General features: G+C 31.2%; 9 protein-coding genes across 11 annotated transcripts; 1 reads left to right on the forward strand and 8 right to left on the reverse strand.

Annotated features, from left to right (window-relative positions):
• Window positions 1-6,675: 6,675 nt before the first annotated feature.
• LOC124923659 (pollen-specific protein C13-like) lies at window positions 6,676-8,523 on the reverse strand. Its single transcript, XM_047463624.1, has 2 exons — window positions 8,364-8,523; window positions 6,676-7,047 (listed from the first exon to the last, which is right to left on the reverse strand). The coding sequence occupies exons 1-2, from the start codon at window positions 8,521-8,523 to the stop codon at window positions 6,725-6,727; spliced, it is 483 nt and encodes a 160-aa protein (XP_047319580.1). The 3' UTR covers window positions 6,676-6,724.
• Window positions 8,524-23,460: 14,937 nt separating this feature from the next.
• Window positions 23,461-25,593, reverse strand: LOC124924431 (cytochrome P450 CYP82D47-like). The gene is made up of 2 exons (XM_047464472.1): window positions 24,622-25,593; window positions 23,461-24,084 (listed from the first exon to the last, which is right to left on the reverse strand). The coding sequence occupies exons 1-2, from the start codon at window positions 25,591-25,593 to the stop codon at window positions 23,461-23,463; spliced, it is 1,596 nt and encodes a 531-aa protein (XP_047320428.1).
• A 15,158-nt stretch (window positions 25,594-40,751) lies between these two features.
• LOC124925939 lies at window positions 40,752-45,517 on the reverse strand. The gene is made up of 7 exons (XM_047466082.1): window positions 45,419-45,517; window positions 43,094-44,379; window positions 42,667-42,722; window positions 42,338-42,571; window positions 41,871-42,165; window positions 41,581-41,777; window positions 40,752-41,145 (listed from the first exon to the last, which is right to left on the reverse strand). Exons 2-7 carry the CDS (start codon window positions 44,327-44,329, stop codon window positions 40,992-40,994), a joined length of 2,172 nt encoding a protein of 723 aa, XP_047322038.1. The 5' UTR covers window positions 44,330-44,379; window positions 45,419-45,517; the 3' UTR covers window positions 40,752-40,991.
• Window positions 45,518-46,061: 544 nt separating this feature from the next.
• On the reverse strand, window positions 46,062-49,139 carry LOC124927646. Of its 2 annotated transcripts, none has more exons than XM_047468102.1 (5): window positions 48,901-49,139; window positions 47,365-47,441; window positions 47,163-47,264; window positions 46,811-46,951; window positions 46,062-46,724 (listed from the first exon to the last, which is right to left on the reverse strand). In XM_047468102.1, the coding sequence occupies exons 2-5, from the start codon at window positions 47,387-47,389 to the stop codon at window positions 46,291-46,293; spliced, it is 702 nt and encodes a 233-aa protein (XP_047324058.1). In that variant the 5' UTR covers window positions 47,390-47,441; window positions 48,901-49,139; the 3' UTR covers window positions 46,062-46,290. The 2 variants fall into 2 exon arrangements, with proteins under 2 accessions (XP_047324058.1, XP_047324057.1); XM_047468101.1 differs by having other exon boundaries at window positions 47,344-47,441.
• A 3,922-nt stretch (window positions 49,140-53,061) lies between these two features.
• LOC124925902 (uncharacterized protein At4g37920-like) lies at window positions 53,062-56,019 on the forward strand. 2 transcript variants are annotated; one of them, XM_047466030.1, is made up of 6 exons: window positions 53,062-53,309; window positions 53,407-53,696; window positions 53,877-54,045; window positions 54,156-54,400; window positions 55,260-55,441; window positions 55,635-56,019. In XM_047466030.1, the coding sequence occupies exons 1-6, from the start codon at window positions 53,162-53,164 to the stop codon at window positions 55,792-55,794; spliced, it is 1,194 nt and encodes a 397-aa protein (XP_047321986.1). In that variant the 5' UTR covers window positions 53,062-53,161; the 3' UTR covers window positions 55,795-56,019. The 2 variants fall into 2 exon arrangements, with proteins under 2 accessions (XP_047321986.1, XP_047321985.1); XM_047466029.1 differs by having other exon boundaries at window positions 53,063-53,309; window positions 53,386-53,696.
• A 2,542-nt stretch (window positions 56,020-58,561) lies between these two features.
• LOC124925639 (protoporphyrinogen oxidase, mitochondrial) lies at window positions 58,562-60,196 on the reverse strand. Its single transcript, XM_047465702.1, has one exon. The coding sequence runs from the start codon at window positions 60,102-60,104 to the stop codon at window positions 58,632-58,634; it is 1,473 nt and encodes a 490-aa protein (XP_047321658.1). The 5' UTR covers window positions 60,105-60,196; the 3' UTR covers window positions 58,562-58,631.
• Window positions 60,197-64,869: 4,673 nt separating this feature from the next.
• Window positions 64,870-65,568, reverse strand: LOC124924432. Its single transcript, XM_047464473.1, has one exon. The coding sequence runs from the start codon at window positions 65,566-65,568 to the stop codon at window positions 64,870-64,872; it is 699 nt and encodes a 232-aa protein (XP_047320429.1).
• Window positions 65,569-89,479: 23,911 nt separating this feature from the next.
• Window positions 89,480-90,484, reverse strand: LOC124924433 (F-box/kelch-repeat protein At2g44130-like). The gene has a single exon (XM_047464475.1). It carries the CDS (start codon window positions 90,482-90,484, stop codon window positions 89,480-89,482), a length of 1,005 nt encoding a protein of 334 aa, XP_047320431.1.
• Window positions 90,485-101,617: 11,133 nt separating this feature from the next.
• Window positions 101,618-108,551, reverse strand: LOC124924434 (probable polygalacturonase At3g15720). The gene is made up of 10 exons (XM_047464476.1): window positions 108,369-108,551; window positions 106,999-107,196; window positions 104,116-104,241; window positions 103,889-104,020; window positions 103,082-103,276; window positions 102,528-102,750; window positions 102,338-102,419; window positions 102,152-102,260; window positions 101,937-102,053; window positions 101,618-101,866 (listed from the first exon to the last, which is right to left on the reverse strand). Exons 1-10 carry the CDS (start codon window positions 108,549-108,551, stop codon window positions 101,618-101,620), a joined length of 1,614 nt encoding a protein of 537 aa, XP_047320432.1.
• Window positions 108,552-128,181: the final 19,630 nt, after the last annotated feature.

Here is a 128,181-nt window from a genome sequence, read left to right on the forward strand (position 1 = left end):
TTTACTATAACCCGAGACGATGTTAATCAAGTTTAGAAGAACATTATATTTGATTGCAACTCTTTAGGTATAGTGGAGGAAAATTCTCACAAAATAAGTAAATGTGGGTTATTTGTCAAAATTGGAGCATCTCTTACAAAGTCATTAAATTTAAAGTTTTCATTGTTAGTGTAATTGTTTATTTGTAATTGGTTGTGTTTGTTATTCTTGTTGTTTTATTTCGTTTTAATTAAGGTAAATGTTGATTTATCTTAATTCCAAACTTACGTATGTTGTATTTTTCCCTTTTGTAATTTTGTAATAAAACTATATAAGTCGTTTTTTTTATAAAAATGTTCATTTTTATAAAAATAGTATTTTGTCTCCTAATATGCAAATACTTCTTGAAATTCCTTGAATGGACTCCTTAGCCAAATAGCTTCCTTACAAATTCATGTAGTGATCATATATTTTGCTTTTATAATAGATCTCTGATTTTCTCATTGTACTCTTCATTCTTGGGGTATGATCACCTCATTAGGGATATAATCCATTTCTTCTTTGATGATCTTGACTTTCGTGTCATATTGACACTTGAACCATCAATTATAATGCCATTTAACATCAAGGTGACTGGTGAGCATGTCCACTCATTTATATTTGTAGCACTTTTGTTTGCAATTCTACCATTTTCAAATAGTTTGCATAATTGTGTTTTTTTCCCCTTATTAATCATATTTGATAATATAAATGTTAAATCTCAAAGTCTTAAACTCAAAAAAAGGTTAGTCTTTAAATATTAAAAAAATGCTGTCAAATCAAACATTAATTTTTCTTTAATTAAAAATTCATTCACACTCAAAAAAAAAAATTAATATTTTTTTTATACAAATTTTATAAATTTTTCAATATTATATATAAATTTATTAAATTTATAAATTCAATCCAATAATTTTGTTAATTTAATTAAAGAAAATTATTATAAAATTAATTATGAATCAATAATTTATACACATATTAAAAACAAACTAAGCATCATTAAATAAAATTGTTTTATTATTTATTATTTATTATTTTTGTTTTTATCAACTTTGTTCATTATTATAAATTTATAATATGTAAAAAATTATTAATAAAAAAAATTTAAGATAAAAATAAAAAATATATAAAATTCACCGACGTATTTGGTAGTCATAGAATTGGAATGGTACAAATTTCTATTTTGGTGGAGTATTTAAAATTAAAAATTAAAATTAAAATTTAAAAAAAATTAACTAATGTATTTTTATAACTTACCATTCCATTCTTTTTAGATATGAATTGTAATTTCAATTTTTTAAATATGTTTTATGAACAAAAATATGTTATTATTTTATCATTTATGTTAAATTAAAAAAATATGTTAAAACGATAATTTTTTTTTGAATTTAGAAATTTAAAATATCGAATCGATATTTTTTTTAAATTTAGTAAGTTAACATTTCAAACTAATATATATATTTTTTAATTTAGAAAGTTAAAATGTCGATATTTTGTTTTTTTTGAATTTAAAAAGTTAACATGTCGAACTGATATTTTTTTAATTTAATAAATTAAAATTTTGAACAGATATTTTTTTTCTTTATTAGAATCCACCTCTAAGCAAAACTCTTGATACTTGAGCTATTCTAATAGATTGTGTCAAACAAATTTCTTTAATAATATAGATAATATATATTCAAATGATTTATTTTTTCAAACATAGGAATTGAAATTGAATTACAACTCTAAAGTTTTTCTAAACATTGAATTGTAATTCAATACCAATTTTGGTGGAATTAGAATTGGAATTCCAAAGTCAATTCCATTTCTAATTTCACTCATCCAAATACACCATAACAGTTAAAGGATCAAATTATATTTAAAAAAAAAAAATTGAGTTTGTTAATAGTGTAAACGCATATATATACGTTTGTGTAGAAAAAGAGTTTGATGAAAAACTCATTTTGAGGATGAATTTGGGTGTGAGTTTGAGTAAAAAGCTCATTTTGGGAATGAGTTTGGGTGGGTTGGAGAAGATCTTAGTAACAGATTCCGATCTTGATACAAATAAGTATATGCAAATGCAATCATATTAAGGATAAGTCATTTCCAAAAATTTCATTTATGGAATCTTTAGACTTACATTTGCACGAGTAATGATATAAAAACCGAGAAAAAAAATTACGGTAAAAATGTGATAACATTTTTAATTTACTCTCACATAGTCACATATATATCCAAATTAACCACAACTCTAAACCCGCCAATCCGGATATTTTAAAAATTAAACATCATATTATATATATATATATATATATTAGTTAGTTAAAAAATAGAACTTATACTCGGATTACCGGACACTTTAAAAACTAAATATATATATATATATATATATTAGTTAAAAAGTTTAAATTATATTGTTAAAACGTCCCGCGTTCATCAAATTTGATGTTGAATTTAAAATATAAAGTCTTGTTAGCCTAGTTAGTTAAAGGGTTGTATTTGTTTTTGTTAGGTTGCGAGTTCGAAACATATATATGACATTTTAAATTTTATTTTTAATCGTTTTAAGTTTATGGGTGGGTCAACCCACAATCCGATCAAGTATCCATTTACTCTCACATATATATCCAAATTAACCACAACTCTCGACCCGACAATCCAGACACTTTGAATATTAAGCATAATTATATATATAGATATGTGAAGGAATTTATAACGATGTAATGATTAAGGAATGAGACTTGAATCCCATATTGAAATTATGAGGTTCCTATTTGTGATTTCTCCTACGATTGTCGGGACCTAACATGTGAACGTCAGGCGACTAAGCGTTGAGATCTCTAGGAGTTTGTCGGGGACCTTACTTGCATGGACGACGTGGATGATTGCATTGATCTAATGGTTAAGGAATGAGTCTTTCTCAACAAAACAAAGCTGGAACTAATCAAGATTAATAAGAAGAGGAGTTTGTTAGGAATCTATTGAATTCATGTCACAACGATCTATATGTAAGGGCTGTTTTGTTGATACATTCCTATTGATAAAGTGTTTTTATTTTATCCAACTTGCTGTCTAATTCGGACCAGAGGCACCTTTTTTTAATATTTTTTGTTGCGCCCTATCTCTGGAGTGGAGGGTAGCGACTTTTTATAGTAGGAGTGTTATGACCACCGACAAACAATAGGTACCCCCATCCCATCCAGGCAGAGTTAGTGAGCCGTGTAATAGGCGACCATTTCGTGCGGTTCAGGGGCACTTTAGTCCGCCGCTGGCGCCCCGTCTTGACCCTATCCATTTTTTGGGCCAATTCTCAAAAATAAGATCGAAGAGAATGAAAGGCACATAGTGGTCATTATAGTTGTTCCTTCTGAGCCTAGAAAACGTCCAAAAAAATCTGCTACTCCACTACCGAGCAAGGGCAAAAATAAGATAAGTAGATACATAATTTCGACTGTGATCAAACAACAAAAATCAACAAAATCCCACATTGGAATTATGAGGTTCAATCTTATGTGTCGCTTAATAGCTTTTGAGTTCTCCCACTTTATTAACTTGTTTTTACAAATTATGAGGTTATTATATGTGGCATAATTTCTCTTGAGGTCTCCCATTTAAGTTAGCCTTTGGGAGAATTTCTTAGGAGTTGTTATAAAATCTTGTACCTAATTTTTTTGGGAGAGAATTCATCATATTCCCTTCTTTCCTTCATTACAGTTTCAGTTGAATGTTGACTCACTAATTTGAGTAGTCGTTGAGATTATTTTTCCACAAGAACAGTCTTTGAGTTCGAGCTTTAGCCAAGGTCTTAGGCCTGAAGTCATTATTTATGATAAAAAAAATTATGTCATGAAGACAATGAATGAGCACAATCATCATTAACTTCATATTCATCTTTTAACATCTTCGCGTATTTGAGTTGATTCAATATATCATCATTCATACACCTATATAATTGATTTTTCATTAATGGAGTGCAACATCTCTCGTTTTTTACACCGAGCTTCATTGTCACATTGTTAACTTTTCTAGTTAACTTTTTCTATTCTATGAATTCAAATTTTTTTTAAAAAGAGATGAAAGACTACAAATTTGTTGAGCAAACCAATGTATATGATTCACCATGGATGAGCATAATCATTATTAACTTAAGATTAATTCTTAACATTTTTGCATATTTGAGTCATTTCGATATGTCATATTAATACTTATTTAATATGGAGTGCATCATCCCTCAATTTTACATTACATTAATATTTTCCGCATTCTTATTTATCCAGTGTGCATTACTTCATTGTTACATAGTTAACATTTTTATTCGAATGAATTCAAATACTTTTCAAAAGAGATCGTGATGAGACTATTTCAAACTTGTTGAGCAAACTAATGTATAGAAATCCAAATGAGTGTCTATATCATGAATTAGAATATCAACTTACATATATCCATCATAAAAAACATGGAGATCACAAAAATTCGATCATGATCATTAATTTGAATATTTCATAATTTTAAAAGTTAAACAAAACAACTTCAATCAATTCTAAAATCATCACATCATTATCATGAACGAATATTAGTATCTAACAATACAATATCAACAACCAATATCAATAACAAACATCAAAACTGAAAACTCCATTTTCAATTTTTATGTTTTTATTCTAGTTTGTATGGATTGATTCTATGAATACATAAATGATCTATAAAGTATGTAGAACTAAAATGAAACAACAATTGATCAACATTACAATCATAAGAACACTATTACATTTTAATTTTTTTACAAAATTGAAGTAGCTAACCTGTGAATGACTACTTCTAGCTTTATCCTAAAGATTCCTAAAACTTACCGAGGTAATTTAGAATAAACAAGAAGAGTTAGAATCTAAATCAGAAATGCCTCAAATGAAGGAAGCTTGAAGCTGAACTACGGTCAATTTCTGTAATTGTTCATATATGAGCCAAGATCATTTATATATCAAGCCAAAACTTGGAGCTCAATCCATTCCTGCAAAATTTAGTTTTTTTTTTCAATTTGAACCAAATAATTCAAGGGCAAATTCGTCATTTGAGTTTAATTAATAGTTATGAAATCTTTGGATAAATGATCTCCACTATCTAATTATCATGCCACTGCAAAAAAGAGAATTGAATTTGGTCCGCTAAATAATAAAATTTCAGGCAATAATTCAAAATCAAATTCTAGGTTTTTTTTTTTATGATATGTGGTTTTTATAATCAGAAAAAAAATAAAATAAACTGAGGTGATTTTGTTGATGAGTTTTATTCCAACATTATTATATAATACTTAGAAATCATCAATTCATTTCTAAATTAGGATGAAACAGTGTGATAACTCTTTTTGTCCACGTGGTCTCTGCTATGTTTTCCCTTATAATTATAATAATTATAATTATAATATTATATATATATATTTATAATTATATTAGACGATTTTTTATAATTAAAATAATAATAATTTTTTTTATAATTTATTTATTTAAAGAAATTATTTCAATTATTTAAATAATATCAAAAAATTATTTAAAATAAAATATAATTAATAAAATAAAATATAATAATAATTACAATAACCAATAATAATATAATCATTTTTATATAATTAATTTTAAATATTATATATTAATAATAAAATTATGATAAATTAATTAAAATATAAAAACTTAAAAATAATATAACATTTTTATATAAAAAATATTTAAAAATATTAAAAAAATAAATATAAAATAATTTAATAAAAAAAATTATTAAAAAAATTATACCATGTTATAATGTATGTTATTAAGTAAAACATTATATTTAATTTAATAAGTTATTAATATATCATATTTTAAAGACTTTATCTTATATTATTTACTTATATAGTTTTTATTTATAATTAAAAAAAATTTGAATCATTCAACTACTTTTTTTTATTAGTATTTAAAAAAAATATATAATTAATATAATATAATAAATAATGTATCAATATTTTATATATTTTAAATATAAAAATAATAATATTTTATATTTTAATTAAATAAAATAAAATAAAAAAGTAAAATAAAAATATTCAAATGTTATAGATGTGATTGAAAATATTCCAACTTTATTAATGAGACTGAAAATAATTAATAATTCTAACTAAACACTACACTTCTATCACTTCTATTGATCATTCCATCTATCATACTCATTTTCTTTCCACGTATCTATAAATCATATTCATATTCTCATTCTAATTTCCTTTCGACGTATCTATAAATCATATTCATATTCTCATTCCTTGGATATCTATAAATCTATTCATATTCTCATTCCTTGGATATCTATAAATCTATTCATATTCTCATTCCTTGGATTTGAACCAATCACCCTCTTCCACATATCTATAAATATCTATAAATCATATTCATACTCATCAATTCCTTGGATTCGAACCAATCACTTAAATTTATTGTACATAATAGTGTTTCATTATCCTTCTTTTAAATTGAATATCCTTGTTAAAGGCTGTCCTTGAAATTATTTGAATAATGTAAAAATATAATTTAAATAATGACTCAGAAAAACAATTTAATATTCAAACAAAAAATAAAACATATAAAAAATCAATTTAATTCATAACAAATTATTTTAGAGATTGTGATAAAATTATAAATGAGGTGCATGCATTTGACAGAAATTTATTAAACCGAAGATAAACCAATAATGAGCTGGATTAATCATCTTCATTGTATTGCTCAAGAAGTTTGTTGCAAATCTCCATTGCCTGGTCCTTGACAAAACCCATAGCATTCGCATATCGCTTATCTGAAGCAATACCGTTGGATTGACTAAGAACTACACGAGCATGATCACGCCCTTCACTAACTTTGGCACAGTCATTCTGAGGGCTACTTACCAACATAACATCGCAGATTTGGTCTTGGTGATCATCATTAACTGTCATTTTATAGGTTCCCGTTTGGTCTGTTGTTGCCTCCTTAGTGTACATAAGCTCATGTGTGTTCCTGTTCTTGCATTCCACTTTCACCTTCGCACCTACACCAAATCATCCCAAAAAGGACTTATAATACTACCTAAGGGTACTACCTAAAAATTTGAATTTTTTACTATCAATTGTATAAAGGGTGGATCTATGTAGATATTGTAATTATAGACTTGTATTTGTTGTCTTAGTGATTAATAATATAAACTGAAATTTTTTGTGACTAGGTCCTCATTTGTACAACCTTAAATTTCAGAGAAATCTTGTAATACTATATGTACTTATCTTAAATATTTATTATATAGAATAAATAATTCAAAAACATATATTATTATAAGAAATAAATCAAAATAAATCAAAATAAATATAAACATTTTCATTATGAAAGATATATGTTTTTTCATTAAATGTATAAAAAAAAATTTATAATTTTTTTATTAGTGATCAAAATAGATACATGTCGAGATCAACCTTATCATGTTATCAAGTTTATAGTTAAAGCATGCAAAACTAACATAGACAAGTTAATTTAAATGGGGATCATGTTAGTGCCCCAATCTAGTAATTGGGCAGATTAAACTTGTCATATCCTACCATTTATGGAATCAGATATCTCTCTATTTGTATGTAGTGAGTTCTCGAATATTGAGAAACATGCAAGTATATTTGAAAAAAAATATGAAATAGGTCAAGTCATTGGTCAATTATAGGTCAAATTGCACCAAACTTGATGCTCCAATCAAGTTAATTCAAATGATAAAAGAGGTAAGATTAAAATATCATATTTTCAAATTCACTAATTTGTTACTATATTACTGTACTATCATTACTAATTCAATGAATATGATAGAGATCAGAAATTTGGTATCATTATTTGGCATATAATTTGAAAAATAAAATTTCTCTTATATTAGATTTCAAGTCACTCACTTGTTTATTTCGAACACCAAATTCTTGCTTGTATCATATTTCAATTTGTATTGAGTGAGTTATTAAATATATGATAACATTCAAGGTTATTGAAGTAAAATATGGAAGATGTCCGGTCAAATCGGACAAAATTTGCTCTAAACAAGTCAATTTAAATCGCGATCATGCGAGTGCCCCAAAACAAGTCAATTCGATTCAGATTAAAATTGTCATCCGATCTCTCTCAAATTGATAAACACATAGTACATTAAAGTAAAATATGGAATATGTCTGCACAGTCCAATATTGGCATGCACCGATTTGTCACCAATTTAAACCAAAGAAAAGACATCTTGAATAGAAAATCACAATCCATTGATCATGCATGATTGATCTATCATTTATAGAGAAAATCAAACAAGAAAACAAAACTAGAGGGCATGGCTATAAATGTTGTTACCGGAAATATAGGTTGTAGCGGAGGTCTCAAAGCCTAAGCGACAAGTATCACAGTACACTCGTCCTTCCAGCGTTAGCGGATTCTCCATCGGCCGGCTGCCGGTAACAATGGCCGGAAGAAGATATACAGCCACCAACATCAACACCATTAATCTCGCCATTGGGTACGTAACTGCTTGTATAGAGAGAGAGAGAGAGAAGTAATCTTGCATAGATAAAGAGGAAAGACGTAGGAAGATAAAGGCAGGATCTTGGTCTTGACGGTGCCACGTAATCTGTGTTTTTGATCTTGTGAATGATGATGAGATTATACTAGGATTTATAGTGTGGTTGCATGTAGGAAATTAGAGAGGAGATCTTGGTCGGAATTCACTGCGTGATTATAGGAATGTTTTGACCCAAAAAATTAAAATTAAGATTACAAGGAAATTAAAACTTTAATTTTTGTTCACACATCAATTGCAATTAGTTTTCTTAAAAGGAAAATGAATGTCATATCAGCCATTGTACTAAACAAAGGGTGAAACACCCCAGCATACAAAGATATATGTGGTTATTTTTGCCAATACTAAGAGGATGCAATAAACTAGTGTGTTGATTAAATGAAAACCGAGATAAAGATCCAGATGAGTTTAGAAATATTAGAAAATAGGGATGAAATGAGTAATGATAGAGAAGAAGAATTTAGTGAATATAGAGAATGACAACATTTGAGTGAACTTATAATATGTGACATCATTTCCGCGACCATTCATGACAACATATTTTTGCTCTGATAGTCATTTTATCGTACAATAATAGATTCAATTCCTAGATCTAAATATTATATTCAAATTACTCGGATTAAATATCATATTCAAATTAATAGATTTAATTTCTAGATCTAATTGTCATTTTAGAGAATATTTGCATACAATAATTTTTATTTATTTGATTATTTTTCTCTAGTTGTTTTACTTTTTTTACATTAAGAATTAAAAAAGAAAGAAAGAAACAAGTAATATAGAAGTCATACTTTAAAAGGAAGATGTTCAAACTTGAATATATATTAATATTAATTAATAATCTAAATTATTAGAATTCACAATTATTAAATTATTTTATTGTAAATATCAAATTATTATTAATATAGACAACCCCACTATCACAAAGATTATATATATATCAACGATTCAGTTTTCAAGTTATTTGATTTTTTAGTTCGGATTTTTTTTTTATTTTATTTTTTTAATCAATATTTGAGTTCCTTGGTTTAGGTTATTTGAATTTGATTATTTTAAACAAATCAAAAATTTAACTGAATTCAAATAAAGTCGAACTAATTTGAATTTATTTTATCTAATTAATTAATTATATAATTAAAATAAATAATAAAAATAAATTTGATTTTCAGTTTATTTTCGAGTTAAAATCCAAAATGTTAGAACTTGTAAGTATATTTATCTGATCATTCTCGATAATTTAAAAGTGCCAAATTTGAATCGAACATTTTTCTTATTTTCCCAAGCCATAAAGGTCTTCAAGTGTTGACGAATCAGTGCCTCTACATCTTCTCACCAATTCTCTACTGTCCGACCATTTAATCAACACGAAGACGACGTCCATCTTCGATACTCATTCCCTTTCATCTAGAATGACCTTCAGAATCCAATTAAGCATGTTCAAGCTTGTAATTTCTTCCCCCTACTCGGCTTGCTCATGTATTTCTTCAACTGAGAGATGTGAAAAATATTATGTATCTTGTCCTCTTGACCAATTCTAATCGGTATGCCAATTCTACAATTCTCTTTATAACACGAAAAGGTTCAAAGTACTTAACAGAAAATTTGCGATATTTCTTTCTTACAATTAATTTACGGGAGGGTTGGGAGCTTAACAAGGATCCAATCATTCACTACAAATTCTACTTCTTTTCTATAATTATCTTGTACTTGTTTCATTCGATTCTGAGCTCTTACCAAATAAAACTTGAGAAGTTGAAGTGTTGCCTCCCTCGTCAGAAGATTTTAGTTAATATCTTCAACTCTCGAGTCACCCACTAAATACGGAATATGTAGTCGTGGTTTATAATCATATATTGCTTCAAAAGGAGAAGTTTGGATGACTGAGTGAAAGTTGAGTGGAGGTTGGTGTTGTACCACCATTCCACTAGAGAAAGTCATTTATCCCATTAGTATGTGTTAGAATAATAGAAAATTATTATATTGAATTGTTATTTCTGTTACATAGGTTATTATATATATTATATAGACATTATAATCAACATATAAGAAACTAATATAATATAATAGCATAATTTTGATAATTAGCATAATTTTGATATTATCACAATTTATAATATTGTGATAATATCTTACAAATATCTTATTTTATATTCTAACATCCCCTTTCAAACTCACAATGCAACAACAATAAACATTGATAGTCAGAAAACGAAAGCGCGAACAAAAACAAGTTACTCATCATTCTTAATATTCTTCTCTTCTCTCTTATGCCCAATCCATTGACCATTCATCCAAAAAGAAGCTCTTCTTCGATTTAGACCAACCAAAATTAACTACCAAACCAAACTCATTAAACCATCCTTCTCCTCCAAAAAACAAACAATTTCACAACGACCAAACTAAACTCATTAAACCATCCTTCACAAACACATGGAAAAACCAAACTAAATTCAACTCCCTATTCTCAACAACAACCAAACTTAAGACCAATCAAACCAAGTTTCACAAATATAGGGAAAACCTAAACTAAATTCAACTCCCTATTCTCAACAATAACCAAAACCAAGACCAAACAAACAAAATTTCACAAACATATAGAGAAAAATAAAACCAAATTCAACTCGCTATTCTCAACAAAACAATCAAAACTAAAACTAATCAAATCAAACTTCACAAACATAGGGAAAAACTAAACCAAATTCAACTCCTTATTCTCAACAAAACAACCAAAACTAAAACTAATCAAATCAAACTTCACAAACATAGGGAAAAACCAAACCAAATTCAACTCCTTATTCTCAACAACAACCAAAACCAAGACCAATCAAATCAAGATTCACAAATATAGGAAAAAATCAAACCAAATTCAACTCCATATTCTCAGCTACAACAACCAAAACTAAGACCAATCAAGCTACCAAATCCCAAATCCAACTAGTCGAAAACAAATCCACTAAAACGAATTCCAAAACCCTAGATAAGCTACTTAAGACCATCGCCAAAAAATATTAATAATAAATGATTAAAGCCCTCCATCAATGGCTAAAATAATTATTGATGGAGGCAGCGGAAAACTACGATTGTATGCTCAAAAGCAAAGACAAAACTCTGATACCATGTTAGAATAATAAAAAATTATTGTATTGAATTGTTATTTTTGTTACATAAGTTATTATGTATATTATATAGATATTATAATCAACATACAAGAAAGTTAATATAATATAATAATATAATATTGATATTATCATAATGATAATATCTTGTAAATATATTATTTTATATTCTAACAGTATGGACATTGACCTATCATACACCTCAAGTAAGTTCCCAAACAACAATTTACTACCTCTATTTATCTGTTGGTTAGCAAATGAGAAGTATAAGACAAAGCTTATTGTACACCCTATAATTTCAAAAATCCACGCCAAAAGGTACTTAGAAAGATTTTGTCCCAATCACTTACAGCAAATAGTGGCATACCATTGAGTTTGAAGATGTTCTCAATGTACATTTCACTATCTTCTTCGATGTGAAAGGAAGTTGAAGACCAACAAAGTGAGTCATTTTTTATAGACGATCAACCACAATTAGAATAACTATTTTCCTCCCGCTTTTGGTAAGTGTTCAACGAAATCGATCGATATTGATTCCCAAAATTTATTTGGGTTGAGAAGGGTTTACATAAGACCTTTCAAACGTGAATTGTGTGCATTGATCCGTTGACTGCTTCTAAACTTACATTTCTCATGATTGAAGAATATAGTATTGATTTTCAAGGTCTCCATTACTTGTGCTAAGTGATGTAGATGTTCCTCCCAGTTAGTGTTGTATACTAATATATCATCATAAAATACTAACACAAAAATTCTCTAGAAGGATTTTAGAACTGTGTTAATGTGACTTTAGAAAGTGGATAGTGCATTAGTAAATATAAATGACATATCTAAAAAATTGTACAACTCCTCATGAGTGCGTAAGGCGGTCATGTAATAGTCTATTTCTTTCATTCGAATTTGATGGTAGCTTGAGCAAAGATTGAGTATGGAAAAGACCTCTGAACTATAAAGTTTTTCAAGTAGTTCTTCAATGATCGGTATGGAGAATTTATCATTAATTGTATCTGCATTTAGTTTTCTGTAATCGATACATACCACAAGAGATCTTTTTTAAGTACTAAGACCACTGGTGCAAAGAATGCAATATGAATTTGTTGTATTATTACTTTGTCCAACATATCACCTAACATGATTTCATTTTCCCCTTTTGAATGGTAGGATACCTATAGGATCTCAAACATATTGGCTAAGTATCCTCTTTAGGATCGATTTGATGATCAGATCATGTAAAGGAGGTAGTCCCACTAGTTTTTAAATAAGTTTTCATATATTGTAAGTATGTGAGGTAATTCTTTATGTGATTCATGAGAATTCATAATTGAAATAGAAAAAAAACTAACCCATAATGTCTTGTGGATTTCTTCCTTGAACAAAATTAGCTTTGTTTCCCTTTTAAACATATTTGATAATCAATCTCCTTCAATGATATTGATATCCATTTGGTTAATACCATTTAGGAATTGGGTTTCACCTTCTCGATTAAAAGAGAGTATCAATTCCTCAAAATCCCACAAAGAAGGACCAATTGTGATAAGGCATTCGTTGCCCATGACTACATTATAACTTGACATATCCAGTACCCACATATGAGTCACATATTCTTCATCATTCATAGTCCACTTAAGATTTTTACAATACCCCCTCACTAATTAAGTTCAAACAATTGTCCACTTTTACAGATAGGACTGAGTGGGTAAAATAGATTGGTTAATATTATTAAAGATTCTAGAATTAATAAAGTTATGGGTACTATTGGTATCTATGAGGATGATAACCGATTGTAGTCCAATTTTACTAGAAATTCTCAATGTTTGATAGTTCTTGAATCCAGACATAGCATGGATATAAATAGAGGGTGCATCACTTGTTGGTTTAAAACTAATAGGGACTTTTTATTTATTCAGGTAACATGTTCTAACACCCTCTACAATCATAAACAACTTGACTTTAACTTTATAATTAACATCAGGTGTATAGTAAAGGCCTTTTTTTTCTTTAGTCATTAAGTATTTTTGGATCCATTTGCTGTATATATCTTTGTCTAGTATTTGTTGAATAAACTTTAATTAATAAGGTATTTAGTTTTTTGATGTTTAATAATCCTAGAGTAATAACTAGGGGTGAGTGGGATAACCAAGAGATTTGGGTGAGAGCTATTTAATATGCAGAATAATTTTGTTTTGTCATTTGAAGAGTCAAGCATATGAAGAGTCTATGCTTTCTTATAAAGAGTTGTAAAAAATCTATTTGAGATAATAAGAAAGATATATTTTGGCATCTTGTTATCAACAAATTGGTATCAGAGCTATTGTGTGTGAGGTGAGCGTGAGAAAACCTGTTAGTCTCAAAAGAGAACGCCGCGGTGTGCGCTGGCCGAGAGAGAAAAACAAGTGCGATCGAGAGCCTTGTGAGGTGTGTGTGTTGAGTGTAAACACTTGAGAGGAATGGCAGGTCTAACCAATGGCATCCCGCTACCCAAGTTGACAAAAGGCATCAACTACGACAACTGGAAGGTGCAGATGAAGACCCTTTTCGGTTCCCAAGATAACTGGGATGTGGTCGAGAGTGGGTATGAGGAACCAGAGAACACAGATGGGTATTCAAATGCCTAGTTGAACGCGTTGAAGGTCGTTCGAGCTAAAGATAGGACGGCTCTATATCTACTATACCAATCTGTCGACGAATCTGGTTTTGAGAAGATAGCTGACGCAAAATCTTCCAAAGTGGCACACTCGAAATAGCAAACAAAGGAGACGAACGGGTGAAGCAAGTCCGACTTCAAACCCTAAGGGGTGATCTGGAAAACATGAGGATGAAAGATTCTGAAAGCGTATCTGAGTTCATTACTCGAGTGGAGACTGTGGTGAACAAACTAAATCGGAATGGTGAGAGTCTTTCATCAAACCGAGTTAACAAACTAAATCGGAATGGTGAGAGTCTTTCATCAAAACGAGTTGTTGAAAAGATTCTGAGGTCATTGACAGATAATTTTGAAAATATTGTGTGCGCAATAGAGGAATCTAAGGATCTATCAACACTCACCATTGAAGAGCTTGTTGGGTCCTTGGAAGCGCATGAGCAAAGAAGGAAAAACAAGAAGGGGGAGTCTCTTGAACAGGCTCTCCAAGCGAAGGCGACAATAAAAGAGGAGAGAGTGCTTTATGCTCAGAGTACTAGAGGCAGAGGAAGAGGCAGAAGCCTAGGTGGTAGGGGAAGAGGAGGACGAGGAAGTGAGCAAGTCGGCCAACAGAACTGGCATGGCAGAGGTCAAGCTCGGGATGGCCGGACAAACACAAATAATAATATTGAGTGTTATAATTGTGGAAAGAATGGGCATGTTGCCAAGGATTGTTACTCGATAAAATGCTATAATTGCGGAAAGCTGGGTCATATTTCCAAAGATTGTAGATCCGAGAAGAAAAAGGAGGAACCAACAAACTTCTTTGCTGAGAAAGAAGATGAAGGGTTGTTGCTGGTGATTAAAATTCCAGAAACTGAGAACAAACCAAGCTGTTCTGATAACTCATTTTGGTACTTGAATACTGACGCAAGTAACCACATGTGCGGCGACGAAAGCTTATTCAAAATACTCTCAAAGGTGGAGTCCAGATCCATTTCTTTCGGCGATGCTTCAAAAGTACACGTTAAAGGTCGAGGAACGATCAGATATCAACAGAAAAATGGGGGAATCGAAGAAATCAGAGATGTTTACTACGTACCTGATCTCAAAAGTAACATACTGAGCATGGGACAGTTGATGGAGAAAGGGTACTCGGCTATAATGAAGGACCGAGAAATGCAACTGAAGGATAAACTTGGGAGACTCATTGCCCAAGTAGAAATGAAGAAAAATCGTATGTACAAACTTGAGCTTAAAATAGTTCAAGATAAATGTATGCAACTTGATCTAGAGGATGAGGCCATGAAGTGGCATTATCGGTTCGGTCATCTTCACTTCGGAGGGTTGAACGAGCTGGTGAAAAAGGAGATGGTGCTTGGACTGCCTAACATTATATTCGAAAAGAGGTTCTGTGAAGAATGTGTGATCGGGAAACAAGCGAGGACTTCTTTCCCAAGCAGTTCTGAATACAGAACAAAGGAGCAACTCGGACTGATTCACACAGATTTATGTGGGCCAATAACTCCAGAATCATTTAGTGGTAAAAGATACTTCCTTTCTTTAATTGATGATTTTTCGAGAAAGACGTGGGTTTATTTTCTGAAAGAGAAGTCAGAAGTGTTTGAAAACTTCAAGAAATTTAAAGTGATGGTGGAGAAAGAAACAAATAAAGTTATCAAAGCAGTCCGATCTGACAGAGGAGGTGAGTTCACTTCTAACGAGTTCAACAAATACTGCGAGGAACATGGAATCAAGCGTTTCTTGACTGCTCCATATTCTCCGCAGCAAAATGGTGTAGCAGAACGAAAGAATCGAACTATACTCGATATGGTTCGATCTATGTTGAAAGGAAAGAATATGCCGAAACAGTTTTGGGCAGAGGCAGTGCAGTGCGCAGTTTATGTGAAAAATAGATGTCCACATGCCAAGCTAGGAGAGAAGACACCTCAAGAGATTTGGAGTGGTATGAAGCCGAGTGTCTTTCATCTCGAGGTATTCAGTAGTGTGGCCTATGGGCAAGTACCAAGTCAGCACAGGACAAAGTTAGAAGATCGAAGCAAGAAGTACATATTTATCGGGTATGATGAAAAATCTAAGGCATATAAATTGTTTGATCCTATTAATAAGAAATTGGTGGTGAGTCGAGATGTTCACGTGGAGGAATCAATGACATGGAAATGGAGTAACCCGATTGAGGAAGAAACTAGTTCAGAGGCTGTTATGCCTCCGATATCAACAACCACCGAGCTTTCAGAAGATGAATCTGAGCCTCTACAGCCCAGAATGAGAAGTCTACATGAGATATATGACACTACAAATGAAGTCCACATTGTATGTCTTCTCGCCGACTCAGAAGATTTGAATTTTGAGAAAGCTGTACAAGACGAGAAATGGAGATCGGCTATGGATGAAGAAATTGGGGCAATTGAACGCAATAAAACCTGGGAGCTAACCGACCTTCCTGAAGGAACTCGACCCATTGGAGTAAAATGGGTGTACAAAAAAAAGATGAATGTCAAAGGAGAGGTTGAGCGTTATAAGGCTCGACTTATGGTGAAGGGCTATAGACAAAAGGAGGGAATCGATTATGATGAAGTTTTTGCTCCTGTCACGAGAATGGAGTCAATCCGACTTCTGATCTCGTTAGCTGCTCAAAACAAATGGCCAATTCTACAGATGGATGTGAAATCAGCATTTCTAAATGGAGTGTTGAAGGAGGAGGTGTACGTCGAGCAACCACTTGGGTATATGAAGAGAGGTGATGAGAAGAAGGTGCTGAGATTGAGAAAAGTCCTCTATGGGCTGAAGCAGGCTCCTCGTGCTTGGAATGAGAGAATTGACGAGTATTTCAAGAAAAATGGGTACCAGCACATTTGGGTTTGAAGTCGGACTTGCTTCACCCGTTCGTCTCCTTAGGGTTTAGGGTTATAGGCAAGATCTGTACCACATTTGAGTATCTCCACCTTCATCGCGTCTGCAGTTCTGTCCACACACAAAAATACTTTTCAAAAATTAGATTCCCTTGCACATTTGTGCATCAAACTTGGGAAAATCCACTTTTCGTCGTCAAACAGGTTGAAAGAACATAAGGCCTATTTGTTGGTAGCGTAATTTGGGATGAACTTGTTGATTCATCTGGGCTATTAACTCTATCTTTACTTGTCAATATGTGAAGATGTTCTTCATTATAACCTACTTTGTCATCAATCTATTTTCGCACTTCCTCCAATATTTCAGAAATCGAAGCTACCGATGTACGTAGGAAGTCGTTATCCAACTGATGTCTGGTTTTGACTATCGTGAGAATAGGCAGTTTTGATTCCAATTAATATGAATGAGAGTTCATATTAGAAGAGAATAGTGACTATTCACCTCAGAAGATGAAGGCGACCTGAGAGATTTAACAAGATAAGAGAGATAAACAAAAATGGAGCTAATGTTCATTCATTCCACCCCTCAAATTCCACCCCTCAAATGAGTACATATTACTCAACTAATAACCATCTCAAAAAAACTTGCCCTAAAATTGTTATTACGTACTAATGAGGTGGCCTAACATACTAATGGCCAAAATAAAAAATAAAGTGAGTTTAAGGGCTTCAACATAAAAGAGAAAATATAAATTAAGAACATACACTTAAAAGAGAAAGAAAACATAAACCATTAGTGCCTCCACATGTACCTCTTCACATCATTAGATCAATGTTTAGTTACGGTCGTATCAATACCCTCTTCTTCTTCTCCATCCTCATCGAATTCAAACTGATCAACACCTGATGATGACGTCCGTCTTTCATGGTCACTGCCCTCTCATATCGAATGTCCTTCAGAATCCCATTAGGCACGTTCAAGCTCAGAATTTTTTCCACCTTACTCGACGTGCCTATTTATTTCTTTAAATGAGAGATGTGGAAGATTTTATTTATCTTTTTCATTTCCCCATTTTTAATCGGTATTCCACTTCTACAATTCGCTCTACAACACGAATATGTCCAAAATACTTAGTAGAAAATTTGTGATATTTCTTTTCTTACAGATAATTGATAGTAGGGTTGGAGCTTAACAATAATTCAACCATTCACTACAAATTATTATTCTTTTTTATGTTTATCTTGTACTTATTTCATCTAATTCTGAGCTCTTTCCAAATGAAACTTGAGAAGTTGAAGTGTTGTCTTCCTCATTAGAAGATTTCGATTTATATCTTAAAATCACTCACTAGTCACCAACTAGATATGAAATATGTACTGGTGGTTTATAATCATATATTGCTTCAAAAGGAGAAGTTTGGATGGCTAAGTGTAAGTTGGTGTTGTACAACCATTCCGCGAGAGAAAATCATTTATCCCATTTATATGGACGTTGCCCTGCCATACACATCAAGTAAGTTCCCAAACAAAAATTTACTACCTTTGTCTGTTCGTCGGTTTATAGATGATAAGTAGAAGATGAAGTTTGGTATACACCCTACAATTTCAAAAATTTACGCCAAAAGGTACTTGGAAAGATTTTGACCAAATCACTCACAAACTATGTTGCACAGATACTTCAATTTTTTTTGGAGTATCAGATACGGATACGGATATGATACCGCAATACGCGTATGAGATACAATAAAATATGTATTGTTGACTTTAAATAAGGTTGAACAATCCGATATGGTTTGGATATGACTTGGATACATGTATTAGATACGTTTTGGGTAAAAGATTAAAAAAGTTAAGTATCAAAATGAATAAAAAATGAATTTAAGGGACTTCAATATTTTCCATAATTTAAACTTTTTATCCCTTCTCGGTCGCCCTAAGTAAAACCCGATAATCGATTTTATTACTTTGTCTCTTTCGTAAACTTCTATTATCTTTTCTAACGTCAATTGATAGTCGCCACAGACAGTCGTATTATATATGTTTAATTTTATTCATTCCTCCTTTCTTATAGTAATTTTTTGGATATTTAAATAGGTAACTTTTTAAATATTTGTAATGGCAAATATTTCAAATGAGGAATTGGATTTGGATGATAATTGTCTTCTATAGAAAGTTGTGACAAAGATTGGAAAAGGACCATGTGGAGTAAATGTTACATGGTCATATAATATATGCATTAAAGTGTGCAAGAGATCATATTAAAGAGTGAAACCCTTTCAATAAAAATGAAAGGCCTTAGAATTGTTAGTTGTGCGGTTGTTACAAAAGATCAAATCAATCATATGGAACAACTTTTGAATGAAGTAGAATTGAGAAAAAAGAATGCTCAATCGAAATAACTTGCATTGCCTTCATCATCTGTATCATTAAGTAATTTTTCTTTGTAAAGTGATGATCCAACAAAGAAGAGGAAATGAACACTTGGGTCTCTTGAAAATGTACTTACCTAAATGCTAAAGATGAACCACATTCTGAAATTGCAAGATTATTTTACACCGGTGGATTGTCTTTCAATATTTCTAGGAATCCACATTATGTTTGTGCCTTCAGTATGACTACTCAACGAACGATTACAGGTTATCTTCCACCCGGATACAATTTATTGAGAACTAAACTCCTTCAAAAAGAAAATGCTCATATTGAAAAGATGTTGGAGCCAACAAAAAATGCTTTGAAACAAAAAGTTGTTAGTATTTGTAGTGATGGTTGGTCGGATGTAAAAGAAGACCACTTATCAATATCATGGCGGTGTGTGAAAGTGGTCCTATGTTTTTGAAGACAATAAATTGGGAATGTGAGTTCAAAGATAAAGTTTTTATCTCTAATTTGCTCATTGATGTAATAAATGAGGTGGGACATACAAATGTTGTCCAAGTGATCACTAATAATGTTCCTATATGCAAAGCCACGGGGTTACTTGTTGAGGTAAAATACCCGTACATATTTTGGACACGTTTTTTTGGGAAAACGGTTAGAACAATTTCATTAAAATCTTAAAAGTGGGAGGGTTAGAAATCAAAGCTAGACAAACCCTAGCTATGATTAAGGATGACAATCAAAAGACCTTAAAAAAACTGTTTGGTAACATTCATACATTCTAAAAAAAACAGAGATTACAAACAAAAAAGACTACATTCAAACTTAAATATCCCAGCCTAGCATTTTCCCATGCCATCCATTTTCATTGAGAGGTATTTTTCCCCTTCCTCTTTCTTTTCCCGTTCCTCTAACGATGAAAGGAGGTTGTATTGAAGATGATGATGAGTATTGTTGTTTTTCATTTTGAATTCTCTCTTTGTATGAGCCCGTTTTGATTTGATAGAAAGAATTGGTTTTTGAGAATTTCAGGGCTTTTATCTTTGTTATCTTCAACTTAAATTTATGTGTTCTTGTCTTCATTATCTCCGGCTTCAGCTTCAGGCTCAAACTTCACATTGGTTTTGAAATCTTCTTTATTGGCTTTAAAATTCTCTGTTTCAGCTTTGAAATTTTGGGTATCTTCCTCTTGAGTTTCCTCAACAATAACTCGAGGTTCATCTTCCATTTCATTATAATCCTTCACATTATAGAAAATTTTCTTTTCCTCTTCATCTTGATTCCCTTTACTTTCTTTCCTTCATTGCTTTCCTTTTTTCCAGAATCTTTCTTACTTTCTCCTCTACATTTTCCTCATTTTTGTCTTTTTTTTATCACTATCGATCCTTTACTTCCAAAATATGCTCTTCCATTCTTGATTCTTCCGTTTCATTTTCCTACTTTTTTGCTTCCTGTGCTTTCATGATTTTCTGTTCTTCATCAATTTTTTTTGCACAATTAGTACTAACATGTTGGAAAGTATTGCAGACACATCTGTTTGGCCTCCATTCATATGAGATTTCCATTACTCTGGTCTTTCCCTTCCTATCAACAACTATCATGTTCTTTGGTAGTGTACTTTGAAGATGCACTTCAATGCTTATTCTAGCAAAAGTAAGGTGCTCTCCCCCCTGTAATTGAGTCCATATATAATGGTTTCCCCAATAGACTAGCAAAGTGACTTAGAGCTTCTACATTATACATGTGTGCTGGGATGTTTCTAAGTTTGAACCATATTTGGGCTGTTTCCTTTGGCTTGCTTAGAAGACTCAATTCTTCAAACCATCTCTCAAACTTCATACAGTTGGATTCAATATAAGTACGCTCAATTTTCAGAATATCATCCAAGTTCGTTCCCTTTTTGAATTGTAGAAAATAGAGATCATAGATGTTTACAGAAACCTTCTCCAGTCCTTCTGCTCCCATTGTTTCATTAGTGATTCTGTAGTGTCTGGGAAAGATACACGGTTCTTTCCTATGTAGTTCCCAATAACTACATTTTCCCATTCTTTGACGCATTTCTCCCCCACTTTAGTAGGCAATTTAAATTCAAAAGGAGAGTTGAGAATCTCAACTTTTGTTTTAAACTCACCCAAGTAGATTTGACCTTTATATGCATGATCTTCTTCTTTCTTTTATGCATTCTTTTTCCATACTTCATTTACCTTCCAGTAAGTGGGACTAGAATGCATTGAGGAAATATTGATTATTCCATACTCTTGATCATGACCAAACACCAATCTGTCATTTTTTCGATGTGTGCTATCGATGAATGTAAAGCTTGGGTGAGTCACATTATCCTCCTTTATTTCATCAATTAGTTTGATCAAGTTGGAATTGGAACTCAAAGTTAGGTGGATACCTTTTATGACAGGTGAATGATAGAGCATTAACAACAACATTATCGTGTTCTTTCTTGTATTGCATGGAGAAATTATATCTGACCAACTTGTACAACCACTTTTCTTGAGTTGGGATTTGAACTCTCTATTCAAGAAGGTTTTTAAGAGACTCGTGATCCATTTTTACCACAAACAGTTTATAGATCAAGTATGGTCTCCTCTTCTATACTACAACTATGAGAAAAAACAACTCTCTTTCGTATATCGGCGGAGGGTTCTTTATAGCACGTATCGCTCGAATGATAAAAGGTTGTTCTACTGTCTCAATACTGAAGCCACTCGCATCTTACTTTACCACAAATATAATAGAAAATTCTGAAAGAGCCAAGATGGGAGGAGTCAACATATGTAATTTGAGTAGCTTAAATGCCTCACCGATTTGATTGTTCCATACAAAGTTACCTTTCTTTAGCAGCTCCGTTAAGGGATGAGCAATCACCCCATAGTTCAGATGAATCTTCTACATTCTATATTACCTTGTAAGGCCCAAAAATCCCTGTAGTTGTTTGATCAATCTCGGTGTTGGCCAATTTTTCATGGCCTTGAGTTTCTTCGGATCATCATCCACACCCTCTCGATTAATAATATGTCCTAGGTAAGAAATTTGATTGCTTCTTAACTCAGATTTCTCACGATTGAGGAATCAAGTATTGTTTATAAGGGACTCCATTGGGTTCGGGAATGAGATCGGATAGTAATTTCTAAGATTGGGTTTAGGGACGGGTAGTTAAGTACCCTTCGGATATCACCCTGATATCATCCCTAATCACGAGTTTGATTTTTACTAAAAATGTCTTAAATTAAATTTTATATCTCTTTTCTCAATTCAAAAAATTTAAACTCAAATCTACATTAGTAAAATCCAGATATATTATGTTTCACAATAACCACACTTTTTGTTGGTCATTTCCTACAGTGAGATTATTGTCTCATGTGATGTGATGGACATTGTTTTTAAGTATAAATCTTAAACTTTTTTGTGAAGGTTTAAAATCTAAATCATTTTGTGAATGTTTAAAATATTTAACTAGCTGCAATCAGGGTTTGGATGTCCGTCGGATTTTGAGGATGGTTTTTGGGTGTATAGCTCAGTTGGTAGAGCATTGGGCTTTTAACCTAGTGGTCGCAGGTTGATGAGTTAACCTATTCCATCGGGTTCGGGGACAGGTAGTTAAATATCAGTTTGATAGCGCTCATTTGTCATAATCACGAACACGATTTCCACTAATAATATATTAAATTAAAATATGACCATAACTATATTTTATACTGTTTAAAAATAAATAAAGTTTTATTACAACAATCAAGATTCCATATACCCAACTCTCAAACTTCATGGGATTCTTCACTTTATTCCATCTTATCAAATTATTAAACTCAAACTTCAAAGAAGAAAAGACACAAAACATATAAGCATAATATATAGTGGCATGTGTAGTGATTGTGAATCATGCATAAAGATCACTAGAAAGTTTGGGAGTGATGATCACTTCAAGAGGAGTAGCTTTGGATAATGTCAATCCTTCCGTCTGAGTCATATCTACTAATTTATCATTGAGATTTGAAAACTGAAAAGAATGCAGCAAACTAGCTAACACCAATTGCCCCATTTTCATAGCCAACTTTATTCCCGGGCACACTCTCCTACCAGCACCAAAAGGAATCAACTCAAAACTCTGGCCATGGACATCTATGTTGCTATGGGTGGTCATGAATCTCTCTGGCTGAAATTCTAATGGATCCGACCATATTTTAGGATCGCGTTGGAGTTTCCAAATGTTTAAAAAGAGCCTTGTCCCTGCAGCCACATGATAGCCACCAATGACACAATCTCGGGTGACTTCTCTTGGGCCTCCTAGTGGAGCCGGTGGGTATAACCTTAGCGATTCTTTGATAACAGCTTGGAGGTATACCAAGTTGGGAATATCAGACTCCTCCACGATCCTTCCTTTGCCCACATGGATGTCCAATTCTGCCTCAACCTTAATCAACACATGGCGGTGGTTCATGAGTAAGCAAAGAGTCCATGTAACCATATTGGCGGTGGTGTCAGCTCCCGCAATATTCAAAATCTACATAATCATACATAAATGGACGGATCCATCTAATAGAGTTAGGGTAGGCTTAAAATAAAAATGGAACAAAAAGAATAATATTAACTAGAAAGAATCTCAATGTGTAATTTAAAATTTTTGTCAAATTATTCACTAAACAATTAATATTATTATTAAAAAGTTGAAAAATATACGTGATATATAATAAAAAAAAAAGAAAAATGATTGGGAGCACGACTTTGGGGAACGACTTGTACAGCGAAAATGACATCGTTGTTATATTAAAGTGACATCGCTGTTATACAAAAGAGACCTCGTACCTTTCATATAACAACGAGATCTCTTTTGTATAACAGCGAGGTCACCTTCGTATAACAGCGAAGTCACTTTCGTTGTACGAGTCGCTTCCCTAAAGTTGTAATCCCTATCATCCCTCATAAAAAAAGGATTTTGTTGGGATCCGTATTTGCATGTATCATCATCATATTAGGTAGGATAGTTAAATATGACTTAATTTTATAAATAAAAAACAAAATCAAATAGGAGATAATGTACCGAGCATGTAGACTTGTTAATTGTATCAGCATCATAACTATCTATATCAGCATTTTTAAGCATAGATATCATCACATCCATAAAATCACGATTGGTTTTATCCGGACCATAACGTTCCCTGCGATCATTGTGCTCATTTAGAAACTTCGTCAAAAGATGGTCATATTCTTTTGATGTTTCTTTCATGGATTTCTCGTGACCACCTATATCCAACCATCGAAGCCATGGTATCATGTCCCCCACCACATTTGCACCAAACAGATGAATGAACTTTTTAAAAATTCCTTGAAACTTTCGGGCTTCCTCCATGTCAACATCGTCCCCAGAGTAACTTTTCCCGTAGATCATCTTAAAGACCACATTTGTTGTCAAGTCCGAGATCCATTGTCTCATCTCCACCATGACACCATCACCTTTATCTGCCCATAACTTATAAAGTTGTTGGATTGAGGATTTTGTCTCGGACACCCTTATATGGCCGAGCAAATTGAGTTGCCGCATAGATAACAACTCCAACGACACAAATTTTCGAATCTCCCGCCAATATGACCCGTATGGGGAAAAGGCAAACATGGCATAGTTGTACCCCAAGTGCTTTGCTGCTAGCATTTGAGGACGTGATGCCACGGCTAGGTCGTGAGTGGTGGACAGTTCTTTGGCCAACTCCCAATTGCTAACCACAATGGCTCGGCGAAGTCCAAGACGGATGCTGAAAATCGGGCCATATTTGTCAGCCATTTCAGACAATGTTATGTGGAAAAGTTTGGGACCACGGAAAAGCCTGAGGTGACCCAACACGGGCCATGCTCCGCTTGCTTCCGGTGGTTTATTAAGTTTACGATGAGCTCTAGTACCAAGAATTTGGAACAACTGCCCTTTTAAGAAATAATAAACGGACATTACTATAAAAAGTAATGCGCCTGCCATTGAAGGGCTCACAAGATCAAGAGAGGAGAAATCAATGGAACTCATGGCTTTAGGATTTAGGAATGAATGCTTAGATTCATGAACTTGTATAAGTGGCTATTTATAGAAAGTGACCATGTTCTAATGCAATTGAATTTAATTATCAATTTTTTCCTACACCTACACGTACAAGTGTTTAAAGCGGCACCTCTTAATTGCATGAATTTACTAGCTTTTCCCTACACAAGTGTTTGAAGGGTCACCGCTTTAACATATATTTGTCATTTGTACGTGTTTTGTTTTCTGAATGTAAAAACAAATTATATAATTTGTCTGTATAAATTTCACAAGAAGTTAATTCTTATCAATTAATTGGATTAATATAATATAAAGAGTTTCGGTTTTTATTCCAACTAATATTTGAGTTCTTAGTTACATCGGATTTATCGTCCCAAATTTTATAATTTAAATAATATTTTTAACATTTGGTGAATCGTTGGATAGTCATACCCGTCAATTGTTTTGGTAATTTTTGATGTTTATGTCGAACTCTTTATTAGAAGTAAATGAAGTAAATGAGATGAAGTTGCAAGATCTAGAGTTATTATTCATTTGTTCAATAAAAATGTTATTAAAGCTGATATTTTATTTGGAGGCACTCTTATAGATACTCCTTTAATTTTTTATAAATATCTCATTTTTTTTATCATAAATATGATTAGTTATCACTTGACATAACTTCTTCTTCCGGCGTTGTTTACCAACTAATTACGGATAAATATAAATTTTACTGCCGCTCAAAATATTATGTAGAGATTCTCTTACACTGCTTGATTAATTTGTCCGGCTTCTTCTATTCCTCGCGAGTAAATATTCTAGAGACTAATAAATTATAAATAATATTATTAAAAGTAGCGATATAATGTAAATATTGTTTCATCATATCATGTATTGTCACGCCCCGAACCAAGTCATGAGGCGCGACTGCCACCGCATGTCATCTTTTTACAGCTGTGACTAATATAACATGCAAGGCTAACCAACTACATTTCCATGAATCTTCATTAACACAAAATCATCCTTAATCTTTACAAAAGTATTTCCACACACCAAAAAGTCATTGTACCCCATCCTTAAACAAAAATTGATGGTTACATATTTCATGTCTTAAGAATACAAATTCTTCAATTACTCTCTATATAAGAGAGACTAATAATTCTTACCGATTATACTATCCAAGTCTTCGATAAAGCACAACTTCAGCTATTGATCAATATTATCCTGTTCTGAAAGAGTGGTCCATAAAAATGGACGAGCTAAACTTGCCCAGTAAGAAAATCACAAGTCTCTAAACAGCTGGATCAAGAGGCAATTAACTATGTTTAGAAAATTAACTTTTAGCCAAAATATAATAACTAATTTAAATAACTAATATGTTTTTCATATATATATTGGGTTAGTGTTAATGACTAAATTATTGTGATAACTCATTAACCATCAACCATGATTTAGGGGTCATGCATTGACTCATTAACCATCAATCAGGATTTGGTGGTCATGCATTGACTCATTAACCATCAACCAGGATTTGGGGGTCCTGCATTGACTCATTAACCATCAACTAGGATTTGGGGTTCTTGTGTTTACTCATTAACCATCAACCGGACTTAACTGTCACATGTTGACTCATTACCGATATAAACACTCGATGCATAAATAACCATTATCAAATAAGTAGTACATAATCCTATCCCGAGTATACAAATACTTCCAATTAACTATAGGCTTTATTCTAACATCATATTTTCTTTCTCAAATCAATTAGTCTAGTCAAGATCATTCAAATCATTTTTCTCTTCAAACCCATTTTCAACTCATTTTAAGTTGATCAAAATCATTTTTTCTTTTTCTTCTTTCAAATTCTTTTTATCAATTCCTTTGTCAACTTGATCCAAATTTTTAGATAAACATTTTTTCAATCACTTTAACTCTAAATAAATATTTATAATAGCAAACTCATTTATCAAAACAATGGTATAAAATATAAAACTGTAAGAAACTAAGATTTTTTTACTTGTATTCCAATATACTCTTCTCAACTACTCTTTCAGCTCAACCCCTTCTCCATATGACCTCTCAATCAACTTTTTGTTTTCTATTCCATTGATCTCCTTTCTTTCGTTTATATATATAATAGTCTATCAGCTAACGATCTGTTTGTTTCTTAATCATGACTTCTTCTTCCTCTTTACCCACTATTTCATCGTTGGTCGGACAGAGTTTGGTTCTATCAACACAAACCCATAATGGTTTAGTTTGTTTCTAACCAAATAACCGAAAGACTTAGGCTCATATATATTTAAATGATATACCTGTTATTTCCATTCACCGACGAAACATGCATACGTATCAGCGACAATGACGACCAAAGAACCTATCGGACTTATCTTCACTCACAACCTCCTTCACACTCCCCTACTTCTTGCCCTATCTCTCTCTATACTATTGGGAAGATCTAGAATATATCAAATATCAAAACTATATTTCTTTATATATTTTAATAAATTAAAATATTAATATATTACCTTTCTCACATCTCACATCTCTCTCCACAATATCTTCCTTTTTCTTTTTTTTTTTCTGCAAAATCTTGAGCCTTGTGCACCTACCCTGTCATACTCGTTAATTGATTGTCATTTCAATTTTTTTTCTTTATCTTTTATTGTAAAAATATAACATCTTTACAATTTTACCTCCTAAAAGAAGTTTGGTCCAACAAACTTGATTCAATCCTGGAATAAGTTTGGATACTTGTCTCTTTTGTCATTTTCTAGTTCCCACGTAGCTTCCTTTTCCGAATGATTGCTCCATTGAATTTTAACATACTTAATAATTCGACGCCGGAGAACTTGCTCTTCATTGTCCATAATCCTTATAAGAACTTCCTCGTACGTCAAATTTTTTCCAAGTACTAGTGGAGTATATTCAATTATGTGATCATTAGTGGGAACATATTTCTTTAACATCGACACATGAAAGACGTTGTGGACTCCCGCTAATGCAGGGGTAATGCGATCTCATAAGCTACGCTGCCAACCCTTTTAAATACTTCGAATGGTCCTACAAATCTAGGACTAAACTTCCCTCGCTTTTTAAATCGCATAATACCCTTCATTGGAGATACTTTTAAGAATACATGATCACCAATATTAAACTCTAAATTCCTTTTGCGATTATCAGCGTAACTCTTTTGCCTGCTATGTGTAATAATCAAATTTTCTCTAATTTTACGAATCTTGTCATTTGTCTTCTGCACAATTTCTAGTCCCATCAATCTCTTTTCCCCTACCTCATCCCAACACACGGGTGAACGACATTTTCGACCATATAATGCTTCATAGGGAGCCATTTGTATACTTGCATGATAATTGTTATTGTAAGCAAATTCTATTAGAGGCAAATAATCGTCCCATGCTCCACCCATATCAATAATACAAGATTGAAGCATGTCTTCCATAACTTGATTTACTTTTTCTGTTTTCCCATCAGTTTGAGGGTGAAGCACCGTACTAAAATTCAATTTGGTTCCCAAACATTGATGCAAACTTCTCCAGAAATATGACACGAACCTACTATCTCTATCTGAGACAATAGTTACTGGTATCCCGTGTAATCTCATTATCTCGTTGATATACAATCATGCCAATTTGTCCAATGAAAATCCTGTTGGAATCGCTAAGAAGTGAGCGGATTTTGTCAATCTATCAACGATTACCCATACAACTACATTATTCCTTTTTGTTTTCGGCAATCCTGATACAAATTCCATGGAGATGTCTTCCCACTTCCATTGAGGAATAGGTAACGGTTGCAACAAACCTGCTAGTCGTTGATGTTCTGCTTTGACTTGTTGACATGTCAGGCATTTAGAAACATATTGAGCTATTTCTCATTTCATATTGTTCCACCAGTATTTTTGCTTCAAATTTCGATACATCTTTGTGCCTCCAGGATGAACAGTATATCTGGAGTAATGTGCTTCCTATAATATTTCTTTCTTTAAAAGATCATCATTAGGAACACATAACCAATTTTGGAAACGCAAAACTCCATCTTTATCTAGTTGAAATCCTTTCCCTGATTTAGATTCTATATTTCCCTTGATCTTGATAATTCGAGAATCATTTTGTTGCAAGTTTTTGATCCTTTCAAGTAATGTAGGACGAATCACGATATTTGAAATCAGACTTGGCTCTTCCTCCTTTGATGATTTTCTACTCAAGGAATCAGCTACAATGTTAGCTTTTCGGGGGTGATAGTTTATTGATAAGTTATAATCTTGAATCAAGTATAGCCACCTTCTTTGACGCATGTTTAATTCAGTTTAAGTATAAATATACTTTAAACTTTTGTGATTCGTATAAACCTCGACTTTTGGACCATACAAGTAGTGTTGCCAAATCTTCAAGGAAAATACAACCGCTGCTAACTCCATATCATGGGTAGGATAGTTTTGTTCGTGCGGTTTTAATTGTCGAGATGCATAAGCAATAACATGCTTATTTTGCATGAGAACATAACCCAATCCCTTATGTGAAGCATCACAATAGACATTGAAATCTTCATCTTCCAATGGTATAGCCAACACTAGAGACGTAGTCAACCGCTTTTTAAGTTCCTTAAAACTTTCTTAACATTCTTTTGACCATTCGAATTTCATGACTTTTTGAGTCAAACGAGTTAGTGACGACGCTATTTGAGAAAATCCCTTAACAAATCTCCTGTAGTAACCTGCCAAACCAAGGAAACTACGTATCTCTGTAACAGTAGATGGTCTACGCCAATTTGATACCGCTTCCACCTTCTTAGGTCTACACATATCCCATATTTAGATATAATATGCCTTAAAAATGCGATACTATTCAACCAGAATTCGAATTTCGAAAATTTAGCATATAACTGATTTTCTCTCAATGTCTGGAGTACAAGTTTTAAATGCTCCTCATGCTCTTCCATAGATTTCAAGTGCACTAGTATATCATCAATAAATATTATCACCCATTTATCCAGAAAAGATTTGAATACTCGATTCATGAGATTCATAAAAGCAGTTGGAGCATTAGTCAAACTAAAAGGAATTACCAAGTATTCATAATGTCCATACCTTGTCCAACATGTTGTCTTTGCAATATCATCTGGTTTAATTTTCAACTAGTAATAACCCGACCAAAAATCGATCTTACTAAAAACTTTGGCTCCTTTAAATTGATCGAACAAGTCATCAATTCTTGGTAACGGGTATTTATTCTTGATAGTTACTTTGTTAAGCTTTCGATAATCGGTACAAAGGCGCATTGTCCCATCTTTCTTTTTCACAAAAATAACGGGGTCTCCCCAAGGGGAAACACTTGGTCTGATGTACCCCTTCTATAATAATTCTTCTAATTGATCAAGCGCTCTGCCTCCATAGAGCATATCATTTTTGGGGGGATAACAACTTTGTTACCCATAAAAGAGAATGTGGGTTGCTCAAGAATTTGAAATAGTATCGTATTTTTATGGCAATCAACAGAGGCAAAATTCTGAGCTAACCAATCCATTCCTAATATGATATCAAAACCTCGGATATCTAGTACCGTAAGATCAACTAATAGCACTTTATCTCCTATGTGTACTTCTCGAGACTTACAAATTAGATTCGCAATTATCTTATCTCCCAATGGTGTTTCTACACTTATAATCACATCTCGAGGTTCGCTCTTCCAATTATGCTTTTTAACAAAGTTTTGAGAAATAAAAGAATCTGTAGCACTATATTTCTTTATATATTTTAATATATTAATATATTACCTTTCTCACATCTCACATCTCTCTCCACAATATCTTCCTTTTTCTTCTTTTTTCTGCAAAATCTTGAGCCTTGTCCACCTACCCTGTCATACCCATTAATTGATTGTCATTTCAATTTTTTTCTTTATCTTTTATTGTAAAAATATAACATCTTTACAATCTTACCTCCCAAAAAAGATAAAAGTCTATTTTCTTTTATTATAACATGTTCATATTTTATAAGAAGATAAAAGATAGTACCCTAATTTTAAGTTTAGAGGTAGTTTAAGTGTCATGATAGTTGTACTTAATCTAGAGCAATTTAGTAAAAAACAACTTTGAACCTCACAAGATTTTATATTTTCCATCTTCTTCAATACAAGTTTTTTTCCATTTTTTTACATAATCATGTTGGGTCCAAGAAAATTTGAAAACTAATATTTACTATACTTATCATTTCGCTTCTTATAAGATTCCCTATGATAATTAATGTATTTTGTTTTTTATCTCTGAAACAATTTCCTTTTTTGTGTTACATTTTAGGGATTGTGTATTAATCTCAAAATCCACTTCCTTAAATGTTTAGTAAACCAAATAGTAACTTTGTAGTAATACAATCGAGAAAGACACCTTCAAAAGTTCTTTTTTTGTTGACTTAAAAAAAGGATACAATGACTGACAAGAAACATAACATCTAATCATGTGAAGAAGTTGGTTTGAATCTCTTAACCATGAACAAAGCTAGTAAATAAAAATACAGATTGTTACAATAAAGTTCAGAAAAGATTACCCTTTTTATAGAGGAAATGTCACACAATCGAGATTTCAAAATTGAAAACATATAGAACCATCTCCCAAATGAAGTGCTTATTTGGCATAGATGTTGTCAAGAGAAGGTGATGGGATACTAGATTATACAAGGGAGTCAAAATGAGACCTCAAGACAAACCACTGTATCCATTCTATTTTATAGTGTTTTTTCAGGCTATACCATTGTTGTATACAAATGAAGAAGTCACACTCCACATGAAAATATATAAAAGAGATTATATATGTTATGAATTTTAGACTTTATCAAAATAAAAAGAAAAGTAGTAATTGAGTTAAACATCTATAAAAATAAAATCCGAGGAGACACAATCCACATCAAATATATGGAAGAGATTATGCTTTTAAATTTTAGATTTGATCAAAATAAAGGGAAATGATAATTGAAGAATTATGACTAATAATATTACTATTTTTTAAAAGCTTTAGATATATAGACCTTTTATTTATCTATTGTAAAATATTATTTAAGCATAAAACAACTTTAAAAAAAACCTATAAATTAATAACTATCATCCAAATCATAATGAAACAAACTATAACAGGTCGGTTTAGGGTGAGGCGAGCTAAGCAGTCCGGCTACTACCCACCTCCCCGGTCCTCCAAAAAGAATATTAGAAAATTATTACCTACAAAATTTGAAACTTTAATTGTGTTAATATGACATTTAACTGACTAGATTTTTTTGGTTAATCTACATCTACATAATTATTGTATATTATTATATGTTTTTAATATAACATCATAATTATTTAATTATTGTATATTATTATATGTTTTCAATATAACATATAAGTTAGGTAAAATAGCCTAAAGCAACTTACCCTTCAAGCTGATCTTGATATGGGTTTACTAACCAAGCGACTATAGATATCTTTAGCAAACTATAGTTATCATATATGCACTAAAGTTGACTTCAAACCTTATGTTTAAAGTCACTTCAAATCTTATGTTTAGGGTTTTTATAGAGTAGTGAGTTACAAAGTGTGGTATTTCATATTCCACGGTCTCTCTATCCTCCGTTGATTTTGTGTGTGATATGAATGTTATTATTTTTTATGTCATGGTCAGTTTTGATAAAGTTCTCCAAATATAAACCCTCGACTACACTAATGAAAATGTGATCTTTATCGACATATTATATCGACAGGTATATATCTATCTGTAGGTTAAGGTTCTGACAGGAAAATCTTTCGTTAATAAGAATTTTTTAAACTTTTTATTTCTAAATCTTTCGATAATATGATTTTTTATCGAGAGATGTATATAAATCTTTCGATATTGACCTCATCCCCAAAATAAAAAATAATTTGTAAGTGTTGGAAGAGGTCGATACCAAAAGATTTATATACATCAATATTAAGTCATTCTCTTCTAAGTGGTTTTTCACTTTCTTAGCTTGTGTAACTCTTAAGCCCATCAAGTGTGTGTTATTTTCTAAGTATATATGGATTGTGTTTAATTTTATAAGTGTATATGTTTGTGTTTGATTATATAAGAAAAGGTATATATATATATATATATATATATATATATATATATATATATATATATATATATATATATATATATATATATATATATATATATATAAATGTTTGATTATAAAATGTGAAGGGATTGTGTATAATTACAAAACTAGATGAATGTGTTTAAAGTTTTAAGTATATGAATTGTATTAAATTAACTTGAAAAAAATCTAAGAATATCGAGAGATATGGAATAATCTCTCAATAATAGTCATCTTTACCAAAAGATTATATTAATCCTTTCGGCATTCTATAGTTAAGTACCGAGAGATGTCCACATATCTCTCGGTAATTACCTTCTTAAAATCGAGAGATTTGTGTATATCTCTCGGTAACAAATTAAGGTCGTTACTGAGTGATGTCCACATATCTCAGTATTTCCCTTCTTAAAACTAGTAATACCGATAGATATTTGTATATATCTCGGTAACAAATTAAGGTCATTACCGAGAGATGTATCAAGCTTCTCGGGAAAAACCTTTATAATTTAGGGAAACCCTTTCTTCCCCAATTATTGTGTGTGCGCCTCCATCTCTTCTCCCGAGCTCTCTGTAGGCGACCGTCGACGCCGATCGACGACGCTCACCGACAAATGTCGATCTTCTCTTGTTGCCGCCTCTTCGAGCTCCTCGCGTCGATGTTTCCTGTCGCCGCCATGTCCTCCCCTTTAACTCCCCTACTTCCTCCTCTTCAATGCCCCTACTTCAAGGTTAGTTAATTAGTTTATATTATGGTTAGATTTAGGTTAGATTTTTGTTATATTTAGGTTGAAATTTTCCAGCTGATTGATTAGTTAGGGTTTGATTTTGAATCTGATTGCTTCATTTATGATGATTCTAGGGTTTGATTAATTTTGATGAATCTATTTGACTTGTTGAGTATAAGATTTTGATTTTGAATATGATTGCTTCATTTATGATGATTCTAGGGTTTGATTTAATTTGATAAATCTGAGTATAATTAGGGTATTAGTGGTATTGTTTGACTTGATTAATTAGGGTATTATACTAGTTTAATAGAGTACACATATGGAGAACCGAACCACATTTTAGGATATATATATATATATATATGAAGAATTGGGAAATGTAAGCGTAATTTATATTTAGATCATACTAAGTAAATATTAATGTGGGTTGTTTGTCATCTTATTAAAAAGATGGAAGTACCCGATAAAACTTGGATGAACTTACGTCAAGAACATTCAAAATACGAGGAATGGATTGACAAATATCTCGAGTTTTCAGTGAGTAGTACAAAATGATAAAAAGTGAAATGTCCTTGCGTGAAATGTTTGAACACAACTTTTAAGGAAATAGTCGATGTGAAGACTCACCTCATAATTTATGGAATAAATCTTAATTCTGAATTTTGGTATTTTCATGGAGAAAATAGACTTACTACTAATGTGGTTTATGATGATGATGATGATGTCAGTGACTTGGATGATGATGATGATGGTCAATCGGATGATGGCGTGTCGGAATTCAACAATACTAGATAATACAGTCAATGAAGAGGGAAATGAAAAATATTGTGTGCAAGATATTATACACGATATGTTCTCCAACGTTAATGATGGCCAAGCAACCATGAACCTGTCGAAGATGCGCAGAGATTCTATAAATTGCTTGATGATTCTAAACGGATTTTGTATGAATGTGCTCGAATAACAAAATCATCAGCACTGCTGAAACTCCTTCAATAAAGAATGTCGGTCAATGGACAAACGTTTCGTTCAATATGTTGCTCATCTACTTAAGGAGGAAATATTACCAATAGACGCTAATTTTCCAAACTCATACTACGAATGTAAGAAGTTCATTACCGATATCGGGCTTAAGTATGAGAAGATAGATATGCATGTAACAACAATTGTATACTATTTTAGAAGGACAACAAGAGTTTGGAGTCTTGCAGAGTTTATGGCCTTTCTAGATGTAAAATCGATCAAACAAGTGGGGCAGTTCGAAAGAAGCAAAATGTGAAATTAATGTTCACTAAGGTGTTAAGATATTTTCCTCTAATATCAAGATTGTAGAGGTTATACATGTGTTCTAAAATTTCTCCAATGATGAGATGACATAAGGAAGGAATAGTTGAGAGTGATATGTTGAGAAATCTAGCTGATTCATTAACTTGGAAAACGTTTGATGACGGGTATAAAGACTTTGCGTCGGACTCCTAAAGCGTGAGACTAGTTAATCAAGCGATGGGTTCCAACCCTTTGCAAATGGTAAAAATTCATACAGTGTATTGTTGGTTATTCACATTCCTTATAACCCACTACTAGCATGGATTCCAGCAATTTCATTCTATCTATATTAATTCCAGGCCCAAAGAGTCCGGGAGATGCAATTGAATATTTCTCCAACCATTGATCAAAGAGTTGACTAAACTGTGGCATAGTGGTGTGAGAACATTTGATGCACACACTTCGCAATACTTTAACATGCGAGCGGCGTTGCTATGAACCATTAACAACTTTCCAGCGTACGTGGATTTATCTAGATGGAGTACAAAAGGGAAACTCGCTTGTCCTTGTTGTAACAAAGACACTATATCTCTTCGATTAAGTAATTGTCAGAAAAAATGTTACATGGGTCACAGGCGCTTCCTTCCACCAAACCACAAATACATAAGAGATAAAGAGTCGTTTGATGGTCGAACTGATTATAGAGAGCCTTCAAAATTGTTAACGGGGAAAGAAATTTATGAGTAAACACGAGACCTAAAGGACACAATTCTAACTACGGATCGGATGAAGAAAACAAAGATATTTCATGAAACACGGGGGAAACAATTGGAACAAACTTAGCATTTTTTCAGTTTACCTTATTGGAGTTCACTATTATTGAGACATAATTTAGATGTCATGCATATTTATACATAATAAAAACCACCCTGAAGCTTAAATAAGCGAGAGTTGTCTTGTAAATGAAAGTATTAGTCTATGTGCCAAGTATTTGAAGGAGGAAGACCAAGAACGCGCACAAACCTCACAAAGTTTAATCTTGGGCCTTTCAATATTTTCATCGTTGGAAGAACTATCCAACGGAAAAATATACAACTTGGATTATTGCGATCGAGAGAGGGCTCATTAATACATTTTGAAAAAAATGTCCTGAAATAGAACTTTTTTACATGTAAGATTTAGTATTGATTTGTTAGTTCATCTTACTAATAATCATTAAAGAGTATGTTATTTAATATTCGACACATGTGCAGCGAGTATATGCAGAATTGTAATAACAATGAGTCCTGTGGAGAAACGCATGTCTTATATTTTAAGCATAGAGTGAGTAAATTCAAACCCATATCTGATAACTTTATTTTTATTTTACAATTTACAAATGAATTTTTGTAATGTATATATAGGTCGCCTAATTATCAGAAGATAACGATATATCAAGAGACCTTAAGATCTTAGGTTCAGGTTCAACTATGTACTCATGTATGTATGTTTGGTGTAAAATAAATAAATACAAATTATGTATAGAAAAATACAACGAAGATTTGACCACTCAAAACAGTAAAGTGGTTGTTGAAGGGGACAATGGTTAGATACTATGTCATACTACGGAGTTTTAATGGACATTATCCACGTACAACACTTTTCTCACATACGGGTTTTCCTCTTCAAGTGTAAGTGGTTGGATACACATTCTGGGGAACGTGGAGTGAAAGTGATTAAATATGAATTCGTAAGTATAAATGTAAGCCGATTTTGAAAGCTCAAAGTTAGGAACCGTATATATTAGAGAGTCAAGAAAAACAAGTATTCTACGCCCCTAATATGACATCATGACCCGGTTGGAAGATTGTGACAAAAATAAATCCATGGTTTATAAATATCTAGTTAAGATTAATTAGATTAATGTTTTTATTTTAATTCTTCTTCAATTTATTAATGGTATGTGTTTGCAGGATGGAAGGTGGTTGCGGAATTACTTGGATGAGTTTACGGAAAACTCCAAAGAAACTAAAGAAGTCATTCTAGAACCTGCTTGCAAATGCAGATAACCTTATGATCTGAGGAGACTCTTTTAGGGACACAGTGTATGTTGTGGACCCGTTAGTTAGTGTTGGCCCAGCAAGTGGTACAAATGAGGATGAGGCTAAAGATTTTATTGAGAGTACTTTTCCAGAGGCTTAGCATCAGGAGGATCGGGAGGATCGTGAGGATCAGGAGCACCAATCCACTCAGGACAAGAATGCATCAACATATAATATTTTTACACATATTTATTGTTTACATTGATTTACACCTAACATTGAATTTGTAACTTTTGTAGGTTTTTCCTCCAGACATAGACGTGGGAAGAACAAAAATATCGCCCTATCGAGGAGGCCTCAAGGATCGAAGATTGCTCTGAGTTTAAGAGATGTAGATAGGAGGTCAATCGGTGATTCTAGATGTTGGTGGTTTAGACATTTGGGGTCGGTGGTGCGGGACCCCGCAACCATCTCGCACCATCAGCTCAAGTAGAAGGCATTAAGTTATGAGAAATTGGATACACTTTAGCGTGCTAGGACGATCATAAATTAATTATAAATTTAGCATTCAAATGAAATTTTTAACAATTGGATGTTTTATTTTCCAGGATCCGTTTGAAAGTACATATGATTTTATCGATCAACATTGAGCGTCTAGATTGGTACATGCTAGGCAGATACGGGATAGGTGGCGCTCCGATATGAATAAGGATTATATGCGGGTTCATCACGGAGACGAGGCAACGATACTAGCTAATCCCCCACCAGGCTACGATCAAGCCGATTGAGAGTTCGTTTATAGACACCATTACTTCACTAATAAAATTAAGGTACGATTTCATAATTGAAATAAAAACTGATGACATTAGTTCTAATTTAATTTTTTATTTTAAATGAAGAAAAACATTGGTATAAATGTTGAGAACATGAATAAATTGAAATTTTTGCACCAAACGGGCAGTAAACCATTTTCACAAGTGGAGGAAGATTTAGTATTTACATTATTTCAAATAACTTAATATGAAGAATGTTACTAATTTGATAAACTATTTATTTTAACAAGCGAGTGAAATAGGACGGACACACACTGTCGTTGAATTTTTTAAGAGGACCCGTACCCCGAAAGCTACTAAAGAAAACTTTAACCCGATCTCGGACGTACAAGAGAAGATCGTAAGTTAAATGACTTTAATTGAAAATTTATCAAAACTATATAGTTTATATAAATGAAAATTAATTTAAAATGTGCAGGCGGAGATGGAAGAAGTAAGAAGCAACGAACCAGATATATTCGACTTCGACTTAACGGAGAATGTGTTCGGACCCCAATTACATGGGACAGTGATCGGTATGGGATCCGGTGTGCGGCCCACACACTTTCGAGGGGATCGACGGAGTGGCAACAATTCACAACAAGCCACTAATCGGTTGTTGATGAAGGAAAATGAAAATCTTAGGGCAGAAATGAGATAAATGGCGTCTATAGTTGATGAAATATGACAGAAGGATGCGGAAAGGACGGAAAGGGATGTGCAAATGGAGCAATATAAACAACAAATTGCATACATAATGACAAGGTTTCCACCATAGTTAGAATATTGTAGTTCTGTTTTGAAACATTTGTAAACGTTTTGGTGGTTCAAAATTTTGGAAATATAATGATATTTTTATTTATGAACGATATTGTATATGTTTTGGTTTAATTGATAACAGTTTAGTTGCGGAAAAAACGGATGGCCTATTTGAGCCATTTTCAGGGACAATACCAAGAGATATTATATCATCTCTCGGTATTTCACACGAGAGAAATACCGAGAGATAAGATAATAACTTTCGGTATTTCTCTAGGGCATTACCGTGAGATGATCTATTATCTCTCGGTATTTTCTCCAGGGTAATATCGAGAGATGATAGATCATCTCTCGGTATTGCCCACTAGAGAAATACCGAAGGTTATTCTATGTATTGAAAGATATTCTAAAATTCTTCGATATTTTCTCTTGGGAGAAATATCGAGAGAGAATCTAAAATCCTTCAGTATTTTCTCTTGGAGCAATACTGAGAAATTTTCGAATAATCTTCGGTATTTTTCTTTAGTGGCTATACCGAGAGATTTATGAATCACTCGGGAAACACCTAAAAAGATTTATCGAAAGCCGTTATACCGACAAATGCCGAAAATTTTCTAATATTTCGGTATTGAATTATACCGATAGATATATGATTAATACCGACAATTTTTACTCTCGGTAATGACCCTTTTTTCACTAGTGCTAGTGCTAGATGTTTTACCTTTTTGTTTATTGTTGTTCATCACTATGATAAACAATAAATTGATTATATGTAACATAGCATAAACGATTAATAATAGGATGTTTATTATGTGTAGTTACATTCATATAATGAATTATCTATAATCTTATGATTATGGATGATTGCAAAAATTACCGATCTCATTTGTAGAAATTAAGTCAACGCACAGATATTTAGAATGAACATGAGTGTATTAGCCTAAAACTGAGACATAATATCATATTGACAATTGCAATTTCATCTAAACCGATCAATCTATATTCTATTGATTTATCTCCGAAAAAGCGTAATCAATATTCAACTCACTTAAGTATCAGGCCTTCTTTTCCATCACAGTTACTTATTTATTTGAAACTGTCTAGCGGTAAACGATCCAAACCAGTAAACGATCCAAACCAATATGTGTGACGGTGTGGGAATTGTATTTAAATGCCCTGCACCTCTCCAAACAATTTATGTTTATTTATAATTATAAATATATAAATTATTTTATTATTTATATTTTAAGTTTTACTATTTTTTAGTGCACGAAATAACCCGTACACAATCAAGACGGGAATTGTTTATATTTAAAATCCTCCTCGGGATCAGGGCGAGGATGATAATGCAATTTCTCAAACCGAACCATCACATTATCATCCCTACCGCCACTCAACATTTTTAAATTACTCCAAACCTTATAAGTTGTATTATTATTTATAACAAGCAATCAACAAACAAGTTAACAAATGGTAAAAATATCTATAAGATACTTGTTCTAAGAAAAACTGTCAAAAGTGATGAACTACCCACCACCACTCCACCAAAGCTCACATATCAAAAGTCCAAAACCATATAATCAATCTCCTGTACATTATTATTTGTCTTCCTTTAGGTGTGTAGGTCCAACAATGATAAAATCTAGAGCATATCAAATCACCTTTAAACAAGACTTCTATAATGGGTATAAAAAAATTATAAAAAAAATGTTTAGATGTTGGAAGCCCAGTCGTAAGACTGATATACCACTTTGAGTTGAGATGATGAAATCAGCTCCAGCAATGACTCTGACTCGGTTGGCTCCATGTAATTTGCAACATGCTTCATTACCTCACTTTCATTCTTACCAAAATCAGCACTGTACCTGCATTTTTTGTCTCATCAAAATTAATGGGATTCTCCTCATTTTTTGTCCCATAAGCATATTAATAAGTGTTTCCAAATGGTTGAATAATCAACTAGTTATTTCCAAATAACCTTATTTGGTGAAAGAAGTGGGATATTTGGATAAAATGACAAAAATGTCCTTATTATCTAATATTTTAAAATGTTATAAAAGTAAGGGTAAATTGGTTGATAATTTGAATGATGTGATGATAGATTGGATAGTGAGTTATTTGAAAACAATCTCAAATAACCCACATCAAAAAAGGCCTAAGATTAGGAAGTGGGGGAGGATACATTTAATGGATACACAACCTGTTTGCCAACAAGTAATCTTTACCAATCATAATAGGCTCAAATTACCAATTGAGCCCTGTAAACAAGAGAGGCAGGCTTCAAAAATCAAATTGCTTACCATTTCAGTATCTTGCAAGCTAAAGCAACCTTTGCATTCAGATCTAGAATGAGACCTCCACTTCTTAAGAAATCGCGTGCAGCCTCCATCAGTTCCTGATCAATGTCACTCGGAGAATAGCATCGAACAGCAGGTCCCGATCGATTTCCAAAAGCCAATGCAAAGTGAACAAGTGGTTCAGCATAAGGAAGAGCAACCTGAACCAAAGGAAATGGATATAAAATAATAATGTATGCATAAAAATATAGTGTCAAAATAAGATAACCATATTGTACAGATTTATGGTTCACCTGCAAACGCTTGTCTTTTGCGCTAAATGGCTTAGTAAGATTGTATGGCGGCCTTTGATTACCCCTTAATATGCCATTCTGAATAGCTGAAAGTGAATAAGTGCATCCACCTATCAGATATTTGAAATCCCCCAATAGCTTCCTCCTCTCCAATGGTCCAGAAGGATGACCTAACACCAATATTGCATGGATGGCCATCATATTGTTCAGATTTATGAAGAACGCCAGCTTCTCTTCCCTCTGCATACCCTCTAGGTCATCTATTCTCTGAAGCTCTTCAACTATTCTCAGGTACCTGAACATATTCAAAAGTTAGAAGCATTGTGTTTGTTAAACCTATATAGACACTTAATCTAAATAATTAAATACTTAACAAAACTGGCACTTAAAATTCAATGTTCAGCATTGAACAGATAACTTTCTGTTTAACCAAACACAAGCTTAAAATGACAATGGGATCACCGGACCTTGCAAATTCTTCACTACCATGTATACTTCTGTAGTCAACATGCTTTCCATCTTGTGATATGTAAGCTTCAATAATTCCACGTGATAAAAGCCTGAGCCTAGATGAAATATCTGCAATCGGCTTCGGTTTTACATCAGTTATACCTCTTGGAACATTGTGACACTGTGACATCACAACGGGATCACTATCCAAAAAACGGTACAAGTGGTTTCCATCTTCAAAAAGGTTTTCACTGCAGAAATGTGAACTCAGTACATACAGATTCATAAATTTAAAATGAAATAAAGTAGAGCAACTTTTAAGACTACTTGATGTCAGATAACTTACTTGAGTACATGTTGAAAGAATAATTTACTTAAAAGCTTTTGACCAAATTCAACTGCCTGTACATGGTTTAAAGCAAAGAGTTTAACATTGGCATGAGAAACACAAATAAAAGAAATGTTTGATGAAGGGTTATTTGAATTTAAGCCAAATAATTCATTATTCCATCATCAATCAAATAATTCAAATCATCAACTAAATGCCCTTACTTTAGTTTTATAACATTTTAAATACAAAAAATAATAATGTCATTTAACCTAATTAACCCAAAATTATCAAACATTTTCATCAAAAAAGGTTTTTTTTTCTTCCAAAAATTGAATTATTTAAACAAACCCTACATTTGATTCAGAAATAAAAACTCTTCCATTTATGGAACCAGATACACATGGAAAAAGGATAAATATTCATTGTCAAGATTGGAACAAACCTCCTCCCTTTCTAAGTACTGATCTTCGGACAAAAAGTCAACAGCTTCAGAACCAAGAAAACAGTTTTTGAACCTACGCAATTTGTAGAATCTATCTTTGATTGTGACAAAATCCTTCATCTTTATAACAATTGAAGCCAGCTCATCAATTGATCCAGAAGTCGACGCATCATCCTCACCAGAAAGTGGTGGTATGGGGGCTTCATAGGCTGGTGATTCTGTAATCACATAGTCCAGCTTTTCATCCAGTTTTCCAGACTCATTCAGGTTCTTTAGATCATTCAATCCTCCAATACAGATCTCATTGAAAAAGACCCTTGGAACTGCAGAAGAACCAGCAACCCTCTCAAGCTCTAGCTTTCTGCCAGGATAGATGTCAATATTGATTTCACAGTATCTTAGCTTTTTGCGCTGCAGAAATAGCCTAGCTTGTATACACTCGTGGCATCCAAGTTTTGTATACAACAGGATTCTTCCCTTTAGAGCTATTGGTTGTAAAATCGTTTTATTGAGTTCAGCTTTATTTTCTGCATTTGTTTGACTCGGGCTCCTGATAAGTAAAAGGGGATTCCATGACTTTTCTATAATTTTTTGAGAGCCTTCTTGCGCTTCACTTCCAACCTCTTTTTCGATTTGATAATTTTCTTCATCACCTCGAAAACCATGCATTCCTTCTTCCATTTTTCCAGAAAGACGTCTCAAAACAGTTGAAACTGCAACCACACTTTTTTTTCTGACCAAATCTTTAAGAGCCACAGCTTTCTCAGGCCAAGCATACCCTTGGCCTTGAGTCTCAGGAATCATGCTTTCTTCCATATCTGGAACTTCTATTCCATCAAAAACCGGTTCTGGATCATCTTCATTTAAACCTTTCTCTTGTTCAGAGGCTAATTCACTACTTTCATTTGTTGTTTCCCCCAATTGATTAATTTGATATTTTTCCAATATATTCTCTTCCTTAGGTATTTCAGTTGTTGACAAACTGATAACTTCAGTGCTAAAATCTTCATTTTCTAGCAGCATATCTTCTCCCTTATCAGAAGCTGACATGCTCGTTTCCTTGACATTGCCTTCTTCTGAATAACCAGGTGGACTAACTTCGTTAGGACCAATATCCTCATCTGTTTCTGAGTTGTTCACTGAAGGTTCTTCCTGCAGAGTAACAGAGGCATCTTTTGTCTCCTCTACAGTTTGAGAAGTTGTCCTATTCATCTCAATAGAATCTTCCTTTTCCATTATCTAACATGGACAGCTATAGAGTCGTTCGTTGATGATATTCAAAACTTCTGGATCAATATAAGAAAAATGAAGTAACTAGCAAATCAGGAAGAAGAGTTAATCCACAGCTTAAAGAACTTACATATGATTCTTTTTGCCAAAATATAACTTATGCATACATATGGACACACAATACATTTTTGGCACAAATATTCAAAACAACCTTTTTTTGCTAGAAAAATCTACAATAACATGGAAATATAAAATAAATATTCCATAAACTAGAAAAATATAAATACATTCATTTAGAATAACAGTGAACTAACTAGCTTATGCAAAAAAAAAAAACCAATATGAACTTTGAAAAGATATACATAAAACAAAAAGAATGACTCTGGAAGCTTTAGAATTCCATGTTCATACAGGAACCTAAACATGACATCCAAAAGCATTGATAATCCATATCTTCTTGTTTTGAATGATAAATGTAGCTTAGAAAGTAGATAGATATATATCAAAACGACAATGTTAAGATAAAAAATACATGATTGTACCATGATACTGATTGGATAGTAATCAAAACTCATTCTTAAGAAACATTTATACCTATTGATGCAGATAATGATACAAATTTTCCACAAACCTTGGCAAACCATCTATAATATATATATGCATAGATTGCAGTTTTAGGTTTAAAAAAATCAAATTAAAACAAGTGATTACTGATTGCTGCTCATCTTAACAAATGAATACAGTGAGGCCATAATGAATTACTGAACCACAAATCAATAGCGAATTCCAATCTCATAAGACGACCTAATCCACAAATCAATTTCTAAAATAAAAGGAACCGTCAAGAGAAATCAAGTTCAGAGTTCCTTCCGTTGAACAAAATGAGAGACTTAAAGGCTTTATTGGAGAAGAGAAGGTTACAGCTTCAAGAATAACATACAGAATATGAAATGGATAAAAACACAAAACGAATTAACAACCAGTAGAGTTACGACTTCAATCCGATGGAGAAGAACGATTTCAACACAAATCAAATCAGATATAGGCGTGGCGCACATTTGAAATTATGATCGTAAATGAGATTGAGAAACTTACCGATCTGAGGAGAGGGAGATGTCGATCGATCGATCGCGGAGAGAAGAGAAGTAACCGTCGGGTGAAAGGGGAAGACCCGAAGACTGAAGAGAAGCCTAAGCGGGAATAATCTTTACGATTCTAAATCTTTTTCTTTATAAATTTTCTTAATTATTTTTCTGCTTTTTTTTCAATTTTTCAGTTCATTACAAATATTTTAAATTATTATATTTTTATTTTATTTATATATTAAAATGTATATTAATACATTTTTTAAGTTTTATTGCATTATCTTCGTGACCAATTGTTTTTCTCACTATCCAAACCTCCCATATAACTGGAAGCAACTTTCTAAAAATCAAATTATTCGTGTTTTCTCTTTCAAAAACTTCTTCACACTACCATTTTATTTCAGACAACAATTTCATCTCAGACAATAAATAAATACTCGCTTCAGTGTCTTTCAGTAAAGTAAGTCAAGGATCTCCGCTCGACCACATGGGAAATGATTTCTCTCCTGACAACCGCGCCGGTCGTAATAGATGATTTTCAAATGAGATCTACTACGGAACCCACATGTTCCTCTCGTAATTAGTAATATTTAAAATTTTAAAAAAAAATATGATCTATTTGGATGATTTTGAAATGAAAAATTGAAACTTTCTAATGAAAAATAATAATAATATGAAACAGAAAGAAACTGGGGTTACAAAAAAATCCACACAAATGAAGAAAAATACAGAATTTGAGAATTGGATAAACAAGTTTAATAATTAAACCTCAACAAGAGTTCACATAAAAGATTTGAGACTAAATTAAAATTCTTCTGTAAAGAGAAAGTCAATGTTCATGTAAGAAGAATTAGCAGTAAATAACTACTAATTAAGCCCTGATTATTTCTTCTCATTCACTCCAACCATCACCCACATGTCGTTATCAAATGGCAATATGGTAAAGGAACCATCGTCTGGAAATTTCAAGTTCGGGTCTCGAGGATAGATGGCTAACTTGTCATAATCGACCATACATGTCCCACCTGCTTGTCCTATTAGCTCCATATAAGGTTTCACAGGGTCTAATGAGGAAATTGAAGAATTGGACTTTGCAGCCCCATCTTTGCTTGATGACTGTAATTGATCTCCAACTTTTACGTTTTCTGGATGAGACAGCTTCGCTCTCTTTACTTGGACATCGGAATCTGGATCTGACGTTTCAAGCAAATCACATTTCCTCATCCTACAGTCGCCAAGATCCATTGACAATTTTCCTACTTGAGGTAAATCTTGACTCTTCAAAATAGTCTCACTCTCCATGGTTGTTTCTTTGTCTGAATGCAGATGCAAGATTAGTCATGATCAATGGAAATACATCCAAGTGAATCAAAAATTCTACAAACAATAAAAGAAAAATTACCTTTGGATCCATCCAAATGCATAGCAGCATCTTTCTCTTCAGCAACAGCAGACTTGTAATTATTTGCAACAAGTTCTCCAGAGACAGCAGAAATATTACCTCTAGATCCATCCATATCCATAACCACATCTTTCTCTTCAACTACGATAGAGTAGTAATCATCAGTAAGAAATTCTCCAGCGAGAGCAGATTTCAATCAAAAAAGGGAGTCATCTAGAGCATCCTTAATTAAAAATCCAGAAAGTTCAAGAACTGAAGCCCAGCATGAGCAATAATGGTAATTTCCCATTAAAGTGCAATATTATAACAGACTAAATTGTGTTAAATCCAATGGCAAAACATAAAAAATTACTTTGATCACAATGGGCCTTGATTGGCTTCTTCAATTGCGGACATTCCGCCACTTTGGTGAGTTGAGGAGATACCACATCAGTCTTTTCGTCAGGCTGGTCAACTGTTATGCCATGACATTGAGATTTGTTTTATGGTTATTGATAATAATATGTGCAGAAGAACAATGGGAGAAAAAATACCAGAGTTGGAAGATGGAATACTTTTGGATAATTGTTGTTTGTCCATAATTGGGTCCAGACTAGATCCCTTTGTTGAGTTCTGGTCAGCTAAGTCACCTCTAAAATAACAACAAAAAAGAATAAGAACATTACACATAATAGCATTTTTTGCCTATAAAGAGTTTTGTGCACATGCTGCCCATCTATTAAAAAATATTATTATAGTTGCATGGGATTAAGGTTTAGGGTTTTCCTTCCACATAAATGATACAAATCTTTTCCATGAATAGCTTCTAACCCTATTGCAGCTCATGCGCATTAAATGGAAGGCGGCTGAAACACTTAAAAGTTGTTCAAGCAGCCCAAATCGGGCTAGAATCAATCCCAATATTCAATTTATTACCTAATACTATAGAAAAACGTCATGATGGAATCGATTATGATTCAAAACAAGAACCTGAATTATGAGACAGTACTTCAAGATTCAAGATTCAAGATTTATCATAAAAATTAAAAAATAAACTCTCTAAATCCCCTTCTGCCTTACAACAGCCAGACCTAATTGAAGAAGGGTGAGAAGGAAGATTGACCTGTACTGTATCCGACTCATTTACTCTCACAACAAGATCTAAATCGATGTAGAGCTTAAAAATTGCTTTAGATAGCTCAATTCTCGGGCTAGAATCAATCCCGATATTCAATTTTACTAACTAAAACTACAGAACAACTTCATGATGGAATCGATTATGATTCAAAACAGGAACCTGAATTATGAGACAACAAATCAAGATTCAAGATTCATCATTCATAAAAAAATGCTCCAAATGCCTTCCTGCCTTACAGCGGCCAGACCTAGCTAGAGAAAGATAGGGTGAGAAGAAAAAATGACATGTATTGTATCCGACCCGTTTACTCTCACAACAAGATCCAAATCGTAGTAACGTGAGTGGCGGTTGCAAACATTATTATATATATATATAGATAGATAACCTCAATTTCTTTTAAAAACATATATTTTTTCAATATATAATTACACTTTCAATGTCTTACACAAATATTTTTTAGACCTTTTATTGAGAATCCAACCTATCAAAAAAAAATCACTAAACTATTCTATAGGTTCTTAAGCTCTTACAAATATAACCATAGAGTAAATCGATTATGAATAACCAAAAAGATTATTTTCAGACTAACCAAAAATCAACAATGCCCTAAAAAATATATAAATACCATCCTAAGATCAGGTTCCAAGAAAAATATGGAATTGTAGCCAACTATAAATAATAATCCTTGAATTTTGAATTATTGCCTAATTAAAACCCATCCACAATCCGATCTTTGATAGAGATTCTTAAGAAACCCTTGTTTTCCCCTTCCCTTGTCCCATACTTGATACAGCGACTCCCAAGAACCCTAATTTTATTTCTGCTTATATAGTTTGCTTAAAAACAGTATAAAAACTGATTCTATAACTATAAAGGAGTTTTAAGAGGCTGAAACAGTTTCAAGTTGTTTGATTGAAATCCAAAACGTTATGGAAACAAATAACTCATATAAATATAAATTTCTGAAACGTACCGGAGGATAGACGGGTCAAGGTCGGATTCGGAACAGCTTCTTCATAGTGCTGCTGCGGTAGAAGAGGATGATTCGGATTCATGATCTGCTTCGAACCGGAAGTTGATAGATGATCAATAAGCAACTTTAGCCGCTTTATTCTGCGATTCCTTGGTAGAATGACTCTGTTCGGCAGAATGGAAGGAGGATCCATTGACGGTTACTGTAGCCATGAATCTAGGAACCCTAAATCTTGCTTATTTCTTTCATAATTTTTTATTACTATACATGAAAAAAATATATATTTGAATATCAAATTAAGAGAATCCATTAAAGAAATGTTAAAAACATGTAAATTGTAACCATAATATGCAGAGAAAATAATAAAAATATTAAACACCAAAAACGTTTATGTTATAATATTTTGTACCAAGGAACATATAAAGGAAAAAATGATTCAAGGAGAAAAAAAATTAATAACATTATGACATGTGACACGTGCTACAATAATAACAAATTTTAAGACGATAATTACTCTAAACTTATAAAGTTATTTTACCTCAAACGACTCGACATTACCGACCTCTTATCATAATCGGGTTTTATATCTAACCGACTTGTCATTATTGACCACCACCTACCCTTAATTTGAACATTAAGCACAGCCAACAACCCTATCGAACATCTCATGTCTTTATTTTAAATATTTTACTCTATTTGACTCGTCATTATCGACCATCACATACCTCAATTTGAACATTATGAACTAACCAACTCGTCCTTATTGGTCACATTATACCCTCACTTTAGACATTTTGATCCAACTGGCTCGTTATTATCAACCACCACATATCCTCACTTTAAACATTGTGCACCAACCAACTTGTCATAATCTTCTCAAGTATATATAACCATTATTCCCTTATATAGACTTTTATTTGCACATGGTGAGATTCGAACATGGGTTTTTATTGTGAAATATGTACACTTTAACCATTAGACCAATTTAGATTTATACGTGTTTAAAACGTTTAACCCGAAATATACGTTGTAACCCTTGGGATATGGTCCCCTCGTAGCTTAGCACATGTTTGGATGACACGTGGCAATACAGGGGTAGACCTGAGGTGGTTCGAGATTCGATGCGTTTCAACATTGGTTTACATGTCATGCATCTTTTTAAAAGAAAAGATTTTGAAAATTATTCATATAAAAATAATTAATTTTATTCAAATTTTAATAATCTAGGGACCAAATAATAATTTCATTAAATCCCGTTTAAATTAATCAAACATAGCTAATTTAAAAGATTACTTATTTGAAAACAAAGTCGCCAAATGATTTTAGAAAAATCAGTAAAATGTACATGTATAAACATACTTTATATAAGAGCTTCTATTAAGGGTTTGGTTTTTGGTTACGATCGGGAAAAAGCTTTCGCGCTATGTCATTTGCATCCGTCAAAAGACAGTTTTATTTTTTAAATAAAAGTCTGGTTATTACAAGATTTATTTCATTTAATTAGTAGTCCGGAGGTCCTAAATAAGGATATGTTTATATTACGTAAATAATAGTACAAAATTATTTAAAAGGGCGTACATGCAATTGTGTTGATATAAGATTAAGTAAAATCCTAAAAATATCAAAATGTGTTAGAATTTAAAAATAAATTCCAAACGGAGCCTTAGCCAAAATATTTGTTTGGGAAACATCCTGAAAATATTTAAATATCATTTTCTAACCTTTGGAAATTATATGAAAATGGATTGGGGTTCCAAAATTACAAAAATAATTTTAGATTTTGAAAAGTGAAACCAAATAGGTCTTAGGACAAGATTCCTAGGGCTTGGGTCTGTTTTTACCGATCTGAGCTCGGACGAGCTCGGTCTAGACTAGGGTGGTCTAGATCAGGGCTTAGAAGTGTGGGTCCATGGATCCGAAGGGCTCAATCATGGGTTCGGGAGGCTCGGTCCTAAACTCAGACGACTCGGTCCTAAGGTTGAGGAGGCTCGATCATAAACTTAATTTGTTCAGTCCTAGGTTTGGGAGGCTCGGTCCCAAGTCTAGCTTTATCGGTCGTGGACCTAAGAGTCTCGGTCCCATGTCAGACCTCTCGGTCCTAGGTTAGAAACCTCGGTCCTTACTCAAGAACACCGGTCCTAGGTCTCGGTCTTAACTCAAGAACATCGGTCCTTCGTCTCGGTCCTCGGTCAAGGAGGATTTTGGTCCTATTTCTCAGTTCTGGTCCTATAAGACTCGGTCGTCGAGGGCCGAGTGTTCTTCATTTGGTATGAAGAATTGCAGGTTTGTATCTTTTGATACAGACCATGAAATCATGATCTGTAAGTTGCAATCAACTCATATGATTGTAAGGATCATAACCCTTATCCTTAATCACGATCAATCGATCTTTACAAAGATCAATTTCTCAAAACCGTTTTTAGTTCAAAATTTGGGATCTTTTGAATTAGGCTATCTCATTGCCTAATTCTTGTTCCAACAGTTTTGAAATTATGATTATAATCGAACACAACCAAAACAAGAGCATCAATCAATCTATGTAACAACTTTTAAAACTGAAATTCAAACTCATTTTTTTTAATTTCAGTTGGATCAAACATGATTGGGATGTTGATATAATGACTTGGAAATCATCTTAGCATGTTTACGAAAATGTTAGGCAACTATTTGAATCAAAATTCATGTCAAAAAGCTCAAGAACACGATTTTCAAAATTTTTAGATTTCAAAATCAAATTTGGGTTTTTGGGATTTATGTTGAATTGATCAAATCTTTTTCGACAGAAAGCTTATAAATCATATAGGGAATGATTTCAAACAAAGAAATCACATAATTGAACCCTAAATATGATCAACCCGTTCAAACTTGAAAAAATTCAATTTCAAATCACAAATCTTAATACAACAGACCTGGAAGCTTACCAACGATTGAAGAACACTCTAATGATGTGTAGGAAGCTTTCTAGAAGCCTGGATCGAAGTTTGGATCGCCGGAATAAATTTTATAAAATTTCAGTTCGCCGAAATCTTCAAGATCTTTGATTTAAGTGGTAATGTTTGATGATTGTTAAATGGATTGAAAGCCTAACACCTAAAGACTATTTATACTGAGCTATGTATGTTATCATAGCCTAATTCAACTTCGATTTGGCTATTAAAGTTCTATCATTTGAATTCAATTTTTCCTTCGGCAGCCTAGCTAGGATGTAGGATTTGAATTCAAAGTTTAAGGGTAATAATGGCGAGGTAGAGACGTGCACAAGGGTGAAAAAAATGGAAGGATGAGATCGAGTATCGTATGAGATATGGTTTCTGAAAGGTCGATGTCGTCCGTCGTGGCCTCTGGTGTTCGCGGAGAAGAAAAATAAAGCAACGTCGTTTTGATTAATCAAAACGCGCTGTTGGCGGTGGAGTCTAGGCTAATGGGGTTAACTTCCCCGTTAGTTGATTCCATGTGGACCGGGCGCGCGCGTGCTTCCACTCGGGGTGCGTGGCGTCTTCCTGGACGCTGGATGAAAATCCAGCGCTGATCCGATGGCTCAGAATCCTGCTACAAGATTAAAACACAATTTTGGCCACACAAGATTATCAGTTTTTATTTATATTAAAATAGTTATTTGAAATCGAGTTTGTAATCCTTTCTTACGTTTTTCTTCACCAAAAATTCCACAAAAAAATATTTTTGGAAACATAATAAAAATTATGTTCATTATTTTTACTTTTAGGTATTTTGGATATTTATTTAATTGTTTTAAGCCATATTATACATAATAATTTATGTTTAAAATCATAATTAAATAATTTCAACCCTTTTAGGTTTAATTTGGGTAAAATAAATACAATATTTTAACCTTAAATTATATTTGGATTTTTAATTATTTTTTCTAATTAGAGTTTAATTATCATAATAATTAATCCTAATTTAATTTTTAATATTAAAATTTAAAAAATTAAAATAAATATTTTTTCTCAAATATTTGAAAATTTATTTTTATTAATTTTTTCGAGTTAAACTTATAAATAAATAGTAAAGTTCTAGCTGAAATTTAAAAACTCGTACAAACTTAACTTTAAATTGAGCTAAAAAATATTGAAGCTTGAGCTCAAGTTCAAGATTACATAAGAAAAAATGAGAAGAAAAAAAAATAACCCCTCAATTTTGTCATTTTGGTTACTTTGACAAAATTGGATACCAACAAACCTCGCCGTAACCCTTACTGAACCCGTACTCTACTGGGTTCTCCAGAAAAATTATCATAGCCATGGAACTGGCTTCGGTGTCAATGCGCGGCTCTTCTTCTTTCCCAGTTAGACCGTCCGTCCCCTCCTCTTCAAGAAATTGCATATGTTCTTTCTCTCTTCACCGCAATCTGAACCGAGCGCCATCATCTGTCAATCATAAACCCAAAGGTGAAGTTCCATATCATACTATCTGAACTATTTCGTTTTGACAAGGAGTGATCTTTTTTTATCCCGTAAATAATAGGCTGTGGGTTTCCTAAATCAGCAAGACTGCATCTTTTTGTGCTGGAAGCTGTAGTCAGTGATACAGCTATATTGCACAATGATTCAGAAGAAGAAGATGATCCAAATATGACTCGAGTATGTGACAAACTGATTGATGTTTTCATGGTTGATAAGCCAACTTCAACAGACTGGAGAAGATTACTAGCTTTTAGCAGGGAATGGAGTAACATCAGACCTCATTTCTACAAGCGTTGTCAGGACAAAGCAGACAGTCAGTTTGAACCTGAGATGAAACACAAGCTATTACGATTTGCAAGGAAGTTGAAGGAGGTGATGTTTTTTCCTTTTATGTATTGGAAAGTATGAGCTGTGACATTTTTTTGTTCAAAAGAAAAAACTTGATTAACCCTCCTGTATCTTGGTGTTATTAAACTCGATAGAAACTTTTTCCTTCTGAGATGAAACTGTTTATTTTAGTTTCTGTAATATAAGTATTATTTTAACTGGCAGGTTGATGAAGATGTTCAAAGGCATGATGAACTTCTTGCAGTGATAAAGAATGCACCATTGGAGATCAATGAAACTGTTGTGAAACTTAGAAAAGATTTTACTAAAGAGTTCTTCATACATCTACACAATGTAGCAGAATCTTATCATGATAATCCAAGTGAACAGAATAGTGAGTTATTTGAGTTTTCTCCTGTTCGCTCTCAATTTAAATCTTTGTATACTTAATATTCGTTATTCATTGAAATACATAGTGGTATTTACATATTTCTTCATGACTAGCCTTACTGCAGCTTGGCGACATGTGCTTGGCTGCAATCCAAGATCATGATACTGCAACCGAAAGCGTTGAAGCTCTGAATGTTGCAGAATTGAAGTTTCAAGATATAGTTAATTCTCCTTCTTTAGATGTTGCATGCCGTAAGATTGATGACTTAGCTGCAAAAAATCAACTGGACTCAGCATTGGTGCTTATGATCACGAAAGCCTGGTCTGCTGCCAAGGAATCAAACATGACAAAGGGAGAGGTAATTGAGCATTGTTCTCAGAACAAACCCATCACCTTTTCACTTTTATTTTCATCCAGTTGTTCGGCCAGTAATTTGCAGTCGTCTTTTGGTTTACATGTGTAAGGTAGTGCACAAGGGTATTGGGACTCTAGGTTTCTTCTTACTTTTGATCCTTCCATAACTTCTTCACTTAGTGCCCTTATGTTTGTTGTTAGGCCCAAAAATTGCTTCATTTGATTCTGTGCCATGTGAAGATTATCTTTTAGTACATGGAACACACTAAGCTTGTTTGGTAGGGATTTATTTTGTGAAAAAATATTGTTTGATGAGAAAATGGATTATTTGGGTCAAATGACTAAATAAGCCTTTATATTTATACCTAAAATGTTATAAAAAAATAAAGGATAATTTGGTTTGGTGGATGATTTGATTTATGATGAAATAAAGGTTTTTTTTTGGATTATATCCATATAGCTCTTTATCAAACAAAGCCTACATTTGCATGATTGGTCCCTTTCCTATACGATACAGTGGCTTGGTTTGGTTTGGATTGATCCCTTTCCAAATCCAGATTCACATCCATATATGCCTTCAAAAGCACCGACGATAAAATTCCTCTTCTGATTGGTAGGCAAGGGTTTAAAATAACCTTGTTTGAGAGATAAACTGTACAAATTTGAAGGATTTTGTATCCTAGCTCGTCACATCTTTCATACCAAAAACGTATTTGGATTGTTATAGAGAAATTCATTGATGGTTTCTCAGCCAAATCTGAATTCAGATACATAAGTGTTTTCAAATGAGCCCCCTTTCATTGTTCTTGGTATGTATAGTATGAAATAAGAATCTAAGGGTTAATAACTTTTTGCCTGAACAGGTAAAAGATATACTTTATCATCTATACATGACAGCACAAGGCAACCTTCAAAGGTTTATGCCAAAAGAAATAATGATTCTCAAGTATCTTATAACCATTGAAGATCCTGAAGAAGAGCTGTGTGCCCTAAAAGATGCATTTACTCCCCCCGTGGAAGAACTTGATGTTGATTCTCTGTACACGTATGTAGTCCCGGTCTAGCTCTTTTTTCTTTGTGCGATGGAATTAAACCTTGTATTTGTTATCATTTTCAAACGTAAAATTATATATCATAAGTTTTATCTGAACTTTCATCCTGATTTAGCACTTCTAATGCCCGATTGCATTTAGTGTACTCTTGATTAGAGAATATAACTTTTCTTTATAACTGAACAGGACTCCAGAGAAGCTGCATATTTGGATCAAGACTGTGGTGGATGCTTATAATTTCAGCAAGGATGGAACTCTTTTAAAGGAAGCTAAGGATTTAATGAACCCCAAGATAATCCAGAGATTGGGACGATTACAGAAGCTCGTATTGGACAAATTCATGTGAAATTTCGGTAAGGTACACAATAATTTCATCCTCAATGTAAGTACAATAAAATGAAAAGAAGTGTTTAGTTTTGTAGCAATTAGAAAATAGTCAAGTGGAAAAAATGAGTTATGTGCCCATTTGATTGAAAAAAATGGATTATTTGGGTTTAATGACTAAAATATTTTTTTGTATTTAATAATTTAAATTGTTATAAAAAGCAATGGAAGAATATTTTAGTATTTAGTTGGGATTTGATTGAAAAAGAATTAAGAATCTTACTTCAAAAGGACGAGGGTGAGGGGTTAATAATTTTTCACCAAACAAGTTCTTAGGTCTTGTTTGGATAGGGTTGTTCAAAAGAGGGTTATTTAAAAAGTAATGGTTGATGATAATTTTGAATAGATGAAGATTTTTTTTGATAAGAATATTTAAAGAGAATTAATATATAATAATAAAATAAAAAATAATAATTTAAAATAGAGAGTATTTTAATATTTTGATTAATGAATTAAGTGATAAAATAGATGAGAGTGGAGTGAGATAATTTTTTTTAGATTGAGTTATGTAAACAATTCAAATCAAACAAGCTCTTGGTGTAAAATCTACCTAAGGTACAAACTTATTTGCACGATGGAATATGTATAATTTTGTATCGAAATTACTTGGTTTTGAGGTTCCAGAATGACTAGTTAAGTTGGTTTGAGGACAGTTGTTGTTAAGAATTAATCGGCTATAACGTCAACGTAGCTGAAAGACAATTCATATTTACACAAATAAGATTTCTCTGCTATCACCTTGCCTAAAATCGGATTAGACTTTAGGTATAAAATAATTATACTTATAGTAAATTTGTAAATTTGGTTTAATGTTTGGTTAATTATTTTATATAAACAACATTTACAAAGTTATATAATTTATCCTTGTACCTAATAGAATCAGTTACAAGCATGTATAAAAAAATTATTTCCATAATTATCCTTATATTTTGATAATATTTTTTCTTATTTTCACATTTACCCTTATTTTGATTATCTTTTTTTTCTTCTTAAAAGCCCTATTTTCATATATATTCTTATATTTTGATTATATTTTTTTCTTTAAAAGTTTTATTTAACATGCATGTTATTTTAATTTCACCATTTTTTTCTGTAATTATATATACTTTGTTAAATCTATATAATTATGTTATCAATGATTAATTATGTGAGAGTGTCAGCAATAATTTAGTGGTAAAAAACTTGATTCTTAAATGAGATATAAAGAATTTAAAAATTTATTATGAACAAATATGTAAAAGAATTAGAAGTGAAAAGTAAAATTTTAATATTTAAATGCACCTTTGTTAACAATATTTTATAACATAACACGAGATGTGTTTACAAATTAAAAGCAATAATAAAAAAAATACATGTATGGAGAGAAATAATAATAAAAAAGTAAAATTAAATAAATATTAATTTAACAATTGAATTAAATTTATATAAATATAAAGGGCAAAAATATCTTTTACATTTTATACAATATTTTTATATTATAAATCAAACACAAAATTATAAAATATATACAATTTATAACCTTAAATAACATATATAACTTATACCTCTTAATACTTCTTATAATTAATATTATATAACTAATACCATTCCTTAAATAACAAAATGTGTTTGTCAATATATCAGTCTCATTTCAAATTGATCAATATGATATTTTGAGTAAAAGTTTGGTTAATGCTTATGTTGGAAATCTTATCTCTGATAATTATAAGAAAATTGTACAGACTACAATTGTGTCATAAATATTCGACAACGAAATAATAAAATGAATGAACTCTATTTTGCTATCTCTTGTCATGTGAATCACAATGATCTCATATATGCGGTCTCCTATTTGCTTATAAGTATCCGAATGGTTACCACTGTCATCTTAGGAAGACAAAAAGAATACTTAGATTTGATTTTTGAAATTCATAGATGAAGTTTTTAGATTGTATTGTTGAAATTTGAATTTTATAATTTTTTTTTTTTAAGAAAATATATCAAGCTTTTCAGTCCAAATTTATTAAAATCTTGAGTTTAGTCTGACTTGAAGTAAACAAATTTAAATTAGCAAACTCTACCATTTAAAATTATAAGAAGAAATGTTAATTTATATTTAAAAATTAAATAAAATATTATTTATTTAAATAAAAGAATTATAATAATTAATTTTATAAATATTTTTTTTATAATGTCATTTTTTATTATTATTTAATTAATTTTATATTTAATTATATATATATTTTAAAAATAAATATATAATTTTTTTAATTAAATATAAAAATAATAATATTATATAACTAATATATTATTAATTTAACTTTTTATAATTTTAAATGAATTATTTTATTTTTATTTTTTAAAAATAGAAAAACGAGAATATGAATCAAACTAAACAAATCCTAACCTTATTAAAAAAAAAAACATGCATCAAACAAAATAGTGTACTTTAACCCTACTAGTAACTACATCAATATTCAATTTCCTTCATTAGTAGGGATATTCTTGATTTTACTAGTTTTTTTAATAAGATATTCACATATTATATTGGTGTTAATAATACATTGTTATCCCTAACTAATTATAAAACAAATAAGCTAGATTACACCAGGACCTCTTTCACAATTAATTTGCATAGAAAGCAATTGGTGGTTTTCATTCATCAATAACTTGCATTGAAATCAATTCAATCAATAGGTGTTTTTCATACAAAATTAAACCAACAAAACTGTGCATTTGTATTCAATTCCACAAAATAAAATATGCAAATTCAATGCAAGAGATGTAACAAAAGTTTTATTATTGGAAAGAAAGGCAAACCTAAACATCTTTTATGATCTTGTTTGAAGCAAAATCAAGATATGATATTACAATATCTGCAGTTTTGATACCAGAGCAGATTGCTTTAGCAACTGATAAACCTTCCTTATGATTACCTGCATAAAAAAACCCTGGAAGACTCTTTTCCATCTTTTCAATAGCCGATAAAACCGAATCATAATCTCTACCATAAAGGGGAAACGCTTCTCTCCAATACCGATGACTAACAAAACCGGGATCTCCTTCCACACCCAACAATTGTCTCAAATCATCAGTCACAATTTGCTTCAACTCATCCCTTGAAGCTTTTGCTAGTTCAATATTTCTACTCCCCCCAACAAAAGTTGTATATAGATATTCATCATTATGTGCACGACCAGGAAACATCATTGAAGAAAAGAGCGTGCCAAGGCTTTTAAAACCATTCTCTTGCTCCTTTGATGGAATCAAAACCCCAAATCCTTCAAGTGGTCGCTTAACATTCGCTTTCTTGAATGTGGTAATTATAACAGATAAAGGCAGATAACTCACATCTGGTATAAAGTCAAGAAGAAATGGTTTCTCTCTTTTCACAATCTTCATCTGTTTAAGATTCCCAAGTGGAGCTGTCATGATCACAGCATCGAAACAAGGATTCATTTTCATTTGATTTTGATTTGGAGAATATGAAACAGACCAATTGCTGCTTCCATAAGTCAATTCTGAAACCTTGGAGTGAAATTTGAATTCATCTTCTCCAATCTCTTTACATAATGTATCAACAAGTGTCTGCATTCCCCCCATGAATGAGAATGAACCACGAAAACGATTGTTCTTCCCCTTCTTATTAGACATCGATAATTTTGACTGAATTGCACCCACTATTACAGAGCCATACCTCTTCTCCAAATCCCACAATTCAGGAAATGCATGGCGAATAGAAAGTGAATCTGGGTCTCCTGCGCTTGTACCTGCTACAAAAGGGTCAATTATATAATCAACAACCTCTTTTCCAAAATGACGTTGGAAGAATGAACCCACACTTTCATTTCTATCAGAAATGCTCCCGTTCTTCTTCCATAAAAACGGTTCCAGTATAATCTGGACCTTGGATTGAACAGAAAGGAAATGGGTTTTCATCAAAGCAATGGGATTCGTAGGTAAAAGTACAGGTACTCGATTCCTAACAATATACCGCTTTTTATGAGAAATTGGAAATTGTTGTTTCTCTCGAAGTCCTCGTAGATTATCAAGCAAATAACTGACCTCATAATCACTCTCTGTCATTGTATTTGCACCTTCATCCCATATCAATCCATCTTTTGAAACACTTTTCAATTTCCCACCTGCTTGTCCTTCGGATTCAAATATAGTTACATCTAAACCATGTGCTTTCAACTTATATGCTGCGGCGAGACCGCTCACACCAGCCCCAACAACAGCAACTCTTTTCGCAGGACTCCTATCATCGTCTTCTTCAGCTGCCGGAGACATTTAATTTTCTGTTCGCCGCGATCTCTGGATAAGATTAGTAAGGAAATGAAGAAGAACGCAGGAACAGGTGGAGAAGATCCACAAATGCTTGATCCTGTGTGCTAGAAGCCGCCTATTTGCGACTAACCATTAAATATAATATAATTTATTAGTTTATGTTTATTTAATGGTTATTATTTATAAAAAATAAGATCAATTATAAGTAGCATTATTTATATATAAATATTTTGAAAAAAAGGTAATATTTTTCCAATTTAATTAATTTTGAATTTATTTTGTGTTGTAAAAATTAATTTCAATCACATCTACAAAGCAAGAACATTAGTCTTTTGCAGAGTTATTGGAACAAGGTTTTAAAATATTGGAACAAGGTTTTAAAATACCCGGTTGGATCGCCGGTTCAACCGGTCCGACCGTGAAACGGTTGAAGGGACGGTCCGGTTTTTTACTTTAATGCGGTCACCTTTTGAACCGGTCAAAATCCGGTCTGACCGGACGGTTCAACCGAAAAACGAACCGGAAATATCCGCTCCGAAAGGTCATAATTTTAAACAGTAAAACTCTGGACCTCTTCTCTCTCTCAAGACTGATCTATCTCTTCTCCTCTCTCTCTCTCAAGACTGATCTACCTCTTCTCCTCTCTCTCAAGACTGATCTACCTCCTCTCTCTCAAGACTGGATCATCGGCCTTCAAGAAGAAGACATCAGTGGGAGTCTGGCGGCGGTGGTGGTGATAAAACTTGAACAGCCGTCTCAAATCTCAAACAACAACTCAAATTAATAACTCTAACCCCTATTTTCCCATTACGAAGGATTCTTTCACTTAAACAATTATTACATTCCTGCTTCTTTCACTTAAGCAATTACTACATTCCTGCTCTGTCAAATCCGGAGTGCACTGCATCATCGCATATAGGGTCCTGAAATCTGGTCCTTCCTTATTCCTCGTCGCAAATTTCCGACGCGAGCCGCCAGCCGCTGCCTTAACCATTAGATCGTTGAGCAACGACCGTAAGTCCTGATTGAAGTGGGAGATGTAGCACCACCAATAAAGTAGCATGTTATCGAAGACATCTGCAACATTCGATGAAATCTTGAAGGAGACCCACCGATAAGGACATCATCGTGGATGGTGTTCTTGTCCATCTTAGCATCCCTCAAACACTTCTCAACTGGTTTCATACACTTTCTGAACAAATCCATTTTCAAGTCCTCAAATCTTGCACTGGTGATGGTTGAATAGAAATCAATACCCTCAAACAATGAATCAATCAGACCTGGGGTTGGGGTTTCCACTGATGTCCTTCTTGCATAGACACTCACCTTGACGTCCTTCTTATAGAGACACCATCTTGGGTGTAGAGTTTATTCACCAAGTGGTGACCTGGGAGTTTCGTTGATCTACATACATCCAACTGTTATATAAATATATTATATATTGATTATATTCTAATCAATAGAGATGGAAGAAGGCGGAGAGAGGAGAACTTAAATTTCATGAGTTTAAAATTCGGTTCAACTTCGCCCAGAAAACCGGGCTGATAACCGGAACAGTTTTCAAAACCTTGATTGGAACAATCATTATACACGAATCTAATAACAGAAGAAAAAGAATATATATCATTTGCTAGAATTAACATAGAGGTGAATTTTTGTAGTACATTGCCGAATAATATGATAGTGGTCGACAAGAAAGGACAATCTAATGTCATGAGAATCACTTATGAGTGGAGACCGGATAGATGTGCATTCTGCAATACTTTTCAACATGCCAACACGTAATGTGCTCAAGCTATGGAAGAAGAGCAGAAGATATTGAAAGGTAAAAAACAAAAAATCAAGAAAAAGAAACAGGAGAGTCTAAAAGTAAAGAGAAAAATATGGAGGAAGAGAAAAAGACAGAAACCAAAGAGGACTCTGAAAATGAAGAAAATAATGAAATTAAAGAAAAAATGTTAAAGGAGTTTCTGTTGAAGAAGAAAATAAATATAGCAATGAAACAGAGAATGAAGAAGTTGAAGGAAGTTGATTTTCAAACAAGTCAAGTTGTAATACAGAAAACCAGAGAAGAGGATACTCAGAATAATCAAGCTGGAGTAGAGTTTACCAAGGTTGTTACAGATGATACCATAAATGAAGCTGAAGGAAGCAAATACAAGAATTTTGAGACTGATATAGAAATTCAAGTTGAGAACAACAAGGTGAAGAACCTAAAAATCCTGAAAAATAATTATTTCTATCAAATCAGAACGAATTCATATAAAGAAAAAATCAAAATGAGAATATACGGTATTCATTAACCTCTTTAGTTCATCCTCTTTCATTGCAAGAGGAAGGGGAAGATGAAGACAATCTGTTGATACAATATGTTTGAATGAAAATAAAAATCCTGATTGGAATAATTATGATTTGATACAATTTATAATCTTTGTTTGTAATATCTGTTTGTATGTTTGATTGCTACTAATCAGATTTTTTAAGGTCGTTTAATTATCATCTTTTAATCATAGCTAAGGTTTGTCTAGCTTTAATCCTTAACCCTCCCATTTCGAGATTTTAATGAAATGTTTTAACCGTTTTCCAATAAATAAATATATTTAAAACTACAAAAATTCATTTATATGAGTTTAAAATTTAATTTTGTTTATTTGAAGGATTTATGGTACGTTTGGATTATTGGAATTGACATTGGAATTCCAATTCCAATTCTATAAGAATTGACATTGAATTATAATTCAATTCCTATGATTGAGAAAACTATAGAATTGTAATTCAGTCTCAATTTTTTTGTTTGTAAAAAAGAATATAATAAAAATAATTTTAATATATATTACCTATTTATTAAAATATTGATTTGACACAACCAATTATAATAACTCAAGGGTTAAAAGTTTTTTTAGGTTTCGATTTTCATTAAAAAAATATCTGTTCAATATATTAACTTTATATATTAAAAAAAATATCGGTTCGACATTTTAACTTCCTAAATTCAAAAAACAAAATATTGGTTTAACATGTTAACTTCTTAAATTAAAATATATATTAGTTTCAAGATGTTAACTTACTATATTTTTAAAAAACATCGATTCGATATTTTAACATCCTAAATTCTAAAAATAAAAATATCGATTGAAAACTTTAATCGTGTTTTAATGATCAAATTATAAGTTATTTTGTTTGAAAAAACATAAAAAAAATTGGAATTACAATTCCGATATAAAGAAAGGGAGGTGCTTTTCCCACCCCCTCCCATATTCCTACATCCCTCCCTCACTCCTTAATTAATTCCAAAATTACTTATTTATCCCTACCACCTTTATATATTTACATTTCTTATTTTATTTATTTTATTTATTTTATTTTATTTAATTATTAAGTTTTTTTTATTAAATATAATTAATTAATTATTTTTTAGTATTTTTTTAACTTTATTTATTTAATTAAAAATACAAAATATTATTATTTTTATATTATAATTATTTAAAATATATTAAATATTTAAATGTTTACTAATTTAACAAAATATAAATATTTAATATTTTATTATATTAATTATATATTTTTTTAAATACTTACCAAAATAATTTTTTTTATAATGTTTGACTAATTATTAAAATATAATATCATTAAGTAAAATATTATTAATTATTAATCTAATCATAATATTTTACTTAATAATATTATATTTTAATAATTAGTCAAACATTATAAAAAAAATTGATTTTTATAAGTATTTAAAAAAAATATATAATTAATATAATAAAATATTAAATATTTATATTTTATGAAATTAATACACATTTCAATATTTAATATATTTTAAATAATTATAATATAAAATTAATAATATTTTGTATTTTTAATTAAATAAATAAACTTAAAAAATATTAAAAATTAATTAATTATATTTAATAAAAAAAACTTAATAATTAAATAAAATAAAATAAATAAAATAAGAATTGTAAATATATAAAGGTGGTAAGGATAAATAAGTCATTTTTGAATTAATTAAAGAGTGAGGTGGGGGGTGGGAATATGGGAGGGGGTGGGAAAAGCAAAAATAGAATTGAGAACTATAAAATTACACTAAATTGAATTCCATTGGTAATTTCAATTTCAATTTCAATTCTTAATACTAAGGGCACTTGTAGTAGATGTTCTATTAGGTGTTCTATATCTAAAATAGAAATAGAAAACTAAAAATTACAACAAATTTGATCTACATTAGATGGACTATACTTAAAAAAATTTAGCCCAAATGAACAGCAGTGTTCTATATATAGAACACCACTTTTCATGTTCTATACTCAAAACTGACGACATAATTATTCTCTCTCATCTTTTTTTCTCAAAACTGGCAGGAACATTATTCTCTCTCATCTTTTTTTTCACATAGTAGAGAAAGCATAGTCCATGTACTCTTTTTGTCACTTTTCTTTGGATATATGTTGGAACAATATAACATAAAAATAAAAAATAAAAAATAAAAAATAAAAAAAGGAACATATAACATCTAACATTCATATCAAATAAAACACCAATACAAAGATTCAATAAAGTAAAGAACATAAATGACAAAATAACATTAAGACACACATCATTCCTCACTATATAAATTCCATAGATGTTCCACTATATCATCTTGAAGTTGACGATGCATTTCTCTATCTCTGATCTCGTCAAGGGATTGCATAAAGTTCATAAGTTCTGAAGTATAAGTGCGTGTTACAATGGGAATCGGAGGACTTGAAGGGATTTGTTCATATTAACAGATATCCGGCTGTGGGTGAAGTTCCCGCTCATCCTCGACAATCATATTGTGCATGATAATACATGCCAACATGATCTTCTTGAGTGTGGCACAGTCATAAAACCGTGCAGGACCACGGACAATTGCAAATCTGGCTTGTAGCACACCAAAAGCACGTTCAACGTCCTTTCTAAAAGATTCTTGAGCAGTAGTGAAATATTTGGTCTTACGATTCATTGGTAATGTAATTGCTTTGACAAATGTTGCCCATGGAGGATAGATCCCATCAGCTAAATAATAACCCAGATTGTAGTCGTGACCATTAATCGAATAGTTAACTGAAGGGCCCTTGCCTCTTGTTATTTCAGAAAACACATGTGATCGTTCTAGCACATTGATATCATTATGTGATCCCGGTAACCCAAAGAATGCATGCCAAATCCATAAATTATAAGATACTACAACTTTTAAGATAAGTGTAGGTTCATGACAGTGACCTGTAAACATACCTTTCCAAGTAGTTGGACAATTTTTACACCTCCAATGCATGCAATCGATACTACCCAACATTCTTGGAAAGCCACGAGCTTCACCGACTTGAAGCAATTTTACAATGTCATCCGAGTTTGGCTTTCGTAGATACTCCGTACCACGAGCATTTCTTTTTTGTTGAAAGTATGGATCATGTACTTCCACTACCGAGTGAATCCGCATGAATAACTCACGTCTCATTAAGAATCTCCTACGAAATATTTAATCTGGAAAAACTGGCGATGTAGCAAAATAATCATTGAATAAGCGTTGATGCCCTTGCAAAGTGTCACGATCAATAGATGTCCGTGATTGTCGGGAGTTTTCACCTTGTGCCTCGATTTTTTCTCTTTCACGTTTGAAGGCTAGAATTTGAATCATATCATCGTCATCATCGCATCCGTACAAATAATCTTTCAAAACATTAATGTTGCCACTCATTGTGTAGGATAAAGCTTAAAGTGTGGTCAAGAATGAATGAACAAAAACTTTATTTATAGTTGGATTTCGAAATATGACCGCTGGAAAATAGCCGTTGGAATTTGAATTTGAAATTGAAATTGAAATTTGAATCTAAATTTTTTTTATAGAACATGCCAATGAAATATAGGCGTTGGAATTTGAATTTGAAATTGAAATATAGGTGTTGGATTTGAATTTGAAATATAGGCGTTAGAATATAGCCGTTTGAATTTTAAAAAGTAGTTACAAGTTGTTTTTTAATTTTGCAAAAAATAAATATTTTAATGTTATAGGTATATAGATAGAAATGCTGTTGTAGAGTATTTTGAATTGAGATGGTGTAAAATAGATATATGTATTTTTTAATATTATTTTAAAGGGTCTACTAAACTTAAGAATTGGAATATGACCCTCCAATTCTAATTTCAATGCCAATTTCAGGGTTACCAAACACACCGATCAAATGTATAAACTATTGCAAATCGACGAACACATAAATTGATAACATCAATTAGGTGAGAAAAAAAATAGTTTTGATAAAATATCATCAAATATTGAGTTTATGATCAAATTACCAATCAAATTATATAAAATTCAACTTTTACATAATATTACTTATTGTTAATTTAGAAAAATGACAATAGAATGTGGAGGAGCCTTGAACCAACCTTGAAGTAGGACTCGAAGAAGGGATATTTACAAAATAAAAATACTAAAATTTTACGTAACCAATTTATTTGTGTTTTTTATATATAGATTGATTTCGACTATTTAGTAAAAATTTACATTTACAGAAAATAAAAATTAATATAATTAATTATTTTAAAAAATATTATTATGATAAATGATTGGACAAACATTTATAAATTATTTAAATAGATTAAAACGATTACTATTATGATAAATAATTGAACAAACATTAGAAAATAATTAAATAAATTAAAATTATGTGGTAATTGTTATTTTTCTATTTAAATTTATGTCAATTCTAAAATTATTCTTTAAAATATATAGTATTTCAATTTATATTTTTATAATAATAAATAAATCTCAAATACATTTATGTTGTTTTGGAAACGGAGTAACTTAGCCATCTATCGAAACCGGACTAAAACTATTTGTAACCAACAGTTTTTTTGAGAAATAAAAATGGGACAACGAATTAAGTATGTAGTTTGCAAATACACTTAACCATTTAACTAGGTGTAGAACTTGCCGCCTGACGGGCTCGAACTCAGGAACTTAGAGTTAGTATCCACCTCTTATTACCGATGTAACCAATAGTTAAATACATGGTAGTTGGGTCATCTGGGCCAGTCTAGTTCTACTGCTACCAAATTGTCTATTCCTCTGTTCCGGACTAATTAGAATTGAACATGAATATTATATTAATAAATTATGTTTGGGCTAAAAAGAATTATATTCAGAACCCGGAAATAACACCGCTTCCTTCCTGGTTCAACCCAAGAAAGCGCATAAAGGTGAAGATTGCTTCACTTCCATTCACTAAAGTGCGATTGCTTCACAATGTAAATAGAAGTGAAGCAATCTTCACTCATGTGCACTTGATTCACTTCCTTTTACATTGTAAATAGAAGTGAAGATGTGCGTTTGTTTCACTTCCTTTATATTGTAAATAGAAGTGAAACAAGTTTCACTTATGTGCGATTGCATACGTTTTATTTATATTGTAAAAGGAGTGAAGTAAACTTCACTATGTGAGCTTACTTTACTTTTATTTACATTGTAAATAGAAGTGAAGCTAGCTTCATTGAAGTGCACTTGCTCCACTTTTATTTACAAATGTAAATAAGAATGAAGCTAGTTTCACTAAAGTGCGCTTCCTCATGTTTTAGTTACATTATAAATAGAAGTGAAGCTAGATTCACTGAAGTGTGCTTGCTTCACTTTTATTAACAATGTAAATAGAAGTGAAGTTAGCTTCACTTTAGTGCACTTTCTTCACTTCTATCGAGTGAAACTTGCTTCACTTCTATTAGCAATGTTAATAGAAGTGAATCAAGTTTCACTCGGTTGTGTGCTTCACTTGTAATTTATAATATAAATTATTATATTATCTTTAAAAATATTCTACTTGTTTCCATAATCTCTCTTTAGCTTCCTCTTTCACGGTGATTCAAATCCGGCGCTCTCTCTCACGACGATTCACGATTTCTAACTCTACTTTAAAGTATTTATCTGTAAAAAACTCCATAGCTCGCGAAAATAGTACGTACAACAAAATTGTTTTATTTTTTTCATATTTAGGAAATCCTACTTCGAGAATGGTAAGCACAATGAAATCGTTATGTTTTGTTCATATTTAGGAATCCTTACTTCGAAAATGTTACGTTCAATGAAATCGTTTTATTTTGTTTATATTTAGGAAACCCTACTTCAACGAAATCGTTCATATTTAAGAAACCCTACTTTGGTTTTGTATATTATTTCTACGAAACCCTACTATGATGTTGGAAAAAATTCTTTTATAAATAACAAAGTCATGTTTTTTAATATGCAGTCAACTAACAACGAAATCCTCCTAGTCACTATAAGAAAAGAATGAATTTTTTACGATCCTGCATTATCTAATGAAGATAATGTACTATTATCTCTACTAACCATTTCATATTATATAACTTTGAATGTAATGACCACATTCTTCTAAGATAAATATAATTGTTTGACATAGTTCTTGATGGTGAAATTTACTAGCACTTGTGGTGCAAAGGTGTCTAAGTTGTGGAGAGAAAATGTTACTCATGTTATAGTTGTGACTGATGCTAATTTTGCATGCAGTAAAACTTTCAAAGTACTCAAGGCAATATTAAACAGGAGATGGGTCCTTACAATTGATTGTGAATCTCTTAACATGATTCGTTTCATTTTATTTTCAAATATAAAAACTTTTGGAAACAAAATAAAAATGGTTTTTGTGCAAGGATAAAAATATCAATAAAATCAAATAGTAATGTTGATGAGGAACCATATGAGGTTAAACTAGATAGTCATGGGTGCCATGGTGGCCCTAAAGCTGGAAGACTTCGGTCTTTGAACAATGTAAGTTTGATCTAATTCCTCCTCCATATGGACCTTACTTATGAGTTGAAAACTGAAATTGTTGTGTTTTTCAGCTGCCGAATGTATTCGACAGTTGCAATTTTTTTTGTAGGAGAATTCATCACAGCTACAAACAAGATCTTATAGAGTTGGTAATTTCTAGAGGCGGTAACACTAAAGAAATGAAAAAATATTTATTGGTGGTGGTTCCATTTGTAAACAAAAGTATAATAGTCTACTACAACAACGATAACACAATAAATATAGCAATGGCTGAAGAGAGGGCTACATAAATGAGTTATCATGTTGTTTCTCACATTTAATTGTTGGAATCTATTGTTGCTTGTCATTTTCAGCATTTTGTTACTTAATTTGCTTCAATCTTGATCTTATAACTAACTTGGCGATTTCATAGGAATCATTAGTTTGTTTTAGTATTGTAGTTTGTTTGTTTCATGGTACATTGAATATATGAAAAATGGAATCGAAAACATGTAAAAATCAATAATATAATTTTTAATATGAAAATATTTATCAAAGTTGGAGATAACAGGGCTAACTACATGTTATTAATTTTGTAGTTGGTTATGAATAAGCTATTTCTAGTTAAAGGTTAAAAGATGATATAATCATTTACTGAACTTAAAAAAAAAGAGATGATTACAGAACTTGATAAAATCATTCATAATGCTTGTTTTAATGTAAAAAAAGTTATAATTCTTATAAATCGAATTATATAGATGATTTATGAGTTAAATTGCTTCAAAACTAAAATATATGCATGTAAATTTCATGTAAAATAATTTACAGTCATGTAAAAGTATTTATACCTTAATGTAAAAACATTTATACTTTAATATAAAGCATACTAAAGACCTACAGTGTTTGTTGCTCTTCCATTTACAACGTTAATAGAAGTGAAGCAAGATTCACTCGATATCGCTTACTTCATTTATATTAACAATTCAAATAGAATTGAAGCTTCCTTCACTCGATAGTTTACAACAAATTGTTTTATTAATTTATTTATAATTATGTTATTATTTAAATTATCAACAAAATGTTTTCCCGCTATGTCACTTCAACTATCATGATCGTTTCAAATCATCTCTTCCAACTCATTGGCCAACAGTCAAAACTAATGCTACTAAAGCAAATAGTACGATTTCGATTTCTCTCTCTATATACGATTTGCCGGAAACAAGCTCTGATGAAGTGGAAAGTTTACTTATTTTTGGCCTGTAACATATTTCACGATTCATCGCAACAAACAAACTCCTCCGTAAACCATTACTTCACGATTACGAGGTGAGAATGGTATGTTTTTAATAATTTCTTGACGTAGAGAAATTTTCTGTTTTGTTTTTTGAAAAATAAAAATGTTATGTTTTTGTCAATAATTAGGAACGAATCAACAATAACGATAATGATGGAAGGTGTACTATTTCTTTAATATTGTAAGTTGTTCATGTTTATTGTGAAACGCTCTTCACTTCTATTGACGCTATAAATACAAGTGAAGCGCTTCACTTCTATTGACATTGTAAATACAAGTGAAGCAATAAAACAAGCGCTTCATTTGTATTGATTAATAATAACATAATCTACATTTTTAAAGTTAAGTCCTCACAACTGTGATTAGTTCCACTGTCAATTAAATGTTTCTTGACAAAACTTATGGATTAAGACTAAACTTTTATTGGGTTCAACTTTTTGTTGAACTCATCTGGGTTGCCATTAACAAATCCTAAACCGGATATGTGTCCAGCAGGTCTTTGCTGACTAATCATTACTCTGACGGCGTCTCCAGATTTTGTCCTGGAACTAACCACGTAGTTTAACCTTTGGTTTTCAGTAGAAAGAGTTTGAATTGTTTCTTTGAGCTTCTCATTCTCAGATGAGAGTTTAGATATTTTAAAAACTTATTGTTTAGTGTTTTGAGATGAAGAATTTCTGTCAAATTTGTTTTTCAAATTTAGTTCATTAAAAGAGCCTGACATCTTCTTGTACTCAATGAACAACAGTGGTTAAGCCATCTTTTGTGAAATCGTCTAAGGAGAAGTCAATACCTCATTGTCGTCAGCCATGAAGCATTTAACGACTTCATCATCACTCTCGCTTGATGAACTATCATCAGAGTCGCTGTCAGACCATTTGCTTTTACTTTCCTCAGCTAGGAGAGCCTTTTGATACTTCTTGTTCTTCTTATCATGATGCTTCTTATCATCCCTCTTTGGCTTTCTACAATCCGCCTTGAAGTGACCTGGTTTGTCACAATTAAAGCACTTCAAGTTAGCTTTGGATTCATTCTTATAATTATTATTATTAGAATTAGTGTTAGAGTTAGAGTTAGAGTTAGAGTGAGTCTTCTTCATGAATTTTCCAAACTTCTTGACGATGAGTGACATGGCATCGCTACTGATATACTCAACAGACTTGACAGTTATCGCGGTAGTTGGCTCTTCAGCAGTCACCAACGCTTTAGTGATGACAAATGTAGATGGCTCCTCTTCATTCCTTGAGTTTATTTCAAACTCATAGGCTTTTAGATCGGAAAATAGGTCATGCAACTTCATCTTGTTGAGGTGTTTAGATTCCCTCATTACCATCGTCTTTATGTCTCATTCTCTGGGAAGAGCTCTCATAACTTTAATGGAAACCTCTCTATTGTTATATGTTTTTCCCAAAGTGGAGAGTTCAATGATAATGCTACTGAATCTTTCATTGAATTCAGTCATTTTCTCTCTAAGACGCATCTTGATGCTATTGAATTTTTGTGTGGCTACCATGAGTTTATTTTCTTTGGTTTGATTGTTGCCCTCACAGCTGAGTTAGCTTTTCCCAAATTTCTTTGGCAGTAGAGCATGACTTGATCTTTCTGAACATTCTTGTCCATAATCTTCTGTAGAATATCTTTGGCCACATTGTTGAGGTTGACCTTCCTCTTTTTTTCAGGAGTTCACTCAGATCTTGGTTTCTTCTTCATCTCAAGAGCACCATCGGTTGAAGTTGTGGCTGTGTTGACCTTCATGATTTTCATTGGACCATCAGTGATGACATACCACATGTCATCATCTTGGGTGGCCAAATGAGCTTGCATTATTATCTTCCAGTCATCATAATCTTCCTTCAAGAATATTAATATTTTGTTTAGGATAGACATGATTTTGATATCTGAAGATGCTTGAGAATATAAAATCTTCTTCTGATACTACTTGTTAGGATCGATGACAACAATAGAAGGGGGAGTTGAATATTTTTGTGCAACTGATCACTTTCAATTCAATTTTAATCCCGTTAGAGATTAAAATATGTTTATATTCTTCACAAATTGTCGCAAACTCTTGAACGGATTCAATTGCGGAAATGCTTTCTAGGTTTTAAGCGGCAGATGGAAGACTGGAAGATGCATAAATGAAATAACACAAGAGTTTTATGGATGTTCGGAGATAAAACTCCTACGTCACCCCTTCTTCTGTTTCAGAAGGATTTTCACTAGAAGACTTTGATTCGTATAACAACTACACAAACCTAGTCAAAACACATGACTTAACAGTTGTCTATTTCTGAATTCCTAGCTATCACTATGTTGAAAAAACAACGTTATGTTCAACTTATAATACTGAAAATACACTCAGATAGAACAGTAAACAGAAGCTCATCTTAGCTTAGTGAATTATAGAATAATCTTAGAGAGAGAGTAAACACAAAGATTTTGCAATTCGTAATTCGTGTGAAGATCTGATGATCAAGAAATTCGCCATTGTACTCTACTACTCTTTTATATTGAAGCGTAGCAACGGTCGAATCTAATTCTTGGATACGTGTCAGCTTTCTGTTAGATGTACGCCAGGTGTATGGGATCGTATGCAAGAATATATTCGTTGGATCGTGGCGTACTGGATAGATAGTGCGCAGAATATTCGTTGGAGTGTGGTGTGCTGGATAGTACTGCACGGGCTAGTGGAATAATAACGTACGTGACATTTGTACATTTGTCTTATTAAGTTAACTTGGCATATTACTGATAACGAACACTGTAGTTCTCTATGCTGATGAGTAGTGCATATAAGCGGACGCTTCTTTAGACGACTTTTGAAGCAAGGCGTATGCTCGCGCTTCTTCATACTGCTCATGAAGCAAGGAATCTGCTCGCGCTTCTTCAGACTGCTGCTGAAGCAATACGTCTAATTAAGAGAGACGTCTGCTCGCGCTTCTTCAGACTAAGACGTTTGATGAAGAGAGACGTCTACTCGCGCTTCCTTAGCCCAAGACATCTGATAAAGAGAGATGCCTACTCGCGCTTCTGTAGACTAATACGTCTGATGAAGAGAGACATATGCACGCGCTTCCTCAGACCAACACGTCTGATGAAAAGAGACGTCTGCTCGCGCTTCTTGAGTTGTACCTGCGCATAGACATTTACACAACTTAGTTTTGTTCACGAACACATCATTAAAAATATGTCGTATTGATTAAACTTATTTTTATTCACCGAAGTTCATTTTAATCAATTAAATTCATTTTTCCTTAATTAATTATTTCTATTATAATTAATTTTCCTTTTCTTTATTTAACTTATTCTAACAAATTCAATGGTGAACAATAGTAATGTTAATCCAAAAGACCTTCAAAATATCCGATATAAAGAATTATGTGGCTTGTCTATGCATTTATTTACAAAGGTAGCAAAAATGGATGACACTTATAGGGATGCGAAAAAATTATATTGAGCCAATGTATATTGGTGGATTATAAGTTATAAGAAGATATTAATAGTCAAACATGAGTTGGATTAGCTTCTGGTGAGGGTACCTCTATTAGAGTCAAATGAATTAAATATATGTAGAAGACAAACTCTGTAAGAGAATGAAAGGCGGCTTAGAGAATAATTCAAATAAAATAAAATCAACACGAACAACAAGACAAGCAACAATAATTCAGGTATGTCATTGTTTCACTCTAGATAACAATAATTCTGTTATTCATTTGAAGTTATTTATTTACTAACAACTTTTAAATTGTTTTACCGTTCTAGCGTTCAAATTCAATGCCAACAACTATTGCATTATCAACTCCACAACCACAACACTGGAACGAAAGTTTGAGCATGGACATTGATAATCCATTTACTATTCTTTTATCATCTCAACTTTTAAATACGAGTTATAATCTTTGAAAACTGAATTTTATAGAGGAATTACGTCTTCAAATACTTGAAAACTGAAATATGTACCTGTAATTTTCATGTAAAACTATTAACACATTCAAGTAAAAACATTTATACCTTCATGTAAACACTATTAAAGACCTGTAATTCGATTTACTAAACTTCTTAAAAAATAAAAGATGATTACTGAACTTGTTAAAATAATTCATAAGGCTTGGTTAAATATAAAAAACGACTTATAATCCTTGAAAACCGAATTATATAAAATAATTACGTCTTCAAATGCTTGAAACATAAATATATGCTTGTAATTTTCATGTAAAACCATTAACACATTCATGTAAAAGTATTTATACGTTCATGTAAAAGAATTTATGTCTTCATATAAACCCTAATTCATAATGCTTACAGAAGTGAAACAAACGTTACCTAGTGAAGCTTGCTACACTTCTATTTATAACGTTATTAGAAGATAATTTATATTTACATGATAACTTCTTCTATTTTTGCCTATAATTCTTAACAATTGATATTTTACATGATAACTTCTTCTATTTGTGCCTATAATTCTTAACAATTGATACTTTTACATAATAACTTATTCTACTTACATATATACTGAAGAATAAAAGATAGTTTTACATGATATCTTTTTCTATTTTTGCCTATAATTCTTAACAATTGATACTTTTACATGATATCTTCTTCTATTTTTGCCTATAATTCTTAAAAATTGATACTTTTATATGATAATTTATTATATTTATACCTTTATTGATGAATAAATGATAGTTTTACATGATAATTTTTTCTATTTTTGCCTATAAATCTTAATAATTGATATTTTTACATGATAATTTCTTCTATTTACACCTATACTGATGAATAAAAAATAGTTTTATATGATACTTCTTCAATTTTACCTATAATTATTAATAATTGATATTTTACATGATAACTTCTATTTTTGCATATATACTTATGAATAAAAGATAGTTTTACATGATAATTTCTTTTATTTATACTTATATTGATGAATAAAAGATAATTTTACATGATAACTTTTAATGTTTTTGTATATAATTATTAATAATTTATACTTTTACATGATAACTTCTTCTATTTTTGCTTATACTAATGAATAAAAGATAGTTTTACATGATAACTTCTTCTATTTTTGCATATACTGATCAATAAAATATAGTTTTACATGATAAGAAGGTAATATATATATATATATGATTTATAATGTCAAATTGTATTATACATTTCCAAAAGAATTTAAAAATTTCCTGAATTTTTTTTATATTGTACATGTTGTAATCTATATATATATAATGATGCTTAATTTTTAAAGTGTCCGGATTGCCGGGTCGAGAGCTGTGGTTAATTTGGATACTTGGGTCGGATTGTGGGTTGACCCGCTTTTAAATTTAAAACGGTTAAAAATAAAATTAAAAATGTTATAGGTATGTTTCGAACTTGCAACCTAACAAAACAAGTACAACTCCTTAACCAACTAGGCTACAAAGACTTTATATTTTAAATTCAACACCAAATTTGATAAACGCGGGACGTTTTAATATTAATATAAGTTCAACTTTTTAACTAACTAATCTATATATATATAATGATGCTTAATTTTTAAAGTGTCCGGATTGCCGGGTCGAGAGCTGTGGTTAATTTGGATACTTGGGTCGGATTGTGGGTTGACCCCCTTTTAAATTTAAAACAGTTAAAAATAAAATAAAAAATACTAGAGGTATGTTTTGAACTTGCAACCTAACAAAACAAGTACAACTCTTTAACCAACTAGGCTACAAAGACTTTATATTTTAAATTCAACACCAAATTTGATAAACGCGGGACGTTTTAATATTAATATAAGTTCAACTTTTTAACTAACTAATCCATATATATAATGATGCTTAATTTTTAAAGTGTCCGGATTGCCGGGTCGAGAGCTGTGGTTAATTTGGATACTTGGGGTCAGATTGTGGGTTGACCCGCTTTTAAATTTAAAACGGTTAAAAATAAAATTAAAAATGCTAGAAGTATGTTTCGAACTTGCAACCTAACAAAACAAGTACAACTCTTTAACCAACTAGGCTACAAAGACTTAATATTTTAAATTCAACACCAAATATGATAAACACGAGACGTTTTAATATTAATATAAGTTCAACTTTTTAACTAACTAATCTATATATATATAATGATGCTTAATTTTTAAAGTGTCCGGATTGCCGGGTCGAGAGCTGTGGTTAATTTGGATACTTGGGTCGGATTGTGGGTTGACCCGCTTTTAAATTTAAAACGGTTAAAAATAAAATTAAAAATGCTATAGGTATGTTTCGAACTTGCAACCTAACAAAACAAGTACAACTCTTTAACCAACTAGGCTACAAAGACTTTATATTTTAAATTCAACACCAAATTTGATAAACGCGGGACGTTTTAATATTAATATAAGTTCAACTTTTTAACTAACTAATCTATATATATATATATATAATGATGCTTAATTTTTAAAGTGTCCGGATTGCCGGGTCGAGAGCTGTGGTTAATTTGGATACTTGGGTCGGATTGTGGGTTGACCCGCTTTTAAATTTAAAACGGTTAAAAATAAAATTAAAAATGCTATAGGTATGTTTCGAACTTGCAACCTAACAAAACAAGTACAACTCTTTAACCAACTAGGCTACAAAGACTTTATATTTTAAATTCAACACCAAATTTGATAAACGCGGAACGTTTTAATATTAATATAAGTTCAACTTTTTAACTAACTAATCTATATATATATATATATAATGATGCTTAATTTTTAAAGTGTCCGGATTGCCGGGTCGAGAGCTGTGGTTAATTTGGATACTTGGGTCGGATTGTGGGTTGACCCGCTTTTAAATTTAAAACGGTTAAAAATAAAATTAAAAATGCTATAGGTATGTTTCGAACTTGCAACCTAACAAAACAAGTACAACTCTTTAACCAACTAGGCTACAAAGACTTTATATTTTAAATTCAACACCAAATTTGATAAACGCGGGACGTTTTAATATTAATATAAGTTCAACTTTTTAACTAACTAATCTATATATATATATATAATGATGCTTAATTTTTAAAGTGTCCGGATTGCCGGGTCGAGAGCTGTGGTTAATTTGGATACTTGGGTCGGATTGTGGGTTGACCCCCTTTTAAATTTAAAACGGTTAAAAATAAAATTAAAAATACTAGAGGTATGTTTTGAACTTGCAACCTAACAAAACAAGTACAACTATTTAACCAACTAGGCTACAAAGACTTAATATTTTAAATTCAACACCAAATTTGATAAACGCGGGACGTTTTAATATTAATATAAGTTCAACTTTTTAACTAACTAATCCATATATATAATGATGCTTAATTTTTAAAGTGTCCGGATTACCGGGTCGAGAGCTGTGGTTAATTTGGATACTTGGGGTCAGATTGTGGGTTGACCCGCTTTTAAATTTAAAACGGTTAAAAATAAAATTAAAAATGCTAGAGGTATGTTTCGAACTTACAACCTAACAAAATAAGTACAACTCTTTAACCAACTAGACTACAAAGACTTTATATTTTAAATTCAACACCAAATTTGATAAACGCGGGACGTTTTAATATTAATATAAGTTCAACTTTTTAACTAACTAATCTATATATATATAATGATGCTTAATTTTTAAAGTATCCGGTTTTCCGGGTCGAGAGCTGTGGTTAATTTGGATACTTGTGTCGGATTGTGGGTTGACCCGCTTTTAAATTTAAAACGGTTAAAAATAAAATTAAAAATGCTATAGGTATGTTTCGAACTTGCAACCTAACAAAACAAGTACAACTATTTAACCAACTAGGCTACAAAGACTTTATATTTTAAATTCAACACCAAATATGATAAACGCGAGACGTTTTAATATTAATATAAGTTCAACTTTTTAACTAACTAATCTATATATATATATAATGATGCTTAATTTTTAAAGTGTCCGGATTGCCGGGTCGAGAGCTGTGGTTAATTTGGATACTTGGGTCGGATTGTGGGTTGACCCCCTTTTAAATTTAAAAAAACGGTTAAAAATAAAATTAAAAATACTAGAGGTATGTTTTGAACTTGCAACCTAACAAAACAAGTACAACTCTTTAACCAACTAGGCTACAAAGACTTTATAATTTAAATTCAACACCAAATTTGATAAACGCGGGACGTTTTAATATTAATATAAGTTCAACTTTTTAACTAACTAATCCATATATATAATGATGCATAATTTTTAAAGTGTCCGGATTGCCAGGTCGAGAGCTGTGGTTAATTTGGATACTTGGGGTCAGATTGTGGGTTGACCCGCTTTTAAATTTAAAACGGTTAAAAATAAAATTAAAAATGCTAGAGGTATGTTTCGAACTTGCAACCTAACAAAACAAGTACAACTCTTTAACCAACTAGGCTACAAAGACTTTATATTTTAAATTCAACACCAAATTTGATAAACGCGGGACGTTTTAATATTAATATAAGTTCAACTTTTTAACTAACTAATATATATATATATATAATGATGCTTAATTTTTAAAGTGTTCGGATTGCCTGGTCGAGAGCTGTGGTTAATTTGGATACTTGGGTCGGATTGTGGGTTGACCCCCTTTTAAATTTAAAACGTTTAAAAATAAAATTAAAAATACTAGAGGTATGTTTTGAACTTGCAACCTAACAAAACAAGTACAACTCTTTAACCAACTAGGCTACAAAGACTTTATATTTTAAATTCAACACCAAATTTGATAAACGCGGGACGTTTTAATATTAATATAAGTTCAACTTTTTAACTAACTAATCCATATATATAATGATGCTTAATTTTTAAAGTGTCCGGATTGCCGGGTCGAGAGCTGTGGTTAATTTGGATACTTGGATCGGATTGTGGGTTGACCCGTTTTTAAATTTAAAACGGTTAAAAATAAAATTAAAAATGCTATAGGTATGTTTCGAACTTGCAACCTAACAAAACAAGTACAACTCTTTAACCAACTAGGCTACAAAGACTTTATATTTTAAATTCAACACCAAATTTGATAAACGCGGGACGTTTTAATATTAATATAAGTTCAACTTTTTAACTAACTAATATATATATATATATAATGATGCTTAATTTTTAAAGTGTCCGGATTGCCGGGTCGAGAGCTGTGGTTAATTTGGATACTTGGGTCGGATTGTGGGTTGACCCCCTTTTAAATTTAAAACGGTTAAAAATAAAATTAAAAATACTAGAGGTATGTTTTGAACTTGCAACCTAACAAAACAAGTACAACTCTTTAACCAACTAGGCTACAAAGACTTTATATTTTAAATTCAACACCAAATTTGATAAACGCGGGACGTTTTAATATTAATATAAGTTCAACTTTTTAACTAACTAATCCATATATATAATGATGCTTAATTTTTAAAGTGTCCGGATTGCCGGGTCGAGAGCTGTGGTTAATTTGGATACTTGGGGTCAGATTGTGGGTTGACCCGCTTTTAAATTTAAAACGGTTAAAAATAAAATTAAAAATGCTAGAGGTATGTTTCGAACTTGCAACCTAACAAAATAAGTACAACTCTTTAACCAACTAGACTACAAAGACTTTATCTTTTAAATTCAACACCAAATTTGATAAACGCGGGACGTTTTAATATTAATATAAGTTCAACTTTTTAATTAACTAATATATAATGATGTTGAGTAAAAGGATATTTGAGTCGGATTATGGGTTCACCCACCCATAAACTTAAAACGGTTAAAAATAAAATTAAAAATGTTATCCGTAATTTTTTTCACTGTTTTTAATATTATTACTCGTGCAAATGCACGGGCTAAATGCTAGTGAATATTAGTATGAGTAACGACGCTATAGTCGTTACTAATATCAGTAACGGTTCTCTAAAGGTAATGCCATTACTGATATGTATATCATTAGTAATGATAGGGGACGTAAATCTGGGATAGCGAAATGGAATATTGGATATTCAGTTTAATCACATAATATTCCCTCATTTCCCTTCTTAACTTATTTCTCTCACTCTCCTCATTAATTAATTCATTTATCTCTCCTCTCTTTCATTAATTATTTTCTCTCTTCTCTCCTAATTTATCTCCTTTATTAATTAATTTATCTCGCTTATTAATTAATTTACTACTTTTTCGGATTAATTAATCTATTTTCTCACTCACAAATTTTAAGAGAGAGTATAGATATTAAGTTGTTTTATTAATAAATATTAAAAATATTTTTTAAATTATAAATGTATAAATAATAATTATATTCTTTTTCTTATTTATTTTTTATTTTTTTATTTTTGTTTAATATTATAACTCAGAAGAATTAAAAATAATATCTCACATTAAATATTGTAATAATATTTTTTGAAAAAAAAATATTGGGATGTATTTATTAATTTTTTTTTTTTTCATTTTTCTAACCGATTAATTATCTCTTTTATTTTCTTTATTAATTATCTCTTTTATTTTTTTTATTATTTTTATTTTATGACTTTTTCATCACTTTATTTATTAAATATTTCTTCCTATTTTTTTTTTATTTTGACTTAATAATATTTTATTTTTTATTTTTTATGGCATATAAATATTTATCTAATATTTCTACTTTTTTATTTCTCATCCTCTTTTTAATCCTTTAACAAACTCAAATTATCACCAACATAGCAGTTGATAATCTTTTTTTATCAACATAGTAGCGAGGTAATCTTTTTTATTTTGATCAAATATTATGGTTACTTTTTTTTAATAATTGCATATTTTTAATAATTGCATATATTTTTTAATAAATTTAGGTAGAGAAGTTATTATGGAAAAAGAAAAAAATGATACGATGATTCAAAATAACAACGATGCAAATCAAAACTCATCGCCAAGTTTAAAAGGGTCGACAAGTTTAAAAGAGGTAAATACTCCTGAAATTGGAATGTCGTTTTCATCCGAAGATGAAGTACGTAATTTTTATAAATCTTTTTCGGAGAATATTGGTTTTGGTATTTTCAAATTAAGTGGTAGAAATGGAGACGATGGAAAACAAAAATATTTTTTCATTGGAGGCGCTAAAAGTCGTACCAAAGTATCTAGGTCAAAAAATTTACTAAATTCAAGACCTTCGATTAAGAAAAATTGTAAAGCTAAGATTAATGTAGTTATTCAAGGTGATACAAATTTTGTAATAAGTGGTGTACACCTTGAACATAACCATATATTGAGCTTAGGAAAATCACGATATTTTAGATCTAATAAAGTATTGGATGTAGCTACAAAGAGAAGATTGGAACTAAATGATGAAGCTGGAATAACTTTAAGTAAAAGTTTTCAATCACTTGTAGTTGAGGCTATGATAATTTGTCATACGATGAAAGAACTTGTAGAAATTATATTTCAAATGTTAGAAGGTTGAGATTAGGGAATGGAGATGTTGAGGCTTTGAGTTCTTATTTTTGTTGAATGCAAAGTAAAAACTCAAATTTTTTCTACGCGCTTGATTTAGATGGTGAATCTCGAATTAGAAATATTTTTTGGGTTGATGCAAGATCGAGAGCTGCATATGATTATTTTTCTGATGCAATTACTTTTGATACAACCTATTTGACTAATAGTTATGATATGCCTTTCGCTCCATTTGTTAGAGTGAATCATCATGGTCAATCTATTTTACTTAGATGTTGACTAATATCTAGTGAAGATACATTATCATTCATTTGGCTGTTTAAAACTTTGTTGATGTGTATGTTTGGACGTGCTGCAAAGGCCATAATCACAAACCAATGTCGTTCAATGACAATTGCAATTGCAGAGGTATTTCCAAATTCTCATCACCGTTTATGTATTTGGCATATAATGAAAAAAATTCCAGCTAAATTAGGTGGTCTTGCACAGTATAAAATGATAAAAAAAACAAATGAAGAACATGGTATATAACTCACTTACGGTTGTTGATGAGTGTGATGAGAATTGGCAGAGTATGATTGAAGAGTATAACTTAGAGAATAATGTATGGTTGAAGTCTTTGTATGAAATACGTAATAAATGGATGCCTGCATTTGTCAAAGATAAATTTTGGGCAGGTATGTCTACATCACAAAGAAGTGAAAGTATGAATGCTTTTTTTGATGAGTATGTGCATTCTAAAACATCATTGAAACAATTTGTTGAGCAGTGTGATCATGCTTTAAAGAGGAAGATTGAAAATGAAAAAGTTTTGGATTTTGCTTCTTTTAATTCTGCAATCCCCGTAATAACTGGTTATCCTATTGAGAGGCAATTTGAAAACGCGTACACTAACAAAATATTTAAATTGTTCTAAGATGAATTAAGAGGTTTGATGTTTTGCAATGCCTCATTAGTGAAGGAAGAATGGACAACTATGATATTTGAAGTAGTAGAGACTATTTTGGCAACAAATAAAGAACCGATACGAAAAGTTAGTTTTGTGGTGTGTTATACTATGTTAGATTGCCAAGTTAATTGTCTTTGCCGAATGTTTGAGTTTCGAGGTATTTTATGTAGACATGCTATATCTGTGTTGATAATGAATGGAGTAATTAAGGTTCCTCAAAATTATATTATTGATCGATGGCAAAAAATGCGAAACGTGGGTATCAAAGCATCACTAACAGTTATGATGATCATAGTTCGGTTGAGGAAAGACATCGGCACAAAACTCTCACTCCATTGATAAATGAGGTTCTACAACTTGAAGAAAAATCTGACGAATGTTGTTCTTTATTGATTGAAGTTTTGAAAGACGTGAAAGACAAACTAATTGCTATTAATCTTGAGCATTCAATGACTGAAAATAATTGCAATTTGTCGTTAATACCTCAAAATACTGAAAAGTTAAAATAAGTATCTACATCCGGTACAAAAACAACACACTCTCCATTAAAGGTACGAGCTCGAGGACGTCTACCCACAAAGAGAAAACAATTTGTGGTTGAAACAATTGTGAGAAAAACTACGAGAAGATTTGTGATAGAGGCTAGGAAAAATGTTTGATTTATTTTATTTTCGGAGTTATAGAATTATAATTTTATTAACGATAATGTTATTTTTACATAATATACTATATTTGCTTCAAATAATCTGTCTCACAATTAACTTATTTAAATATTTTTTAATTGATGATGGCAGGTGTGGACGCTTTTTGGTGGTCAATTGAAAGACAATGGATAATCAGATTTATTTATTTGTCTTCTTTATTTTGTTATTATTATATTATATTATATTATATTATTATATTATGAGTAATTTTATTATTAATTTTTGAATTATTTTTATAAGTAATTTTATTATTATAACACATTATTATTTGTTCAAAATATTATTATGATATTTAATGAGAGATTATTTTTAATTTTTGAGTTATGATATTTATTTTAAAATTTTATTTTTATTCTTTGAGTTATTTATCTTTGAAAAGAGAAGGTGAAAGAAAGCCTCTGAGATCCTCTGCTACCATTTTAACATGCTCCCATGTTCCCCTCTCACAAAGGGATGGGCAATATGGTAAATAAATAAAAAAATGTTTTTTATTTATTTACCATATTGCCCATCCCTTTGTGAGAGGGGAACATGGGAGCATGTTAAAATGGTAGCAGAGGATCCTCTTCCGAAAGAAAGAGGGAAGAAAAATAAGATAAAAAATTTAATTTATTAATAGAGAGAATAAATTAATTACTTGAAAATAAAAGAGATTAATTAATTAATAAGAGAATAAATTAATTTGTTATATAGAATTTAGTAAGAGATAAATTAATTTTAATAGAATTGAAAAAAATTAATTAGTGAAAGGGAGGAGAGATTATTTTTAAATTTTGAGTTATAATATTTGTTTTGAAATTTTATTTTTAATTATTAAATCATTTTTTTTTGAAATGAGAGATGAAAGTAAGAAGGAAGAAATAAAAGAAATTTTTGATTTATTAACGAGTGAATAAATTAATTAGTGAGATTAATTAATTAATAAGAGAATAAATTAATTAGAATAGTTTAATTAGTAAATTAATTTTAATAAAAAAGGAAAAAATTAATTAATAAAAAATTGAAGAGATAAATGAATTAATTAATAAGGGAAGTGAGAGAAATTAATTAATAAAAAGAGGAAAAGAATATTCTTGGATTAAACCGAATATCCAATATATTCGCATACTTTTGCAGCCCTATATTCTCGCCCCTATCATTACTCTATAAAAATAGACTTAAAATTCTTATAAAATATGAAGAATAAATAAATATATGGGTGATATTATATATTTAATTGTATTTATAATGTTCGGGTAGAGATGAGACCCTATCCACGATCAACCAGGAAAACTGTCTCTAATAAGATAATTTCGTCCAAAAAATGCCTCTAATAAGATAATTTCGTCTAAAAATTAATGGACAGTTTATAATTGTCCCTAATCATATAATTAAAGTATGAATATAGTACCCTAATTATATATATAAATTTTAAAATTTCATTATGAGTGAGTGATAATCATTTATTTTACTTTGAAAAAAATAATGTGTTAATCATCCATCTCTTTAGTTGAATTTTTAAATGCATATTTTATTAAACTATTTTTTAAATTAGGTGAAAATTATTGTACAATAGATATTGTATAATTGTATATACAATAAATTAAATGAACTGTTTGGTTGGATAGTTTTTTAATATACTTTAAGTATAATTTATATGAGAAATGATTATGTGAGGGAATTTGGTGAGAGAATTTGGTGAGGGAATGACGTGGCATAATCTTATTCGCTGAAAAATCAAATAATTTCTCTCTTTTCTCTCTTTCCTCCCACTTTTACATTTTCCAACCAATGTGTGATGACACGTCATTCCCTCACAAAATTCCCTCACTCTTCAATTTATATATTGAATGGGTATAATCTTGTACCTATTCCAACATGTTACAAAAGTGTATAAGCATTTATAAAATTGAATTTTTCTTTAACCCTCTAATTTTATATAATTATTAAAATTATAATTTTTTTATTATATTTTAAAATATAATAATAAAAAAATTATAATATTATTTATATTTAACTAGGTTTAATTTTATAATTTAAATAATAATAATAAATACTCAATTACTTATTCTTATTTATTTTTAAATGTTTATAAATTTTTATCTTTGTAAATAAAAAATATATTAAAAAAAAATTAAATGTGACAATTTTATATCTAATAAAATATAATAATTATTTTTAAAAACTAATAATGTTAATTAAAAAATAATAGTCATCTAGACAATTAATTAATTTATAAAATAAAATTTTATTACATTATTAATAAATAATATTTAGAATTAATTACATAAATTAGTGATATTATTATTATTAATACAACTTATATCTATATAAATTATTTTTGAAACTAATTTATAATTATATTATTTAATTACAAATATTATTTTTTATAAAATTATTATTATTATTATTATTATTATTATTATTTTATTTTATAAAAAAAAAAATATTTTTCAATTATACAAATATTTTTAATAATACATAAAATTTTAAAAATCTATATTAAATATTAATTAATATATAAATAAGTTTTAATTATATAATTATATAAGTTGAATTATAAGAAATTATATATAAAATAATGTAAACCATATAATAGTATTTTTTTTAAAAAATACATTCTTAGATTTTTTGTTTTATTAACTTTAATATAAATAATAATACAATTACCTATAAAATAAATATTAAAAAAATAATTTATATAAATATAAGGATAAAATAGTCATTTACCCTTTTTACTACATTTTTATACTACCAACCAAACACAAAATAATAAATATATAAGAAAACGGTTAAAACCATTCAATAAAATCCCAAAAGTGGGAGGGTCAAGAATCAAAGCTACACAAGTCTTAGCTAGGATTATAAGATGACAATCAAACGACCTTAAAGAACCTAATTAATAGCAATCAAACATACAAGAAATAAAGATTACAAACAAAGATTACAAACTGTATCAAATCCTAATTATCCCAATCAGGATTTTTATTTCCATACCAACATGATGTTTCAACATATTGTCTTTCTCTTCCCCTTCCCATTCCTTTTGCAATGAACGGAGGATGAACTGAAGAGGTTGATGAATACTGCATATTCTCATCTTGATTTATTTGTTTATATGAACTTGTTCTTATTTGATAGAAAGAATTATTTTTCAGAATTTCTGAGTTGTTCACATTGTTGTTCTCAACTTGAATTTCGAGATCATTGTCTTTAATTCCTTCAGCTTCATCTTTGGAATCCTCAACAACTTTAGATTCCTCTGTATTAACATTGGTATTATCTTCTTCCTCTTGATTAACCTGAGTATCTTCCTCTCTGTTTTCATCAGCAACCACTTCAACTTGATTTGATTGAGAATCATCAACTATCTCTTTAACATGATTAGGTTGAGGATCCACCTCCTTCTTCGTATTGCTTTCTTCTTGTACATAATTTTCTTTATCTTCTATTTTCTGTTCTTTAACCACATTTTGCTCTGATCTTTGTATCGTTTTCCTGCATCTTTACTTTCTGACCATTATAAATTTTCTGATCTTCTTCCTTAGCCAAATCACATTTTGGGCTTGCATGTTGGAAAGTATTGCAGAAATAGCATATGTCTGGCCTCCACTCATAAGTAATTTCCATGACAGTAGGTTTTCCTTTTATGTCTACTACTGTCATACTTTTCGGTAATGTGCTTCTAGGATGAACCTCAATGCCAATTCTAGCAAATGTTAAGTGTTATCCTCCTTCAGTAATTGGATCCATGTATAATGGTCTACCCAATAAACCTGCAAAATGATTAAGAGCTTCAGAATTGTACATATGTGCAAGTATATTCTAGAGCTTAAACCATATCTATGCAGTTTCTTTTGGCTTACTCAATAGGTTCAAGTCTTCAGACCATTTTTCTAACTTCATACAATTGGATCCTATATGTGTATGCCCATTTTCTAAAATTTCCTCTAGATTAGATCCCTTCTTGAATTTAAGGAAATATAAATCATGGACATTTGCTGAAATCTTCTCCAGCCCTTTTCCTTCCCATTGCTTCAACAGTGCATCTTTAGTAATTGGGAAGGATACTCTGTTTTTCCCTATATAGTTTCCCACAACTACATTTTTCCATTTCCTTATACAGTTTTCCTCTACTTCAGTAAGCAATTAAAATTCAAATGGAGAATTCAGTACCTCCACTTTTGTCTGTGTATTGTCCAAGTAGATTTTCCCTTTGTAAGAATGATCTTCTGACTTTTTTGCATTTTTGTTCTTCCAAACATCATTAGTTTTCCATGTCGAGTTGCTCCTAATAGTATATGACTTAAATTTGGGAGTCTTCATTAGTTCCTTCATTGTAGCAACTGACCATTGAACAATTTCTTCATATTCTTCTTTTTTCAACAAATTCTAGTATTGAAGATAGTGGGTGTTGAGTTGAATTGTAATATGTTGTGCTTTCTCCTTATTGATGACAATTTCTCCCCTTTTGGCATTCATAAGGAGCTTTGAAATCTGATTCTTGAGCCCAAACAGATTAGCTCTTTCATTATAGCGCATCTTCCAAGTTCCTTCATTATCCCCTTGTTTTCCTGCATTATTTTCAATAGGAATTTTCCCAGCAGTAGTTGGAGCAGATTACTTAATTGTGTTGGTATCCTGCTGTTCTTTGATAACTTCTTCAAAAATTCTTTCAAATTCTTTGACTGTTGCTTCCTTAATTCCTTCTAGCACAAAATCCCTAACTTCTTTTGATGTATTACTTTTGTTCTTCCCCTTCCCCATAATGGTAGAGACAGAGTAATAGAACAAATTAATTGCAGAAACCCTAAGAGATGATCAAAAGTAAACCGCAATCGAGGGCAAAATCTAACGGCGCTTACAAATGTACAAGAAACCCTAGACTAACAACACTTAATGAACGACGCAATACAATACCGGGATGCCCGTGTCGATCGTCCCGTGCCTCCTGTGCCTATTATGTCGCTTGTGCCGATCGTGTCGTGCCGCTTGTACTAATGGCGCTTCTTTTGATTAATGGTAATTCCGATGTCGATTTGATGACTTACGGTGCAGGACAATATCGTGTTGTCCGTGCCTTTCTGTTTGTGCCTATCGTGTTGTACCAATTGTGTTGTCTGTTATATACCTAATTATAATTTATACCTCTTACAAATTATACTATATAAATAGTACCGCGTACCAAAAAAATTTAAGAAAAACATCTTTGCAATTGTAATTCAAACTAACAAATTAGGACCAAAACGAGAATAAAATTATTTTCAATAAAACCTAACATATAGTATTTATTTATTTTAATTTCTATTTATTTATATAATACAAGATCAATTGTTTACTATGAATCAGACCGATTCATATGAACAATTATGAATCCTTCTCTTAAATCATTGAGTGAGTAACTCTTGTCACAACTATGAATCCTTCTCTTAAATTTGTATAGCAAATTATTACAAAAGAGACATTTTTCAAATATTATCCTAACCTCCTTGAGAGTTCCGCAAACTTTTACCACATTTTTTTATATTAAGAAAAGTTAAGATAATTATATATTCAATTCAAAAATCAAATTAATTATTTCAACAATCTCCGTTTAACCTAGGTATACATCCTTCACCTTAGCTAAAACAATATCCTTTCACTATTTGGGTTGTGTGATGAGAAAAATAAGAAAATTCAAAATCTTGAACTTCTCAACGTCACTTCTCTCTCTTGGAAGTAGTATAAATGGTAAATTATGCCATTGTCATTACTCCTAAAACACTATCATTCCCATAAAAATGGTGAAGGTATTTTTTACAAGCTTTGACAACCAATCAAGTTTTTTGATTGATGTTGTTCGAGGGCAAGAGAGTAACGATTACAAGATGATTGTGAAATCATGGTATGTTTCGATCTGGACCATTTCTCATGGTATGAGAAGGATGAGATCAACAACAATGAATGAAATATTGAGGTTAACATTAAAATAGATGCCTATGCTTACAAAATGAGGAGCAAAGCCAAGAAGATGAGGTCTAAGCACAATAATGAGATGACAACCAAGGAAAAGCTGAAGGAAATGAAAAGTGTGTAAGAAGTTGATTGAATATTGTTGGTTTTGGGAACCCCAGAATGAAGAAGTTGATTGAATATTGCTACTAATGTCTATTTTGTTGCTTCAGAAATGATTGATCTAATTTAAAGGTTAAGCATTCAAAATGTAATCTCCATAATTAAATGCATAAACAACTAAGATAAAGAGACAATTGCCTTTTATTGCATCACTTATCAGTGTAATAAAGTTTTATTTCATCCATAAATATGATGATTAGAATTCCACACAACAACTTGATTCCACATATCCAGAAAACACAGAATTGGGCTGCATTCTTTCAAAATTACCATCTTGGTCCTGCATAACAAATAATTCCTCCTGACCATAACAACCACTGTTGAGGGTTGCTGTGGGGGACATTAGTAAACTTTGCTTACCCAATTGGAGTTGAGAGCAATTTTCCATGACCCATAACTTATTCTCGGAAAACTTCTTCATCAACTCATACAATTTCAAGTCAATTTGGGGATCAAACAAGTCATCAAGTCCTTCCAAATCCAACTTCACTTGTCTCCATTTCTTAGTTTGAAGATGGTACACATCTACACCATGTTTGAACATGCTGATATTTGTTATGCCTCTGCATCCGATTATAACCCATAATTCCTCTCCAATTACCTGAAGTTGTCTGATCTGGCCGCTTCTCACCCGATGGAACTCGGTCCACTCCTCCTTCCCCACATCATACTCCCAAACTGCATCCTCTTCACGACCGATGTCACCGCTAATGAATATTCGATGGCATTGGGAAGTCACGGTGCAAAATTTTGGGCTCCTAATTAAAGGCATGCCATTTCCTTTCCTCCACCGCCAAGTCACAAAATCCAACACGAACACCGACTTCACCGGGTCACGACTCTTCGGATCGCAGTCGGTAAACACGACGAGTTTCCCTTCTGAGCTAGCAATTGAAGTCGACCAAGGAAGCCCATTTGTGAAATTAGGGACAGGAAGTCGGTTCCACTCCCGATTAATCGGGTCAAACATGTTGATTACATATTTGAGATTATAGTTTTTTGGCGGAGGAAAGTTCTGGAGCAAGCAAGCCACCTGATTCGTATATCCCAGTTGTTTCCTAAGAGTGTAAAAATAACGAGATCGAATAAGACGAAGCCATTTATGACAGACTCTCGATGCAACATGTATCTCCTTGAGGTGTAGACGAGCAAGACACTCAAGAATCAAGCATTCAGGCAAACGAGCTATAGATTCATCCATGGCGGTATACAGTGAGAGAGAAATTAGGTTTGTAAGAAAGGTGAATTTAACTACGTTAAAGATGCATCTCATCCGTTCATATGAAACTTCAGATCATTTGTTTGTTTTTGTTTTTTAAATTTTCAAATAATCAAATATCAATCGCCCACGGTTTCATAATGAGAATACCCACTGTTTCATAAATTGGGTTAAGATGCATCTCAGCCGTTCATATCAATTACCCACTGTTTCATAATGGAATCACCCACTGTTTCATAATTCTTTTGGAAACAAGACAGCTCATAGATAATCGTTTGGAAACATTTTAGAAAAAAAAGATAGCTCACAGGTAAAACCAACTCCATTCCCCTTCTCACCCACTTAAATAGATTATATTAAATAATATATATAATTTTAAATAATTTTATTTGTGTATATAAATTAAAAAATTAATTAATTATTTAGGTAAAGTATATTGATATTAGGGATGCGAATGAGCTAGTTTAATCTAATGACTTTATATGTATCTTTGATGTTTTCTTTATGAAGCCACAATTCCAATTCTTGCTGACTCCGTTAAAGGCCTCCATATGCTTCATGTAGTTTACTCCACAATCATTAAAATTTTTGTTATCCTGCCATGATCTTTTCAGCAAATTTATTTTAAATTTGGAGACCCTATCAACAACACATGAGTCTATGCTCTTCAAAATTTAAGAAAATTGCTCTCCTGTATAAAATGATCAAAATGAAATTATGTCAAGTAACATATATTTATTCTCAAATGATAAAAAGAGAAGATTAGAATATTACCAAATCAAGTACCAACTAATATTTATTCTTAAATGGTACATCCAACTTCCAATTTTCAAGCACTTGTATTTTTTCTTTAAGGAAGTTATAGCAAACCATGTAAAAATGTCTACTTATACATAATGGGAAAAATATCTAAAAAAAATAAAACAGTGAATATAGGTTTACATACTGTTGTCAATTGTTTTGAATGAAATATTTACTTACAAGGTCTATATTGTCGATGTTTGCTTTGGAAATTTCGAGTTCTAACATTTCTTCATTAAACCTTGAATCAAATCTATCTTTGACCAATGACTGTTTACAACAAAGTGTTTACAACAGAGTGTATTATAAGACTAATTAAACATTTATAAATAATAGTGTTAGTAGAGATTACACTGACCACTATAGTGAAGTAAATCTTTTACTTTTCTGGCCTTGTTTGATGCCTACAATTTACGTTCAAGAAAATGACCCAATCATCAACTATTAAATCTTCTACCCAACTTTTGTTCTCCAAGCTGAAGAAGTCATTGCGAGACAACTTGATACTAAGGTATTTAGTCTGGAAAAAAATTTCCCTACATAACACAATAACATATTTCAAGATGAGGTAGACTTTTCATTTTTTCATAAATATAAGTGTGAACAAAAAATATTACTTTGGTTCATATTCTTCTACAAATATCAAACCCGTAGTTAATTTCTTCTTGACAGTCAATTTTTCTGCAACCTTAAAAATATTGGTGAAATAGGGGAATTTCAATGCATTATGCATTTTTCTCAGCCTATTTTTTGGCCTGTGAGGGTCGAGGAACAACCCTTTCTTCTTTTAGAATTCCCAAGACTTGAATAGGTGTAGGAGGAATTACCGTTGGCACAATGGAGAGGCATTGTTTGGATGTTCCTTCATTCGATTGAATGTGAGGAATTTTGATGTGTTCGGTGGGAGGAAGGTTGTTGACTTCGGTGGGAGGAATATTGATGTCTTCGGTGGGAGGAATGTTGTTGTTTTTGGTGGGAGAAATATTGTTGTCTTCATTGGGTGGATGTTGTTGTCCTCATTGGTAATGTCTATTCTTGTAATTCTTTTACTTTTCTGGCCTTGTTTGATGTCTACAATTTACGTTCAAGAAAATGACCCAAACATCAACTATTAAATCTTCTACCCAACTTTCGTTCTCCAAGATGAAGAAGTCATTGCGAGACAACTTGATGCTAATGTATTTAGTCTGGAAAAAAATTTCCCTACATAACACAATAACATATTTTAGGATGAGGTAGACTTTTCATTTTTTCATAAACATAAGTGTGAACAAAAAATATTACTTTGGTTCATATTCTTCTACAAATATCAAACCCATAAGTAATTTCTTCTTGACAGTCAATTTTTCTACAACCTTAAAATATTGGTGAAATAGGGGAATTTCAATGCATTATACATTTTTCTCAGCCTATTTTTGGCCTGTGAAGGTCGAGGAACAACCATTTCTTCTTTTAGAATTTCCAATACTTGAATAGGTGTAGGAGGAATTATCGTTAGCACAATGGAGAGGCATTGTTTGGATGTTCCTTCATTTGATTGAATGTGAGGAATGTTGATGTGTTCGGTGGGAGGAATGTTGTTGACTTCGGTGGGAGGAATATTGATGTCTTCGGTGGGAGGAATGTTGTTGTTTTTGGTGGGAGAAATATTGTTGTCTTCATTGGGAGGATGTTGTTGTCCTCATTGGTAATGTCTATTCTTGTATGAGCTCTTTCTTAAGGATATTCTGGCAACCTTATGGCAATTTATGACCTTTGAAAGAGGGTCAATAGCGGATTCTATAACTTGAAGTGAGTTCATGTTGTAATTCTTAGTTACAAGCATGTGTTGTAGAATTTGAGCACCTTCTGCCAATATTTGTGTAGCCTTAGTAAGTCTTCTGAATGTATAGGCAAGAGGATAGTCATTCTCACACTGCTCATTCTAAGGTTTCTCCTTTTCATGCAGGTGTTAAAATACAGATTATTCTCAGGTAGGTCATTTAAAGATTCATCCTCTTCTTATATCATTGTAATGCGTATGAGTGCAATTGCTCTACCCTATATAAACTCTCCATGTTTAGAATCACACTCAATCGTCTCATACATGTTCTTGTTGTCCCCGCATCCCAAAATTGGGAAACTCGTTGGGATGTTTTTGTGTATCTTGTGCTCAATGACTCAGTCCAAGTAGCATAACTGATCCATTTACATTTATAAATATATTACGTTCATAAATTTATATATTAATAAACTATAATATGGTACTTAGATGTCAATTGAATACTTACCAAAAGAAACGTTAGTGGTCCATGAAAAAATTAGGTCTTATTGTCATGCCACTTAAGAACACTATCCACAAATCCGTCTAAAGTGAACTTGCACTAGTTGAAATATTTTATTTTAGAAACATCCTGTAGAGATTTCAAGATTTGAAACAACAAAAAACATAAATCCTTAATATAAGTATAAGATTTTGGTAAACAATATTGTGCTTTACACCGTTTTGCATGAAAAATGAAATAGTTTTACATGAAGGTTAAAATTATTTTACACGAAATTTTTCTAAGAAGTTGGGGTTTACCTGCACTGTGGATTTTGAGAAGTCCAAAAAAACTATAGACAACATAAACAATGAATTTTATTTAAAATTTATTGTCTTCAGCTCTATTCTGTAGAATTTTTTTGGGCATTTCATGAGTTTGAGGACTTACTTTGTTCTCCTTCATTCCCCATCTCCTTCTCTACACCCTTAAATTGTCCTTGTACTCCTGCTCGTATGATTCGACTCCAATGGACTCTTCAATTTCTAATTTCCCTATTGAACATCATCTTCTTCAATTTGAATCTCCTCTCCACTATTCAGGATGATGGATCTCCTTTTGGAGTTGAAGAAACTCATAATACTTCGGGAGAATTTCACTGGCCATTTAGATATACCTAGTAAAAGAAGGAAACCAAATCTAATGTCCCTTACTATATCCTTTTGTTCTTCGGCTAAATGTTGAATGAGGTTGTGAATGCCCATTAAAGAGGTTTAGCTCTTAAATATTGGAGCTTCTACAAGCTTTCTTTTCTTAAGAGAATTCTCATCAAATTCTTCATGAGTTGTTGTTGCCAATATGTCCAAGGGTGTGGAGTGCTTGCTTGATGTTATGAGTTTGCTTAATTTACTTCTCGTCATGTATTGTTTTAGTTGAACTGTACAATTTATATGAGTATAGTGTAAATAGAAGAAGTGATTATGTAAAACAACCATTCATTGATAACATGAAGGTATAAATGCTTTTACATGATTTATAAACTTGTTCATGTAAACCTACTACAATATTAAAACAACTACAACATTAAAAGTAGGAAAATATGTACATAATCTACTTTAAATATTACCTCCTAGTTTTATCTTCCATTTCCAATACATTCATCGATTCAATAAATGAAACGATATATTTTTCTGAATTCTGATTATGAAATGAGAGATAAACGTATAACTTCAAAACAAATAAGAAATAAAATGAAAAGCTAGAAAAGATCAAATGAGAAACCCTTTTTACTATTTTGGCTGCACAAGACCAGTATTTCAGAAACACTTTTCAGAAATATTTGATATCGGGCCAAAGGAAGAGCTACCGAAAGAGAAGCTACTTCAAACGTGAGCAAACAAAAAGAATTTGGAAGAGAAAATGAGCATTTATGATCTTAAGTAGAAAAGAGGCGAAAGAGTAAAGCAAATGAACCGACACGAAAGGGTAGAGAAAGACACACAATGAGAGGGAAAACTTTATTTGTTTATAAAAAATAATTAAATAGAAGTGAAGTAATCTTCACTCAGTAGCGCTGTAAATAAAAGTGAAGCAAGATTTAATCGGTAGCGCTTGTTTCACTTCTATTAGCGCGGTAAATAGGTGTAAATAGAAGAAATTATCATGTAAAACTATCAATTATTTAAAATTATACACGTAAATAGAAAAAGTTATCATGTAAAACTATCAATTATTCAAAATTATAGGTGTAAATAGAATACATTATCATGTAAAACTATCAATTATTTAAAATTATAGGCGTAAATAGAAGAAGTTATCATGTAAAACAATCAATTATTCAGAATTATATGCGTAAATAGAAATAATTATCCTGTAAAACTATCAATTTTTCAGAATTATAGACATAAATAGAAGAAATTATCATGTAAAACTATCAATTATTCAGAATTATAGCCATAAATAAAAGAAGTTACAAATTATCAATTAACGTTATAATAGAATGGAATGTAGTATGAACATCCTTAAATCCGATTATCATTGAAAATAATAATGATTCATACAAAATTTGATTTGACTCGTGTACACACAAAGATTTCATACACGTAATAAAGCTACATAAATAAATAACCAAAAGTACAAGTATAAAAGAGCTACTCTGATGTAGATCTTGACTCATATTCAGATCCTTCCATCGCTACGTCTTATGGTTTGACGACATGTGGACGATAGAGCGCACTGGACTCATCCACAACATTGGTCCAACGCCTGGAAGTTGAACTGAACGAGCATGCACCAACCTTGATGAGTAAATTAAGTAAAGAGTAGGAGAAATATGACTCATGTATGAAGGAATGCCTCCTGCCTACGGAATAGCTCTCTGCATGCTAAATTGTCGAAATATAAAAGTGCTATCGTAGGTGGTAACTTCTTCTAATCCGAGCATAATAATGAATGGAGTACCCTCTATCTTGTACTTCATGGTATCAAAGTGATACTATAGAACAATGTAGCTAATGGGGTGACCATCATGAATGGCATGGGCATGAATGACTTCATCTATCCCGTCTAATTGAAGGCATGCAAAGGAAGAGTAAAGAGATGAAGGACGGAAAAAATGAAACTTGTCCATCAACCAGAGATATAAGAACAAAGGTGATTCTCGACGGGAATAGGAAGTTGGGTTTGGAAGAAAGTCGCGAAAACCAATGAGTGTCTATGGAGTACAAGGCTAGCCAACCCTTGGGGATTTGTCATCAGAGCAGGCACTACCCCGATGAGCGGAAGCCTATCCGCCTTCAGCGGGACACAAATAATAATGAACCAAAATCACCAGCATGAATAGTCTACTTTGTATGGGGCAGATGGTCTTGTCCGATCCCTAGAAATGCCAAATGAAATCGTCAAGATGTTGCATATTGATAAATCCATTAATTGTGATTAGTATGGAGTAATATAAACTACAATAATAGAAGTTTCGGAGAATCTATTCTAGTTCTTCAGGTTCAGGGTTGTGAGAAACTAAAAGCATGATCTCATCTGATCGAGGCCTGAGGATTGCTTGAAATTCCTCAATCGTCGGGAAAATGTGCTTATCACCAATGATAAATGCACGAGCTTCCGCACTCTATCTACTCTACATGTGAGCCATCAACGCTTCATCAATCCTTATGCGAGTAAGCGATAGAGTCTCATTTATATCTAAGGATGCAAATTCACCAGCGTTCTCAATTATAGACTAACATATCACTCCAAACGTTGCTCCGACAAAACAACCATCTTCCGGGATTATTTTAAGGTTCTCACTATCTGAACAGACTGAGGTATCCTCAAAATAGATTTGAGAGAGAGAGAAAAATTATTTGAGGACAATGAACATGATGAAGACGATTTAAGGGTTCTAGGGTTCTCACTCTATACGCATCGTAAATAGAAGTGAAACAAGCTTCATTCGGTAAATTGCATTATGAATGATTTTAACAAGTTCTTTAATCATCTTTTATTTTTTAAGAAGTTCAATAAATCGAATTGCAGGTCTCTAGTAGGGTATACATGAGGGCATAAATGCTTTTACATGAAGGTATAAATGTTTTTACATGAATGTGTTAATGGTTTTACATGAAAATTATAGGCACATATTTCAGTTTTCAAGCATTTGAACTTGTTATTCTTCTATATAATTCGGTTTTCAAGGATTATAACTTGTTTTTTACATTAAACCAAACATTATAAATGATTTTAACAAGTTTTATAATCATTTTTTATTTTTTAAGAAGTTCAGTAAATTGAATTGCAAGCCTCTAGTAGGGTATACACGAATGCATAAATTCTTTTATATTAAGGTATAAATGCTTTTACATTAACGTGTTAATAGTTTTACATGAAAATTACAGGCATATATTTCAGCTTTCAAGCATTTGAAGTCGTTATTCCTTTATATAATTCAATTTTTAAGGATTATAACTCATTTTTTACATGAAATCAAGCATTATGAATAAGAAACTCATAATAAAAAAACAACAACAATATGTAAAATTGTGAAATAGTAATTTAATAATATTAATGCAATATGAAATTTAATAATTTCAATATTTATACAAACGTATTCAACTCTTATTTAATTAATTTCAGCAAATTCCTCTTGTTCGAATTCAGCTTTGACATTAGAATCCTGAAAAAGTATTTTATCCTCAATGTGTTCAATGCTTTTAAGGCATTCAAGACAACAACAAAAAATATAAGGACATCAATAAAGAGGTGTGAGTAAAGAATATATGTTTAACACTTACATTTTCAATAGTCGTGTCACAATTCCAGTTTCTTCCATCCCTTTTGTAAGTATCCATGTGCATCATACAATATACACCACAATAGGTGATGTTTTTATCATTTTTCCATGGCGTTTTTACAAACTTAAATTTCATTTCTTCACTCTACCAACTAAGGGAGATTCTATTTGACTCAAAAAAACAACAAACAAACCTATATGTTTTTTTTATATCAGTATACTTATTTACAAAAACTAATACGGTATGGAAGTGGCATGTTGTCTAATATTTCTAATTTTCCTACAGTCGTATTTATACATACAACATAGAAAAAGTTAGCGCGGATTACCGGTAGGAATATCTGAAAAAATAGAATTATTGGTTATAATTTCATATAAGCATAAACGTAATTTGTTATTTGAAGGATTTACTTACAATGTCAACAATGTTGATGTCTTCTTTTCTTTTGATACTTTAAACCATTACATCGCTTCATTAAGTCTAGCAACAAATGACGAGGAACCATGGTCCATCATCATTTGTAAATAAATTCAAAATATCAATCACATGAACATTGAGCATAATACATAGAACACAGCCAAGTGAAATACTTACATACGATAATGTAGAAAAGCAAATTATTCGTTTTTCATGACTGCTTGTCTTTTAAAATTAAAGTTCAACAGATGGGCCCAAACATCCACTATTTCACTGAAAACAAAATTCTTGAAACATGTTATCTTTCTCGAGATACAGTTCAATATTAGAGTATGAATAAGAGAAACAAAATTATCTTTCTTGAAGCTTATTATTTTTCAGTTGGATTTCGTTTGTTTTCTTTTATAATATTTCTTTTGTATGTATTTTGATTAACTCTCCTTGAAGAAGGTGTAATTGTCATAAAATGGCAACCTTGAAAATCTAAAGCGGATACACAAATATTTCTTTCTAATATGAGACTGAGGATACATTAACTTAGCAAGAAAGATTGATACTACATTAACTGTATCATGCGATCAGAGGGAGGATCCGTGAATTGCACAAATTCATTGTAAATATTTTACTTTAAATCTGAAACTGACTAGTTAACCTAAATTATTGTTATTATACTATTTCTCACCAAAATTTACTCTCTAAAAAAAGTCAATATTTGTCCCACTTCAATTTAAAAAGTTTTATTTTTACTAAAAATTTAATTTTAAACTTTTATTTTTTTAGGTGAGATTTGGTTAAGTAGGAGCACATGAATTACTAAAAGTCAAGAGTCTTTGTTAATGAAAAAACGTGACTTTTAATAATCGACTAAAATCATGTGCACTTATTTAACATGTTTTTTCCTACAATATTTTTTCAATTATAACTTCCAATAATAACTGTTTTTTTTGTTGCCCATTAGAGAAAAAAATAAGAGAAATTTAATAGAGTAAAAATATATATGCTAAACTAGAATAACAAAGTGCCATTAGCGTGTTACTAAGAAGTGCAGAAGGAAGTGAAACAAAAAAGAGAAAAAAGGAAAGAAAAATATATAAATTAAAATATTATTATTAGTTAGATGAAGTCTATTTGGGCTAAAAATATTTTTATAAAAATTAATATAACACAATATTTTTTTAAATAGTCCATCATATATATTAAAAAATAGAATCGTTTAAGCAGAACCAAACAAAGCCTAACATTAAAAAAATAATAAAAAGTGAAAAATAAACATCTTAGACCAAATAAAAAAAGAATGACATTACTATTTAAGTTGGGATTTATGATTTTTTGAAATATAATATTTATCGATATGTCTATATACTTGAAACAAATCTCTATCAATATAGATGATCATAAAATCAGTCAGAAAATATTCTCACATTTTATTACGAAAAACCTTTTTAATATGTTTCATAATGGAAAATGTTCGTTCAGTAGTCATCGTTGAAAATACTAGAGTTAAAACTAAACGGATCAACCTATCAATTAAAACATATTGTTCCAAATTTTTTGTTTCAAATAAACCTCGGCACAATTCTGAAATAGTGGACATATTCTGGAATTTTTCATGACTATCAATCTCAAATGATGTAGTTGATTCTTCAAATGATGCATTTCTTGTTCGGTGAAATCCTCGGGATAATACTTCTCGGAGATAGTCAAAATTTTGTCAATGTTGAACTTTTTAAGTTTATCATTTGGGTTAAAAAATGAACTAAGCAAAAGAAGTTCCACTGTCTCATCATTGAGTCTCAAGTTTAACTCTTCCAACTGAAAATCTTTTGCATTATTGAATATATATCATAATGAAAGTGATGTTCAACTGTGATGCTACCCTTTTGTCCACATGAACGACTATATTTCTTATAACGAACACTCATTTATGGTATATCAACATCTATTCTTGTGGAAAATGATATGACATACAAAAGAAGAATGTCAAACTCAACTCGTTCAAGGGTAGTTTTATCAAACTCAACTATTTGAGATTTAGAAGGAAATTCTAGATTTTGATCGGAAATTAGTGTAGTTGGTTTGATTAACTCAGATAATAAAATATTATCAATTATTGGCTTAAAAAAGATAAAATATTATTTTTTTCTCTTTCTCTTTGAATTTAACATTAAAATATTATTAAATTTCAAGATTCTCAACCTGCAAATATATTAAATACTATGAAAATTATCATCGAAAGTAAAATCGATTCACATACACTCAAATTATTATAAAATTGAAATTATGCAAACCCAATGAGAGAATGAATTTCAATCTAAGTCGGAAGAATGCGGTCCTCCGTTTTAGCCTTACAAATTATAGAGATCTAATGACCAACTAGAAAAAATTCAAATTTTAGAATTTTGACCGTGTCTATTATTGTTAGAGACATATTTTTTAGTTAAGATGAATAAATTATATATAGTTTATCGATTGATAATTAGATTTAATTAGAAATGAATAAGTTAGAGAATTGTTAATTTAATTAGGAAGTAATAGATTATATATTATTAAGTTTGTTATTTATTTAGGAATTAATAAATTAGGATGTTCTTTAATTATGATTAAATAATATATTAGTATTCACTAGTTGAATTATTTATTTATTTGTTCAAAAATTCATAGATAGAATAAATATACTATAGGATATATTATATAATATATTAGTTAGTTGGTGGGGGTATGCTGGCTATTATATAATAATTAATAAATTAGATAGTTATATAATTATATATTTAATAATATAGAGAGGACGGATAATATAACAAGTAATTAGGAATTAAAATAAATTAATATATATTTTCCTTTTTTAAAAGATATTTAAATATTTTTAATTATATTGATATTTCAATCAGATTAAAATCTAAATTTTTAGTTATATTTTCCTTATTTACAAATAAAAGAAAGATAAAAATAACTTTTTTGAATCTCATACATGATTCATTATTTGATTAATTTTATAGGAATAGAATTTTTATTCTACAAAAAAATTTTAATTTTTTTGTGCACACCAGATTCAAATATATTAAGATATAATTTGATTGAAATTTATTTTAATTCTTATTCTATCTTCAATCATAAGAAAAACAAATCTCACAAATATAAACATTAGGATTTTCATTGATCACTGGATGCTTATAATCAATGTCATTTAACAAGAATACCTAGTTTTTTTTTATTTTTTTATTTTTTTTATTTTTATCAAAGATGAATAAAAACTTTAGCCTCCAAGGCATTTTCTTATTAGTTTCAAACTTAGTGAATTACATACATATATAAGAATATGAAAAATTGGACATTCATTTAAAAATTACTCATGAGAGTTGTAAAGCTTAATTATGATTAGTATGTAAGCAAGCGACATTTGGCGAAGTTAAAGTAATTGTTCCCTCTACGTTCTTGCACATGGCCGAAACACTATCAGTCGAACCACTCGTTTTATCCAACGATATTTTGATGTTATCAAGGACAATGTCAGTACAAGGAACATCATCGCTGCAATCAAAAAATATCGCTTGGTCTGTGGCCGATGTTCCTTTTATGTTTGAATACTTCACGTCGCTCACCTGCACTCCATTGGCCTGATATATGGAAAAAACTGCAATTAAACATTTTTTCTTTCCTAACCAAAAAAAACTAATGAAAGTTTACCTGTTTCTTACAATCATGACGTCCATTGCAATAGTGTTGATCAATAATAATAGGATTTTTTACATTTTCGAGAATAATATTTTCAAATCTAATATTCTTAGCGTATCCTTTGCCTCCCTAAAATATAATATTTTCAAAGAAAGTAAAATTAATATAATAATTTTATTTTATAATATCTTACCATAATTGAATAAGAAATATTGGTATTTAATTACCTCCCATGTTTTAATCCTTACTCCATTTGATGTACCAATTAAAGTGCAATTTTGTACAAAAACACCTTCCACAGTTGCAAAAGATCCATCTTTCCCAAGACTCCCAACACTAAATGATAATAATAATAATAAGATTTAAGGAAATATAATAGTAGGGAAAGCTTATAGTTTCAAATTTATTTCTACCTTATTCCATGTCCAGGTCCACATTTAACATTTTCAATGAAAATGTCCGAACAACCGGAATTGATGGCAAAACAATCATCTCCTGTATGCAATAAGAATATTTAATTAAATTATCATATATAATAAACATCATAACTATGAATATTTAAGTACAAATGACAAAAACAAAATGTGCTATGATTTACGTTACCACTGCTAATTATAGAATCCGTGATTTTAACATTAGTGGAGGAAGATATGTCGATCCCATCCGTATTAGGGCTTTTCTCTGGTGCATGTATCTCAATGTTGGAAACTTGGACATTATTGCAATCATTAATGCTTATATGGTTTTTTGGAGGATTAATATGTTGTAATCCATTAAGTTGAAGATTATTGCATTTACTGAACCTTAGTGCCTGCATTATGTTTAATTTAACCAACCAAATAAATCAATAAATTTATAAATCTTATTTTATGAAAAAGTAGTTTCGAAAATAAGCTTAAACATGTCACCGTTGGTCGTGTGCAGCCACCACCCATCTGAAAACGGACAAGAAAATTAAGCGCGAATTAGTAAACTCTCGATGAGTTACATATTAGAAGTTTCTCGTACAAAATGAGTCATTTTAAATAGGTTCATTATATTGAACATAATCATAGGTAAATTTAATTGTATATCACAAATTTACGATTCAACATTGTATTTTAATAAACCATTTTACAAAAAAGACAGAAAAATCAAACCGGAGAAAGTTAACATACATAACCATGTCGACGATTATCAACTTCATGGTTGTAAACAAAGTTGAGCTTATTCCACCATGGCAAGCCTTGACCATCAAATTTCCCATTCCCATGAATGTGGAGGCCATTAACTTGTGAGAACATAATCCATGTATCACCTTCACATCTTTTCCATCCACTTCTAGTTTTGGGTGCCACCAAAGTTCCATCAATCTACAAACATTTAATTATGTGGGTACATGTATTTAAATCTAAGAAACAAGAAGTAGGGCTTGTTCAAAATAAAATAATTTGAATAAATCTTTGGTAAATAACATTGTTTGGTGTTTTTGTTCATCTTCGCGTTGATTAAGGTTTAAAACCCATGTTATGTCAAATTAGTATGAAAAAAAGTTAGAGTATTGTAAGGAATTAATTGATCAATTAAATATTCGAGATACAAATAAAAGATTGAGCATAAAGTTTTAAAATTTGATAAAAAGTGAATTAGTTTGGTTAAGTAATTAAAAATATAATTATATTTTGATTGATAATTTAAATAGTATGATTGATAAGAAAATAAATAAAAAGATCGTAAATTATTTGATATTATTAGATAATTAAATCTTTAAAAAACAATATGTAACTTATATATGTAAATTAATACTTCATTTTCCACCATTTCATTTTATTATATCCTCTTACTTTGTTAAAGATAATTTTCTCTTTATCTAAACAAACTCATTTAATAACACATAATAGGTTATCAACAACATTATTGTCTTGTTTTAAAAATACAATGAGCTAAAATTTATGTTAAATAATATGTTGTCGATTAAAAATCACCTGAACTTGAATCGACGAGGACTTGCAAGGTCCTTCGAAAACTAAAGGAGCGAGAAAATATGTCTTCACCGGCACCACCATGATTCCACCAATGCTACTTCCACAAACACTATTCCATGCTTTCAAAAATGCCTTCATTTTCATTGAATATGTAATAAATTTACATAAAGATCTATAATATAAACATCAAATGCATTATTAATATAGTAAAAGTATAAATTTATTACCTCAGAATCATCATGTTGTCCATTTCCAACCGCTCCAAATTTTGTCACGTCAAATGTAGCCGCTAAACTAAATCCTAAACTAAATAGTGCGACACTAAAAACCGATAAGAAAAGATTAAACATTTCCTGCCAAAAAAAAAAATGTAAATATTTAGAAAACAAAAGATTAATTAAGACATGCAATGTTAAACAGAGGGAGTATAACCATTATTCGATTGATTGTTTATTGATGAGAATGAGTACAATAATACAAGCTTACAAGCCTTATAAATATATGAAAATATTTATGATGAATTAGGAAAATATTAATTAATTAATTCCATATAATGGTTGGAGGATCCATTTAAATTAATTAATAAAATTAGGAGATCTTATTGATTGGTGTTATATTTTTACCTTTTTAAAGTCAATTATTGTTCTTTCATTTGGATATTTTTTCTTAATTGAAGGATATTATGGATTTAAGTAATGCCTTTTTTTGGGGGAGATAAAGTCAAAATGACCATGTCTCTCTGTATAAACAGTTCAATATGAAATGAAATGTATCTCAATTAACTAAAATTTCGTTTTTCAATTATCCTTAAAAATAATTATAGATTTTTCATTCCTTTTTATTGAACACAACATGTCAAATGATATAATATGTAAAGCTTATATATATATATTATGATGAATTTTATTTAACAATAAAGTAGTTTAATTAGAAAGAGTCTTGACTTATAGACCAAAAATTTGAGATTCGATTGAAATTATTAATTTTACTTGACTAATAATCCAATTTAGATTTTACCCAAAATTTTGATCCGCTCTATTAAATGAGGAATGATTTATTAATTAATATATGCATCATGTTCTTTGTAAGCTATTATTATATTTATTTTTTTGAATTGAGTAATTAATTGTTTTCTAAAAAAGATTTGAAGTTGTCAAAATAAAAATAAAATTCAAACCAATGCTTATAGAATTGAGTTTTGCTTATCATCATGTAATATTTCTAAAATGCAAATTAACCAGTAATTTGGGTTACTAACCATAGTATTTGTAATTCTAATTTAGTATTTTTGTAATTCCTTAATTAATTTGATTTGAATACTTATTAGTTTTTAAGTATTATGCATTACTTAATATAAAATATTATACCCAAAACAAAGTTATTATATTTTTAATAAGCTATTATTATAATAAATTTTTGTATTTAAAATTTAAATTTGATAGAAGTAAAGTATTTTTATTTAAAAATTTAGTAAATAAATAATTAAAAAATAAATAGATATATTTTTTTTAAAGATAAACAACATAAAATGAGTTCATATATATAGCATATAGCAGTTAGAGAATATATATATATATATATATATATATATATATATATATATATATATATATATATATATATATATATATATATGAGAGGTTTAGTTTGAATAATAATAAAAAAATAATATTTTTTTTTTTTTAAAAATTAAACTGAACTAGTGAAAATTAAATTGACCAAAACAATTAGAAACTAACCAAATTAAGGGTTCAAAATTTTATGTTAGACAATATATAATAAAAAGTACTTTTAATTGTATATATACGTATTTTTTTTATGTTTTTAATTGGCAATTTAGTAATAACTTTTAATTGTTTTTAATATGTATTATATTTTTTAATACGTATTATATTTTTAATTGTTTTTAATTTTTAATACGTATTATACTTTTTTTTTTAATTTTTCTTGGTTAAAGGTGTTCGAATATGTCCGCTAAACCGAACCGAAGCTACCAAAATCATTTACCCCTAATTTCAATATATCTAACAAATTTCAGTTATAAAATGAATGGGTGGATATTCGAATTTTACCCGAACATAATATAAATAAATCAGTTTTAATATGATTCTCATACTTGATTACTAAATTTGAATATAAAATAATTAATTTAGAAAACGATCCACTCTAACCTATTTTTTATTAATTAAAACGTAAATATTTTGTAAGACATAAACAATACAAAATATAAATTAATATGGACAATAAGACAAGTGTATAGAACGTTTATAGACTAATATTATATTTTTACGTTATGCAAAAGAATGCTAAAAAATAATAACTAAAAAGTAATATATATATATATATATATATATATTTTTAAAAAGTTGTCGGACCTCAACCTTGTGCGGCGGCACATGTAGGATGGAATAGAGCTCCCACTAGCTGACATGATCAACGACAACTAGCATGCTAGTCAATGGGTCAACTCGGGTGAGTTGGGCGCGAGTCAACCTAGAACTCGACCTAGTCAACTAACCATCAACTTGCTAAGGAAAGTCAAATGTGGAGTTTGGGAAGGAAGACCCTTGCGCGCGGGAGCCACGTATTACGTATACATCTTTTCCGGTTCATCCTAATCGAGTAGGTGAACATCCATTGAATTTCTTAAATAACGTAAGATCCACCAAATTGCTCTCTAATGCTCTTTATTTGAATTTAATAGATATTTTCTAATTCTAACTACATTACCGAATATGTCAGATCTAATCGAGTACAAACCATTTCATACATAAGTTAACCAATTGTAATGAAATATTATGGTCGTAACAAATACTCGATATCCTCATCAGACTGAGGTGATATAGTTGAAGACAATTTAAAGTGATTTGATAATGAAGAACTCACAATACTAGCATAAAAAATGTCGAACAGATAAAGAAGTTTGAAGTAAATGCAACTATCAAAATCAATTATTTTGAAGTAATAAGTGGTCATAAAAGAGTCGAAACTTTTATACCACCGCATTGGCGATTGTTTTAAAAGAATTTATTCAAATAACAAATACAATCATCTTCTCTTAAGACTGTAAATCATTTAGCTTGATGCATATAGATGTCTTTACCTAAAACTCCATGTAGAAACAAAGTCTTCACATCTAGTTGATCAAGCTCCAAAATATGCATCGCCATGATGCCAAGTAATACTCGAATCAAAATATGTTTCACAACTGGAGAAAATATGCCAGTAAAATCAATCTCTGTAATTTGACTATAACCTTCCTCGATCATCGAGTATTCGAGAAGGCATAATTTCATATATGGGATTATCTGCAACAATATTATATTATGGTGCAATCAGTGAAGTATCTAACAATTTTGGTGTGGTTGATGGTAGTGTTGCAAGTTCAAATTTTGATATACTATCAAACTCCACTTACTTGCTAAAATTTTGCTGAATTTTATCTTGAAAAGGGTTAGATTTTTGTTCAATCAGATCAAAAGAAGATATAAGAGGTGTAGCATGTAACATATGTGTCTCATCAAAAATAATATTTTGATTAATTATAACATTTCTGGATTCAGAACAACATAACTTATACCCCTTTACACTGGATTTTTAGCCGACGTAATGAACTTTATAGATCGAACCTCCAATTTTCCTTCATCAATATGAGCAGACGCCGAACAACAAAAAATTCTCAAATCAAAATAACTATAAGGAATATCATATCATACTTCTTGTGGAGTCTATTTATTAATTGCAGTTGACGGAGAACGATTGACGAGAAAATATGTTAAATCTGCAGCTTCAGCCCAAACAGACCTTGATAAATCAACATTAAGGAGCATACAACGCACATTCTCCATAAAATTTTTATTCATCCTCTTTGTCACACCATTATGTTGTGAATTTTAGGCATTGTGTGGTGCCTTACGATTCCTTCAGTTCTGCATAGAGAATTAAATTATTCAGAACATAACTCCAAACCATTATTAGTACGTAAACATTTTATTGGTTTTCCAGTCTGTTTCTCAATCATAGTCTTCTTCTAGTATTTAAACTTAGAGAACACATCACTCTTTTTCTTTAAGAAGAAATCTCAATTTTTTTTGGAGAAATCATTGATAATTATCAACATATAATAAGCACCTCCCATGGAAGACATCATAGACGGTCCTCAAAGATCGGAGTGGATATAATCAAGTGTTCCTTTAGTATTGTGGATGCCTTTAGAGAATTTGACTCTTTTCTATTTGCAGAGGACATAATGCTCACAAAACTTTAATTTACTAATACTTTTCCCATCAAGAAATCCTCGTTTTCTTAACTCGGTTATGTTATTCTCACTCATATGACCAAGTCGCATATGCCACAATTTTGTGACATCATCATCAGATAATGAAGAGGTAGCGACAACGCCTACAACTATGGAGTTTTTAAGAAATATAACATGTCAAGTTTTCTTTCAACTTTCATCACGAGAATAACCTCTATTAACCTTCATAACTCCACCTTCAAGAGTGTAATTGTAACCTTTTGAATCGAGGCTACTAAGAGAAATAAGATTTTTCTTCAAATCAGGAACATGTCTCACATCATTAAGTCTTCGAACAACTCCATCAAATATCTTTAATTTTATTGTTCCTATACCCACAACCTTGCATGATGAATTATCTCTCATTAACACAACATCTTTGTAAATTGTATCATATGTTGAAAATCGATCCCAATTTGGACACATATGACACGTACAACCATAATCAAGTATTCAATCATCTTACGACCATACAACACAAATAGAAGACATGAGGAGTTCGCTGTCTTCGGCGTCATCAATATTGGTTTTGCCATAATTTTCCGCCTGCTTTTAAGTCAGAATAGCATTCCCATTCTTAACTTTATTTTGTAGCTTCCAACACTCAGATTTCATGTGACCTCCTTTCTTACCGTAATTTCAAGTGTTCCAAAGTTTGTTTGAATTTGATTCATTTATCTCATAACATTTTGAACCATTTTTGGGATCTCTCTAGAGCAATAAAGTTATCTATCGGACTATCAGAATAATCAACAAGATGTTTCATTTTCTTCTTAGAGAATAATGCATTATAAACATCATTAGTCGTGATAATATCATGATTAAATAACAAATTATCATGAAACATGATATATGATGGGGGCAGTAAATACAACAAAATTAAAGTTAGATCTTTATTGTTATACTTGACTTCCTAGGCCTCTAAATCAGCACTAGTTTATTTAAATGCTGATAAATTTTCTTGTAATGTTGTACCTTCAAACATACGATAAAATATAAAATCTACTTCAGATGCAGCTTACTAGTAAGACTTTTCGTCAAACATAATTTTTATAGCTTCATCCATAACCCAACAACACTCGTCTCCTTTAGAACATCATGTATATGTATATGAGACATAGCCTTGCGATGCTTCCTCTTTTTATCTTCTACTGTCCACAAACTGGGCATGTCTAGGTTCCATTTGTATATTTGGTGGAATCTGGCATATCTTAACTAAACCTTTCGCATGGGCTCCACGTGCACTTGTATGATATGGAAAGGCTTACTTGTCTTATAGTTTATGTGCTTTATTTATTTGTGGTTTATTACTTGTTTTTTGTTTGGTTCTATAATACCGCTTATCCTAGTGAGTTTTACGGACCGACTGGACCAAAAGCTTCGCAAGCCCAAGTATTTACATTTATAGTTAGAGACCAGGGTCTTGGAGCTAACGTGGGATTCGCTCAAGGACCTACAGATTTAGTTAAATATCTAATGCGTTCCTCGACTGGGGAAGTCATTTTTGGAAGTGAAACTATGCGCTTTTAAGATTTGCGGACTCTATTGTTAGAACCTCTACGAGGTCAAAATGGGTTGGACTTAAGTAGGCTGAAAAAAAATATACAACCTTGGCAAGAACGATATTATGCATAATATATGACTCATGCTCCTCTAGGTTCTTTAAATTTGGTGAGTGGCGTAGCTACCGAAATCAATGTAGTCAAATATGTGTATCCTAAAAGTTGGTTAGCTACCTCTCATTTTGTTCTAGGATTCTTTAATAGAGTTTCATCTAAATTCATCGAAGTGAGCAAAATTTGCATCTTTATCTGCCATAAAGAAAATCTGGTGTTGTGATCCAATAACGGAATATCATACTTCATAATTGACTTTTCCGAAAATAGATATAGTCTCAGAATAAAAAAAGCTCATGAGTCTAATACCAATTGTTGAAAAACAAGATATGAATCTGAGTCTAATCAAGATAAAGAAGAGATGAAGTATTAACCAAGAAAATACGTAAATAACACAAGATTTACGTGGAAATCTAAGACGAGAAAAATCACATGTAGAGGATGATAAATTAAGTATGGTTAATGTTAGAACATACAAAACCGGACGAATAAATACAACCTCTCAAAACCGGCCAACAATTACGAGTTTTGAATATTTATTCTAAATAGTCAAAAAATGAGAAATTGTTAGAAAAATTAAGTAAGTTAATTTTAAACTGGCCAACGATTACAAGTTTTGAATATTTATTCTAAATAATCAAAAAGGGAAAAAATTGTTAGAACTTATGAAAAGTTTAATGAATAGATAAAACTAAGTTCAAATATATATGTTAAACCGCTAAATTATATCAAGTATATTAATTGGTTTAAATATAACAAGAAGGTGCTGTAGCGTAGGGGTAAACATTCTTGCCTGTCACACAGTTGACCAAAGATTGAATCTCACCGACAGTAAATAATATTAAAATTTTTGTTATCTCAGGGAAGCTGAGCAAAATACCGAAATTTCCATGTAGGCGAGATCGGCTCGGCAAATGATATCGGTTCTATAGATTGACCAGTAGTCCATGGAGATCGGTCAAACCGGCTCGGTCAAACGGCACTTAATGAAGCATGACGGGTCATAAATGAACTTCGGTCATAATTGAGATGTTCCGGTTATTAATGAGTTGCTCCGGTCATAAATAAGCTCTGGTCATTTAATTGCCCTCAGCTCCGGCTAATAAATACCTTCAGCATTCTCAGGTTTGAGATGAAATCCGGACAGGTTCAACCTTTGTGTAGAAATCCAAAACGGTTCAAGTTTAGGACCGGTTGAGTTGCAAACCGAAAGTGTCTAGCTAGTTCAACCCATCGAAAATCCTAAGAGCTAACGTACATCTTCAACGGGCAGATTATTCAAAAGATATGAATATCTTGAAGATAACGTGTTAAGACAAACAAAATATTTCTTGGGAATATGTAAAAGAAGAAACCAGGCATGGGGCAGGATAATGATTACCTGACCTTACCCAAGATCACAAGCAATCTTCTGAAACAGGCAACTGCCTAGTGCATGTTTGCCATGTGTCCAAAATGGCAAGGCGTGCACGCCACCTTATCTGAACCAGCACGGATTCAGATGACCAGTCCCCGGAGAGAGAAAAATATGACCGTTGTCATATTTCTCATATAAATAGAAGCCCAAGGAAACGAAGAACACACAGATTTCTACAGATTCACAACCAAACGAATTTTACGTGCGACCCTGAATATTGATTGAAATCCTTGAAATTATTTGAAATCTGACTTTGAGAAACTTTGTGTATTTTACCTTGTGTAAAAGTATTACATCATTTGTGAGTGGTGTAACCAACGAGCAGTAAATAAGACTCGATCGGAGTGTGTTTGTTGAATATTCCAGTTAGTGAATATCCTTCTCACTGTTTGAGAAGAAGGAGTGACGTAGGAGATTCAACTCCGAACATCCATAAAATATGTGTCTTGTGTTCTTCATTTATTTTCTGTCTCTAACCGAACCGGCTTTACCTTCACCTCAACCAAACCGAATTCACCTCACCTAAACCGACTTCTCTATACTATCTTCCCTAATCGAACCGTTTTTTCCCTTAAATCAACATAACCGATTTTCCCATCATTCCAACCAATTCTTCTTCATTCTCTTTTTTAGCCGAACCGTGTGCAGTTGCTTCAGGCTGAAACAAACTACTTTTGCACTTGAACCAAGTTCGAGAGTTTGTGATAGTTTGTGTGGTGTTAAGAGCGGTTCTAATCTTTAACCGGATTAGTGACAATTGTTGTGTGTTGTTGTTGTAAGTGATCTACCTTTAGCCGGACCCCGGTCCCCTGTCGGCGATCCCGATCCTAACAGTTAAAATAGAAGATTGCAAGTTAGAGAGAGAGGGATAAAAATAATGACAAATATTTATTGTGTATAAATAAAACTCTAACTAAGATCATATATTTAAAGGTCATATAACTTGGCATATTGGGTCCAATATCAAACATTTAAGATTTTATTTTATATTATATTATTTTATTACATCGCGAGCCTAGGCCCTAGATCAAAACTCATCTGGATCATCATAATCTAACATTAATTGCTTGTTAATTGTTTGTTTACCTATTAGCTCCTAGCCTAAGTAGATTTTACCGATTAATTTAGTATGAATTGTGGTAGAATTCTTGACCGAAGCACTGTCAGAGTTTAGGAGTTGTTCTTGAGCAACTGCGATCAATCTGATCTAACCTATTCCCTAACTAAAATAGAATTAATCACGAGCTAAGTTGAACATACAATTACGATATCCTTCGATTAAAGAATTTGTCAAGAATGAGGCCTTTCCTTCATGATTCTAGTTCATTCTCCTCTTAATTTTCTTAATCCAATGTTCCTACGGCGTATTGAATTGTCATTCGTGATTTAGTCGCTCGTCAAAGAAGCAAGGAAGACGCGCCAAAAATTACAAAAACAGAAGGCTCATTGTCTTCTACTTATGATGGACCACAGATTCAACGGACACCCAGGCTCCCTAATGCAACATTTTTTTATATATAGAATATATACAAAGATCAAATGGAATTCTCAGTCTGGGCGTCCTTGGAGTGTTGATACATTATTCTTTTTTATAGAGATTAAAGTGAATTTCAAAAATAAATTTATTAATAATATAACATTTATGTCACCCATTAATAATGATTATATAATAATAAAACATACTAAGTTACCACCACTAAAAATTTATATAATTTATTCCTAATTAAAAAATATTTATACTTTACTTTTTAACCCAAGGCTTAATCTCAAAATTTTAAATTCAATCTCTAATTAAATTCCTATAATTTCTAATGTTAAAGTATAAGGTATACTCTACATTTCAGATCAAAACTCATTCTATCCCCTCTTCTAGTCTAACGACAACAAGATATGAATATCCTTAGCCTCCTTGAGAGGTCTTAGGTTCAAGCCCATCAAACAACAAGTTTTGCGCCTAGCTAAATGGTTAAGTGAATTTACGGGCTATGTCCTTAATCCCCTTGTGGCCATATTTTATCCCCCTCTTCTAGCCTAGCGGCAACAAGATGTGAATATTCCCAGCCTCCTTAAGAGGTCCTAGGTTCAAGCCCATCAGGCGGCAAATTTTGTGTTTCGATAAATGATTAAGTGTGTTTATGGGCTATGTGCTTAACTCGTGGCCACATTTTACGGAGCCATTATTATGGGTGTCATGATAGTTCTCTTTAATTCCTAAAAAATAACTCATTCTCTCACTAGGTTTGCGGGCTATGTGCTTAACCCTTTTGTGTTTTTTATCTATAATTTTATTGGTATATATAGTATTATAGTCATTTGTGTTTGTGTGAATTGTTTTTATACTCATAATATTTCGATGGTAATTTTCTTACTATTTAATATATACAAGTTGAGAATCTTGAAATTCAATCATTTTAATGTCAAATTCGGAGAGAAAGAGACTGAAACAAATACAATTATTTCTAATTAGAATTTAGAATCTCTTTATAAATCTCAAAATATTAAGTTTGATGAAACTACTCTTGAACGAGATCCTAGATTGAGTATTTCTATGTATTGACATCGATTAACACGATAAATTAGACGAACTTACATTAAAATGAGACCATATCAACATATATTATCGGAGTATTCGAGATCTAAATCTAAAAAACAACAACATTGATTTCAATACTCTATTGGCTTTGACTATTGGATCTTCTAAGAACAACTATGAAGATATGAAACTCTGGAAAATAGATATTTGCTAAGGAAAAAGTCTTGAAAATATTAAGTTTTGTATTATCTTTACAAACAACCCTTATAAAAGAGTAATTAACCTAGAAACCCTAAATTACTTATACATACAGGCCCAAGCCCATTAAAATTAAATAAGCCCTAATTGTACAAAAGACAATAAAGCCTATAACTTTTAGTTTTCTGACAAGCAATACTTAAACTCACAATCTCCCCCGTAAGCTTAATTTGGTTCGAGATTCTTTGCGCCGAGCAACTCTCGCATCTCTACAAATTTGTCTCTTGCTAGTGCCTAAGTGAGAATGTTTGCACGTTGCTCTCTAATTCCTACGAAATCTACAACGATCTTTCGATTCTTGACGCATTCACGGATGAAGTGGAACCGAGTGTCGATGTGTTTGCTACGTCCATAAAACACCAGATTCTTCATTAATGCTATTGCGGACTTGTTGTCGACATAAAGGGTTACCATCCTCGGCTCGCTTCCGAGCACCTCGCTCAACAAGTTTCTCAACCAAAGTCCTTGACACGATACTACAGTAGCTGCCATAAACTCTGCCTCTCATAAAGATAAAGCAACAGTTCGTTATTTTTGAGATTTCCATGTGATCAAATTCCCGTTGAGATAAAATATTATCCCTCTGGTTCTTTTCTATCGTCCGTGTCACCGACAAGGTCGTTATCAATAAAACCAACGAGTTCTTCAATTTCTCATCCTCTTCTTAACTAAATCTCATAACTTGTCGTTCCTTTCACATAACGAAGAATGTGTTTTACTGCCTGTTGGTGTTTAGTGGTAGGCTTCTCCATGTATCGACTCACTATGCCAACTATATAAGAGATATCGGGTCGAGTGTGCATCAAGTACCTGAGATACCCGACGATATGCTTATACTCATTCGGATCCACTAAGCTTCCTTGCACATCCTTTTCGAGATGCAACTTTACTTCCAGAGGATATTTTCTTGAGTTACAATCCTCCATTGCAAACTATTTCAATACCTTCTTTGCATAAGCTTCCTGCTTCACCTCGATGATTTTTTCTTCTAGTCCACATCGATACCAAGATAGTACGAGAGTAGCCCGAGATCACTCATCTCGAACTCCTTCATCATCTGATTTTTGAACTCCTCAACACCCTTGATGCTTGATCCTGTCACAATGAAGTCATCGACGTATACGCCAACAATGAGTATTTCTTCTCCATTATTTCTCGTGTACACATCCTGCTCTTGAGAATACTTCACGAAGCCGAGACTCGTCATTCTCTTGTTGAGGCAAGTGTTCCATACCCTTGGTGCTTGACATAGTCCGTAGAGAGCCTTATATAACTTGTACACCTTGTGCTCTTTATTCTTGATGATGAAGCCTTCAGTTTGAGTGACAAAGACTTATTATTCAATGTCACCATTGAGAAATTCTGATTTGACATCCAAGTGGTGAATCTCCCATCCATGGTGAGCTACGATGGCAAGAATTAGCCTAACTGTGTCAAGTTTCGCCACCGGTACAAATGTCTCCTCAAAGTCAACGCCTTGCTTCTACACATAGCCTTTCGCTACCAATCTCGCTTTGTGCTTGAGAATATTGCCTTCATTGTCTATATTTAATTTGAAAACCCACTTTAACCCGATTGTTTTATGACCGAGAGGTAAGTCGGTAAGCTCACATGTCTTGTTCTTCCTGATAAACTCGAGTTCTTTGTTCATGGCCTCATTCCACGACTCTTCAACTACCTCTTCATAATATGTTGTTGGCTCGTCGGTGGTGAGCAAACAATAATTCATCAAGATCTATCTCTCCTAGTGGTGCCTCCGCATAGACAGCGGAGAGGGAACGAAGTTTAATGGGGCCAACTTTGGTTGTGGACTCACCCGAGCTCTCTTGATGATGATGGTGTACCTGTTGTGTTTTCCAACTCCGTTAGGTTGTCGTCATCTCGTAGGCTTCAAAACTCCAAGGAATATTGTACGAGTTCGTTATCATCGTTGCACCACTCCCACTTCTTTTCCTCTTCAAACACAGCATCTCTGCTCACACAAATTTTCCCGCAAGCTGGATCAAGAAACATGTGTGCCTTGCTTCCGTCTTCGACACCAAGGTACACCATGTCTTGACTTTGATCTTCAAGCTTCTTGAGATGTGGTCTCGCTGTCTTAACATGTCAAATACACCCAAATACTCTCAAGTGCTCTAGATGAGGTTGCTTACTAGTCCATGCCTGGTAAGGAGTGCAAGTTCCTAGCACCTTTATCGGCAAGTGGTTCAAGAGATAAACTGCGTGTCGTACTGCCTCTCCCTAGAGGTTTATCGGTACCTACATGCTCTTGAGTGAACTCCTCACAGTACCCATCACGGTACGATTTCTTCTCTCCACCACACTGTTTTGTTGTGGAGTGTATGGTGTCGTGAGGTGACGTTCGACTCCTTCCTCTTTGTAGAACTCCACAAATTTCTATGACGTGAACTCTCCATCTCGATTAGTATGCAAAGTTTTCAGTTTGTGCTCGGACTTGTTCTTAACGAGCCTCTTAAACTTCTTGAATGTTTCAAAAGCTTCTCCTTTTTCTCTAAGCATGTACACCCACATCCAACGACTATAATCATCAACAAGTAGAAGAAAATACTTGTTACCGGTGAGTGATGGAGGGGTGATCGGACCACACAAATCCACATGCAAAAGTTGTAGGGAATGTTCAGCACAAAAGTTTGTTTGGGCAGGAAATGGTAGCCTTGTTTGCTTTGCAGTCATGCAACTCTCACACACTTGGTCGAGGTGTGTGATCTTGGGCAACCCTATAGCCATCTCCTTCTCCCCCATCATCTTGAGCGCATAAAAGTTTACGTGCCCATGTCTCGCGTGCCATAACTAAGATGGATCTTGTAGCGATGTTAATAGAGAAATGAGTTGCCTCGTCTCGAGAGAAATCTTGTATAACCGATTTTTCGATTTCTCCATCTTCATCAATAGAAGACCATTTTGATCGAACATCTTTAGGAGCGAGCTGGCTAGGATGATCGTGTTGTCTTTTTCTGTCATCTGACCGAGAATTATAATATTACTTTTCAATTTTTGAATGTAGTATACCTTAGTTATTATACGTTGATCTCCATTTTTAAATTCGAACAAGATGGATCCTCAACCCTTGATCTCGACGAGTGAACCGTCTCCGAACTTCACATTTCTAGTGATTTTCTCGTCGAGCTCATTGAACTTCTCTCGATGACCCGTCATATGATTGCTTGCTCTATTGTCAAAGTACCACACGTCGGTGTGATTATCCTCATTTCCATTTGCGAGGAGGTTCGCCATGACTTTCTCTTCATTTAGCACCACTACATCTGGTTCCTCTTTGGATGATTTTTGCTCGAGCTCTTTGAGATTTGTCTCCTCGTCTTTGGGAAAAAATTTCGTCACTTCCTTGGAAAACATTAATGTTGGCTTCTCGTCATGGGAGCTAGTGAGGTTTGTTTCATCATTGGGCCTTTTGTTAGGGCACTCAGACGCGTAGTGCCCGTAATTTTGACAAACGTAACACTTCACTATGCTCTTGTCTTTGTAGGGCTTTGTGTCTTCTCGTTGAGATGAGCTTTCTCCACGACCTCGACCTCCACCTCTCCCTTTGTCACGACCTCGGTTATCTCCACTATTGCCGCTGCAACTTGATAATCTAGAAGAAAAATCGGCTTCTCCATTTTTCTTCATTTGTGACATTCATTCATCATGCGTGAGCAATATGTACTGCTCCTCTTGGTCTCCGTAGCTGCGAATTCTCTCCTCGTGGACTTTGAGATGACTGACGATCTCATCGATGGTCATATTATTGAGGTCAACAAATTGTTCGATCGTTGTAATGATCTACATGTATGTTTGTGGTAAGGCTCTAAGGAACTTCTTGACGACATAGATCCCCTCCACCTTCTCTCCCAACGAGCAAATACAAGTCACGATGGATGTCAATTTCATGGCAAAATCATCCACCGATTCCCCATTCTTCATGCGAATTGCCTCGAATTGTGTCTTCAAGGTTTGCACTTTTTCCTCCTTGACTCTCTCCTCTCCAACATGCATTGTCTTTAGCGTCTCCCACACTAGCTTGGAGGAATTCTTCTCAACCACCATGAGAAGGACGTCCTCAGGGAGTGCTTGATAGATGGCGGTGAGAGCCATTCTATCCATTCGTTCGTCGACATCGTCGAGCATCACGATTTCCCACACACCTTGTGCTTGTAAGTTTACCCGCATCTTCAATGCCCACACCGAGTAATTACTCTTCGTGAGTAACAAATAGGAGAGTGTCACGTTTCCTTCTCTTTCAATCTTCATTGTCGCCACATCTCTAGTTGATATTGTCGACGACATGTTCTTCAACCTAGCTCTGCCACCAAATGTTGACTTTGACTATTTGATCTTCTAAGAACAGTTATGAAGATATGAAACTCTAGAAAATAGATATTTGCTAAAGAGGATTTTTTTTTTGAGAATCTTAAGTGTTGTATTATCAACTTTAAAAACAACTCTCTTATAAATGAGTAATTAGCCTAAAACCCTAAATTACTTATACATACAGGCCCAAGTCCATTATTAATTAAATAAGCCCGAATTGTATAAAAGAAAATAAAAGCCTTCAATTTTCAATTTTCCGACAATCAATGCTTAAACTCACATACTCATCTTTTATTATTGTATTATATTGATTTTTGTGTGAAAATTTACTCATATTTTGATTCTATTATATTGATTTTTGTGTGAAATTTGTGTAGCCCGATTAAATTTTATATATGGTTCCACCCTTATTCAATGGGAAGTCGTGCTCCGGTCGTCTACAAAGTCATCTATGTTTTATGATTCGGCCAAGCGAAGTCGAAGAAGGTGGTAGGAGATTACGATCCGGATTCAAGATTTTCATCGGGGTTTGAAATGGGAGAAGATATCTATGGAGTCAACCACCGTTCAATTACATGCCCACATGGCAGGCAGATTGGCTGCTAAGAGTCTAAGTGGCCAGAATAGTGTAATTGAAGACAATTTCATAATATTTACAATTATGCCACCATGAACAAAAAAAAAAATAATAATAACAAAAGACTTAAAGATGAATTGAAATGTTGAGGCCAGGATTTGAACCTACCGCGTCATAAAACATTGGGCCAACTTGGTTAATTATCTGTGGAATATAAACCTTAACTTGAGCCTCATTTTGAGAGGTCTTTGACAAAAGTTTACGCCCGAGCCTACTTCCGTCCTGAGCCTAGCTCACAACTTTCTCGAACACTAGATGTCATCTGAACATTCTCTGATGTTCCAAGAGCTTCCAATCTCGCCCGAACTGCCTCTTCTGGGCTGGAGTCAGCCGAGTCGCGTTCCAAGCCTAGTGTAGTAGATGTTTGGTTCAATTTGTTTTATCTTTTCAATTGTTTTCACTCCGTTTACCTATTTAAATATCCAAATCACTTTAGAAAAATCACAAAAAATATAAAATGATTAAGAATATTATTCTTAACAAAAAAAAAAAAAAAAATTCTCACAATTTTTATGTTAGGTTTGAAATTAATCTCTAACTTGATAATGCCATAACCATAGTTCAACCAATCACGAGAAAAATTCATACATGTTTTAAATAATTTTCTGAATAATTCTTTTCAAGCAAACATCCACTTGAGGCAAACTTGAATTTTATGTCTCAACTGTGCCTTTCATTTTATTTGATTTGTCTAAGGATTTCACTTTTTAACCTTGTCTACTACTATGAATATCCCTTATAATTCCTTGATAGAGGTAGGTTACGAACTTTAGACGATCAACAGAAATTCTGGAATCAAATAAAGGCAAATAATCATTCACATATCCAATGCCAACCGTTTTGTAGTAGACGAATAATCATTCACATATCTATCTAGACGGATGTGTGGATATAGCTAATGCACCTGTCCGTTTACGTGTGGGCTATAGCTAATGCAACCGTCCGTTTAGGACAGACGTGTAGCCTCCACTCGTAACCAAGCACTAACTCTTAAATTAGAATCTTTGACCATTTTTCTCAAGTTTTTTAAGAAGCAAATTAAGCAGCAAGATCTAAAAACAGTCTGAGTTATACCAAAAAACGAAGACACTTCTCCCGAGCACGAAGGTCATTTTCTCACGTACAAACAAAGAGAAATAAACGCGGGAGGCCAAAAAACGATCGATGAAGCTAAAAAGGTGTGTACAAATTGGTCTAACAATAATAAGTAACACGGAATCTTATACATTTGATTACTTCCAATATCATTTATATACACCAATTTATCATTTATAATTTAATTATTTATGAGTTACTCAATTAATGTATTCATTCAACCATTTAAATCAATGAAAAATATAATATATGCAACTTATTTATGTTATGTTTTTTTTTTCAAGGGTCGAGTTTTATTGTAAAATAGTATGTTCATTTATACAATGGGAAATGATATTGGATGAAAATAAAATTTATAAAAACAAATTGATGAAAATGTTGAGTAATTTATTGAATGGATTAAAAAATTGAATTTTTTTTCTCTTTTTAAATTTTCTCCAATTACTCAATTTTCTTATTAAATATATAGACCAATTCATTAGAAAAAGGCTCTAAATATCCTATCCTGCATTCTAAAGCTTCCCATCACACATGGGATCCTATATTACCCCCATTGTCTTTGTGCCTATCAGGTAACATAGAATCCTAAATGTAATTTTAAACTCAAACATATAATATTGTTGAGACTTGAGAGGGGCCCTTTCACCATTTTCATAAAATTATATTTTATAATTGCATAAACACAATAATTCCCCATATTCACACTACTAATTATATATACTTTTTTAGAGAGAGTCAAACTAAAAAAATCATAGCAAAAGTTGGAGAAATTCATGAGAAGGATTGGAGTTGTTAAAATCTCTTAAATTCATAACCTCTCCCTCTTCTCTATTGAGAATCACAACAAGAAATTGTACTAACTCCATTTAGTAATTGTCAAAGAATGTGAGAAAAAGAGATGTTTAGTGATGAATTTTTATCATATGATGTTTGATGATCCATCTATTTTGTTTGTTTTATATATTTTAGATCAAATACAAATAAACTTACACAATTATAAATAGATTTTCAGATTTAGAAAATTGTTACAGAAATTAAAAATAATTAGATTTATAAATCATTCATTCAAAACTAAACTCAAATACTAGATCACAACCATGCATTCAAATCATTAAAAAAAACTGCAAAACACATTCAAACTTGTGTAATTTTATTTCATCAAAGAGTTACATATATCAGATTACATTGATAACATATATATGATCTAGGAAAGAACACCAAACTGAATTTTTAGATCACGGAGTCTTAATCTTGTTAAAGACTTGGTTAGAACCCTTCCCATACAGATGAAAGTGAGTCTTAATCTTGTTAAAGACTTGGTTAGAACCTCTCCCAGATAGATGGAAGCTGGCCGAATATTACCATCATAGATGGAAGTCTTGCCTAATATTGGAAGAGGCACATGAGGAACAAGGATGGGGGTTAGGTGAAAAAGGCGGTGTACCAAACCCTAGTATTCTATATAAATCATCACAGATATTAGCACGCATTCAGAATCTATGCTTACACTGCATTTGAATGCTCTTATGCTCTCGGGTTTCCATTGAGCTACGAAAAGAGATCGAAGAAGAATTAGGGAGAAATTTGAGACGGCGGAGAGAAAGTAGTAGAAGAGTGAAAGAAATTTGAGACGGCGGAGAGAAAACAGTAGATGGGACCTATCCCATTTCAGTAGGTTAGGTTTCTTATGGTTCCGGACCCTTTTTATTAAGCACTATAGGGTATAAGTTATATTTTAGTCCTATATAAATTTGAACTTTGTAATTCTATTACTTATTTTTTTATTAATCAATTTCCTATACTAAAAATAAATAAATAAAATACAAAAGATAATCTTTATTGTTCAAGTTTTTAGTTAACTAAAATGATATATGCACAATACTAAAGTTGCTCAAGCAATTCAAAACCACACTTGTTTCTTTTTTAAAAGTTAAAAATTGTGAGTAAAAATAATAATTATAATTTCTTCTTCGGTTTTTATCTCAATTGTCCTCATGTTATGGTCGGTGGTCGGTATCCCGGTTTCTTTTTTAAAAGTTAGAAAATAATTCTGATAAAATCATTTTAATTGTGAGTAAAATTAATAATTATAATTCCTTCTTATGTTTTTTATCTCAATTGTTCTCATGTTATGTCCGGTATTCCGGTTTCTTTTTACAAGTTGAAAATATTTCCGATAAAATCATTTTAATTATGAGTAAGAATAATAATTATAATCCCTCCAGTTTTTTTATCTCAATTGTCCTCATGTTATGATTGTTTGTATCTCGGTTTGACTATTGATTCACCGATAACGATATTTGTGTTTCTCACTCCAATTTCATCCGAAAAATATAAATACAATTAATATATAATATGACCAATATATTTATTTATTTTTCATATATTAATATATTAAAATATTCATTAATATAATTTTATCAAATATTTTTTTAAATATGATATAACTGTACTTGCGGGATTCCATAAAACCAAATGGAACAAAAACAAATCTTATTAAATAAACTAGCATTTAGCCCGTGCATTTGCACGAGTAATAATATTAAAAACCGTAAAAAAAAATTACGGATAACATTTTTAATTTTTTTTTAACCGTTTTAAGTTTATGGGTGGGTCAACCCACAATCCGACCCAAATATCCATTTACTCAACATCATTATATATTAGTTAATTAAAAAGTTGAACTTAAATTAATATTAAAACGTCCCACGTTTATCAAATTTGGTGTTGAATTTAAAATAAAAAGTCTTTGTAGCCTAGTTGGTTAAAGAGTTGTATTTGTTTTGTTAGGTTGCAAGTTCGAAACATACCTCTAGCATTTTTAATTTTATTTTTAACCGTTTTAAATTTAAAAGCGGGTCAACCCACAATCCAACTCAAGTATCCAAATTAACCACAGCTCTCGACCCGGCAATCCGGACACTTTAAAAATTAAGCATCATTATATATATATATATATATAGATTAGTTAGTTAAAAAGTTGAACTTATATTAATATTAAAACGTCCCACGTTTATCAAATTTGGTGTTGAATTTAAAATAAAAAGTCTTTGTAGCCTAGTTGGTTAAAGAGTTGTATTTGTTTTGTTAGGTTGCAAGTTCGAAACATACCTCTAGCATTTTTAATTTTATTTTTAACCGTTTTAAATTTAAAAGCGGGTCAACCCACAATCCGACCCAAGTATCCAAATTAACCACAGCTCTCGACCCGGCAATCCGGACACTTTAAAAATTAAGCATCATTATATATATATAGATTCTTAAAATATTGTAGGTAAGATGTTAACACATTTCTCGCCTAGGTCTATATATTCGGATTGCCATCTTTATATTAATTTCAATTTAATTACTCCTACTTAAATTTTATAATTTTTTTTGACATAATATTAAATAATATATCATTAAATTACTCTAAAATTAACTTCTTCTTTTTTCATAAACATATTATTATTTCTTCTAATTATGATATATATATATATATATATAATTCATTATCACTCCAACATTCACATGCATTAAGGCTATGTTTGGTATCTAGTACAACACTGTAGATAAAGTATATGTATAACTACAGGGAATTATAAATGTTGTTTGGTTAATTTATATTTATATATACAATATTCTTTAGGTATAATTTATACCTTCAAAATGGTATAATATTATACCTACACATACTTGTTACAAGACGGTATAACTTTTATAAAATTTAATATTTCATTTTATTCCTTAATTTTGTTAAAATATTAAAATTTTAATTTCTTTTGTATATTTTAAAATATAATAATAATAAATTATAATTAAATATTTATTTATATTTAAGTGTGTTTAATTATTTAATTTAATTAATAATAATAATTTAATTACTTATTTTTATTTAATTTTTTAATTTATATAAATATATATTTTATCTTAGTAACAAAGAATTATAGCATTTTAAATATAAAATTTTCAATGTGATATTATAGGAATTAATATATAAATAAATTATAGGAATTATATATAAAATAATATAATTAATATAATATAATAAGATTATTTATTTTTAAAATATATTTATATAATAATTAGATTCTTTTATTAATTTTAATATAATTAATAATACAAATTACATATAAAATAAATATTAAAATAATAATTTTTCTAAATATAAAGATAAAATAATTTTTTATACTTTTTATAACATCAACCAAACACAAAATAATAAAATCTATATAATTTATACATATTTTACTAAACACTAAAAAATTATATAATTTATACCTTTTAATACCTCATTACAATTTATACCCCTTATAACTTATACCTATATAACTAGTACCGCATACCAAACACTACCTAATAGTATTAATATTTTGATTTTTATAGTCTTTACAAAAATACAAATACAAATAATCAGTTCCCTAATAATACTTATCTTTTCAAATTTATTATATTAATTTATATTTAATTAATTTTATTTTAATGTTTAAAATTACATTCTAAAATATACTTAATATCTTTTTCACAAAATTATTTAAAAATAATTTCTTTTAAAAAAAAAATAAATTAATTATTATTCATTTTTAAGTAAAGTAAAGAGATATACATGAAAAAACAATTAATATAATTTTATTTGGGATTATGTAAATATATCTATATAAAGTACTTTAAGTAAATTTACTATTAAATGAAAAAGATATTTAATGTTTTTTTTAATATTTTTATAAATATATATCTTTATCACAAAATATTTTAAAGTCTAAATTAAAAAATGGTCAGTTAGTCATGAGAACATATCCTCTCAAACTGTTAATCAAAATTAAATTTAAAATAAGTATTTTCTTATTATTTTTATAATTATAATTTTTTTCTTAAATTAAATTTCCTTCCAACTTTTATAACATCATTTGTTTTCAAATAGTCTCTTATAAAAAAAATATAAAAGAATTTTTAAACACACAACTATAATAACATTTAAAAAAAATCAAATATAAATAAAATAAAATAATATAAACATGTTATTTAACCGATTATCGAGCTTGTACATCATCGAGAAAACGATTAACTCTCCCCGACCGACTATATAGGTTTTCCAGAACGAATTTCAAAAAGCATCATAATAATAGTATTATAAATGACGAATATGTAACCCACCAAAGTAGACTAGTGGTAAAAGTCGACTTAAGAGACCAAAATATCACGAGTTCGATTCTATCTGAAAGCGATTGAGTTAAAGTGGGGCATGGTTGTGGGGTGTGATACTTGTTATCCTTAATTCAAAAATAAAATAAAAAATGATACGAGTCGTAAGACTAAAATCATTGAAAATTCGTCGGTTTCTTTTAACTAGATAGTTCAATAAAAAGTAATTAGAATAGAAATTCAAGTATGTAATTTTATTATATCAGTCAGCCATTTAAATTTTATTTCCTAACAACTATCTAAAATTTGGTAATCACTTAGTGATTCTCAGTCATACTTCAAATATCAGTCATTCTAATGCAAAAATAGATGAGATGTCAAATAATACTTTTGATGAAAATTTTGAATTTTTTATAAGAAAATTGTTATAGAAATTATATTCTTACATAATGTCTTAAAAAAATTATGATATAAATTATTTTGTGTTATTTATATATATAGTATAAATGTTATTTTAATGTTTTTTTCTCATAAATATAAGTTTTATTGTCATTTTTGTACTAGTGTTATAGAGAGTTTTAATATTTATATGCGACTATTAACTACGATAATTTTACGGCAGTTAAAAGTATGTCCGTTAAAATCATATTAATTAATAAAGACTTAAAGTATGTCCGTTAAAATCATATTAATTAATAAAGACGATAAAAATACCGTAGTTAATAGTCTATTATAAATCGCGGTTAAAGACTATTAACCAAGGCTGTCAAAATCGAGAGTTTACGTAAAATCGTTAGACACTTGTAAACTCGGAAATCAAAATCGAATCGTAAACTCGTAAGAGTTTAAAATAATATAAAAATAAAAAGTATAATAATTATTTGTATATATAAATAAATTAATAAAAAAAATATGGTATATAAAATTATAATGATTTTTTTTATATATAAAATGAAAAAAATATTTTAAAATATTTATAAAAAATAATATTTATATATTAATATATATAATTAAATTAATAATTTACAAACCCAATTTTATTTATTTTCACTTTTTCAATACAACTAGTATATTTATTTACCGTCTATCCAACCGTAAATATATATTATATAAAGTTTTTAATATATTTATAAATATATAATATTATATTAAACCCTAATACACCTCATTTTTTCACTAGTTTTTCAGCCGCCGCCCTCCTCCTTAACCCGTGAATAAACTCCTTAACTAAAGATGGTAAAATTACCGCAATTAATAGTCTCTAACTACGATTTATAAAACTATAGTTAAAATTTACTATAAAAATTTTACTGCAGTTATTGGCTATAGTTAAAAGTTTCAACGTTAAAAAAATATTTCTTAATAAGGACAGTAAAGTTACCATAGTTAAAGACTATTAATTAGGGTAAGTTTACCACCTTTATTAACAAACATATATTTAACTGCGGTTTTTAAAACCGTAGTTAGAAGTTATTTACGGTGGTTTAATAAACCGCTGTTATAGACTATGAACTACGATATTTTTATCGCTCTTATTGATTAATATTTTTAACGGCGGTTGACTATGGTAATCTTACCACTAATGGGCTTTAACTACGGGGAAAATATCTTTTAACAGCGGTTAAAACTGCCTTTATATATTATTTTTTTACTATTGATTGAAGGTAAATTAATATGGTAGTTAGCATTTAGAAACTGTTTAGAGGAGCTCATGTGAGAATGAACATAATATCATCCTTTTAGATGAATTATGCTAATAAATAATATATAGAAAAAAGGTCTAATTTCCATTTTTTTTAAACAAAGGTTCCTTATATTGATGTGTATATGTATCTTAACTACTTGGATATAAAAAATATACTTGCGATGTCGTTTCTTTAACTACTTGGATATAAAAAATATACTTGCGTTGTCATTTCTTTGACTACTTGGATTGTTGTTTTGTTGATGATTCTCATATCATAGGAGAACCTGCATTTCACGATAAGAAATGAGATTTATAGGGTGCAGGAGAGGCTCGACAAGTGAAACAATCATTTTTTACATTTCGACTTTGAGATTTATAATCTCAGCTCGAGCTTCAGCAAGATGGAGCTTCGATGGAGTGTTATTGACTACAGATGACATCTCAACCTCCTCGTTGTTGGTTAAGTCGTATATAAGAGCTTCGACGTTGGTTGAAATCAACTTTAAGGAGAGACATGTTCTTAGTGCTGCAAGAACGAAATGTTGATCGTCTTATTTTTTGTAATGTGACATGTGAATCAGGAAACAAAACAATTTCATTTAATAAAAACTACAACTAATTTAGCATTGAAAGTTTACTAATATTTGGAAAACAACTAATTATGAAAAACAACTAATTAAGTAGACATTTAAATATTTTAATACAAAACAGGAAAATTTAGAATGATAGTTTAAAAATTATAAAATATGGTTGTAATTAAGTTTGCCACAATATTTTATCACGGAATTGGTGAACTAGTTGCGAAATGATTATATATTTGTGTTCATGCAATATATATTTTTTCGATATTTTTTTTAGAACGAAAAATGAGACAATGATTAAGTATGTAGCCCTCAAACACACTAAACCATTTAACTAATAGTAGAACTTGCCGCTTGACAAGCTCGAACCCAACAACTTAAGGTTAATATTCACCTCTTATTGCCGCTAGACTAGAAAAAATGATAAAAATGGGGCAACGGATTAAATATGTAGCCCACAAACACACTTAACCATTTAAACAGGCGCAAAATTTGTCAACTGACGGGCTCGAACCCAGGAACTTAGGGTTAATAAAAATGTTTTATGTTGAAAATATAGTTGAAATTGTTGCAATATTTCGTTATTTAATTGCAATGTAAATTATGGTTCGCATTAATAAAATATATCGGTATCAAATTAGACTTTTAAGGCTAAGAACATGTTCTCTAAAAAATTGAGGTATTTACTCAGAAAATCTAAGAACGGAAGTTCCTGTGGTTGA

Source organism: Impatiens glandulifera, chromosome 2, assembly GCF_907164915.1.
Source record: "Impatiens glandulifera chromosome 2, dImpGla2.1, whole genome shotgun sequence".
Lineage (NCBI taxonomy): Eukaryota > Viridiplantae > Streptophyta > Magnoliopsida > Ericales > Balsaminaceae > Impatiens > Impatiens glandulifera.

What these genes read in the sequence shown, in the direction of transcription:
- LOC124924431 (XM_047464472.1), bottom strand. Translation starts at nt 25,593, where the DNA reads ATGAGTTCCATTGATTTCTCCTCTCTTGATCTTGTGAGCCCTTCAATG. An exon ending in TTAACAAGTCTACATGCTCG is followed by an intron (nt 24,085 to 24,621) that starts GTACATTATCTC and finishes ATGATTATGTAG; the next exon opens with ATTTTGAATATTGCGGGAGC.
- LOC124925639 (XM_047465702.1), bottom strand. Translation starts at nt 60,104, where the DNA reads ATGTCTCCGGCAGCTGAAGAAGACGATGATAGGAGTCCTGCGAAAAGA.
- LOC124924434 (XM_047464476.1), bottom strand. Translation starts at nt 108,551, where the DNA reads ATGAGAGATAATTCATCATGCAAGGTTGTGGGTATAGGAACAATAAAA. An exon ending in GACAACATGATGATTCTGAG is followed by an intron (nt 104,021 to 104,115) that starts GTAATAAATTTA and finishes ATGAAAATGAAG; the next exon opens with GCATTTTTGAAAGCATGGAA. An exon ending in GGATTCTATAATTAGCAGTG is followed by an intron (nt 102,420 to 102,527) that starts GTAACGTAAATC and finishes TATTGCATACAG; the next exon opens with GAGATGATTGTTTTGCCATC.
- LOC124924432 (XM_047464473.1), bottom strand. Translation starts at nt 65,568, where the DNA reads ATGCGGATTCACTCGGTAGTGGAAGTACATGATCCATACTTTCAACAA.
- LOC124924433 (XM_047464475.1), bottom strand. Translation starts at nt 90,484, where the DNA reads ATGGATGAATCTATAGCTCGTTTGCCTGAATGCTTGATTCTTGAGTGT.
- LOC124925902 (XM_047466029.1), top strand. Translation starts at nt 53,162, where the DNA reads ATGGAACTGGCTTCGGTGTCAATGCGCGGCTCTTCTTCTTTCCCAGTT. An exon ending in TGTCAATCATAAACCCAAAG is followed by an intron (nt 53,310 to 53,385) that starts GTGAAGTTCCAT and finishes CGTAAATAATAG; the next exon opens with GCTGTGGGTTTCCTAAATCA. An exon ending in CAAACATGACAAAGGGAGAG is followed by an intron (nt 54,401 to 55,259) that starts GTAATTGAGCAT and finishes TTGCCTGAACAG; the next exon opens with GTAAAAGATATACTTTATCA.
- LOC124927646 (XM_047468101.1), bottom strand. Translation starts at nt 47,389, where the DNA reads ATGGACAAACAACAATTATCCAAAAGTATTCCATCTTCCAACTCTG. An exon ending in TATTCCATCTTCCAACTCTG is followed by an intron (nt 47,265 to 47,343) that starts GTATTTTTTCTC and finishes ATGGCATAACAG; the next exon opens with TTGACCAGCCTGACGAAAAG. An exon ending in CAAGGCCCATTGTGATCAAA is followed by an intron (nt 46,952 to 47,162) that starts GTAATTTTTTAT and finishes ACTCTATCGTAG; the next exon opens with TTGAAGAGAAAGATGTGGTT.
- LOC124925939 (XM_047466082.1), bottom strand. Translation starts at nt 44,329, where the DNA reads ATGGAAAAGGAAGATTCTATTGAGATGAATAGGACAACTTCTCAAACT. An exon ending in CAAAAGACAAGCGTTTGCAG is followed by an intron (nt 41,778 to 41,870) that starts GTGAACCATAAA and finishes CCTTTGGTTCAG; the next exon opens with GTTGCTCTTCCTTATGCTGA. An exon ending in GCTTGCAAGATACTGAAATG is followed by an intron (nt 41,146 to 41,580) that starts GTAAGCAATTTG and finishes CAAAAAATGCAG; the next exon opens with GTACAGTGCTGATTTTGGTA.
- LOC124923659 (XM_047463624.1), bottom strand. Translation starts at nt 8,523, where the DNA reads ATGGCGAGATTAATGGTGTTGATGTTGGTGGCTGTATATCTTCTTCCG. An exon ending in CGCTACAACCTATATTTCCG is followed by an intron (nt 7,048 to 8,363) that starts GTAACAACATTT and finishes GATTTGGTGTAG; the next exon opens with GTGCGAAGGTGAAAGTGGAA.